General features: G+C 38.7%; 1 protein-coding gene across 2 annotated transcripts; it reads left to right on the top strand.

Moving 5' to 3' along the window:
* Positions 1 to 54,912: 54,912 nt before the first annotated feature.
* On the top strand, positions 54,913 to 143,968 carry RET (ret proto-oncogene). Of its 2 annotated transcripts, XM_075025623.1 has the most exons (20): positions 54,913 to 55,321; positions 100,965 to 101,216; positions 102,923 to 103,216; positions 103,665 to 103,906; positions 105,622 to 105,823; positions 106,289 to 106,488; positions 110,645 to 110,903; positions 112,079 to 112,204; positions 113,097 to 113,207; positions 117,008 to 117,127; positions 118,716 to 118,972; positions 120,737 to 120,884; positions 124,146 to 124,253; positions 125,804 to 126,018; positions 126,127 to 126,249; positions 129,120 to 129,190; positions 133,229 to 133,366; positions 135,324 to 135,423; positions 137,066 to 137,213; positions 139,104 to 143,968. In XM_075025623.1, exons 1-20 carry the CDS (start codon positions 55,273 to 55,275, stop codon positions 139,259 to 139,261), a joined length of 3,321 nt encoding a protein of 1,106 aa, XP_074881724.1. In that variant the 5' UTR covers positions 54,913 to 55,272; the 3' UTR covers positions 139,262 to 143,968. The 2 variants fall into 2 exon arrangements, with proteins under 2 accessions (XP_074881724.1, XP_074881725.1); XM_075025624.1 differs by lacking the exon at positions 54,913 to 55,321 and having other exon boundaries at positions 101,188 to 101,216; positions 102,992 to 103,216.
* The last annotated feature ends 211 nt before the right edge of the window (positions 143,969 to 144,179 follow it).

Below are 144,179 nucleotides of genomic sequence, written 5' to 3'. Positions count from 1 at the left end.
GAAATTAGGGAGACCTGGATCCTTATCAGAAGCAGTGGTCAGCAATTCAAGAGTATCTGTTGTTCCTTTGAAACTCCAGATCTCTTTTTAAAAATATGCTGGTCTCAAAAGTTTCAGGTGCAGACTAGAAGTTTGGGGAAACCGGCTTCCATCCCCACCTCTGCTGTGATCTTAAAATGTGACTTTGAGAAAATGTTTTCTTGTTTGTCCCATGGTGATTTGGGGATAATGTTCGGCAATACTTATTTCAGTTGCAGCATCCAAGAGAAGCAGTGGGTCAACAGACCATATGTGGTCCCTATATTTGTTTATTTCAATCTGTATATAATTACCATTCATCTGAAAGACACGAGCCTTTTATTAAATTGACAGAGTTGTTGAAGAAAATAAAGAAAAAACCTGATGGTAGCCAGGTACGGAAGTTTTATATTAACAGCATTTTTCTTGTTAAGAGTACAGTGCGGGCAGCACAGTGCAAATTACACTCTCAGCTCTCTTCGTGGGTATCTGTAGAAAATACTATGTCTCTTGTTCCTCTTGTGTGCAGAACGCTATCAATCCAAAACTGCGTAACATGAATAAACGTATACTAGCAACTGGAACGAGTCTGCCAAAACTTGTGTTTTTCCAAGGCCCAGGCCTCCAAAATGGATACATGTTTTTAATCAGCCATGTGATGACAAGATTAAGAAGGCAGGCACTTATTTTTACTTACCATAGTCCCACAGCTGTTATGGGCAAAAGTATAAAACTAGCTTTTGGGGTGGGGGGAAGTGAGGGTAATAATTAGAACTGAATTCCCCTAGTTACAGCTGAATGGGTACATTGGAATACTTAAGGCACAGCATTTGTAGGAGTAAATTGCTATAGATCCATTAAGTTAATTAAAATTAAGATAATTTAAACTTGCTGAGAATGTAACTATTATGGTGAAAAACACAAGGGAAGGCCAACACGGTTTTTTGCCATTTATTTCACGGGGGAAGGAAAGACACCTTCGGGTCTGTCTTCTGTTTGCCATGCGATGGGGCAAATCTGTGACTGTTTCCATGCCTATAAAATGCTGTAAGTTCCATTTAGGGATGGACTAACTTTATAAAATAGTCTCTTTATTGACTTTGGAGAACTAACCTTGGTTTACAACAGTTGTACACCATTTGTAAAGAACTTGGGGATCACTGATTGAAAGGTGGTATGGAGATGCAGATGATTTTACATTAATATAAATACAGTATCACTTGCTTGTTCTTACTTGTCAAATTTTAGATCTTGAATATTCTCCTTCGTTAAACTATATAGTAAAAAAAGTCTACCTCTTTTCCCCCGGATAACCATCTTTGAAACACTCATTCAAATATCTAATTATTTGCTGACTACCCTGAAGTTCAGTTTCTATATCTTAGTGCTGTGCATGCACCCTTTTTTCTTTCTCTGTGCTGGGAAACTGTTGCAAATTATTTCCTTTGGCTGGGTCAGGAAGTATTTTTCCATTTGGCTACTCTTTATTCCTGCTTTTCATTTACAGAGTAATTTCATAGTTAGGCACTAGGCAGCTGCTCTTCTAATGTGTGGACTGGCTTAGCATATAATTTTATTATGTCTGCAGTGCACCAGGTTGCATTATAAAGTTTCAGACAAGGCTATCTCCTTCCTTTCTCATTCATAGCTTTTAGCTATGCCTATGCAATTAAATGGGGTAGCTGACTCTCTGCACATCTTGATAGATTCAAAGAGGAATAGCCTCTTTGGGTACTAAGGGTATTGTTTCAAGATTAGTTTAAGCCAATCTAATTGCAGGCTGTTCCTGTTGACCCTCATTGTCCTTGTTTCTCCTCCTCCCCAGCTAATTTTCAGCTGAATTGGTTCCCTGAACCCTGTTCTTGGCATAGCTATGTGTGTGTGCCAATGACAGCAAAAGGGAAAAGTAGGAATGAATAGGAGGGAGGAAGAAAGGACTGGCATAGTCAGGACTTGGGCCATGCCAAGCCAGGACCAGAATGGTGCCCTCAGCGATGCATACTCACGAGGCTGAACAGTTGAATTTCATTTTACTTATGAAGGTGACTTTTGTGAGCACTCATCTCCTCAGTTCTGCTCTGGTAACACACTATACATTAATGGCAGAATTTGTTCTACCTTATTGCAGATTCTGAATCTTGTAAGATTCTGTAAAATTTGGAAGGCATGCTAAGGTAAAGGACATGAGTACAGGTTTTTATTTTTATGGTTCCCATGTTTATGTTGAAGACAGATTAAAGTGTTCATTCTGAGATACAGTAAGTCATTTTTAGCAAGCAGTATAGCTAATGTATTTTGTGATACTACTTTTGTTTTTGCAAATAGTATAGATTTAGGACACAATGGTACAAAGACAAGACAAAAAAAAGTCATAGTTATATTTCATGGCAGACTTTGCCTTGAGTCTGGGAAGACCAGCTCCAGCATGTGCTTTTCTCAGTGGCAGAGCTATTTCAACTTAATGTAGTCATTCAGAGAAAACAAATAAGCTTTAATTCTTCTTAACAGATATCAAACTGAGGCATGCAGATATGCCCATCATATGTAAAGAAGCCAATTGCAATCTCGTTAACATCAAAAGAAAGCATTCTAGGCACATGATCAGAGAAAGCACGTTCCTAGTCTTAGAGCCAATAGGAAACACTAGTCAATGCTATTTTGATGTCTCCTGATGATACACTTGAAACGATCCTCACTAAACACCGTTAAGTGATGCTGGGGACTAAACTCTGAAATCTGTCTGCTCTTTCTGTCACTGTCTTCAGTAGGGCTCCCATAACCGCATATATTTCTGAGCTATCTCTTACTGTAGGATTTGGGGAACATGTATACAATTACTTTTAGAAGAATGACCAGTTCTGGCCTGTATGTAACCTCAGCAAATTAAAATTTCCACTAATAAGAGCCAGAAAGCAATTATAACAGCAGCCTATTTGCAAAGCTGAGACTCACCACACCGAAGTGACAAATTCTGGCTTTGTGAGGCTGATAATGGCAGAAAGAGGCTGGCTATAGCGTAAGTCAGGAGCTTATGAGAAGCTGTTGCCATTTAGAAAAATATTTCCTTTCTGTTCTTTATATGAAAGAGCTATAAGTAGTTGGTATATATAAAAATGGGGCTTTCTGTAGTCTTGTGCTGAGGTAGTTCACTTGCGTAGCTGCTGTACCTATTCACTGTAGGTTTGTGGATCCCCTTTCTGTAGTGCCATTAACAAAATGTGCTAAACCACATTAATTTAATCTATTTCCATCTGGGAAGTAAGTAGATAGCATGAGGGGGGAATGAACTTTTATCAAGGCATAACTGAGAAATGCATTAATTGTTCTTGTCTAGCCATTTCCTCTCACTGTAATTCTTTCACAAATTTGAAAAGACTGTTTTTGCCTTTTCTGCTAATAGGGACAGAAGTCATTGTAGATTTCAGAAGTGCTTTAGGATGTACAGTTAATACACATATGTTGGAGCATGTTCTGTTTAGCAGAACCTATTTAACAGTGCTATTTGTCTGATTGTAGCCTTGGAGGAGATCAGATGCTCAGGCTGAGATTACACAGCCAGCTCCATTTGGCATAATTCTGCAGTGTTGTTGAAAGGGAGAGTCCCCACCTCGGTCCCTATCACTGCCAGCTGCTCACCCTGTTCCCTCTGCATGCCTGAGTAAGTGTCTGTGCGATCATGCCCTGCACCTAGAACAAGGGACCTGATCCAGCCTGAGAACCAATCTTTTTTACTTAGTAAGTTTTCTGTTGAATCAGGTTCCTGACCTAGCGCATGTTACAGTAGCATGGTTGTTAGTGTCAGCCCAAGGTAGGAGCAAAGAACTGGGAAAAGAGGGTAAGGCCACACTTTACATGGCAGCTCGTAATGATGTTTGATTAAGATGATTTTATGATTAACTTCTTAATTATTACTTTTATGCTTTCCTTACAAATGAACCATGTTGAGTACTGTAAGGTGTCATTTTGCTTGTATCTCACAAAAGCCTTTTATCATCATTGTGTTAATGTGCATTTAATTAAAAGTAACAATGATGCAGATGATTGCTGTGGAAGTTCCCAGTGAGAGTGGATATATGATCTGTTTCGCTGGAGTCATACCTTTCCGCTGTGCTCTTTTCTTGTGCTGGTGAGACTGATTGCTTCTGTTGCCTAAATCCACATATTCAGAAGGGTCTATTGCGTGTGCGCGCTCTCACTTTTTTTTTTAAATTTTATTTTATTTATTCCACTTAAGTTGTTGATATGTTTGATCAGGGGTTATAGCTGATATTACTGAATTTTTCCTTTAGGAGTTCCAGTGCTCCATTGCAAATCCCTAAAAGGAAGCAGAGATGGGCTACCTCTCTTTGGAACATACTGCTTGGCTTTTAATATTTTTTTCCCTAAGCGACTTCTCTGTGATTCCATACGGCAACTCTCCAGCATTGGGCTGGAAAGCAATTTCATATTTCCTTGCATTTCTCTGGCAGCACTGCCTTGGACTCTGACTAATGCTAACCGGTGCAATTATCTGTGACTTTCCTTCTATGCTTTCCATTTCCACTCAGTCCACAGAATGGTGTTCTTCAATCCACAGCAATTATGAGTACGATATATGGGATAGCTGGAAGAGGGTATTGAGGATAAAAAAATGAGATGGTGAACTAAACAGCCACTGCTAAATCAAATGCATAACAGGTCTGAACTTAAGCTGTCTTCAAAACTCCCAATAAAATCATTGAGGATTCTGCTTCTACGCTTGCATGTCCAATGCTTTGATCTTTATTCTTGGAAGTCTGTGTTTGAACTTATCTCAGTCTGCTAAGGTATTTGAAACAGACAGTGTTGAATTGTTCTTGCCCTTCTGCATGCGAGAGCCAAGGCCAGCCTGTTTTTTTTCAAACAGATGGAAACATTGTCAGTGTTCATATAGAGATGTGTGGAGAATCATGTAAAGATTCTTGTGTATGTCCTAAAATAACAACATCCACATTAGATTACATTGGTACTGATAGTAGGGATATAAGATAGAAGGGATAGTGGATTTCTGCCTGAGTCCCAGGAAAACAGGGTTATGTGGTCAAGAGTCCAGGTTGGTTGGAAGAGTCTCATGATACTGTGTTTGCTAGATGCAAAAGGCGCTGGTAAGCATCTCCTGCAGGTCCCCCTCAGCTCCAGCTGTTTCTAGCAAGTGATGCACAAATCCCAGAGGGTTAGTTACCAATCTCAGATAGGCAGTACTCTTTCTTGCTTTCATTTGTGCTGAATTTCAAGATTATTCTTATCTATTTAATGTAAATATATATGAGAGATTTCTCAATTTCTGTTGTTGGCCTCTGACCTTTGCTTTTGCTGTTACCTCCTTGTGGATTCTGATGTGTAGGAATCTACAGATAGATGGCAATACAAGTCAGGCAGATGGGCATGTTTTCTGAAGAAACTATGTCCATCCTGTATGTACCAAAAAGATGTGGTATAGAATTTGATGATTTTATAGAAATACTGGAAATATGAGTATAAGATATACATGCTGAAAGAATAGTAGCAAATCATGGAGAAAGTAAGTAATCCAAAGGACATTATTTATTGAAATAAATATCATCTGCATTATTAGTTAGATATTTCTGTTGCTGTAGGAAATTAAAAAAAATGGAAAAATTGTCTCAAGGCTAATGTCTGTTTTTTTGTATATTGAATAGTTAAACATGTGATTTTCTCTTTTTTTATTTCTCATGCAAATCTTTAAACTTTTATCTTATTGTTTCTTTGTTTTACCTTTTTTACTGTGTTAGGTGCAAAATACAGGTTCCATTTCCTGAATGTCTTTATTTTGAATTTTATTCCCCATCCCAAATCTGCAAGTAATATTTGCTACTGCAGTATCTGCCAGTTTGGATTACCTTCTAAACTCTGCTGCAAGAAGATTAAGTTTTTGGGAAACATTTATGTAGCAATGTGTAGTTTCCTTGTGCTTAAACAGTGATGCACTGTGATCATCTTCTTTAATAGATACTTTTTTAGTTTCTTAATGACATCAATCACCTTACCGATTCAAAGGAGATTTGAGGATGGTTGTAGTGAGGCCAAATGCTGTAATCAGAGCCCCACTGTCTTCCTTTGATAAACCTTGTGATAGAGGACACAAAAAATATTGATACTTTAACTACTGCAAGCTCCCCACCCCAGGCCCCTGTGTGTGCACACACAAACATACACACTTGTGCATTTAATCTCTAACACTGAAAATGTGCCCCTGGTTATGGTAGATAAAGACATTACTTGAGAGCTGGTGATGCAGCAAAACAAATGAGCTGCTGAATGAAACTCTAGAGTCAGAGGGTGCCTATTCATAGTTTTCCAGAAGGCTATTGGTTTTGGTTGCCTGCAGAATGTTTAATCATGTTCTGAAACTTGTTTTGCAAATGTTAAACCTAGGAACTGAAATTCTGCTGTTTCACTTATCAGGTAAGGAATTAAGTGTTAGTGAGCTGCAAAAAAACATCTCCTACTGATCATTTGTAGCTTGTGGTGCTCAGAGAGAGTATCAGAGTGTAGCAGCAATAAAATAAAATTGTGTTTAATAGTTTTGGAGAGACATAGGACCTAATGTGTTATAGTCCTGTTTTAGGCCTATGCCTCAGTTCCACTTTTTAGCACCTGCAAGTTAGAAGACTGTTGTTGGTTCCACCCAAGCTGAAAGAAACAGAAGATTCCTGAAAAATGTTGCCGTTCTTACACTGAGTTAATAGGGTACACAGAAAGTCAGAGTATGCAAAATTCTACTCTTCATTTTACTGCATAAAGAAATAAGAGTTTTTTGCAAAGAAATAAAAAAAATATAGTGATACAACACCTTATTTAGTCACCTCATATTTTCTTAGGGGAAGAAAAAAATAATAGAATAGTTTTATGCCAATTATCAACCAATTAACCTTTGCTTTTTCCTGAACGATGTCTACTAATGTCTGCTTTTGATTTTGTTTACTGATTTTATTTATTTATTTATTTGTTTGTTTCCAGGCTGGAAAGATTATCCTGTTGCACTGTAAACAACCACTGAACCTTCTGAAGAGATTTCTCATCTGGGCTGTTTTGCTGGTGAGTTGCTTGAAGCCTGATGCTATAAAGATAATAGAATTAGCAGACCTAGCAGGCCTCATTATTTTTAATTACTATTACTGCTGCTCACATACTACATGTAATTCAGTAAAGCTGGAGTGGAGTGAGGGGGGGACCCAACAACTCTGCATTTCAAAATGGGCTATCATAGAAGCGGCTGTTGTCAAATCCTCTGTGAATTATGTGTTTTTCAGATTTATCGTTCTAATAATATTCTGGACAAATCTCAGAAACCCAACAAAGCAAAAAAGAAAAGGGAATGTGGGCTGTAAATAGGTCAAAACCTAAGTACCTTCAGCTCACATTTTGGTTCATTTATCAAAGCAAAATCAATTGTTATTATTAGCCTATTATCATCATCCTTCCAGTGAGCTGGCTTCATTTTAATCAATATTTCTAATTAGACTACATCAAATACAGTTTTAAATTGTAGCAACCTAGCTCAATGTAGGCTAAATTTATATGCATATCTGTATCCATTCTTTTCATTCTATCTTTATTAATAAGATATTTCTTTACAAATAAGTAACAAACAGCTGTATTTCAAACAGCTTTGATATTTCTTTAGAAGTAAGTAATAAGTAGCTGTGTTTCAAACAGCTTTGAAGCATTTATACATCAGAGTTGGTAACAGACCAGCTACTATGTTGGAATGCTGTTTGTCTTTTATTTGTATGAACTGTATGCTTTAAATAGCTCTGAATCCAGCATTGCATTTTCAGGTCACAACGCAGAGAGACTAAGGACCAATGCTCTGTGCCATGGCTTCCCTTGGCTCCTTTGGACTTAGTAAGTGTTCATGGAAGTGGACACAAACAGCTCGTTTCCCATTCCTTGGTAGTTTCTTTTCATCCTATAAGTATCTGTTCTGCTCCTTCAGGGTTTGTCTGATGGCTCAGTCTGTGTCTCATCATTCTGATTTCCCTCTGTGAAATTGGTATTGCTGCTTTATGCATGCAATGCTAAAAGCAAAAGCAGGATTAGTCCACACTTGGACTGTCTTGCTCTCATGTCTTGCAGTGGTCAAAGCAGGGATTTCACAGCTTCTAAATGAGCAACAAAAATGCACTGTTGAAATTGTTGGGGTATTTTTTTATTGCGGCTGCCTATTAGAAGGCTCTGCAGATGGCCCTCTTCTTCCCTCCCATTAATACAAATACAGGAACTGTGCTATGGCAAAGAGTAATTGTTTTGCTTCCCTGTAGAGATTTAGACACTAGTTAATGATGCAATAGCAGTTTCCATAAGATGTACTTTCCAGGACGATGATAGAATCATAGAATCATTTAGGTTGGAAAAGACCTTCAAGATCATCGAGTCCAACCATCAACCACGCCCACTAAACCATGTCCCGAAGTACCCCATCTACTCGCTTTTTGAATACCTCCAGGGATGGTGACTCAACCACTTCCCTGGGCAGCCTATTCCAATGTCTGACAACCCTCTCAGTAAAAAAATTTTCCTAATATCTAACCTAAATCTCCCTTGCCTCAACTTGAGGCCATTTCCTCTTGTCCTATCTCCAGCCACCTGACAGAAGAGACCAGCACCCACCTCACTACAACCCCCCTTCAGGTAGTTGTAGAGAGCTATAAGGTCTCCCCTCAGCCTCCTCTTCTCCAGACTAAACAGCCCCAGCTCCCTCAGCCGCTCCTCACAGGACTTGTGCTCCAGGCCCCTCACCAACTTGGTTGCCCTTCTCTGGACACACTCCAGCACCTCCATGTCTTTCCTGCAGTGAGGGGCTCAAAACTGAACACAGGGCTCGAGGTGCGGCCTCACCAGTGCCCAGTACAGGGGAACAACCACCTCCCTGCTCCTGCTGGCCACACTATTTCTGATACAGGCCAGGATGCCGTTGGCCACCTTGGCCACCTGGGCCCACTGCTGGCTCATATTCAGCCGCTGTCAACCAGCACCCCCAGGTCTTTCTCTGCCGGGCAGCTTTCCAGCCACTTCCCCAAGCCTGTAGCGCTGCATGGGGTTGTTGTGACCCAAATACAGGACCTGGCACTTGGCCTTGTTGAACTTCATACAATTGGCCTTGTCCTATCGATCCAGCCTGTCCAGATCCCTCTGTAGAGCCTCCCTACCCTCAAGCAGATCGACCCTGCCTCCCAACTTGGTGTTGTCTGCAAACTTGCTGAGGGTGCACTCAGTCCCCTCATCCAAATCATTGATAAAGATATTAAACAGAACAGGGCCCAATACTGAGCCCTGGGGAACACTACTTGTGACCTGCCACCAGCTGGATTTCACCCCATTCACCACAACCCACTGGGCTTGTCCATCCAGCCAGTTTTTCACCCAGTGAAGAGTACACTTGTCCAGGCCACGAGACGCCAGCTTCTCAAGAAGTATGCCATGAGAGACGGTGTCAAAAGCCTTGCTCAAGTCAAGGAGGATAACATCCACAGTCTTCCCTCATCCACTAGGTGGGTCACCCGGTCATAGAAGGAGAGATCAGGTTGGTCAAGCAGGACCTGCCTTTCGTAAACCCATGCTGACTGGGCCTGATCCCCTTCTTATCCTGGACTTGCCATGTGTTATCCTGGACTTGCCATGATGTGGTTCTAGTTCAAGCATTCATGACTCAGGAGTATTCAAGATCTCTATGTCTCTCCTAATTTATGACAGCGAGAGAAGCCTTACCTCCACTATGTTTTTCCTAAGCATGTGTATACATGTGTGGGCATTTGCATACATGTTTATGCATGTGCATGTTTGTATATATAAATCAGAAGCCTTTCTTTGGCTGTCAATGAAGAGATTATTGGAAGAAGTCTAATTCTGTTGCCTGTGTATGGAAGTAATTTTGAACAGTGAGGTCAGCAAGGGCACACTTTGTACTGCATCTTTCCAAATAATTCTGTTGTAGTTTAATTGATGTGACTCTAGGGCCATGTTTTGCATTTAAAAATAATTCTAAACCTTAGCCTGTTTACTTATATATATTGTAACTGGTCATCCAAACATTCCTCTTAGCAATGGACATATAAATTCAGAACAACCAGACCTTCCTTGACTGTGGTCCCCTAAATATGCAGTTTCTGTGTTTTTTGCTCTGACAGGCTGTTATGTCTGTTTTGAGTCTGATACTTCCTTCAGTGTATGCTCTGGTGTCAGCTGCAGTTTTCAGTAATACTTTTATTGTAAGGGATGTTTAAAAGCATAAAACCAAAGTGACCATTACCCTAATGGGAACTGAAGTGCAAGTAACTATATAAAAATGTTATTATGCTTACTTGTATGCCAGTCACACATGCGGTCAGTATACATGTGTAGAGTGCAAAGGAGAAAGTAGTTTTAGAAGTGTGACAGGCAGAATCTCTAAATGTTTCAAGGCACATTCAATTCTTTCTTCACAAAGTTTCTTCATTCACTTTCTTCCTAGGAGACTGTATAATCTAACAAACATACCCACAGCCTAAATTAGGCAGGTATTGTGGAAGAAAATGTATGGAAAAACCATATAATCAAAGACCGAATCACAATATATTTCTATACAGGACCAAATTTGAGTTACAAGTCACAATAGTTCTGGTGTTTCCTAACTTTTTAACACATAACTCAGCATGTTTATATTTTTTTCTGTTTTTTGTATATCTAATAGTGACTAGCCCTCATTTACATGGAATATATGTACTATGTGTGTATATAAGGGCACAACAACATCAGTTTTCTGTTGTTCATCCCAGAACCATACATGGATAGGGTGAGTACTTGACTGCTAATGCATGTTTTGCCCACAGCTCTTCAGTTTGAATTAGACTGCTATTCATGTGAGTTCAGCAAACTGACCTGCTTCACCTCTCTGGTGTCTCTTTCTTGGTCTGTGCACCTCTGCTATAATTTTCCATGGCCAAGATCATAAACATTTGAGAGAGGCATTGTGTTTTCTTTAGCACAAGTGAGCTTCATATCCTAATGAGTTGAACTCTTTAGACACCAGAGAAATGCGATAGGGAGATGATAATCTTTTGTAGTAGATTTCTACAAATATGCTGAAATAGATCTATTAGAGTTAAGAATACTTTTATTTATATATGTATTCAAATACATGTACATTTTCATCCAACTGTGTTATACTCTTCCTAGGATAAAAGGTTGAAGTAATTTTTGAATATTAATTCTGTCACAGGATTCATGTGAGTCAAAGAACTAAATCATTCCACATATGGTGAAACTGATGCCCTGGAATATTAATGTTGAGACTTTTGAAATGTGAAGAAGTAAGATGCCCTTTTGTCAGAGAATTTCAGTGGAATTTCTCTGTGGAATTCCTTTAGGCTCCATTACAAATCCCATCTCAATAATAGGCCAATGATCACAGAAAAGTTAATGGAGGAGCTGGAAGGAGAATCAGGTGTATTTTCACCCAGATATCTTAATCTGGGATATAATTATTTGACGAGCTCATCCGAGGATACAACAAGCTTCGCAAACTTTGAAGTCAGGCAGATGGATAGTGTGCATAGTTCAGCATGTGAATACTTTTCACAGTATACTTGAAGGTACCTGATTCTCTGCCTCCCACCACCTCCTTTTATTTGAATGTTTTAAAGGCTTTATAAAGTTCTCAATTAAGAATGCTTCTTTACATGGTATAAAACATTCCTTGCAATAAAAAATTACCTCTTCCAGTATTTACTCTGGTATCATAAGTGTTACAGACATTCGTTAAGGATTGAGGTCTGTGATAAGAATTTTAGTGTCATATGTATTTTAGAGCAATTTCTTCATCCATAGATATGAAATATGGCACTTTCTCATGTGATAGTACTTTGTAACTTAGAAAATTATAGTTAGTTGTGTGTGAATTAATCTTAACACACAGTACTCTAAAACCAGAATAATCAAAAGTGCTAAGCTAAACAGATCCTCTGTAGAAGTTGATCATGATTTTCTCTAAGCCATGTAAGCACTATCCTGCATATTTCCAACATACTCCTTATACTGTTCTGTGTATTTTAACTGAGCAGTTGTTTGATTTATTGTATATACACCAGAACTGATCAAAAGCTATCAAAATCCCCCTCCCCCCCCCAATATTGGGGGACTCTGCAAGGCTCTACGAGGACTGAATTAGTGTATTCCACATAATTAAAGAAATAATGGGTACCAGAGTGCTCAAGCCTCAGCCTTTTAATCCTGATTTCAATGTTGTTGCATACACTTGGACTCCTTGCTCATTCCTCCCTTTTACTCTGCTGATGGGATGTGAGATGACTTTCATGATAGAGGAAAGCTGTGAGGTTTCTGATAAGTGTAACAACATACAGCCTTCTCTGCAGTGGTATCCTAGTAGAGTAAAACGTCACTTGTAGGTCAAAAAAAGTGTTTTGCCACTGGTAGCTGTTAGTCGTTTCTGCAACAGCTTATCCCTTAGACTCTTGGCCCTCCATCAGGGGGTTCCTTAGCACATATAGTACAGGTGACTGAATCAAGTGGAGTCAACACAAAAGGCAGTATTTACTCACTGATTTTTTTTTTTTTATGTGAGAAGTTGTTTGTATTGTAGCTGTGCAGAAAATTTTTTTAATTTTTTTTTTTTAAATACATGGATCTTAAAGCACATTCAGAAGAAGAGTTAATATAACTTTTCCTGACTGCTGTAGCTATGAAGCAGTCATGGCATTGGGCAGATGTGGCAATGAAGACAGTAATATAAGCACCTTCAAAGAATAGGTTTAACGTAGGACAAAATACATTTGGTGAATCAGTCTTTGTTCAGTTAACCATGTGCTAAAACTGGTGGCCTGTTAATGTACTTGTCACAGTATTCAAGACTAAATATGTCATTAGCTGTCATGCACTTCATAGTACATAGGCATGCTACTGTGGGCACAATTGAAATCCTGCATTTGTAAGAAAGCTTGGGGATATGTAATATGGACTGGAGTTCATTTACATGGTGGAGGGAGGAGTAGGGAGAGCAGTTAAAGTTTTAGTACCTCATGCGATTCATGCTTCTGGGAAAACAGCAACACAGTCAGTTCTGTAATATTCCCATTCATGTCACTGCTGAATACAACCACAGCAAAGTGGGTGAAGTTTTATGAAGTTTCTGTATTGTAAATAGAAAAATACTGGAAATAGCATAGAAACAAAAATGTAATTTATATTAATCAGAAAAAAGTTGCTACAATACATGAATACTCACTCATCCCTTTGCTTCTGCAGTTTTTCTTCCAGGCTTTGGGATATTGAGGTGATTTTAAGAGCATCTTTATTTCAGAAGAAAGCAATTTAAATACAAATTTGCATGTTCATTTGTGGTTCAGGTTAATTAAAGGTCAATATTTTGGGAGAGATTAAGGAATATGTGTAGTTTCCATGGAATGAACCTCAAAAAGATTTCAGTGGTTTGTTCAGTCATGTGCATTTGTGTGTGCATATAAGGTATGGTACTTAAACATCTATTACAGAAAACAGCACACTGGGGATTTGGGTAATAGATCATTTTAATGTATGAATAGGTTACATTCCTAACTACTAGTTGCAAAGGGTTAGTTCGTATGGGAAGGGGAATAAAGTAAATGGCCAAGAAAATTTATAGTGTTGCAATTCAACAAAAATATTGATTAGAAGATGAGGAACTCCATTTTTATAAACTTAATCAACACTGATTGTTTGATATTCAGCTAGTAGTCTGTCAGGGAGAAACAAGAGCTATGAGCCTGGAGAAGGGGGGTGGGGAAAGCAAGCTGGCAATATTCTAGGGAAAAAACCCAACCATAGAAAAAAAACCCAAATCCAACCAAAAACACTAATGTAATTTTCCAGAAGGCTAAATATTTAACAGGGGATAGAGACTGTCTATCTTTTGTTTTGTTTGTATTGCTGTATAGTTGCCTGATTGGAAATTATATTTCAACAAGCAACTGCTGTATATATTGGCTTATTTTTTATTATGCAAATATTCTACTAGTGTCCTGTATTTCCCTAGTAATCATCTGATAATCCATTCCACAAAATAGTAGGTTGCCGAGATCCATTTAGGGCTGTGAGTGCCATGGCCAAAGGTCAGCGCTGGTGGAGCTCTGCTCCGTGGTGTGCAGGTGCCACTTGTGTCACAGCCATTAAGCGTAAAACTAAAATCAATTTCACTGCATCTTTGCAAGCTGGCAAACATAGTAGTCACCTCAGCAGAAAAAAAGACACAACTTGCACATGTGGTGTGCCTTTATAAAGAGCTGGACAGAGTCTGGAAGAAGTTTTAAAGAGCCTGTAACTCTGGTTGTATCTCCAAAACCAGCTCTTGTCTTGTCTCTGCTGCCACCAACCAGGACCTCGCTGCTGCCTTTGTATATTGTGTTCGAAGTGACTTGCCAACGACAGTCTGTTTCATAGATTTGCTTAATGCAGTAAGGTTTACAGTGGTATCAGAGAGAAAGTGTTTCAGAGTATGGACTTCTGACTCTGGATTTAAAATTACGAAGTGTGGCGTCTCCTCAGTATGTAATCAATCATGACTGTACACTTCTGGGCATTTCCATGCTAGAGATTTTGCTCCACCTCCTCTTTTGGAAAATTGCCTTTCCTCCTCTCATTGGTGTCACAGAGAAGATGAACTCCTGGAAAGCTTTTCCTCCTGAACTTGAGATGATTAATCAGAAGGAAATTGATGACAATGTCTTTCAGGTCATTTAGTGAAAGGACACCAAAATAATTGATGTATCAATTTTTAAAAATCAGTTGAATGCCTTTCAGTTGCCATAACAGTCTTGGTTAGTTTAAAGTCAAAGTTTAATTCATGGTGAATTGAACGGAAGGGAAAAACATCCTAAACCCATTTGGCCCATGAGTGCAGTTTAAGTTGTAAGTATATGAGTAAGGTTTTTTGGTTCTTTATATGAGTTGGTTGTTATTTCTTCAGAGTTTTCACCTTATTTTATCCTTATTGCTTTTATTCATGAGTGATTTACAAGGACAGTGGTATAAGGCACTGAAGTACCAGTCACCAGGCTCCATCTACCTGGATTGTCATACACGTTACAAGCACTTGTCTTTTACCTCAAAGCCTCATGTGTTTTCAGGGCCCCGGGCTGAAGGCTTCCTGCTTTGGCACAGCTATCTAGAGTGAGAAAGAAGCTGTAATTTTCCCTGCAGATGCTCTCGCTTTTAAATAGTCCTTGGACTAGGAAGCGATCCATGGATCTGAGGAGGGGTGAGGAGCTGCTCCCATGGTGCACCCTGTAGGACCTGGGCTCTGTAGGGTGCCTGTCGCCCACCTTGGCTGCTGGGAAAGCCTTTCTCTCTTCTCTCACATGCTTTCTTGGTTCTGGATTGACTGGTGGATCACTTTGGTTTCCATTTCCTTCTGTCAAACTTGTTTTGGGCAAGATGGCCACTAGTGAGTGCTCTTAAATTGACATTTTCTTTAGAAGCTATCAACATCCCTGGAAATAACATCTGTCAGGGAGGTGGCAAGCTGGGAATTGGGTGCCTGCCCAGCCATAGCATAACAAGGCTGCAGGGCACAATTGACTAGAGTGAACAGGAAAATTTCTGAGCTATTGATCCACAAGCTCACATAATGTGCGAAATTGAAAATGTAGCCTGTCAGAGGAAGCTAGCCATATATTTTTAGATTATCTTCCAAAGAATACCCTTAACCATTGTTCAATAGAAAACATTCTTTGTTTTTTTTGCTGGGGACTGTTTTGTGTTTGGGTTTTTTTAAAAAATTGTTTCCTACTGGTAAAGATTATAGTTTTTCCTTTTAAAATAATTTTACTAGGCCAGTTTCTCTTTCACGTCATGTAGCTTTACATGTGAGCACATATACATGTGTAGTTGTTTACATAAATGCTTTTTAGACGCCAGCACCAAGAAGCATTTTGCATTATAACTCTGGATGGTAGAAATAAACACTTGGCAGGACAAGGAAGAGTGTGGAGACCTGTTTAACATGCGTTGTCACCAAGACAAATGAACATGTAACTACATCCTTAGAGAAGTCTAATGCTCTTCCCATTTACTTTCACATTATGCTTATAAATATCAGTTGATTTCAGTGGAATTATTTCTGATTAGCAGATATGTGAAACAGCCCCAGAGACTGTCACATATTCCTCTTCTGTCATTCTTCCCTCTTTTTGAAGGGTTGTTACTGTGCCAGTACTATATTTCCCACCAGAGGTTTCCTAGTGGCTCTGAGAAGTTTGTTGGAGTCTGCAGCATTCCTGCCTGAAGTAGTTTCTTACCCTCTTAATGCATTTTTTTTGTCTCATTTGCCAAAAGAATGTATGAAATAAGGTGGCTGGGCTGGGGCAGCACCACCTTTCAGCACAGCTGCCTTCTTGTTTAGTCCATCCACTCCTACTGAGCAGTAGCAATTACCCCTTGCATGAATCTTTTTGTCGTCTTAGGCATGAAGTGAACATTAGCTATTCAGAAACGTAATATTACAGTCTCTCCTCTACTTGTGGAGGAGGAAGCTATGGCTGGTCGGACACTGACTGCATATTTGTCTTTGCAATTCTCTTCAAGTTTGGGAGATTATCTTTTGTACTAGATGACAGTCTCCTACCAAAGCCTTTTAGCATACAAAGTTCAGCATTTTTGTTCTTTTTCAGCATAAAATTGAAAGCTATCCGTAGTTTGAGAAATAGGTGTTTCTATATGTATAGATAGGTATGTACATTTCACAAACTACTATTTAGCAGTGTCTGTCTCTCAAGGAAAATAAAACAGCTTTACTACATATTTAGTGTTAGTAATGGTAACTACATGGGATATTTAAACCGAAAAATTTTCTATGAACCTCACTACAAGAGATAGCAGATCATTCCTGTAGGGCCCGTTAACGTTTACAGATTTGAGAACAAAGTACAGTTAAAGACCTTCCACTTGGGTCTGAGACAGTGAGAAACAAACTAGAATTCTAACTTACCTGATGTTTTAAAGAGTCAGCTGATGTAAAAGGAAACTAATGAACTGTGATGTTATTTTGGCAAGAATTAAAAAGGGAATGAGATCATAAACATATATGGCTTTTCCTACAATCTCTGATGAGTTTCCCTACTTTTCATTGCTGAGGGCAGGTGTTTTTAAAGTGTTAGTCCTGTAAATATTCTGTATCCTAAGCAGCAGAGTAATTAGAAAAATCTAGAAAATTATGACCTAATGTCCCATTTTCCCTTTGGTGCTTATCCAGGGCATATTAAAACCAGTTTCTCAAGAATTAGGCCAATCCAGTTTGTGTCTAAAGTTTGCTCTGAAAAGCAAATATTGCTGTTTTATTAAAATGATGAAACTCTTTTTTTTTAAATAAAAAAATGTAGTCAAGAAGATATCCTTTAAATACACTCATTTATTCAACTAGTGAACTTTTTATTTTACTAGATATTAAATTAAGAAAAGGAGAAAGAGCCTTTGGTGAGGAAAGTTGTGACATTTCCTTCCTTACGTTGTGTACCAGCAGTACTTGTACTCTTTTATGCAAGAGAGGGAGAAAGGTTGTGTTTCCAAATCTAAAGATATTTACTGTGATTATAATCTTTATAGAAAAATCAACTAGACACCAAAGAAGTTCCTTATAATTATTTTATTTAAACTTTATCTTCTAACTTTTTTTTTATATGCAACTAAACTGAGACTTATTTGTGTACATCTCTAGCCTACAGCCTTTAATGCTCCTATAAAGATTAGTTTTAATACTATCTCAGTGTTTCCAGTATTGCTGGTTCACATACCAATTTATGCTCTTTATAAATTACATAAGTTTTTCTATTACAGCATCATAGGGATAAGTAGATTTGCTTGAGAAGTTAAGAAATCATAGTAATTTTTATTATTTATCCACATTTATTAGATATTTTGCAGATGCAGAGCAAAACTGTTCGTTGCCTCAAACATTACTTAGGTAACTTTATTTTCAGATGTAAGCTTCTCAGAAAATGTTGAATTTGTTTTTCCAAAATAAAGCATTTTAAACTTGTGTTGCAAATTCAGCTAACAGCTTTCTCAGAGCTAGCTGATTCCTGATAGTAGAATTATTTCTAGCATGAGTTCAGAAAAACTCATGGGGAGGCATAGGACCATGTGCAGTTTTGTTGCTTTTTTTAGTTTTATCATATTATGCGCCTGGGTAACACTTTTATTCAGGTGGTCAACAGGGCCTGTTGAGCCTCTGTTGATGGCTAATATATGTATTTATTTTATCATCCTTGTATTCCATGAGTTTCCTCCTTGAAGGGCAGAGAGAGTCAAATTCCAGCAGTTTTATGTGAAGACCATCTAATATATGAGAAGTCAGGCAGAGGAGAGAGGCTTGTGGACCCTCACCAAGATACTTATTTTTTGTTGTTGCAATGATTCATGGATCTGTCTGATCTCGCCCTTTTAGAGTACATGTCATTAATGAACATTGTCATGACACAAAATCAAAACTAATTTCATTTTGTAAGGGACACCCACAGCTGTGACTCTTGCTGTAAATATGATCATGTTGTTTTTCTGTCATAGTGATGACTAGACGCATGTAATGTTAATAAGATAGCATTTTTAGCAATGATAGGTGAGAAAGAGTTCAAGCTGTATTGTGTAAAGCTTAGAGTTTATATAAATAGGCCGATAAAGATATTTCTAGCTATTCATCATATTAAGACAGTTCACAAATCAGGTGCAGTGTTCTTTGCTTAATTTGAAACTGTTGGATTAGGTATTTTAAAAACCTAACATCAATATTATGAAGGAAGCCTACTATAAAGCTTTTCTATCCCAGAGTAGGAGGACAGCTCTGGAACAAAAGTCATGCATGGGATTTATCAGTTCACCTCAGTTATTTTTTCAGTACTCTTGTAAAATAAAGACACAGTGCTTTATGGTTACCATATGTCACAACAGCAGCATAAGCAACTGAAAGGTTTAGAGGGAAAGATCTTGTATCACCTACTACCCTTGGATAAAATCACCATTGAAACGTGGTAAGGGGAATTTATCCCCCAAGTTCTCAAGGTAGTTTATCCATTTCTGAAATCTGCTGTCATCAATGGACGTATTATTATGCCATACTGTAGACTAGAGAGGGACAGAAAATTAAAAATGAGCAACTGCTCCTGGGATCCCACAGTCACAACTGCCCATCAATTTTTCTTTTTTCCTGTGATAAATCTACATGGGAAAATCTTGCTTTTTCTGTGCAAAACTTGCTCTCACATGCTGCATGACAGTTGTTAACAGTAAGCAGTTTAGAGATTAGTATAACCCAGACTGTCAAATCTGAGCCTCCCTGTTCTTTCGCTGGTGCTTTTTGAGGACTAGTCTTGAAGTCATACCTAAATTAGGCTGCTTGGACTCTTGTCCAGTGGAAGCAGAGCTATTTTTGCTGCTTTTTTTCTTGAAGATGATGACTTTATTAATTGTATGTGGTATTATTTTTATTGTTAATTTTGGTTTTATTATTATGATCTCTACTGCTGACCTCCCAAATCAATGTGAAATGGCTTGGCACATAGATAGGTCAGCTGTTAACTGCATTGTTTTGAATGTGTGTGCATTGTTGGCATATCCACGCAGTACTCCCCCAGTCATAAAGATTTTTTTGGTTCACTCAAGTGCCTTAAAGCTTTGTGTCATGATATTGCAATTTTTTTGAATAACAATATCAGTACTAGCTGAGCTATTCCATATTGTGTCACCGGAGTACCAGTGGTGTGATCTCAAGTTTAAGTTTAGGAAGCCAAGATCAGAAGTCTGCTCTGTATTTAAATATTTAATTTTTAAGTGAATTGTGACATGGACACTAAGAGCATATTGCATTGAGGACCACATTTAACCTATTTGAATATTATATGTTTCTATTAAGAATAAGGGCATTTTCAAAACGTTGGGGTTTTTTTTCCCCAATACAGAAAATAGCTTACTTTAACGGACATTTAAAAATAGAGAAGAATAGAATAGAGTAGAATAGAATAGAATAGAATAGAAAACAACCCCACCATGCCAAAAAAAACCCAAACCCAACCCAACCCAACAGCAACAGAAAACCTGATTTTACCTCTTCATTAAATTAGTCAACTTTTTAGTCTGTTCTTGTGTGCCTTCTTATTTGCAGGTTAGTGGCTGAAATGGAGAACTGTTGGAAACAATTGCTTCTGTTCATTCTCTAATTACAGAACATCTGTCCTCTTCCCTCTCATTTGTATCCCACCCCAAAGGTTTGATGTCGAAACCATTATAACCATTCTCAGAACATGAAAGCGTATAATTTCAACAGGTCAGTATTAACTATTTCAATCACAACCCCTTCTTATTTTGAGGTTTTTGCTGCAAATAAAAACTAGCATTAGTGTCCACCACCCATAAAAAAGAAAGAAAGAAAAAAAGACTAGAAAGGAAAATTTTAATTGCATTTTTCTGAAACTGATAAAGTTTAGAACTCTCTTATAGAAGCAATCATTAAGGTCTTTTATCTAGACCACATAACAGATGGTTTTGTTAAGCAGTTTCACTTTCTCTTGAATGTACTATGATCTTGACAAATAGGCTGTTGACTACCATGATTAAAGAGAAACAAAATAACTATTCAACTTCCAATATAAATAGGCTGCAATTATCTAGGAAGTTTATGAGATCTGAAAATTAATATTAAAGCAAATGTTCTGGATCTGTGGTTTGTAGTTCTGAGGTTGTAATGTTAGTGTCAATTAAAATTCACTCGATGTTTAAGTGCTTAAGGCTTGGTTTTATAAATCTAAGCTTTCAAATATGCCTCACAAATAACAGAGTAGGAAGAAAGAATGATAAGCTAATGAGTGGTAGGTATAATGGTGTATGGAATCCTTAAACTTTCAAAATCATAAAAGTATGGTAGGTGATGATATGTGAAGGTAGAGTAACAACATGTAATTTTCTCAGCTCTGTACTGACCCTGTTCTATTAGACTGGCTTCTGGAAACTCCTAAATTTTAAGACTGACTCTGATCATGATTAGTGTTCACCTCAGGATAGATGCACTATGTCTCTTTGCATGTTTCTGTCTATAAACAGTGAGGATGCAGACTGGGAAATTGGGAGGTACAGTATAGTTACCAAGTCCAGGCACCTCAGTGGGAAAAAGAAATGCCCAACTCTCTCCCTACAGCTTGAGCTCTGTCTATGCATGCCACCAGCATCAAGCAGTGCTGCCAGAAAAATAAGGGTGGGATTATCTGTCTTTTATTGCCTTTAGTAGTCAGTATTTGGGCAGATGCTCATGAAAATGTTTAATATATTACCACTGTTAATCCTTATTTCCAAGGCCAGCTTTAAGTGAGAAGGGGAGATGAATCCTAATCTTCTAGTGGCCTCAGCCTGTACTGTACAGGAATCATTCCCATTTTTCAGAGTGTGGTACTTGGATATGAGTATTTTCCAGATTCCCTGGTCTTCCTTTCCCATCTGATTCATGTTTTGGAGATTACCTTTGCTACTTATCAGAGCTTAATGACAATTTTGAGAGAGAATTGAAAAAAACATAAACTCAAATCCAGCAAAGTGTATGGAAGGATTTGTACCGCCTTTGGTACACTTTTGGGTGAGGCTGCAAGTTGTTGCAAATCAACCTTATTTGATTCTTCAGCATTACTCTCCATCAATCCCTCCCACCCCAGGAGAGGAAGCTGCTTGCATGCTGGTCTCCTCTGATGAGGACAATGCACATTGCTCTGCACTGTGCCATTTTTTCCCTAGGAACCTGAAGGTGAAAATAGAGACCAAGAGGTGCCTACCACCCTCCTGTTCTCCCACACCACTGTCTCATGACTTAAAGAATAAAGCACGGAGCAAAGCAGCTCTGGCAATTTCCAGCAAGCTGCCAGAGCTGCTGCAAGCAGCATGCAGCTCCACATGCAATAAATCCACTTGCACAGGCTCCTGGCTGAGGTGGTCAGCCTGCTCCTCTGAGCCTAGCTGGCAGCTCCACCTTAGGCGCAGCTATAAATTGTTCTAGAAACAATTTCCAAGTCACCTCCATTTTCATTTGGGACATATTGACTATTAAAAATTATTTTTATTTAATATTTTCTCTTCCTTCTTGTTCACTTTGGATGGTGTAAAGGCGAACTAAGAAGTTTCAGTTCTAGCTGGCCTAAAGCATGTAGTTTTCTGTTTGAGGCGCTGCCTGTGGTGAGCTAAATTCGGATTGCTTGTTGATACTGAAGCTTGAACTTCAGAGGAAACAATTACCCTTGTTCAAAGAACTCTGTTTAATGTACAGTGCATGAGAGGACAACAGGGAGGATCATTTCACTTCTTAATGGACTACAATTAAACTTAAAGCCAACTTTTGTCCTCACTTCCACCAGTGTAACACGGGCCAGGATTTTCCTCCTATGAGTGAACAAAAAGTGAAAGGTACAGTTCTGCAGCTGCTTTGTTTGCACGGACAGTTTCCTGACAGTGAAGTACCATGCAAGAAGCAGCTGCAGAATCAGGCCCTTTGTACACATGCACTTGTAGTAATCTCAAAAGAAATAGAATGGGACCAGCAAAATGGCACTTCAGCTCAAAGAAAAATCCAGCGTCTTCCATCTGCTCCCTGCTCTTGCAGCTGCAGTGAATTATGATGTGCTGTCACATTTATAGGGTGATTTCATCAACTGATTTATTTAATTAATTTAGATTTAACATTGTACAAAGGGTATGTGATAAAGTGGTGTAACTCCTTCCTCAGCCACCACACCAGCCAAGATTTATTTTAAGTATCCTCTGCCTCACTGTGTCCTCCCTTGTTCTTTTCAAGCAGCAGCCAAGAGAGAGTTTGAAATAGCGGATCAGACCTAAAGCTGCTTAACTAACAGTGCTGCCATGGAGCAGAACTGGCAACTTCAACCTTGTGCTATGATGCTGCAGATAAAACAGCCGTATATTCTTTCCACCAAAAAAATATCTATCATACTGATGCATCCCTGGTGACTCTTGAATCCGCACAATGTTTCATGTAGAAGTACGGATGCATCTGTGGTCAAATTGTTACTTGGGGTGTTAACATTTTTAAGAATATGCTTCTTGAATACCCTTCTTGGATAGGATCTTGAAACAGCACAGACCACACTCTTATTTTGTTTGTGTGGAACAATGAAGTCTATGAGTGTTAATAGATAAAAATTAGTAGCAATACAAATCCATGCTTTTTTGTGAGTTTTGTGATTTGGTGTCATGCTGGTTACAAAGATAAGGGACTCTTTCCTGGTGATGGTTTCAGTAATAATAGTGCATTTATATTATGCTAATGTATAATGCAGAAATAGGAAAATTAGGGAATGGTTTTTGGTAGCAGCTGTATGCAGACATAGGAAGTCATCATTCCTCTGCTGAAAAACTTCATATCAAATAGATAAGACAAGTTAATAGAAGTATTCCAGATTGAACATATTCTGATATACATATGTGTGTGTGCACGTGAGAAAGAGAGCAAGAGAGAGATGTTTAATTATGCTTCTTGGCTGGGTGGACATAACTGAGAAGCCAGAGGAAGTCGCAGTTTCAAAATTTTTTCTCTTAATGATTCTCCAGTGCTTGCTTAAAATGGGGGCAAGGGTTGTGCTGAGTAAATCCCAGTAAAATACCAAGCACAGTTTAACTACTTCAATGTAAAATATCTACATTTATAACACTTATTTTGTAGTAATGATCATGCTGCAGTTATGAGCCATAAGAATTCGGTGATTCTCATTTATGAGGAAATAAAACCAATTATTTTCAGTGGAAGAGAGAATGCAAGCAGTCAAAAAGGACTGAATATTTATTACAATGTGTACAGAGAAGTGGTCTGAGCATCTTTTGTGTGACCCTGAATAATGGACTAGGCTTTATGAAGCCAGAGATGGTAGGAATATTTTCTGTGTTTCATCTTCATGTGTCTTGCTGTGTTTTTCATAGTCCTGAAAAACATTCAATTCTCTGAACTGTATTTTGTTATTTTATTTTCCCATAAATGAATATTTACTAAAAACATAGCTTATTTCTGTGGAGTGAGACCACAGAAATAAAAGGTTTTTCACTAGTAGCAAAACTGTAAAATAAAAGCTCTGTAAAAAAAATGTACGTGCTTCATCTGAAAAGTTTCAATGTTCTGTATTGTTGGCTGTTCTGATTTCACAATATTGGATAAAATCACTGCAAAGGGAAAAATGCTATTACAGAAAGTAGGTTTGTTTCCACAGTGCTAGAATTATGATTGTGACCCTAGAATTCCAGGCAGCATTCAAAAAACAAAATTGAAGTAAAACCCAGTAATTTAAAGTGTTAGATAATCATAAAAGGAGTCATCACATGGTAGTTTGGAAAAAAATGAGTCAAAAAAGTGTAGGAACTATATCTTGTTTTCAACAGTGACCTGGGTAATTAGAAGTTGAGAATGTCATTGAGATACAGACTTGCTTAGACATTTTGGAAGTTTATTAATTTCATAACGAAAAGGTAGAGATGGGAGGGAAAAACAGCATAAACTGTTCAGTAGTACAGAATCATGACTAAGATTAAATTACACATAAGATCTATTTTTGTAGTAATACCCATTTCTAAATAATTTTTACCTGATATCTACAGCTAAATGTACATATTTATGCCACAATCAAATTAGATTTGCTTTCTACATCAGTGTAGTTTGTTTATGTGAGTTAATAAAATCCCCCCCTCCCCAAAGAGGTTTTGTAATTCTCGTGTTGCAACAGAACCACATCTAAAATCAGAGCTGGTTCCCTGTCACTACTGCATAGATTAACTGCTGTTCTTATTGAGCAATTCACCTTTTGATTATCCAATCAATAAGAACACTTACAGCTTGGTATGGATACTGATGCCTGCCGCCTTCTCTCACTCTTTATTTTCTGTGATTCCTACACCAGATACTGCTTGCCATGGACCCATGTCCTGGTTTTTCTCCCTAGGGGGATTATTTTGGCTGCCCTAGCTGAGTGCATGCAAAGTAAAGGATTCATTCTTGTAAAAAAAAATCTCTAGTAAGTGCTTTCAAATCCAAAGCAGCATGCGAGTTGATAGTTATGGGGAAATATAGTAGAAAATATTATGTTTAGTCAGAAATTGTATCTATTAGTGTTGGGAGCGGGGGGATTTTTATCGTCCTGTCACATTTGGCAGATCCTTTCAGGGTCATGTTTAGTCTTTTTTCAGTTTTACTTTTTTTTTGTTCCTCCTGCTGATGTTAAAGTTGAAAACTAGCACCACCCACGTAACTTCCAGACCAAACTGTAGTTTGCCTAGGAAGCGAAAATGAAATGCTTCTGAATCAGAAGTCTGATCTCCATATGGATTCTCTCAACATTACTAAGAAGCTAACAAAAAATTATCCCCTCCTGTCAAACTCGGAATGTTTGACTTTCATATCCACTTTTTAACTAGAGAAATATGTATGAACCTGCGAGATCAAGCAATTCACAGAAAACAAGCTAATCCATCAAAAGTCTAATAAATCAGCCTTTAAAAATAGCCTCAATACTATCCTTTAGTCCCTAACAAACCTTATATTATTATTACTTTGTTATTAATGTGCTTTTACTAGTAGCAGTAGTAGTCATCTGAGAGGTCTTCATCAAACTGGACATGATTTGGTTAATGAAGTAATGGTGCGAAATATATTATTGCTCCTAGCCCAGGAGAAGAGAGAAGTGGCTAAGAAAAAATGGATTTATTTATCTTTACTTATACTATACAAAATGATCATGAGACTTTCTGTGGACAAATCAAAACATTCTCTGTTAGACACGTTAACAGATTCCAATTTTTTTTACACTAAACCATTGGAGGAGCTTATAGAGAAAAAAACTCCTTCAAAGATTTCTCTATAGGGTTCATTACTTGCTGTTTGATGGGAAAGGAATAGTAAATTGCTTCCACTTCAAAACAGAACATTAGCGTAGCTATTCTAGCAGAAGACTACACATATACATAGCTAAGAAAAATATCTAGAATCACTGCAGTGAATATTACTGAGAATCAGAAAATATTTGAAACCACTGCTCATTCACGAGAGGTAACACCTAATTAGGTGGCAGATTAAGACCTTGGTCACAGTAAGGTCATCTAAGTTGAAGTAAATGACACGATGTGTGCGTACTATGCAACTTCTTGCCAGCTTCCTCTAAAGTATATGTTGAAGACAAGGTTCTTGTGGATCACTATTTGAGCCCTCTAGTTTGCCTTTTCTAGCAGTACTTATCTCTTTGTGGTCATCCTCACCACCCACGTTAGACTCCTTTTTCTACTCCCAGAATTTTCCTGCCTCATGTACTGTTTATGGCTGTCTTCCTACTCCTTCTGCATTTTATGCCCCATAGCCTTTCTCTTCAGTGTCTGCCTCTGCACTGTGTGATCACTCCATTTTCTTTCTGCCCTCAAAAATCTCATCTCCTGTGTCATGCGTTTTAATTCCATGGCTGGTTATATATCAGTGGTGAACGGGCCATCATCTTCCCTGAGAAAAGTACAGCTTTAATGCTCTGTAGCCGTCTGAAATATAATATCCTCCTGTGCACTGGCCTAGGCTGTAAGCATGCTGCACTTAAGCAAAAGGAGCCTGTGCATCATATCGATAACAGAAGTATGCAGTGACTATTTTGGTCATTTGAAGCAGATGAACAAGAGACAGTGAGCAAAAATACCCTCTAACCAAAATCGCGAGGAAATGCTGTGAAAATTGCAAACTACATAGCAATGGCAACTCTTGAGTATTACAGCTGTGTAAATCCTTCTACTTGTCTGTCAAGAAAGGCAAAAATACTATTTTGTTTCCAGAGATTCATGTAGTCTTCTGTCTCTTTTTGCTTTCCCTCATCTTCCTTTGACTTTTATGCTTGAACCTTTGGTAGAGTACAGGATAAAAGTCATCCAAAATTGCCAAGATTTGCCTGGTTTCACATTAAATGATACAAAACCTCTGAGTTCAGCATCATTTCCACCTGAAATCATAAATCTGCTTACAGTCACTCAGCCTGGAATCATGAAGAAAGTTTTTAAAGGGCCCAAATGTAGGTTTCATAATAAAATCTGTCAGCAGGTTTGGATTTCATTACAAACAATTTGTGCAGTTCTTTTTCAAAAGCATGCATGAAACTGAGAAACTAGCCAAAAGACAAATCTCAGCTGAATCATTCAGTCACCAGAATAAGGACCTGAATTTTGCCTACTGATCATGGAAATAAATGCTAGTAATGTTCACCGCTGGCCTTTTTTTGGGCAGAGCAAGTCATCTTGTGCTGCTCAAGGTTAGAATTTTGGCAGTCTATCTAGTCTACCAACACAAAAAAGCAGCGAGATTAAAAGCTTTTGGAAAGTTACCAAATACAGCACATATAATGTAAAAAGGTGCCTAGTCTACCAGAAGGTGATAAATGCACCGTAAGATACCAAATCAGGAGCAGTTGTCTGATAACTGAAAGAAGACAGTAGGTTAATGTTATGTGTGAAGAAATGCCTGCCTATAGAATTATCAGAAGCCATAAAGGCTGGAGTTGGTCTGTCCAAATGTTCATGTCTTTTTTGATTAGTATTGAGATGAGCAATAAAGAAAGTATAATTCTAAAGATTTCTGTCTGCTATGAGCTGTGCTGCCATTTTTAAAAATTAACTTTTTAATAAAATGACAGGACTCTGAAGGCCAAAATAGCTGATATCTTTTAAAAATGGGGAAATTACTAAACCCATGAATAGAATTTGAGAAATTGTCATGAAACTACAGCATTCTTGCAGACATATCATCCGTGCTTGAGATATATGACAGGACTCTGAGCACCTATGTATAATATATCTTAAATGGCTTGCTAGAAAGGTCTTGCTAAAAATACTGCTGTCTGTCTTCATAATTGAATGGTTCTAATATGTGCCTTTTAAAATGCTTATGTCCAGAAATTGTAGTAAGGCTACTGTACTTCTAGAAGTTCCTTAAATAGGGGATGGGGTGGGGTGAAAATCACCTGTTTTTATGTGATATTGATTAGAATACGATATATTAATTCACAATGCCCTTCTGATTTTTTTTATTTCTTTAATGAATAAAGGGGATTTCATTTAAAATATTGAATTTATTTTATATTCTTCATGAAACACAAGGAAATGCATTTCTCTTAATGGAGAGTTAACTAGTCTTAAGGCCTTACGAGTTTCTTTGAAAAACTGTGTGTCTGTGTACTATCTTCCAGTCCTTTACATTGGATGTTTAAGAAAAATATTGGAAGAAGCCACGATGGTTTTAGAAGAGAAGCAAAAATCAATAGGCAGCTACTTAGAGTATTGCAGGATGCAGATAAGCAGCTTTGCTAAGTCTGAACTTTGCACAGCAACATCAATACAACTTGTAGAACAATGAACTTCAATACAAATGCTGCAGAGGGAGAGAGGAAAAATGCCTCTTATAAACGAAGCAGTAAAAGGTGTTAATGCATGTTGACAAGAGCCTGCTTGAGTTATTTACTGTGTTCAAATACTTTGCAAACGAATTCCTAGCAATAACTGCTTCAGAGAAAAAGGCATGGAATTGATGTGGCCTATTTGTGTGAAATGTAACCTTCTACCAATACAAAACTAACACATTGAGAAAGGCTTCATTTCCACAGGGTGTATCGAGAGAATAATAGATTATTTTTTAATTGCATAGAATTTAAATGTCTGTATACAAAGAAGTATTTTACATGTGATAAATAATGTTTCAATGTAAAAGATTTGAAATATTTTGTGCATCATATCTTCTTAAATGTATGCTCTAAAGATTATATTGGCATGTGTCCTGGATAACTGCATTACACTTATGAGTGGTGAAGGCATGAATAAGTTATTGGTTACACTAAAGAAAGGATGTGGTGAGGTGTAAGAATTTTAAGTACCTGGTCTTTATGCCTCAAGAAAATAATTCATTGCATACCTGGTTATTTATTCAGCTTTCTAAAATGGAGTAGTGACAATGATCTAGCCTTCAGACTTTCCAAGCACTGAGTAGGGCCAAAATAGTAATTCCAGATGTAAAAGACAAATGCTTCTGTGAAAATTCTACCTTTCCTGGGAAGGCTGGCTTCTAGGAAATTCTTGGGCAATCCTTTGAAGAACTTCAAGTGATCATCTGTCGTCATGCCTGTGTCTGGGAGGTCTAATAGTCTGCCAGACTTCTGGTTTCTTATTTTTGGGGAGCATCTGATACCTGTCTGACTGAGTTTTTCCTGTCTCTTAATATGTATACTGAGGATGAATATACTGGAGACTATCTGGTTTGGTCACTCAAAACAGTTGTTAAAATAACCAGTGGCCCCTGAACTAGTTGTTAGAAATTGCTATCAGAAAGCTTTTAGGGTCCTTGTAGCTGCTGCCCCCCACTTCTCTGTAACTTGAACTACATGTATGTTCTTAGGGGGGCAATTGTTCTTTCCCTGCCCCTGCACACCCAAGCCTTTGAACCTTGGCCTCACAGATCCCACCCCACACTGGAGTTAGGCTTGACAGCACTGCAGGAGTTGTTGGTTTGACCTTCCCTAATGTGTACATGGAGGATTTTTAAAAATTTATTTATGTGTTTATTTTCAGTAAAAGCTGCCCACAACAGTTTAGGTGCAGAAACTGAATCATCCCTGAATAATAAGTTTTTTCTTTGTCCCCAAATTCTCCTGCTGCTTTATAATATATGAGTAAACACTAGTGATTTCATACTCGTCAAGTTCACTGTCAAAATCAGATGAGAAATCAGCCACTGCTTATAATACCAAAAATTAGTTTACATCATATGAAGTCCTGGACATTTTGGTAACGACAATATTTAAGTTTAAAATGGATAGCTAGGAAATCTAAGGAAAAAGGCTAGAATTAGTCACATGAAACAAACAGTATAAGCATGGGAAGCAATGATCTGCAAACTATACATCTTGGTTCGATTCCCAAAGTATTACACACAGATCCTAGCAGAGAAAATGTACCTTCTCAACTGTTACCTAGATCAATTATAAGCAGAAAAAGTAAATGTGTTCATTTTTATGAAAATGTAATAGCTAAATGTTTATCTATTTCTACATATTAAAACTGTGAATATTGCAGTAGCGGGGAAAAAAGTGGAATTGAATGTTGTTTTAATTAAATACATAACGAAAAGTGGCACTTCATTATGGCATAAGCAATTTCAGCTACTTTCATTTAAATATTCAGAACAATTTAATATCTCATTTTTAGATAATTGTAACTTTCTAAAGATTGCAGGATTTCATGCATTGATCTTGGCCCAGAAAAGAAAGAAAGCTTTCAGTGAGCAGTCTTCAGTATACAAGGGAAAACAAAAGGCTATGGTGCTGTAAGAAGCCAGAGATCAGATCCAGGGATACGCCTTGGCACCTTTGTCAATCCTTGCAGATCATTTAATGCCTCATGGCCTCAGAGAGCGCTACAGACTTAAGTCTTTCTGCCCTGATGCCTCCTGAATGTCATCCAAAAGTTGTGCTTTGTCCCAGAGTACTTTTATTATGTAAGCCCCAACCCAAAATATTGTTGGGGGGGGGTTGTTTTGTTTTGGTTTTTTTTAATTGTTCAGGACAATTCAGCATAAGACCTTTAAGATAAGGTGACAGTATTGCAAAATGGCCAGCTACAATTTCAGGTGTGTCTTTTGGGAAATGATTCTAATACTGTGATACTTCTGAATCAAAGACATTAATCCTGCATGAAAGTCAGTAAGAATCAATCTGTTCTTGTTGCCTTTGTGTCTTTGCTGGATACTTAAAAGTCTATCCAAACTTTAAGGCATTGCAGCTTTTATTGTTTTGTGAGTGTTAATAAAATTATGGACTTATAAAGATCTGAAAGAGTTGGTATGGTTGAAATAGGCACCCAGATTGGTAAGATGTTTTTTTGAAACTTTCTTGGAACACTTTATATCACTTCCTTTTGGAAATTTAAGTTAAGCAATTTTTTGAGAATTTTAAAATATTTTGAGTATTTCTGCTTCTAGTAAAGTTGTGTGAATATTTTTGCTCATGGTGTCCCTGTTAGCATGGAATATGTCTAACTTCTGTTGTCTTTGGTGACAAACAGCTACAAATCTGCTGTTTTCAGCTAGCTGCCTGAATTTTGATACTTATGCTTGCCTCACCCACAAGAAAGCTTGACTGGTCTTTGTTAATGGCACAGGTTAAAGCTAACCACATATGTCTTCCTAAAGCTGAACCGTTCAGCTCCAAGGACAACAAATCCTTAGCAAGTGAGAGGACAACACAACTCTATTTGCCTCACTGCAGCAATGCTGTGGTACCTCTGCTTGAAGATCCAGGTCCACGGATTTTGCTGATCTTTTTAATGTCTGCAACAAGATATTGCTACTGTGCGCTTTGATTGTTTTCCACACTTTTCTCTCCTGCAGTGGCAGAAGTAAATCTAAATGTTCACTGTAAATGGCAGTGGCTTATCAGCATTCTCTGCTATCAATCCAATAGGGGTTTTTTTGTTACACCTCTGCCCTCTGTGACTACAGTGATTTGTTTCTTTTCTGTCCTTCTGAGACTAATGTTATGTGATGTTGATTTGAAAAACTGGTAGAGTGGCCAGCCTTTCATTTATCTTGGGGAGGACACTGGAACTAAATCATTACTCCGTTGCTGAAGTAAAGGAATTATGCAGGAATTGTTCAGCAGTGAGGACCCTAAGCTTGTTCCCAGAACAGTTTGTCTTACTGAAAAATAACTGCTGTGTGAATAAACCCCTGTTCCTCATCTAATATGCCACAATATCCATCCAAATAAGTGAAAAGGCTGTTCTTTGATGTATTTTACGTGCTTATTAACACGAACCACTTAGAAAATAGGGTGTATATTTCCAAGGGAAGTCAGAGATAAATCACTCATTATTTTTTGCTTAATCCAAAATCTCCTCTGGACACATTTGGAAAAACTCTGCTTAATTGTATATTTGTTCAGGGATATCGATTTGTAATTTATGAAGTTGTGATGCCAAATGTACTGTTTCTGCAGTAGGTCATAATTCAACACTCTGAGTACACAGCAGCATACTGTTGATACTCAGCCCCAAGAGAGGGGGTGGGCAAAACTTTTGAAAGTCTGATTTCTAGGACTGATTTCGGCAGAGAGTAATTTAAATAATCTGTCAGTTTCCATGTCTTTCATAAGGATTGCTTCCCTTTTAATTCCTATTTTCCTATACGGGAAATGGGGCTTTATCTGCAAATTGCTGCATGCCAACCTTTCCTGTTTCAATTTCTAAAGATTTTTTTTTTTCTTTCAGATTTTTCACCTATGATGTTTGTATGTGCAGTATTATTTAATCCTAAGGAAGAGCAAAGTGGTTGATTTTCACAGTTTTAAGGTATAAACACTGTCATTTTGGGGGCATCTACTTCCCTTTTGACTAGGAAATGAAATTTCCAAACTTTACATGCTCAGCTGCTCTTTCCAAACCTACGGGGCACATGTCTGTTGGATGCAGTTATATTTTGAAGAACTACTTCCTACAGAGGAGAATAAACAGCAAATATTCAATGATTTGTTTTGCCTCTTAGGCTTCAGTGTTTGAAAACATTTGTTATATGGAAACAATGAGTCAGGTAATGTAAGAGGAATTATTAGTGTGTTATGGATGATGCTAAGCTCTTTTTATTCCATATTAATGAGAAATCAAATTACTTATGAGGCCTTTAACAAATGTATAGGCACAAGTTTAATGTTCTGAACTTCATGAGGAGCTGTCACTCACATTTAACATATAAGGAAAACATTGAAATTGGGGGTTTCGGTGTCAGAAAATTAAAAATACTTCTTTTAATAATGGAATATATCCTCAGCTGTTTGGAAAATGGAAATGTAAATATGTTAAACATATTTAAAAGATGTGGTGCACAAAGTTTTATAATGAAATGCAAACCTAATACACGGACTTGGTTCACCAATATTGGCTTTTGTATGTATCAGCAAGCTGAGTCAGATTTTGGAGAGATTTAACTAATTTATGCTTACTCATTTGAGGGTTGGTTTTGGGGAAAGAGTCAGAATATACTGTCTGCTTATTCTTTTAAAATGTGGTCTGAATACTTTAAATTTTTTAGGACATAGGGCAAGTAATTTTAATTTTACTGTCCAGATTGCACTAAATAGCCTTTTCCATACTGTATTTGCTAAGCAAATTCTATCTGTGATAAATGTAAGCAATGTGGAACGGAAAAATGCTCAGAATTTGAAACTTGTTCTGCAATGATTTCCCACCTAATCACCATTATGGTTTTTTGAGAGCTGTCTCTGAAATGGAACGCCCTAAATAGACAGTCACTTATATGCATTACTAACTCATACGTTACTTGTTTTCTGTGATTTTCCTGAGATAATCAATAGGGGCAGGGATATTGCTGCTTGAATTTTATTCAAACTGATCAATCAGGACAGAAAATTAAGGCATTATTAACATTCAAACTGCATTTTCACTTCCCACAGAAATGTTTTTTATTATTATGGCTAACTGTGTCAGCAACCAGACTAGACATAGACTCATTGCCAATTAATATAAAAATTCCTTTCTTTGATTTACTAGGAGAGACTGAGGGGACGGAATTGTTTTATTTTATTTCATGCATTTCCTTTCCCCAGGCTTCACCTGATTGAGGTATTGGCTCTCTGTGGGTCAGTGTACTTTAAAGTTATTAATTACTTCACTTCAATCTATAGTACTTAACCAATTTATTTTTGTTTTAAGCTTTAATTATGTTTGGTGAAAATGTTGTCAGCCAGATGGGATTTTAGCAACATAATAGAGCCGATAGCTTTGTTTTGTTTATAGCAATACTGGATGACGCTGAAGTGTTCATCTGGCCAATGTGGACTCTTTAAGATAAGAACTCAATTTCTTTTCTTCTCTTTACCTGGGTTAGGATTAACAGTTTGCATTATCAAAAGGATATTAGTACATGACAAGCCTACAGATATTTCTAACGTTATTTTGCTTGCTGTCATTTGCAGCCAGCATGAAGGCACTGTCAGCAGAACTCATACATGTTTGACTGCAGCTCTGGCTGTACAGAGAAGAAGGTAGCTTCAATATTTACCCTCCAAGATTTGCTTCTGCATTTCTTAAAGTCTTGTTTTGTGATTGAGCAGAAGAACACTGTATTTTTGTTGCTCTGAGAGGCAGAATTTAGAAATGGAAAAGTTATTAGATTGAAACAGCCATTTCCCTGCATCCTTAGTACAGAGAGCAACTAGATTAAGAGTTAGGTATTAAACTCTTCCAACCATTCTCTCCTTTGCTGGAATGATTCAAGACCAAAGGACTTTGTGTTTGGTATCATTTAAAACCAGCTGGGCAAGAAAAGCCTTTTCAAAATGCCTCAAAATAGTCTGCCCCATCCGAGACATCAGTGATAGCTGCTCTGCTATTTCTATACTTTTCACTTGCCAGTCAGGACTAGAAGCACATGTTCTCTCCACAATAAAAACAGAAACCTTCCCAGTAATCAACTCCATTAAACTCTTAACATTTTTATCCCAAATTCCACATGTATGCAACATACCATGATGCCCTAGTTTACATCCATCTGTTTCTTTAAGGTTAATTCTCTGTGAGAAGAACTTGCTTTTGATATCCTAGAGAGATTTTTATACCTTTTAAATAGCATAGAAGCTCTGTTTTGTTTTGAATAACAGCTATGGCCTCATGAGGTGCTTCCTCCCCTCTTCCTCCCTTCTATAGTACAAATGCATTCCTTTAAAGGCAGCATCTGGGCTGAAGTTTTCTCCCGCTTATATAAAACCAAATGTTAAAAATGAATTTTAAAAAGGTCATTGGATGGGCTATGAGTGCTGATCAGATATAGATGTTACTCCAAACTGAATACAAGCAAGTGCCCTTTTGGCTAAGATCAAGTTTAGCTCTGGTTTAATATCTGATATATCTTACATCTAGCGTTTTCAAGGGTCATGCTTTAAAAAAATGGTATGTAATTTCCACTACTTTTCTTTGGTATTGTACACTCTTAAAGATCTAGGATCCAGCTTTTCAAATGTCTTTAGGTGTATGTATTCATTGGAAGTTGAACACTTTTACAATACCTTTAAAAATTTGGCCCCCAACTACTCCAGCTCTCACTAGTCTGTAAACAATTGCGTGGTAACATAGGTTGCTATCCTGCTGATCCTGAAAGGCAGACCTTCCCCTTCTACCCTGCTATTTTCAGTGTGTATAATCTTCACGCTCAGAACACTGTGAAGATTCGGATTGTCAACATGTACCTTGCTGGTTGGAAAATGCTGTCTCCTGCCTCCTGGGACTGCTAACACTCAGGAAGCAGGCTGAGCTGAGGTGCTAACAGTCACAGAGGAAATAAAAGGGAATAACCGGAGTTTAAAGAGGAAATGTACAGAGAGACAGAAAATGCATGAAAATCTCTTCTCCCCCTCCAAGTCTCAAATTTCTGTCACGTGGCGCCTTTGCTGCACGGATTTGGCAGGCCCTTTAGTGGAACCTGTAGCTATCTGGCAAGAGTAGGGGCATAACGTCAATTTATCTGAATCAAAAAAAGAGACAGAGTTTACTGAAGCATGAATTTGCAGTGTACCTTAAAGGGTAGGCGTGGATATACAAGCAGAACTTCATGTTTATATTCCCATCGCATAAGAGAGATTTTCACAGAGATTTTCATAGAGATTTTTCTCTACAAACAATATCACATTCAGCAGGGATTCTTAACACAGAAAAGACTCACACAAGGTATGCAATTCCATGCCTTCCTTGAATACCTGGCTCAGTTACTGAATATTAAATCTTGTGGGTGTACAAGGAAGCACTGAGAGAAGATGCACAGAGAGAAACATAAACCCTATACATATATATTTTTACATCTGCAAATTTTTCTTTGGGGTTGAGTATGTAGTCAGCTTCATTTTTCTAGAAAATACGAAGTTGGGAAATAATATAAACATCATACACAAGTGAAAGGCAAACAGCATGCAGCCAGACCAGAAAAATTAAATTCCTGACTGTGAAAATTTTTTAAAATTATGAGATATTTGTGGTTGTTTAGCCTGTGCAAAATAGATCAATAAATTGAAAAGATATTGTTCAGAGAAAGCTTAATCAGTTCAGGTTTCCAATTGTCTTTGACTTAGTAATTACATAACTCTGGATCCTTTCTACCTGTAGCATCTCCTCACAATTACTCTATTTCCCTTTAGTGTCACTATGTCATATCTTAAATTAGTTGATAATGACTTTGGTAGAGTCATATCTTGGATTTTACAACCTGTTACCAATTTTGCATCTGAAGTGCGGACCTTGTGGTACTGTGTAATGTTAATAAATTCACACTGAATTTTGAATCTATAACTGTTTATCACTTGGCTTAGATAAAAGAGAAATTGCTGATCTGTTGGTTGTTTATGAGTGTCATAACCTGAGCCATCAGGTACCAGGAAAACGGATACTGAGGCTGTAAAGAATTTGGCTTCATTAAACATCTTAGACACCGCTGGAGTTTGTTTGTTTGTTTGTTTGTTTTTTAATTTGATGCAAGATCTTTGCAACAGCTTACTTGAAAATGCACATAGGTAAATTTTCTGAGCTGTATTCATTTTCCCATGTCCATGCAGATAGCGCTTTGACTTTCAAAGACTCCTAAACCGCGGAAAGAGTGATTAGCTCAGCAAGAATACTATCCTCAGCACATCTGAGAGTCACATGCAGAGGGCTTCAGTTATTTTAAGCCCACACTTTTGTCTAGAAATAGCAAACCTACTGTGAGAAAGTTGATTATTACGGCAACTGGATGCTGGCACTGTGGACAGCAATGTGGATAAAGGTGTCAGCAGAGCTGTGTGGTCAGTTATTTCTTGCACGCCCAGAGCCTAGTAGCAGCGCTAGGGCTGACCAAAGGCTCGGGTAACACTCTGAGGTTACTCCTGCTCTGGTTCCTGGCGTTACAAATCATGCTGTATTGACAGAGGGGTCAGTCCTCCGAAGGTGTTGTCATATGATAGGGGATGCTGACATTACCAGTGCTCCCCTAGCAGAAGGCAATATGTGGGTGTGAAGTAGGCTTAGAGAACATAAGCTTTGTACAAACATTGTGCTCTTTCTGCAGGTTAATCAGGTCTTTAATAAAAGACCATGGAAATGTCAGCAGTCTGAACAAATAAACCAGAATTGTAACTGAATGTTCATTCAAACAAAGAAATATAAACCCTTTTTTTATTAATGTTCTTCACATAGAGAGGAAATGGATTAGAGTTATAATTAGGAAATATATGTTTTCTAAATATTATCTACAAGCTTCAGTACATACTGGAATATGCATTACACATTAATCTTATAGACACAATCACAATTTAAGGCCTGCCGTCCAAATTTTTTTGATGAAAAATGTTGCTTGGTAAACAGATTAAATAAATGGAAGAATTAACTAATTAAGCAACCCTTTGTATTGGATTAATTAAGAGATGATAATGATAGGAGGAAAGAAAAGATATTTTTTGTATCAAGGCAAAAAGCCAATCGTGTATCTTGTTGGTCGGAAATATAAAATGCTCTTTAGCCAACCTTTTCTTGCAGGCAGTGGTGAAATACAACTATCTATGGAAAAATATTTTTCTGAATACTGGATGATGAGACTGAAGGGTGACTAATAATACCTGCTCTTAAAAGATCCCATTATTGTGTCTTGAATCCTAAATTAGATATAACCTATTATCTCTCCAGGTAGTAGTATTCCTATGATAATTTCTGGGAGGGTGTTGGGAGGTTTTGTGTGTGTTGTTTTTTGTGGTTTTTTTTAAATATGAAAGCTGGCTGACAAGTTGGTTTGCTCGCTTGCTCTTATAACACTTCTCCCTCTACTCTTAAAATACTGTATTAAATTTTTCTCTGGTTTGTTTATCTGCAGAATAAGGTCAAAATAATGACAGATCTCCTAATCAGTGGAATGTAGATACACAGACAGGAAAACTGTACTTTTTGTCTACTGCAGATAGATGGGAATACAGTTGGTAAAGCAAAATAGATTAAATTGCAGTGAGGAAAATTTACATAGGGAAAATGTTTTCTATCCTCTAATATTGAGGATGTAAAGCATTAGAACAGAAAGCCTAGTCAGGCTCTGGAATTTCCATTTTTTAAAGAAATATTAGACAAATATTAGTCAGGAATGACAGTCATGTCTGATCTTTCTCCAGAACAGGGGATAGACTGTGTAACCTTTGTAGAAGAAGGAGTGTGGAAGGAATCATGCATTACCTGTCTAAAAAGACTGATGAGAAAGTCAGTATGCACCTCATAATTTTTCACCATATGGAATGGTTTCTGCTTTTTATGTTGTTGTTGTATTGTTTCTTTTCATTGTTTCCAGATGAAATGGAACAGGTTTTCCTAAACGTGTGCAATAGACCTTGCCGAAGTTTGAGAATACTGCAGAACCATGACCAAAGCCTCTGCATCCTCCCTGTACTCTCAGATTTGCCACTATTTGCATTGCCCAGCTGGAGAGAAGGTTAAAATGAAGATTTATACTTAGTGATGCAAGGTAAATTCTAACTGACATTTAGTTTTGGCGAGGCTTCTCCTCTTTTCTATGCTGAGCTCTAAGCTCTGGTGTTTGGGCAGTTTTTGAGACAGGTGTGGTGTAGTGCCATCATGTGGATTCAGGATGGGTGGAGGCAGGGGAGAGGCTTGAAAAATAAAAGTAGGTGTGGGGCAGGTGTACAGGTAGTTCGAATCACCACAGCCAAAGAAATCAAAGTGTTATTCTAGATGATCAGGTTCTGAATAGCCACTCCTCCAAGATTTCTTGGATACTGAGCATCATTTAATCCAGTAAATTGCAGAAGCAATAAAAATATTTAATTGTAATCCAGAATTTGTTTATCACAAGCAAAACAATGGATAAAGAACAGTTGTTTGACAATATTCTTCTCCTGTCCTAGATGCCTTTTTTTTCTTGTGTATCTATCATGCTTATTGCAAATGTCAATGCAGGTTGGTCTACTTGCAAGAAATTTTTGCTCTAACCATGATAGCCACCTAACTAAGCTCAGTAGCATAAATAGTGTTAATGATGCCAGGACAGTGGAATCCAGAATGGGACTGTAAAAAGAGGCACACAGAACAGTCTGTAGTATAAATACAGCTATGGCAGTGGGACTATAAACTGTTGTATATATGGAAGCAACCAAGGCTGAAATGGGGCTTTACAAGGAGTCCCCCAAACCAGACCATATTTTGGAGTTACTATTAAAGAGAAATACATGGATGAGATCACCAAGTGGGATGTGAATTAAAATATAATGTGATACATTGTGTTGCAATTGCCTATGGAAGACAAATACTTTATGGTTTGCTATGTAGAAAATAGTAGTGCGTATTCTGAAACTTTGTAATGAGTAAAAATAATAATAATTCATAAAAATAATAATTCATGCAATAACAGATTAGAAGCCTGTAATGGCTACATTGTTAGATGAGTATTCTGCTATTGGGTAGCTGATCTAGCTTGCTGATTTTAGACCAAAGCTTGTTGAGCAGTATAAGAAAGTTTTCATCATCATTAGTCTTTGCAGAAAGCTGTTTGAGTGTCTAACAGAGTTCCTGTTGGGTACTGTCCCTGTCACTGAACGTATTATCCAGACATTACTGTTGATAACTTTGCCAGTGTGTTTATGAGAAAGGCCAAAATCTGAAGAGGCACAGACTAAACTAAATCCTTCCTTCCTTCCTTGTCAAGGCCTTGATACTGTACGTGGATAGGAAACCTAATGCTACCTCTGCAGTGCCTTTCTCATGGATTAATAGCAGAATTTAGTCTCCCTGCATGTTAACATGCACTACCCCCTCAGCAGCAATAAATTCACACAAAAGTACCAGCAGTTCACCAAAAACATTGAGTCCTGTGCTCTCTTGATTGACCTCAGGTGCACTATGCCTGAGATTTCATATGACTGAGTCTGCTTGATGACTTGTGCATGAGAAGAGCCTTATTACTGCTTTAATTACTTATAATGAAGGATCATGGGATGGTGATGTCATCATTTTAAGACTTGCTATGTCTAAGTGCACTGCCAGGAAGAGGAAAGATGAATGATGATTTATGTACCTTGGACAAAATTCAGATGAAAACCACTTCAAAAATGTTAATTATTTGAGGTCATTTTCTATTACATAGGATCTGTTCTTCAGAATTTCTTACAGGTTAATAGAGATGATTCAGGAGTGTTCAGCCTGGATTGGTTTGACAGGAAAAAGCAGCAACTGTGTGGGGGAGGGAAAAGAAAGAGACAAAGGGTGTGATTTATCAATGTGCACTTCGCTATTTGTGACTAACAAAGAGATGGTTCACAAATGTCTTGGACTCAAAGCTGTGATCTGTCAGAACTGCTGAGCTGGGGAAATACTACTACTAAGTAAAAAATAGATTGGTCAGCAATTGCAGACTTATCTGTAAGCAGGTCATCCCATACTATCTATATGTGCAGCAGGCAGATCATTTTGCTGGGTTAGGAGTAAGATAACTTTGTTGCAGTGTTGTCTGTTATCAATCAATATTTTTAATTAGTTACATGATTGACTAATAAAAATCCTCACTGATTAATTAAATCTGGCTAACACTTGCTTTATTATGAAGTGAACTAAATACTTTCCTATCAAAATGCAGAAGGTTTTTACCATTTCTGAGGGAGTGAAGGCGTAAAAGGGTACAGAGGGGAAGGAATACTGACATCTGTCAGGAATAAAGATATTAAAGGTACTATTGATCAGTGTTAGTCTGATAAAAATTATTTGGCAGCTCTGTGATAGTTGTGAGGATCCACACATATTTTTTTGAAATCTACTGACATTTGCCACAAATCAACATTTTTGCAATGATGAAAGAGATAGGAGAAGTGTAATAACATTAAACCCCACGTTCTGTAATAATGCCGATTACATCATCATCTGTAGATACTCTTATATTTACTAAATAATAAACCTAAAGCTTATTTACAGTTTTCTTAGCACTTCAACTCAAACACAGTTATATATATACACACACGAAGGTTCTCTCTGCTTTGAATGGGCAAACTGTGTTATCGTGGGTAGTTATGTGCATGTGAATTTGCTCATTATAGATCTGAGGCAGGCTGTGCTGCAACTAGCAGGACCCATCACAGTAAACAAGTGATGACATTGACTTGGCTCACAAGATCCTGATTCCCCACACATGTATGTCATTATATCTTGTGGTAGTATCTATGGAGTGGCAAATATATTATGTATATCCCAGAAACGAGTTTGCAGTCTGCCTGGAAATACTGAAAGAGCAACACTCCATCTTGCATGGAGCAGTTAAGCTGCCATTAATATTAGCAATCTAAAAGTGTACTTAGAAAGTAAGCTGTTAAACTAAGTCTTCTGGGGGAATGGCCTAAGCTGTATTACATGTAGGGTTGTAGCACTTTTAGATGCTAGGCTTTAAAGTGTGAGCCTTGAATAAAACAGTCTAAGTAAATCTGATAAGCAAAGCAATTTCTCTTGGCATATGGACCAGGATTCAATTTCATTTTTCTTCCCCTCAGTGGCTTATACTGTTCTAGCATTAATACCTTTTCATTTAATGTTCCAGTGTCTGTCACTGACCATGTTGGCTGTTTCTCTTGATTGAGAAAGTGTTCTTGCTTACTTGTTTCTGTCTTGAGACATGTGTTTTATTAGACTAGTGACCCAGAACATTAATACAGTAATGTGACTGAAGCCCTCCAAAGACTATCGTCAGTTCATCCACAAGCCTAGGAATCTGACTAACCCCTGCAGGATCAAAATGAATTACATCATTATAATCTTCAAGGGATGGAGGCCTAAGGAGAAAACATCAAACTGGCTCAAGATGAAGCAGCCTAGTAACTGATTTTCAATGACGTCAAATAGTGGGTCCTTTGTGAGGACTGGAAGTGACAGGGAATGAGCAATGTACACAGCAAAGCTTACCTGGGGCTCCCCGCCAACTTCCAGCGGTCAGGTGAAACTTTCCTTTGTCTCCTCCTGCCCACCAAATACTGTGGTCCACTGAACAGGTCTGTAGATATTGACTCTGAGCTATGTTCCCAGCTATGCTACTGAGTCTGGGCAACTTGCTTCATATCACAGTCCGCCTTTGTGGTCTCTAATAATAAATGTGTTTTTCACTGGATCCCTTTCGAGATGGGAAATACAAATCTGAGAACACACAGCATGTGGTTAATGTTCTTGCAACTCTAAAAGCAATGGGCATGTGAGTTATTTCTACAAACAATATTGTATTTATATTACAGAAGTTAAATTATAAGCTTTTTTGCATAGTAGCAATAAAAGCAAAATATGTTGTTCTAATACTTGTAGTGAGCTCTTTTTCTGTCAGCTAGATAGGAAGTAGTAGTAGTTTTTGCCACAGCAACTATGTAAATGAGAAATACTCCACCCCTGCTAAGGCACAGTAGCTCTTTCCTTTGCTGCCTGGTGGTTTAAATGCCTATTGTTAGCTGTAGTTTCTCGAGCCATTCAGCTATTTTGGGTACCTAATGAATGATCTGCTTTCTGCAAAGGAAGAGTATTACTGTAATTACTTTGTGTGTGTAATATTTTCAGCTACAAGTATTCTTTAAGCTTTAGATCACCCTTATGCAAGAGCAGTGAAGCAGATGATGCGCAAAAGGGAAAACCATCCCTGCCAGATCCTGTATTTCAGAGCATGTCCACTCACCCAGTGGAGATGCAGCGCAGCTGCCTCAGCCAGGCTCTGAGTCTCAACTGGCTGGCGACAAACTTGCTGGGATTATTCACTGGAGCCCAGTGCAGCCCTTATACTCCTAGCTGTGGAGTCAAGGTCTCTGCGCTGTGCTAGGGGGATAAACATTTGAACAGGTGAAATGTCCTGTTTGGGAAAGAAATTTCCTGACTCCTGCCTTTAAACTCCATCATGACTCCTGTCCCAAACGCTGCAGGCTCTAACAGCTGGGGCTAGCTTTAGATGCTGACGATGTAGATTGCGGTCTGATGTGAGCCATATGTGAGCTGCTTGCCAATTTGTACTGGTCAGCAGTGGCAGCAAAACCACTTTCCTAGGCTTGCTGAGTAGCTTGGAGCAAAAAGGCCACCCTTGTGGGCTCTGTCAGCAGGCTCTGGGCCACTTTGTCATTGCTCTGTGACTTACAGCTGGGCTGCAGCTACCCAGTACCAAAGTCTAGGAGATGACTTGGACCTGGGACTCGTAACTTCACCAGGAAGCTGATCCTGGTGGGCCCTATACAGGTTAGAAGCCTTAAGTTATTCCTGACATTTTACTCAACATTGGTGCTGGGAAGGTGACTGTTGAACAGGGTATTGACAAGGACTGAGCTTGTCCTGCCTGAGGGTGTCCTGCTGGATGGTATTCACCGCTCCATTATGCAGTGATGCACATCCTTAGTTCAGGTCCCTTCACTGTGCTTCGTCTTAGCCTTAGTGGCCTCGTGTCCATAGTATATGGTCTTCAGGGAAGTACTTGAACCATTGTTAGCAGAAGACTCGTATAGCGGAGAGAGGAATTATATAGGGAAGAACAATAAGCTGTAGACAAGTAGAAAGAGTACCTCAAAGTTCATGGAGGAATCTGGAAGTACAAAAAAGAAACGTTCAGAGGACAAATTTTTAGTGTGATCACACAGTGGAAGTATTTTGAATTCCTATTCATGCAGGATTTTGTAGTGACATTGAGTCACCCTGCCTAAGCTAAGCTCTGAATCATCTTTATGAAGTCACTGCAGGTTTCTTATGGCAATAATCAATAGAAACTTCCTTTCAGTCTTATTTCAAGCATTTCCTGGAAGGAAAAGTTTTCCTAGGCATTCTATCTCATGGATAATCACAGGAAGTTTAAAGGGATAGACACGTTGCCTACCCAAGTATAATGGCATTTCAGGACGTCTTTAGAAAGACTGGACTGGATTCACAAAGAACACGCAGAACAAAATAACTTTGAAAAGTCCAGAAAATAGTTTGATTTACATTCTAGAGCAAGACTCCTAAGCTAACGCCAACGAATTCAGAATCTGTGAGAGACTGTTAGGTGATGTTAAAGCCTTGAAATCCAAGGTGGAAGATGTTGAAGGCAGTAGGTCATTTAAGATGTTTTCGGGGTTGTGGCTTGGGGTTTTTGTTTAATAGCTCAGAAGCTATTAAACAGGAACTCATCAGCACTGAATATTATGAACTTCATGCTCTGACAGTGTGGTTCCAATTGGTTTGGGCTACAGCCTCTTGTCATTTTCTGTCTATTTAAACTTCTTCAAGTCCCCAGTGACTTGGAAACCACCTGTGACAGAGCAGGCATTCTTGTTTTCAGTTTTCTGCTGAACAAAATGTCAGCAGGTGACCACCAGTGTTACCTTAGTGTAATTAACAAGGTTAAAGAGTCTTAATCTATGGCCCTTTCTTGTGAATGTCTTATTGTTCTGACACGGTTTCCTACTAGCCTCTTAGATGCTGAGTATTGAGGACTGTCAGCTTAATGTCTAACGTTGTACCGCAGTGCAAACTGTTTAATTTCATGTCCTCTTTTCTGTGGAATCTCGTTAAGAATATTGTATTGGGTGTGCAAAATAACAAAAGTAGATTCACCAAAGGCAGTGTCCTGTCTAGCTTCTTAGAAGACTCTATCAAGCCAGTCTCAGGTCCACTGAGCCAGTGCTTTTCTGTGTTTTCTGGCCAGTGGCACAGAAAGATATGCTTTGTTTTAGACAACTAATTTTTTTCGTGTGCCATCAATATATAATTCTTTTTAAATTTGGTTTGACATTAAGTATCTCTTTCATGTAGACATACAGCACCCCTTGAAAAAAAGCAAGTACAACACCTCTGCAATATTTTCCTGATAGAGTCAGGATTGTGGTCAGCAGAGTGCAATTAAAATTCCCTCCAAAGTAATACACAAATAGTTACTATTATATAGGGAGTCAAACTGTATTATACAGGGAGTCCTTATCAGTTCAGGCTGCTTCTGTGGCCCCACCGCAACTTGGGGTGCCTTCAGGAGAACCAGCCTGCCAGTGTGACATTCCCTGGCTGCAGAAGTCAACATCACATATGTTAACATCCCTACAACTCTCTGCTCTAGGATTTTATTTCTTACAGTCTCCATCATCAGTCGTTCAAGGGATTGCAGCTTTTTTTATAAACCAGATATTCCTTTCATTCAGAGATGCCTTATGCAAAGCATTCGCTGAGGAACCAACATAAAAAAATTAAGACAAAACCACCTTCCCCATGGGAGCACTTCCTCAGTACATGTTGATGAAACATGTCAAGACTCTCTAAATTGACTTCTTAGGTTCACTGCACGGTTCCTCTTTCAATCACAATCTTTTGTCCTGTCTGTGCCTTAGTTGTACATATTTTTTTTCTCCTTCAACAGCTGATTTATTGGTGGAGAGACCAGCTGTGCCTAGTTTACATGAGATGTATTACAGGGGGGCTGAAAAGGTCTGGTTTAACTTAGAAATATTGGAGCTGTAAAATGTTGATTGCAAGTTGATAGAGCACTGATTTGCCTGATTTCTCTTTACCTGGATTGGTCAAACCAGTTTCTCCCAGGTGTTAACTGAGTAATATTCCAGTGTAGTAAGTGTAATGGAAAAAAGATAATTTCAAATCATATCTCATTAATTTTGTTTGTCAGAGTCTAAGGGACAATAGCCAATGTTCCAAAATGTTCTCTTCCACTTAATGAGCAGTGTACCTGCTCCATAACTATTGCCCCTCATGAAACACCACCTGTGTGGCCTTGCTTGTATTCGCTGAGCTCTTAGTTTTAGTTAAATGTTGTTGTACCTGCTAACAAAACTGAAACAGCTGTGTTGAATTGCTCTGAGTTACTGTGTAGTTGTGAGTTAGAAACAAGAAACTATTTCCTTGATATATGCTGCTTCAGAGAAATTCCAAGCAAGACAAATTTCTCTGAGCTAAAACACAGGCTTCACAGCCCAAAGAGAAATAGACTTTAAGTAGCTGAACTGACTGTGCTAACTTAAAAGAGAAACAGCCTAGCCATTGATAATAGGAGACATATATATGACTGTCATCTCGTCTTGTAATATGCATAAATTAAAAATATGATGGTAACCTACTTTTGGTTATCTGCTTTAGGTGTTTAAAGTTCCTCTTGTCTTTCTCCCCCGGGGTCTGATTCCTACTCTTCAAGTTCATGGAAGTCAAGACACAAAGGAATAGTAGAATGAACTTCTGAGGGCTTATATTATTTCTGTGCATGTGCGTAAAGGTAGGGGTAATTTCACTACAACAGAAATATTTTCATCTACCTGAAAACAGGAATAACAAATATGAAACTGTCCTCAGTGATTTGATTTGTAACACCAAGACAAAAAATACTTTTCTAATAATATTTTTATAATATGTGTGTTACAGGCAGAGTCTAGTTTAAAGTTACCTCATGCTGTTGTTGCTGTTTGTACTAGAGAAACTGCAGTCAAGAGCCTTGTTGTGGTAGATAATGGGTAACTGCAACAGAGACTCTTACCTCCTTTCCCCAAAATACAACTTGTACAGTATTTTGCACTTTCGTATAGGTAAGTGTGTCTTTTCTAAAAGATATGCTAGGAAATGCTCTTTCAGTATATACTTTGAAAACCTGCCATGACCTGGCATTTTGAACAGGGACCTAAGGGAAGAGAGGACTGGGTTTTTCCCATGTCCTTGAAAATCAACCCACATCTGCCTGTGCGTTAAGCCTCTAACTAAAGGAACTTGCACACCCAGCACTTTCTGAAGGCTTTCTGCTAAAATCCCAGAGTGATCCATTTGTCTGTAATGTGTTCTCGGCTCTACAGAGCCTTAGGGCCGTGAAGGATGTTAGAGGGTCAGGGACCTCTTGTCTTGGGGTGAATCTCTACTGGGCTGGCCATGACTTAGCATCTGTTTCTCCTTTTATTGGTCTTGATGATTTTGAGAACTTTATAGTCCTTTTTAAGCTCAAATTATGATCGAATTCCAAAGTTAAGGGGCAGACGTGAATCATGGGACTTTTTTGTTCGTTTTACGGTGGTGGTGGTGGTTGGTGTTTTGGGGTTTGTTATAAAAAAAAACCAACAGGTTATACTAATATGCTTGGCATCTTGTGTATTTATAATATATCATGTATACCTGCAGTAACTGGTCCAAGAGACTGCTGTTTTCCTTTGAAATGGTTGTTTTCAGCCATTTAAACTCTCGTGGTAACTTATGCAGCACTCAGTGTGGTTCCATGTGAAATTTTGATTTTAAAAAAGATTTTAGGAAATGACATACTGGAAAAGCTTACACTCGAGGACAGTGTTATAGCATTAAGCACTCAAAATAGGAACCAAGTTTAACTTTTCAATCTGAGTTTACCCCCTTTGTGCAGAGTATTTGTTAGAGTATATGTAATTGTATATTCTTGCATTTACAGGACTCTAGCCTTACTCAGTGCACAGGAAGAACAAAGCAGAGTCCTCTGTTAGTCTAGGGTATGTTATTTGGAGGTTAAATCTTTGGGTTGGACCCCAGAAATTTACAAGTTCCAGCACTAGTTCTGACACTGACTTCTAGCTGTACCTGAATCAGACTTAGAAGGCATATTAATGAGCAAATAAAAAATGTATGGGGCAATCTCCCTTCTCACATTTCCTCACAAGCAAGCTCTTGATTTCATTTTTAATGTAATGTTCTTTAAATGTAGAGACTGTGTGCATGTGTAATAGAAAAACACATCCTGTTAGGTCGATAGAATGCAAGGGCAAACGTGCCTCTATAAACCATGGCGAGAAGGGAGATGTGTGACCTGACTATCTGAGTGCTTTCTTTTATGACCGTGATACCATATATTTAAAGATACATTTCAGTATGAATCCAGATCTCTTGCAATAGCCTAGGATCATATTTTGTGGTTTCTAATAATTACAATTTAGTAACATATGGTGCTGAAAGTAAATCAGATTATGTAGATCATTTAACCCAATACAGGTTAACTTAGAGGTGAAGTCCCTTGTAAGTCCTGAATCTGATATTTTTATACTAATTCCTATAGTGACAAAATTAATTGTTATTCCATTGAATGTGATCTGCTCTTCATTAACTGTAGTGTGCCTTCATGCTTATGTTCATAACTGAATAATGCTCGTGATTTTGTTGGCTTTTCCCCGGCAGAATTTGACCCGATGATTTAGGAGATTGAAAACTATCAGATTACTGTTTCTCCTTATGGTATTGGGGCAAATCCCTCCAGTAATATGTTATCATAGCTCTATTCTGAAGCTGTGAAAGTTTACAACAACCGAGAACCTTACCTGCTTTTACCATAATGCTGTTGTGTTACAAATAAGACATAGAAGAGCTACCTTTTTTTTCATTTTTATTTTTTCTTCTAGTACTAGATCATACATAGGAGTAGCAGGGTCTACCACTTCTGCTGCTGGTGGCTTCTTTTGCGGAAGACAAAGATTTGAGATCATGCCTAGCACCCTTGGCCCCAGGCTCTGTAGAAGCTCTGCCGTGGATTTTGTTTGATCTGTATGGGGACTCTGTAAGGTGGTGAGTCAGCAGCTACCATGCTTTTCCAACCACTTGGTTCCCACCATGGTATCCCATTAGAACTGAAGACTGCTGACTCTGGCAGAACCCCACCTGTGATTGTGGATGACGTTGCCAGCAGCACTATGGCATGTACCGAACCTTACTGTGGGTTGCAGGAAGAGTAGCCTGGCTGGAAACTCTCTCTTAGCTCCCCCACACAAAGATGTCTGTGCAAGGAGAGTGAGGCCTCTTCCCAGTAGCAATGTGGCAAAGGGAAAGCTGAAAAGATTTCAGAGCTTTGTTAGTGAACTTAAAGCAACTCAGATTTTATACTGCTCAAGAAAGGTACAGTTTTGTTAGTCCAATTTAATTACATTTCATATTGAACCCCAAGCATTTGTATATTTTGAGTTAGCTTCTCTACATTGTTTTGTTTTTTTTTTAAATTAGCATATCTGAAACTCCTTAGATTTGCTCTTCAGGTTTGAAACCTCTAGGGTATGCTGTCATCAAGTTTTCAAGTTCTCTGCAGCCAGGAGTACTATTTAAGGAATAAATAAAATGAAAGCTGAGGTTCACAAATACTGGGTATTTAGAAAGTATCCCAGCTTTATCTCACTGTTACTATTTTTATTAGAGTTGGTAATGGAGTATTTTTTAGGGTCATCTACATACTTCAGAAATGGTTTTGGTGAGTTGCAAAACACGGTGGGTAGATCTGACTGTATGTTGAACAGAATCATTCTCTAACGCACTCACCTCCCCCAGGTCGCTGTAGGGGTACTTTAGCCCGGGCAGTGAGCAGGAAGCTTGCCTTGGCCATAACCCGGGTTGTAAGTTCTTTATGAATAAGTAGGGAATTGAACTTTCACATCTCTCAGGTGGGCTATTATATTTGACACCAAATTTTAAGAAACAAGGATGAAAATAACCTTTTTATCGTTATGATCATAGTAGCACATTATCTACTGGAAAAGGACCTGGAGAAGAGTCAACAAAGGATGTTTTATATTTTGTTAGCTGTTTTTAATTTATCAGCTGCCAGTTTCAATACATTTCTCTAACTAGTTGTACTGTAACTTCTGGAAAAATATCTACCCCCTACCATTCAAATTCTGATGGGAGATGTGTGAATGTGCTTGTGCGTGTTCATAGTGTTTCCAGGCAGAGTCAAAATGTTTGTTTAAAAGCTAGAAAAATCCGGTCTTCAAAGTTCAGAATAACTTTACTGCTCATACTGATGTGGAGAGATTTATCATACTAATGTTTGTTAATACCTCAGGGAAATTAATGCCTCTTGAGTAATGGAATAAATGTTGAGCCTCAATGCCAAGGTGCCTGTGGGTTACAACTGTTGGGATTATGTTATAGTATGGTTCCAGGCAATAAGGATTGTCTGTGCAAATGAGATAATCGTGAGTCATCAGCCCTGTTGCTGTCCCTGATACTAGCTGGGGGATATTCCTGCGGTGAAGGAAAGGCCGCCACTGGCGCAGCTCTGCCAGATGCCCTGCAATGTGCACATCAGCCTTGCGACATTGTAGGCTTTCTTGCACGGGGCAGCGTGCATCATGGCAGCGAGAGGTTTACATCCTGTTTTAATCACGCTCCTGTCGTCCTGCTGGTCCACAATAGTATACAAAATGCAGATCTGGATTTGACTCTGAGTTTTGAAACTCATGCTACTGGAAGTACCACAGCTGAGTGTCAGCGTGTGCATCATGGCGAACACACACCCCATACGCCTTTCAATTGATAGAAGAGGTAGCATTTGTGGCACTCCCAGGACTACCCTTAGAACAATGACATGAAAACTAAGCTATAGTTGTTGGTTTTCAGGGCTAAAGTAACCGGACAGGTGGAAGACAACGTGACATTCTTAGTGGAAATGAAACAAGAACCACCCATTGTTCGCAAGTGTTGGGAGAATTTGTTTCCTCTTTGCATGGAAATGTTCTAGCATAGTCATCCTGTGCTTCACATAAACCTGCAGCAATAATGTCAAGCAGGTGATAATTTTGGATAAATCAATGGTTTGAGAACTATTTTATTACTGACTTCTGATGGCATCAGGCACTGAGGTCTGTTTTGCCCAAGAAAACAGAAGGCTATGATTTATGATTTCATGGTGGTTTTGATAGTTAAGTTTATGCTTTTGGTGAAACAATCCGATGGCCAGAAATCAGGCATTGTTGTGGATTTATGTATTTTCAAAAGCTCTGTATTATATTTACAGTGACACGAACTACCCTTTGTTGGAGGAACTTACAGTTTTATTGCCAAGAAGCAGCAGTGGGGTCTGATGAGGGCAGTCGCTGTGGCAGCCAGCTCATGGGAGGGATAGCTTTGTCAAGTTGACAGAGGATTTTGGTTCTTCCTGGTCTAGCCCAGGCTCATGATCTGCCGTTCTGCTTTCCCTCACACAGCATTTTCACTGATGCAAGTTCCTTGTTGCTGTTTTCATGAGAATCCCGGTTTTGCTATGAAATCTGTGTGTTGGACAATGCTGAGCCCTTGCTTAAACTTCTTATGGTCAGGACAGTTAGTGGCATTCTTTCTCCCCAAGAATGATTTATTTCCTCCTGACTTGAAAGAAATATATTCTTGGTTCCCTTCTCTAGATACTGCAGTGGAGACATTCCTTACCACAGGTTTGCTGCTTTCTCATGGTAACAGGTGTTTCTGACCAGTTCGTAGCACTTTTGGATGAGTACTCCAGGAAAACACACTGCTCTTCTGGTGATCTCAGATGGACAAAAATTAAATAGATGGTGTGGATATTGCACCATTTAAATGTGAGCTCTACATAACAAGTAGAGAAGAAAGGAGTAGACAGAAGGATAAGAAAATAAAGCACAGGGATTGTGGAAAAACATGTATATAACAACTTGAATTAAGTATGCCATGCAGATAAATTCTTTGTGATCAAACCATCAAATCTTTCATACAGTTACAACTAGGATGGCACTGAACAGATATTCTTCCTGAGGTAGATCTAATGGTAAAAGGACAGATCAAATTTTGATCCTGAAAATGACAAAGTAGTGTTAAGTGTTAATAAGCAATTTTTATAATTCTAAAATAATTTTTTCCTAACATGATCAACAATAGCACTTCAGACTCTGAGACTACAACAACCAACATCATAGTATAGGGAAAAAAGTGTTTAAGTGCTGAACTGATCAAGAACTGGATTTCAAACACAATGTTCTAGGAGGAGTTTCATCTATGAAAATATTTTGGTGTTTGTGCGTGAATATTTGGAAAACACGGAAAGGTGGAACAGTCCTCAAATGTCCTGCTCTGATGCTAAATAAGCATGACCTAAGACTTCTGATGAAACCAAGAAACAGTTATCAATTAGCATCAGTTTCAGGAAGCATTATCATATCAAGACATCTCAGGGTGCCTTTATAAAAGAAAAAAAAATACAATAAGTTAATAGCTTAGTCTGCTGTGCCAAATGAATGACTCAAAGGAGGAAAAAAAAAAAGAAGAGTATGAGCCATAGTTTCACAATTGCACCAGCCTGCAAGAAAGTGTCGATTTGTTTACAAAGTATTTTTTCTAGGAGAGTGATGGGAGATGTCACTATAAAGCTTGAGCTTGTCTGGAATGTCAAGGACACCGAGCTTTTTATTCCCCATTTACTAGCACTGATTTTCATTCCATTTTCAAAAGGCCTGCAGACAAAGAAACCAAGCGAATGACATGAACATCTATTTTATACGCATTCGAGCAGAAGTTAGCTGTTGGAAGGAGATGGTGGTTGTAGGCTTGTATTCCTCTAGTAAATTCAAGGGCAGATGCTTCACAGTCTGCATCGGGCATCTTTAGGGGTGTGGAAGCAAGGCTGGGCAGGAAGGGTTTGGGTTTTTCCCCCTGAAGTTTGAATTCTGAGTGAAAATTCAAAATGCCTCCATTTTGATAGGCTTTTGCAGGGTTTCATGACATGCTGCAGTTAAGTTATTTTTGTCTTCCGTATGGTAGGCTATGTTTCCTGGATGAACTAAGTTTCCTCAATATACCATCACTTTTCCTTGTTTTGAAGGCTTGCATTGCACTGGCGAACCATAAAGGAGAACAGCTCCAGGAAGGATGGTGACTATATTAACATTACAGTGATGATCACAGTAGCTGCAACACCGAAGACACTAGTATTTAGTCCCTTTCTTGTCCAAGTTGGCAACATTTTCCCATGCGTGCTGTGCGTAAGCTATGATCCTCTGAAAAACGTATAAATCTGCTTAACTTAAAAGCCTGGAAATCAAATGAAAAAATTATTCTGGTGACCTTACTTCTGCTGCTTGTATGACGAACACGATGGCATCTAAAACCAGTTTTAATGCGCTGGAGCAGAGCCTGAAGTTGGCAGAAGAGTACAGCTTTGGCTTCAGTTGCTGAGATGCCAGAAGAGATTGGAAGTCCTTGAAATTCTTCCAAGAAGTCACTTTGTCCTGGATGGAAACTGGCATTTATCAGTGCAGATGATAGTGGTGTATTTTAGATGGCATCAATATTGATTTGTATACTGTGTGAGCTTTTAAATATGATTTAAGATAAAGCTCAGCTTAACGTAAGACATTTCTCCACAAAGCATTGATTTAATGTTAATGTTTTATACGTGGCTTTCTTTGCTACAGCCTTTGCTTTGGTTTATGGAGACGTCCCAAATATGCTTCTCGGTTTCCCCTTTCAGGCATTTGTGAAAGCCCCACAAACACTTGTGCACGTGAGTAAGTATTCAAAAGTTTAATTTATACTATCTGTCAGGCAGCTTCAAATGCAATCCATGTATGGTGGTCGCTAGCGTTTATCTCAAATTCGTTATTCCCCTTCAGGTGCTTGCACTTGGCTTATTGTTTTCCCAGGCCTGATGAAGACCGTGGGAATGCTCGATGGGGATCTAACAGAAAAGTTAAAACAGGCTAGGTTTTTTTTTATCGGTTCTATAGGGTAATTTCTTGTATATTTGCCTCTTACAGTGTTGTGTATTTTAAGCAGAGTCCTCCCCAGGCTAGAGAGAGAATTTCCCGTTTTGATGCGTCTTTAAGCGATCTACAGCAGCTCTTGCTAGGGGAAATCGCACTGAGCATCATTCTGCTGTGTGTGTGCGCGTGTCTCCTCGCTGCCGCTCGGGAGTTTCAAAGTGCGAAGGCTGAGAAAGACGAGAGCTGTAGCCGCTGCTCTGTCTCGATCCTGACGTCGAGGTGCCCAGAGCGGCGCGGCTGTGTCGAGGCACCGTCGGCCTTGGGGAGGGAGGGGGGAGACGATATTTCCCCGGCAGGCTGAAGATGACCTTGGGAGGAGAGGTGAAGGGAAAGGGGCAGGGTTTTCCTTCAGCCCGAGAGCTCGATGTGGCCCCTCGGGGTGGGCGGGGGCCGCTGCCCGGCGCTGGGGAGCGCGGAGCCTGCGCGGGCGCGGTGGGCGGCGCGGGGCTGTGCCCGTCCCGTCCTGTCCCGTCCCGTCCCGTCGCGGGGCTTCCCGGCGGGGTCCGGCCCGGCTGCCGCAGCCCGGGGCCGCGGCGGGGGTGGGTTTGCCGGGCGGAGGCAGGTCCGGCCGCGGCGCACCGAACGCTGCGGGCGGTGTTTGTTAGCGGCGGCTGTTTCGGACCGCTTTTCGCAGCGAGCCCGACCCGTTGCCAAAACGTAGTTTTGGTTTGGCTCGGTAAGGTTTGGTGGTCGTTTTTTGGTTTGGTTGCTTCCCCCGCCTCTCCCGCTTGCGGTTTAAAAGTGGCGTTTCGCCGCTAAGCGGGATGCTCGCGTTCCGGCTTACTTTGGTCGCCTGCCAGGTAGAGCTCATCTCTGACTGCATCCTCCTACCATCAAGCAAAACCTGGCTTCTCCGCCAAGGATTAATTATTCAGCACGTTTAATGTGTTCGGGGCGGGGGGGGAGGCGGCCACTTGGATACACCCCGGTGCCGCAGCGCCTGTCCCTGCTTTGTCTCGCACCTGGTGTGTTTGCGCGGCTCGCCTGTCTTCCCTCCCCCCCGCCCCCCAGCCGCCGCCCGCGCCCCGCCACCTCCCCGCGGCGGCCGGGGGACGCGGGCCGGCGCAGCGGGACCCCGCGGGGGGCGGCTCCGCGCCGCGCCGCCCCGGCCCCTCGCACCTCGCCCGCGGGGATGCTCGGGGCGGAGCCGCCGCCGCGCCCCCTCCGCTCCCCTGCGCGGGCGGGGCGGGGCGGCAGCGCGGGGCGGCCCCGGTAGCGCGGACCGGCGGCCTCGTCCGGGCGCGGAGGAGGGGCCGGGGGCTGGCCCCAGCCGGGCGGTGCCGCCGGCCGGGCAGCGCGGGGGGCTCGGCGGCAGGCGCGGCGCGGCGGAGCAGAGCGGGGCTGGGCTTCGCCTGCGACTTCGGCTTCTCCCCGTAGAGCCCGAGAGGCGCCGGCGCCGCTGAGGGGACGAGGGCGCTTCTGCCCGGCCGGCGGCGGGGCGGGAGCCCGGAGGACCGACGCGAGGAGCCGGCGGAGAGGCGTCCCGAGGAGGCGCCCCGGCGCGGCGCGGTCCGGTCCCGTCCGTGCCCGGTTCGGCGCGTCCCGTCGCGGCCGCCGCCCCGGGCCATGGGCCGGCCCGACTGAGAGCCCGCGGGGACCGGCCCGCAGCCCGCCCGGCGCTGCCCGGGGCGCCGGCGGCCGAGGCGGGGCCGCGGGAGTCGTGGCGCGGGCGAAGATGCCCTCCTCCGCGGGGCGGACGGCGGGCTTCCTCCTCCTCTGCGGGGGTAAGTACCGCCGAGACCGGCCCCGCGGGGAGTTCGCGCCGCTTGGGAGATCGGTGCCGCCGGCGGCTGGGTCCGGCTCCGGCTCCGCAAATCTTTCCCCAAATACAAACGCGGTATGAATAACCCTCGTACTTTTTCTTTGCTTCCTAAGCTCTAAGGCTAAATTAGAACAGATGTGAGTTTCCTTGGTCTTTCAATTTATGATGTGAAAGGGAAGAACGTTCAAGTGTATTCCTAGTTTAAGTTTCTAAAACGTCGCTCCTTCTCTGCTGTCCCCCTCCCAGAGCTTTCTGCATCATCAGATTGAACGAGGTTCGGATTGATAAATGGAAATGACCGAAATATGAAAAGTTATTGGATCGTAACTTAGATGATGCTACCCGCAGATGTCAAGTTTCTGAAGCAAACAGAAAATCCATTATCTCTCTCTCTCTCTTCCATATGGCTTTGTTTGCCAATGCATTTCTGATGTTTACATGAATAAATCAAAGTTGTTTGCTAGAGAATGCCGCACAACCTTGCACACCAAAAATGCATTTGTGAAAAAGGCAAACCCCAAACCAGCCCAGTAGTTCGCTAGTTGCTATAACAGAGTGAAAAGTGCAATATTAATTCTGTACTTGCGATTCTACGTAAAACGTGCAACTTGTTCCTTCTCCTTATTGTTTCGAATTGATTGTATTAGTTCACACTGTCTTAAACCACTCTCTGTAACTTGCACAGATTATAAAGCCTCTATTTGATTTAATTTTTTCTTCAGTATGGTAAAATATTTCCAGTTGCCCTTAATGCTTTCTTTTCCTAGTACATTAGTGTTAAGGCCTGATCTTCATAAAAACTCACTGGTACTCAAATCTAGGATGTCTGGGAATAAACTGTGTGGGATATGCTACGTCTAAACACTTACAAAAAAAAATAGAATGGGTTGTATCCCAAGTCATTTCACTGTCAGGAAGAATTAGCCATCCTTGTATTGCTAACGGATGTTCTATCACACCTACTTTGCTTTTATCTTTGGCAAATCTGTTTTCTTTAATGTTTTTGGTAGAATTAGGAGAAACGTAATTTACCTAAGTTCTTCAGTTTGAGGGGTATGTTTTCATTAGCCAAAATGAGTCACATGCGTTTGCTTGAAAATGATTTTCAGTGATTTCTGTTCAAGCTGGACAGATGATCTTACTCCTATTCATGCTGTGATGCCCCAGAATATTGTATGTAGTGAACTAACTGGTGCTTGGAAGTCCCAAGCTGCTTTCTAGTATGGGGTTTTTTTTCTTTCTTTCTTTGTTCCCTTTCAATTGGATGGTCATTTGATTTTACTTTTACTCGTATAACTTTATATGAATTTCACTCTGAAAGTCATAGGTGGGAAAGGGAGTTGTCTCTGTGTGTTCGCCCCACTCGAGATGGATTTCTACACCCTTCTGCTTTAAGTATCAGACCTAAGCAGTTAGAAATCAGTTTGAAAGACTTTTTATTATTAAATGTGACCATAAATTGTTAATTCTTGGATCTGTCCGTAGCTTGGAGGAATATTATAAGACTTAATTTATTTGAATAGGATAGACTGCCAAGTAGACTTTTTTATACCACTTGCTTATACTTATAATTGCAAATATTAATTTTGTTTATGCTCTTAGCTTTGACTGGTGAGCCTTAATACTTGATTCCTCCTAATTTTTCCTAAAACTATGGGGGAGAGAAGTTGTATACATTTAGGATCACACTTTAGGGTAATTGTATTCATAGTTATTTCAAGAAGTCTAGCATATTAGCAATGTCGTATGGGTGTCTGTTGCTGAAGAAGCACTGTTTCACATTGTTTAGATGTGTGACACTAACTCCTATTTATGTAATAAAAGCTGAGTTGACAACAGGGGTAAGATGAGTCGTTATGGCTTGGAGGTATTAGCAAAATCCCTGCATGCATAGAGTTCCAGTTTAGAAAGAGAGCTGTCTTACGTGTGATGCTGCGGTCGGTCCCCTGGCAGGAGGAGGAACGCAGTGAAACTTCGGTGGGCTCAATCCTAGGGGAGAGCCAGAGATTCTTCAATGGTAATATGTCATGCTCTTGCCAGGTGTTGTGAAGGAATCTCTCTTGCCTGGGCAAGCCCTTGTCATGGAGGATTCCCACCCAAAGTTAACATGCAGTGATACCCTTGCACTCACCTCCTCTTGGTACATCTTTGGTTTATCTAACTGTGGGGTTTGGAAACCTTGAAACTACAGTAGTTCTTAAAACATGTGCTCACAACTAACACAAAGGTTTTCTCTGACTTGGAATGAGATTGCATTTTACCAAGTGAGCTGGATTAATCTGGTGAGCGTGCTGTTAGTTGAAAGGATTAGATCTGTTTTTTTTGTATCGGTGGGCTTCAAGAGGCACACCGGACCATTTGTTCTGAAGCAGAAAGGCTGCAGCCTTGCTGCCTTTGCACCATAAGCAACGTGTGAGTCTCTTGCAGGTGCTGGTATTAACATGCAGCAGCCTAGAAATAGAGAAAATAAAAGGAATGTTTCTTCTCAAATTAAGGCTTCTCTCTCTCATCAATATCAATTAAAAGAAATGCATATTTTTATTATGGAGTGTGCACATGTATCTTTCAAAAGTTTTGCATCTTGTCAGTTGTAGGGCTTCAGGGTGTTTACTTGCACACCGCATGGCATGGCTGTTTGGCACTGGAGTTTTGATTCATTTCTGAAAGCTCATTGATAGAAGGACCTTGTTCACTTAAGTGTAGAAAAGAGTGCCTGTGGGAAGGACTTGGTAGGATTGTCTTGTCTGGAAAGTAATTTTTGTTATTAAAGGGAATACTTTTGAAGAGATAATCTATTTTCAGTGAATAAAATGAAGTTTGTAAGTGTTACAGTATGAATATTTTGTAAAATTGGAAGGGAAGCCTGCTTCTACATGGAAACGATAGAGATGCTACTTCAACAAATGGGCTCTCGAATACAGATTATTCAGACTTTTTTCTATTTTACTGACTGCGCTATGAAACTACTGATGAATGTATTAGTTCTGATATTCATTTAAACACTGTATGGGGTCGATTCTTACAGTGCATTTTCATGCTGCTAGGGTTACTGTTAATGTTTTATTTCAACTGGTTACAATTTACAAGAAGTCCTGGCTCAACTCATGCATCCGGATCAAGGACAGGCTTTAGAAACCAACTATGCAAATATTGACTTTTTTCTCTCCAAAGTTTAGATATTTTGTCTAATATTTGTATTTATTGATAGAAAATGGATGTTTTCCCTAGGAAAAGAACACCTATGTGATTCTCCCCAAAAAAGAGCACCTGTGCACTAACATCTTTGGATCAAAACAGTGCTAATCAGATCAAACAGTGGAGCACAGACCATTGACTCGAGTCAGGGACCAGGCTAAAGATGGACATAAATTTTTTTGTGTGCCTGTCATTTTGGCAGTGAACTGGTCGAACAATATGTGATTTTGATTTTACCTTCTTTAGATTATAACCCTGGCTGTAGGGCAAGGGCAAAGGGAATCTGTGGAGAAAAGCGAGAGGCACTTCATTAGATCTTAGGTTTCTTATTTGGAGATGGCCTAAGAGTTATGAGGAAATTTCAAACCTTGCTGCTCTTTTTGGTTGGAAAAAGAATATTAATTACAACACTTTGGTTCTTTCCCACATTGTAGTTTTCCTCTGCCCAGAGTTTCAGCATCATATGTGCTGGCTCTTCCCCCAGCACCTCAGCCTGCTGGTGGTGCCAGTGCTTCCCTTCCCTCCGGTCACCTGCTTCTGCCTGCTTGGACTGTGAAACTGCTGCTTCACTCACCCAGGACTGATTGATTGTGGGGTTCATCCCAGCGCCCCTGCTAATTTCTGGGGAAGGTGTCTGGGCCCTGTATGGCCCTCTAGGCTTAGTGTCTTTCCTCACTTAATTCCAGTTCCCAGGTCCTTCACCTTCCCGTTCCTCCACAGACAAAATTTTGCAAGTTCACAACCTGCAGCATTTTCCATTTCACAAAAAGTAATGTACCGTGTTGTGTTTTTTTAACTCATGCTGATAGGATCCATATTTGTGCTATATTTAATTCCCTTTACTTCCTGTTGTTGTTTTTGCTGTACCTTCTGTCCCTCGGGTGCCTGTATTTGCCTATCTGCCCATCTTCTCGGGGAAATATGCAGTATTGCCTTGATTAGTTCTGCCAGTCAGTCTGTTGGAGTCTTGGTCTTTGACTTCATTCATGGGTTTTCTTACTATCATAAAGACAGTGTAAAGGAAATTAATATGAAGACTACAAAAAGCCAGCATTTTAATGCTAAAAACCTAATTCATTAGGCTTTGATTAACGGACAAGATTTCTTGTAGTATTAACATAAGCATGACAGTGTTGGTTCAGCACCTGAATGCAAGATGCACATTCAGGAGCATGCCCACATTCAGTTTTCCATCTGTATATCACATTAGAGTATTTTAATTTTTTTTATTTTTTATTTTTATACTGAAACAACAGACATGTCTGGTGAGAAAGCATGTATTTTCTTCCCCTCTCCCCCACTTTGGCCCCTGGCAGGAGGGAAAGGATTTGTTCGCTTGTTGCTGTACTTGCATTCTTGGCACTGCTGCTCAGGCTGGTAACGAGGCGAGTACTAATTCTAGTCTTTCAGGGTTTGAACTGAGGTAACTGGTTTGAGGGAAACCAAATAGTAGCTCTCTCCTCAGTACCTCATTTGGCAACTGTACTGTTTTATGCATACTGTGTACTTTAAAAGAAACACACTAACAGTAAACAAGCATTCATAGCTCCCACTCCTCCTGGGCTGCTATCTCCCCCATAATGCAGACCAGCCAACACAAAGATGCTGTGGGTTTGAAAGAATCCATACTGTAGGAGCTCGGTGTTTTCTAGAGAGCCTTTTCGTGTAAAGGTCACTTAGAGTCCATCTGCAGTGAGGAGAGGGTTTGCTTTATTTGTACGTTGGCATCCTTCAGCTTTCTGGCAGAACCAAAAGTGGTGCCAGCTGGTGATGGACTGGAATTGTCTCTTGGTTTTGAAATGTAACAAATTGCCCGACACTGCTTATTGGGTGCGAGTGTTTGTATTAATAACATTGCAAAACTTACTTTAACACAGATGGCGATTTCTTACATGAACAAGGTGTATGTTAAGAGCATGGTCTTTCACGTTCATGGTGCAGAGTCTGTTCTTAGCTCTTACTTTCTACTTCTGTTTGGTTTGGCAGAAGCAGAGCTTAAAAATTCACCAAATTATTCAGAAGAAACTTTGGAATTGTTCATTCTCCAGATGATTTTTTTTTTTTTAAACTATTACATTTTGGAAAGCAAACAACTGAGGCATTGCAAGGATAAATAAAGCAATCACTGTAGGAGAAGGATAGATTTGAGGTTTGCATATTAGTTGGGTTAGATCAGGATTCAAGTTCAGTTAACAGCTGTGCTACAGATTTGCTCATTGTCTCATACTCTCTCTCCTAGTTTTCTGTAAAATACCACCATCAGTAACGTTCTCCTTTGTACGTCATGTGCATTGTTGATTGCCTATCACATAACTCCATACTGGGGCATACTGGAGCTGACACAAAGTGGGGAAAATACGCTGGAAACTTTTATAGAATCTCTAGAGTGTTGATGCATCAATAAAAACCAGCATCTGAGAAGCTCTAGGTAGCTGTAGAATAAAATCTGTTCAGAGGCTTTATTTTTCCAATGGATTCTCATCTTTCATCAGAGAGATATATTGGCTACTTGCACAATGTTTTGGCGAAGTCATCATGAGCCTTGTGACAAGTTTTCATGTATATATGTTGCTAATTAATAAGCTTATTAAGAAAGTTTTTGTTAATAAAATAGCAAGTCAGCTGAGGTGTGAATAGCCAGATGAATTTTGCTCCTTTTGGAGCTCAGGTTTTTTATAAAGGTATCTAAAGCCATCTTAGTCTTCAGATGTCTTGTCTTCCCCACGTAAAGAGAACACAAAACTGGTTTTCCTAAAGATTACTTCATAAAAATAGCTGAATAGTTTCAGATTTCTGGATCTTCAAATGGGACCATAAACACACCAGACACATTTTTACCTAAAAGAGATGCTCTGTAAATCTGCCGAAATGAAGATGATCATCAGCACTTTAGAGCTTAAGGGAGAATTACAGTGATCGCAGTCAAAAAAGGGAATTGGAAACTTTACTGGGATAATAGTGCCAAAAATGTTGTTTGACTGAATTACTTTAGAAATTTGGCTAACTAAATCAGGTGATTGTAAAACGAAAATGGATATATTGCTCCTAATGGCTGTCTAATGGCTTTTCAGTGTATGCATTTAGAAAACTAATTAAACATTATATTTAACTGATATAACAAAGTTGCTTGTGTTGCTGTAATGGGTGTTTTTTTAAGTGTCCATTATGGCTTTCTTCTAAATGAGACAAATTTCAAACTCAGATAATGAAATTAAATCCAGGTTTTTCTCCTGATTCAGAGACGCCAAGTTTTCTAATGCAGACAATTCCATTATCTGTTCTTTTCACATGTGAAATGGCAGAACTCATATTGACATCGTAGACCAGAATTTCACGTACCTCTGAAGCCCCGTAAAGCTAGTTTTGCCACTGAATTAGAGCAGGCATCCAGTAGTCCTGTCACTGCTATTCCAAAGCTGACTTGGAGATGAGACTTAAATCTCCCAGTGGCTTAAAGACACAGAGAAGTTTCTCTGGTTTTGTGAACAGTAGATGCATAATTTTGGGTAGTTCTTTACCACACCATTCCTTTGTTAAGAGCTTAGACTTCAGAATGGTCCCTAACAAGGATGTTGCAGAGCAGCTACCTTTGACTCCCTTAGAAAGATACTTCTACAGTGACGGGCTTCTGGAGTTTTCTGCCGTTGTTCGTAAGGTGGCCTTCCATGTCCTATTATCTAAAAGTAGACATTGAAAAGTATTTCTGTGCAAAGACAAATGAGGATATAAGAGATATGAATGGTTTACAAAATGTTGGTGAGAAGGGATTTGATTCTCTAGGTTATCTTGTCCACCCCCTGCCACTGTGTTCCACAAAAATTACTGATCAGGTTGAAAGCAGCTCTTTGTGTTGCTGCTGTGTGTTTGGGAGGGAGATACTGGCCACCAGTGTTCCTGCTGTTTTGCACAGAATGAGCAGAGGGGAGAAAGAATTTGGATTAATACAAACAAAGTGGAACATAAAATCAAAGAAAAGCTATGGCTGACTGAAACTTAGACCATAACAGTCCTCACTGGCTTTAAACAGCTTTTTTTTTTTTTTTTTTTTTTTTTTTTTTCAATTAAATGAATTATGTCTGTTTGGATGGGAATACCCAGTATAGAATGATTGATAAGTACGTTTATGACAGTCAGTCATCTCAAAGTAGGAGAGGATTTGTAATGTGCTTGTACTCCAGGGCTGCAATCAGGCTTTCTTTTACAAAAATAAAAACAGGCACTGGCAAATTATATTAAAATATTTCTAAGTTATATTGTCATTGCTTTGTGGTCTGTAAGACAAAGGGGTGCTGTTCATGAAATCTAAATAACAGCAAAGGGAAAGGAGAGGATACAAAAACTCTCATCAGGAAAAGGCTTAAAGTTTTGATTTTGCTAGGAAAAGGAGAAGTTTATTTTCCAGGAAAAAAATATTAAAAATTCAAACTGGGAGTAGGGGAATGAGAGTGGATTTGGGTAAAGGGCATTGGCTGTTTTGATACTGTCATGTGAAATTGCACTGTGGTAACTGGGAAGTTCTGACAGGACCTTTGGAGAAAGTCTCCAATGCTCGTTATTAACAACAACAAAGTGCTGCTTTGGCACCTCCAGTATGAAGAACATCATTTTGTAAAGCACTGTAACGGAGCCTTCTCACATTAGGCATATGCTTAGGTTTATCCCCTATCAGCAAAGCATTTTAGGCTGGGACTGATGAATCGTAGCCCTGTAGAGAATTGCACAGAAGTTCCCAAAGTTAAAACTGTGGCAGTACATTTTCAGGTGCCAAATTTCTGTTTGCTACCCTTTGATGTAAACTTCCCCTTTCCTGGTGTGTACCTAGACTAACAATTACCATGGGTCTGAAATGCAGGTTTTCCTGTTGTCTGAGTAACAAATTACAAGTAAACGTAACATCTCAAACTTCTTTTGGTGCCTGCAGAATACAAAGGCTCAGCTAGTTTGGAAGCAGCACATGTTATTACTCAGGAGTGTAGGTGAGGTTAGCTTGCCCTGAGCTCCATGTTGCCTTAGTTTACGGTATCTAGGCTAGTACGTTTACAGCTAATTTGGGTATCTTTGTCCTACCGTGTCATCTGAGGGTTAGACACAATGCCCCTGACCACTTTCTCAGTGTGACTAAGGTACACATTTGAGACACTTTTCACTGACAGCACAAAGTTGTCTCTATGTGTGTATATATATTTATTTATTTATTTACCTGGATAGTTTTACTGAGTAGCCTTCTTAACAGTCCAACTAACTTCCCTGAATTAGACCAGGTAAGATCTGCCCTTAACTTTATATAGGCCTGTTGTTTCCTCGAACTGTAGATGTTTGGCAATGGTTTCTGGTGCTCCACTACCTTGGATCACTTGTGCTGCTGTGGAACGGTGAGTGTGGTACTAGGTACCCCACTTGTATTTTGATAGTCACAGTGCATTTCTTTGGAAAGAAATACAGAAACAAATACAAAGAAATTATGATTGCCTGTTACCGCTTTTGAGCAATTCAGGGTAGAGGTTTCTCTAGTTGAGCCTGTGGATGTCATTGAACTAAAAAAGGCTGAGGAAGATGACTTCTGTGCAATGGCTCATCCCAATCCCAATTATGAAACAAAAAAACAATGCGAGTGTTTAAATTTTGGGTTTGAACATACAAGTTGTAAAGTAATGAGGGGGAACAATATGGCTGTAATATAAATTTTATTGCACATTTCAATTCAGCATTGCTGACATGCTCTGAATGAGAAAGCATTTTAAACAGTTTTATTGCTTTTATAAACTTTTGCCTTTGTGAAGATCAGAAGAGTTGTCCTAAATTGCTTTGCTAAGGACTTTTTGGATAGTGAGAGAGTTTATAACATACATTTTCCAGATTTTTTTGTATTTTAAAAAAGAGAGAGAGGGAGAAAGAGAGAAAATAATCCAAACGTTTAAAACTTAGTTTCTGTGAATTCAGCAACAACCAGGATCATCTTAAGAGAGTGCGATAGATCACTCATAAAACTTCTATTAAAAAATGGAAACATTTATAATTTATTTATTTTTTTAATAATATTGAGGCATTTACGCGAGCCTGTTCTGGTTGGGGAAAGGGCCTTTATTTAACTCTTTCTCTTAGATTTTAGTCTAATGAAATTTGAAATGAAAATTGGACCAAAAGTTTCAGGGCAGTAAATGCCTAAAGAAAATAAGTAAGAATAGAAAGCCTAAGGTTTTACTTCTTGCCCCCTCCCCTTTTTTTTTGCCCCTTCCCCCTTTAAAATCTGGCTGCCACAGACTCTATTTTTGTTTGTATTTTTATAATTTTTCCAATAATTTTTTAAAGCCTTGTCTCCTGGCATCATGCAGTTAGGTGGGAATTTTTCACTTTATTGAAAAAAATTCTGTCCTTTGTCTCAGCATAGGAAATCTTGGCATCATGGCATACATACCCTAAGTACCTGACAATTAGAAAGCAAAGTAGAAGAATCTATACAAGTCTCTACTTCAGCGTTTCAGAATTTGTTTGTCCACAACACAACTTCTGGGAGACAAGGGAAAGGCACGTTATTTAAGTGTTTAGGTTGGTAATCACAAACTCAGTTTAGCTTTTATATAGTAGTTACATGTGTCAGAGCGATAAGGATACTGGTAACAAGGACTTATTTTATGAAATGTTCTGTTGCTAAAAAATCCCTCTGACAAAAGATTTCCCCTCCTGCCCCCCGTTAATCCTTTGTGGTGGTGATAGTGCAAGAATTACCACATGGAGTCACACCAAAAGTCAATCTGGCCCAGTAGTGTATTTCCTGATGATGACTGGCAGTATGCAGCATTGAGTGGTGCATTTTGGCCTTTATACTTCTTGGAAAGTGATGGATAATAACAAGAAGTTTAGGAAATGCTGTTTTTGAAGAAAAATAGAAACAATTGGCAATATTTATTCACAAAGACAAGACAACTGAGAAAGCACAGAGTTCAAATTTTTCAGTTTATGCAGAAGTATTATAAAGATGGATGTCATGGTGAAAATGGGCTAATGGTGGAAACAATACACATAGGGCTTATATCATAGCAAGTAAGATTCAGGAAACATTTTGGTAACAGGGAGCTACAGGAATTGGTTGTCTGCAGTCATGGTGGGATTTCTGTCACTGGGAGTGTCTTAAGAACAGGTGGGACAGCAATGTATTGATGCTGGTTATGTATAATTGGTCCTGCTTTGGGTGAGTTAGATGACCTCTGTTGGAAACTTCTGAGTTCATCTTCTTATGGTTTTGTGCTTACAGTGTAAGAAATAGGACAAAGGTAGCCTTTATGTCTGGTTAAGTTAATGCCTGGTTTTTGATCAATCAGGGCTCTTTAAGAGATCATGATAACTTGAGTCTGTGGTCAATGCCATCTGAGAGCTGATATCAAAGTACTTACATTGTTAATCATCGACAGCTGAAGAGACAGGAGCTAGATGTTTTTGATTTCAAGACAAGCTTCTGGAGTTTCTGGTTCCCAGAATATCCCCAGGGATATGTTTGATACGTGGTGGTCTTTGTCTTTTTAAAAATCAAGTTCGACTACCACGCCCAGCATTCTCAAATCCCAGGCAATGAGTTGGGGACCTCACACTGGCACTGAGCATTTCCAATTAGGGCCTTGAAAAAGTCTATATACCTATGGCCTAACCTTGTCACCCAGAAGAGTAGAAAGAGTGCTGTTTTCTTCAGACAGAAAGGGAAATGCACTGGAGTGATAATATTTGTTGAAGCAGACACAGGATTTGAGGATCTATTTTCTTAAGAGTTAAACTGGATTTGTGGTTTGGTAGGCAGTTCTTATTAAATGAGAATTTAATGATAGCAGAAAGACCGTGAAAAAAAATCAGTGCCGGTATTATAACTCTACTGTCAGTATTTTCCACCCTGAATCCTAAATTGCAATTGCCAGGACCATTTGTCTGTCTTTGACTTTTGCTGCTGAGAACTCTCCTCTAGTTTTTGCTTTTATCAATGCAATGCTTTGCTAGATTTTAATCTTTTGAAGAACTGCAGCTTGTATTTTTCCATTGTCGGTTTGGTTTCACAGTATCTTTCGCTGCAATAATGCATTTGTTGTAATTCCACAACATTTTCAAATTAAGTGTTTATGTTTAAATGTGCTTAATTTAAAATAGGGTTTGGGGCATGAGCTGCTTAACTGCTGTTGGTTGGCAGTACTGATCTCATGGAAGGAACTGATAAGGTGTTTTACAAAATAAAACTAGGGGGGAATATGGTGCAGTCCTATAATGTTATCTTATTTCCTATTCTGAGAAGATTTTTGTTTATCCTATATGTGCCAGCATGGCATAACAATAGGTTTATCGCATTCTGAATGCAAGATAGAGGCAGGAAATCACTATGAAGAAGAGAGAGACTATTATTCCTCCTTTCCAAGGACTGAATTCAATCCTAGTTAGTCTTGATTTAAAGCAGAATTGTTACCTTGTCACCTTTTCTGGCATTTGGACAGAAATCTACAAATGTGTGGAACTGCTGTTGAAAATGAAATTGCACTGGGCTACGTGATTACCTTTCCAAATGTCCTGATAAAGAGTGCAGACACTGTCACAGCATCTGTGATTTTTTTTAGACATGTGATTTTTGTCTGGGAGGAATGTTTTGTTTGGATTTTTTTTTTTTTCCCCCCACATCTAGCTTTTGAATAGCTTGTGAGTACCATCAGTCTTGCAATAGAATGAAAACCTTGAGCCTTAACTCTTTTTTCATTAATTAAAAAGATAGGAAGGAGCATTATTGTCACAGAGCTGACTTGGAGAAACTGCAGAACGCTTCATCTTCCCCTTTTCAAAACAGACAGCTCCTTTTAGCAACTTTAATTACGACTGCCCTTAGATATCACTGGATAATAGATGCAGATACACCCATGTATCACAGAGTATATTGCCTGAACTGTTAAAAACACCGAAGTTTTTTGTGCAAAGACTTGCCTGTACCCTTTTTTGTTAGAAGCCTATATGTAGTTGGGGTTAACAAGAGCCCCAAAATGTAGCCCTGCTTAGAAAGAATGAGCTTAAAAAAAAGTTGTCAATGAGAGAAGAAATTAAAAATTAAAAAAAACCATAACAAATTAATTCATGTACTACACTCCAGCTTCTGTGCTTCTCTTACTTGCTTGGGGAAATTCCAGCAAAGTTGGTGTTAAAATGCATGTTTCTTTTCTGTTGCTAATGTCAGATTTACTTAACGAGAGAAACATGAACGAAGTGTAGGGGAAATCAGGAAACTGTCAATGCAGAAACTACTGTCAAAAGCAGAATGGGCAAGATTTTCATATGATGGTTTGCTAGTGCATTTAATGGGGTCATAATCTTTTCTAGCATCACTTAATGAAGACTGGTGTTTCCCCTAGATTTTAGGTAACCTGTAGACTGTATATTAATTAAAACAGGAATGAAATTGCTGCTACTATTAATAGCGGGGGTTTTTTTCTTCTTTTAAAGATGCTATACTTGCTTCTGGAGAGCACACTGAGACTAGTTTCCATTCCTTCTGCCCTGGTAACTTTTCCCAACATCAAGTAATGAAAGCCAAATTTGGTGACAACTTCCAGAGTTTGCAAATTACTTTGGAATAAAAACTGTAAAAGGGGGGGATTGCTCCATTTATCTCAATGAGACATTAACACTGAAGTCTTAAAGTCATTTGAATGTGTTCATTAGTAGCTCTCATTGCTGATCGTTTTAGTAGAGCTATCTGGATAAACAAGTTACCCATTTGAATTGTTGTGGGAAACAAATGGCCAGTGATGGGCATCATGATCACTGCCAGAGTTAGGTGAATATTTAACAGGGTCTTCAGGCCCTTGGCAAAGACCATCTAGCAATCCTACCAATAGAGTAAGACACAGAAATTTTGCAGTGGCTCTCTATTTTAGATATCTATGGTTGTTTTTCAATAACAAGATGTTGTATGGTAAAATATGAGGTGGGAGGTTGCAGACTGACATAAAATGAGTATACTAGAAATTAAATACGCCACATGGACTGTTTTGCTGATTTTATCTCACTAAATAATGTTACTGTTATTTTGAAAATGCTGGAGGGAAATCAGGTGCATTTCAGGTGCCTTGCATTTGCAGGAGTCTGGCTTTCTCATTATAAAATTAAGAGTCAACTTGTCAAGTACACACATAAATATGTGTAAGTTTATTTGGTTTTACTCTCTCTGGAGTGGTACTTTTAAAATTACAGTTTAGTTCAGTACATGATCCAGAGATGTTGGTGTTTTTTCTCTCAATGTCAGTGTTTCTGTATTGTGCCTCTGGCAGCTGAATATCCATGGGAAAATGTGTTAAATTTTGATCACTGGCTCTTGAACTGTGGGCTTTATGCTACTGATGGTCTGCCAACCATAGTAAAGATCCAAGAAGCCATATTAAATGACTACTTCAGTAGTGCTTGCAATTAAAACCTTGATGATACACATGCATGTTGTCATAAAAGAGGGGATGAGTATTGAGGGATATATAGTGATATAAAATGCTGGGAACCCCTGTTGCAGGTGATGATATTCCATAACAAATTTTTTATTAACTTTGAATATGCAGGTGCCCCTCCTCTCTTTTTTGGGGGTGTGTGTGTGGGGGTGTGTTTGGTTTTCTGTGGAAAAAACTTTAATGTACCTATTTAATGGTGTAAGAATAACATACCAATTGAAAAAAGTCAAAGCAAGCAAAAATTCTGTCAAATGACTTGAGGGCATTTGTTTGCCACTATTCTTAAGGCACACAAAAAGGACTGTAAAGTAACTTTCTGAAACAATGGGCATTTTCACTATAGGATGCTTAAAAAAAGGTTTAAAAATAAATTTAGAATCAAGCCTTCTTCCAAATACTAAATGTTTGTCCGATCTGTCTGCAGCTCTCGGGTTACTTGGTTTGTTTCAGTAAGAAATCTGTAAAGTAAGGATTTATCTGCTTGATCTGTAAGGTAAGGATTTCCTCTTCGTACACTTAGGCCTGTCAGATCTGGTCCAGGACAGTTCTGGGCACTGATGTCATACTTTATATATTTTAGCAACGGTTTATTAACACCTATTCCTGTCAGCAAAGCTGGATACATTTGTCGAGTGAGAAAGTGAGAAACTACCATTTCTCATCATACTGTCACATCTCCCAACAGCTGTGGTATTAAGCCTTGCTTCCCTACACTCGGTATGCAGAATGAACGAGGCTGGTTTAGTATGACTTCTGTTTTTATAGTTAACTGAGCTTTGAAATTGTCTCCTAAATCATCCTTGCCAATAGCATTAACTACCCCTTTGCTGGTAGTCCGAGATTATTCTACAGTAAGTTAAAGGGTAACTCATCTTCTTTTGTGATGACAGGAAACATGGAGGGATGTAAAAGATAATGGCTAATTCAAAGCAGATCACTCCACTCTGCTTCTGGAAATCCATCAACTCCATTCAAACACAGATCTGAAATTTTGCAACAAACTTTGAAAGCTCTTTCCCTTTCACTGCTTCAGTAAATTGTTATCTGGGGGAGGATGATGCAGATGCCCTTGAATTACGATGCCTTTCATTACGAAGGGGTGAATTGCACATTAGCCTGGCATTCAGAAGCCTGAAGGATTCAACCACTGTGCTTTTGCTGCTTCAAAACAGGTAAAAGAGAGATGCAAAGTAGCTAAGTGATGTGGTATTAAAGAAAGGTCTTTATCCTTCTCCTTTTGCAGAAACAAACCCCTGAAAATACATCATTTAAAAAATGTGCTCACGCAGAGATGAGTCATCCCAGCTGTACGGCTGGACCAGGTAGTGAGGTGACAGGGGCAGGTGGAACAGCAGAACAGCAGGTGAACTGATCCTTGAGTAAACACCTGTGTTTGCTTTTTAAAATTTTCTTCTTAAAGACAGCTGCAGCAAGGGAACAAGAAAACTAATGTAATAGCAAGCCACAGAAGGGTATTTCAGAGAGGTAATTTTTTTAGAAACAAGCTGTATCTAGCTCTCTTCGTATGGCGGTTCCATCCATACTTCCTTGTTCATCACCTGGGGTTGCTTCTGATATGCAAAAGCTAGTTTTCTTTGATAGCCAGATTGTTGCTGCTGTCATTAGCTGCTTCAGAGAAATAATGTTATTTACTGCGGATGTGGGGGTGGGATCAAGAGAACATTCCTAAGTTTGCCTCAGTCTAGACCAAGAGCATTACCCCTTGATTTACTGTGTTCTTCTGGAGCAGGGCATCTTGCAAGACCTCGAGCAGAGCACATGAAAATGACCTGGCAATGTGCGCTTGCAGCCCAGAAAGCCGACCGTATCCTGGGCTGCATCAAAAGAAGCGTGACCAGCAGGTCAAGGGAGGTGATTCTGCCCCTCTGCTCTGCTCTCATGAGACCCCACCTGGAGTATTGCATCCACCTCTGGGGTACCCAACGTAAGAAGGACATGGACCTGTTGGAGCAAGTCCAGGGGAGGGCCACAAAAATGATCAGAGGGATGGAACACCTCTCTCCTATGAGGACAGGCTGAGAGAGTTGAGGTTGTTCAGCCTGGAGAAGAGAAGGCTCTGGGGAGACCTTATAGCGGCCTTCCAGTACTTACAGGGGGCCTACAGGAAAGATGGGGCAGGACTCTTTAACAGGGAGTGTAGTGATAGGATGAGGAATAACGGTTTTAAACTGAAAGAGGCTAGATTTAGATTAGATATTAGGAAAAAATTCCTTACTGTGAGGGTGGTGAGGCACTGGAACAGGTTGCCCAGAGAGGTTGTGGATAACCCATCCCTGGCAGTGTTCAAGGCCAGGTTGGATGGGGCTTTGAGCAACCTGGTCTGTGGAAGGTGTCCCTGCCCATGGCAGGGGTGGGGGGGTTGGAACTAGATGACCTTTAAGGTCCCTTCCGACCCAATCTTTTCTATGATTCTATGAAAAATCAGGATCAGACTGCTTGCTCACTGGGAAACTGGACAGTAAAAAGACTGGTTTGAGACTGGAGCAACCCACTCTTTAAACACTCCAAAAAACCTTATGAAACACTATGTCCAAGACAGATTTAAAGACAGTTCTGAGAGACTCTGAAGACAGGGGCAAAGACTAGATTCTTCTGCTACAGCTGCTCTTAATCTTTGAGTATAGAAGTACTTAGGCAATATTTAGGTATGGTAGTCACAAACACTATAAAAAATTATGAATTAGATTGTTTTAGCTAGGCTGTGATTATAATTACTCACAACTCTTGATACGTATCATGTACCATGAACCATTTTTAATTTCCTGAGAACAATGCAACTTAAGATATCTTTCTTCATCAGGCTGTTTGATTTATTAGAAAACTGCTAGATCCATGTATCTCAAACTCTGTTAATGATTGTTGTGTATCTTTCCTACTGTGAAAAAGTGAGAAACATGGTAGCTTGTGTGTGTTAAAATGTGAACATACATTTTAACATGCTATATATCTCCCTGTATAAGCTCTGTCAAAGATAAATAAAGCAAATATTTACTGCCATCCCTCCACAGTCATTGTAAAGCAGAGTAGGAGTTGCTTTATTAAAGTGGTCTTTCTTCCTATCCTACCACATGCAAAAGAGATTTCTTGAAAATAGAGAAAAAACCTAATGAAATAAACAGATTTACAGTGAAAACCACTATCCCAATATAGCTACACTGTTCAACAAACACCTTGTGGAAAACAATACAATATGCCAGCAAGGCCGCTTTTATTTTCCAGTATTTCTTTACAAGCTAATCGACAGTGTGCTTGATAAAATTAGTCTTGTTTTGATATATGTATTTCCATTACAAGTACATTTTATGAAATGAATTAATTTGTTTCACTTACTCCTTACAAAGTCAGTATGTTACTTGAGAATGAAGCATTTCTTTAATGCCAGTATGTTAAATAATTAAGGAATAAATAAATAAATAAATGAACTAGTAGGAGATAAGATAGCCATCCACCAAAAAGAGTTTAAGTTTTGTCCAAACACTATAACAAGCTCTGCTGCCTTCAGAGGGCTTGGATCAATCCTTATGACTCGCTCCTTAAAAAAAAAAAAAAAAAAAAAAAGTCCCTGAATGTCTGCATCCACAAACTTATTATCCATGATAAATCAGGAAAGGATATTTTGCACAAAGTTGGCTATTGTCTGAAAAGTTTATAGCTGTTTAGTAAAACAAGTAATCAGTATATTTTTGTTGCAAGGATATACTTGTTTTTTCTAGATAGTACACTTGCATGCTTCTGACTTGTAGTATGGTTCAGGCTTCTTTTTTATTGGCAGCTTTCATGATTTATGGCTTGATGAGTGACATTTTATTTCCTATTCAAGGTAGTAGCAGCTCAGATTCTTCAACTAATCACTTTTATAAGTAAAACTGATGCACTGGATATTTAGAGAGAAATTTTCAGGCCAGGGTCTTTGCAATATTCAAATTACCAAGAAAACCATGGGGACAAACACAACCTGGTGCATGCAGATATGTATGAGTCAGAGAAGATTAAAGAAGGAGGCTGTACTGTAATGTCTAGACGAGCATTTTTGACTCCTAATCCACTACTAATATGGGGCTGTTTTTTTAAACAGAGGTGTTCAAAGGGAGCTTAAGGTCTATTATGAATTTTCCCCTTGTGATAGAAGTGAAATAACTTTGGATAGGATCAAGCTTTGTGGATTTCAGCTGCAACGCTCTCATTAAGCTCAATTTCACCTTTTGTGTTGGTTTTGAGACCCTGTCAGAATTTCATTTGGCACAGAGAGAGCAGCAAGTTCATTGAGGAAATACAGAGTTTTAGAAACCATGATTACTTTTCTAGTCCTGGGGTATGTAATCTGGCAGGACACGTGTCTGTGCCCAAAGACACTGTAGTTCATATCCTTGTGTTCATGATTAGATTTAATTTCTTAATAAAAACATTAAGTGTGGTTTAGGGAAAACACTGCAGTGTCAGATGATTAGTGGTGGAATGGAAAGACATGCTCTTACTGGGAATCAAGCGTTTTCCTCTGATTTTAAGGCATACAACAATGAATATGATGCTGCTAATGTGCATTTTTCACTCTTAGCCTTAGAAGTAGAGGAACACTTAAGAGCCACATGAGTATAAATGCCTCAGAAAGAAAACTAGCGTAGGTAGTTTTCTGAAGGGAGGTTTGTTCATAGCTTGGAAAATAATAAGAACTTGAATGAACATGTTATTGTCAGAGCTTTTGCATATCAGTATTCTTTATGTGGAAGAGAATAACGTACGTGATCTCATGGGATTCTGACTGCTGAGAGAGCATCACGCTGGCTTCTCAAGAAGTGCTTGATAGGCTGCAGAGGACAAAATGTCAGATGAGGAGTTGGGAAAAATGGTTTCCTTGTCATTTCAGTTCTTGGCCAAATCTCTTCCATTTCACCCTTTATTTCCTCCTCCAATTTATGGTGATAAAGATGCAATATTGTAAAAGCTCTTTGTGGTCTGTGAATGGAAAAGTACTCATAGTTCTAGTAACTAAATATTACAGTTTTCTTGTTTGCTATTGTCAAGCATTTTTAACCATTTCAGTATACAGCTTAGTGGAAAAATTTGTCTTTGGGTTTCTCTTAGAGATAATTCTTATCAATTTCATCATGTGAGAGGCTGGAGCATAGTGGGAATGGTGGAAAAAGATAAATGCTGTTAATTCACGCTTTTGTTGGTTTAAGTAGGATTGTCTCTTGGGTATTCTTCCATTCGATAGAATCAGGCAGTACTTGGGCTTGTTGTACTATGATGTTTGTTTAAAGGCAGAATTCCAAATACATTTGTTGGCTTCTCTCCTGAAACATGACTATAACAGGGACATGGATACCTTAGAGAGCTAAATATCCTGCAGTCTGGTTTGCTACTGATGTGCATACATAATTTCCACTGACAGTAATGGGAGTTACATGTGTATAGAAAGCAAAACAGACCCTTAAAAAAATGTTGCTCAAGTAATAAAAGCTAGTCTAAAGAGAGTGTGGAAGTAGGGAGTGGGAGGGTGACCTTTTTCTTTTTTTTTAACTTGCCTTCTCTTTAACTTATCCTCACTCCACTAATGTTAGCTTAATATTATTTTTATGGATTCACTCCTGATTTATTATGGCATGAGAGGTAAGACGAGATCCATGTGGAATAGGTAAGCAGAAGATGACTTTAAAATATACCTACTCTAAAGAGAACGAGAGAAAACTAAAGAGGCTGGAAAAGGTTTTCCCTTCCCTACTCCCAAAAGAATTGCAAGAGAAGTTTTCCCATGTAGTGGTTGTACGGTAGAAGAATCTGCCATACCGCCGTGCCGCTAAATATCTTTTGCGCCGTAGCACATAGTGGCGCGGAGTCCCTCCTGCCGAGGCTCTGTGCGCAGCTGCCCTCGCTGCAGCGCTGGCAGGGCTGCGCGGAGCCCCCTGCGACTGAGCTGCTGACACCGGCGTTGGGCACGCCGGCTGCCGGCAAGGAAGGAGCTCAAGTGTCCTTAGCCATTGCAGGGCCCGAGGACTGGCTTTGTGCCTTCCTCCAGACCAGGGCGCCGCTCTGCAGTGTAAGTCACAAATGAAAACTTAAAGATTCCCTTCGGCAAAACAAACCGGCAGTCCTGCATCCCAGTAGCATAAAGGGTCCAAAATGTGAAACTCTCTTCCCCGGCGTATTTAATGGGAACTTCACTGTCCTTTGCACAACATGTTTTATTTTGAACTCTGAAAACAAGAGACGTACCTGCTTTGGGTGCTGTTGGGATTTTGAGTGTTTTCCTTGAGCTTCAAATGAGAAGGGAGAAGCAAATTCCTGGATAGTTAGACCCAGCAATCTGTAGTCTATCCCCTAATTAAATTCTCTGCAACCAGTGTGTTTTCGTTGTTAATCAATGGACATTTGTCCTCAGAAGAAACTAACCCTGCGGAGTGTAAGAAAGGATAAAACTGTTGAGAAATCTAAATGTTACACAAAACGCATACAAATCAAATTGTCCTTTTTCAAAATAGCTGAACATTATGGCATCTTAATGAAGGGAGCGCTAGAATATGTTCTCCTAATAAACCTCAGTAAACCCTCTAAAAATAACTACACAGATATATTCTAAGTTGATTAGCAGTAATTGAACTGACTTAATGTAGTTGGATGATGTCATGTATAATATTCCTCTAAAGTAATTTCTGTAGACAAGCCATTTGAAGTCCTCTTGCAGCCAGCATAAACATCTTTGTGTTGCTAAACTGAGCGCTCAGACTAAAGCACTCAGCGGGAGAGCTCTGACATCTGACTGCTCTATCTTGTTTCTTTGAGCTCCTGTGGCTTGCCTGTTAGAAGCAGCTTTGCAATGACAAATATCCTTGTTTTAGTCAAAATGTGGAAACTATATAATTGTTTAACAATTTAGACCTGTTAGTTGTAGAATAATAAATGCTGAAGATGGAAAGGACCTTTGGAAGTGTCTGGTTTCAAAGTTTCCCTGTGGTATGCATTTCCAGTGTTCTCTCCAACTTGGTTCAGCCTGTCCCAAGCAATGGGGACTGTTCCACGGTCTAATTCCTCTCACTAGAAAGAAGCTTGGAAAATTATTTTCCTAGGTTTTGGTCTTGTTTTTGCATCTGCTTATACATTGCCTTGTATATCTGCTCTTGTCTTTTTACAACCTTTAAAAGCTTGTAGTTGGTTAATGCAGGTGGTATCTTCTAAAATCTTTGTAGCTTGGATTGTTGCTTTTATGGCAATGGTTTTGTAGGGTTGTGTGGGTTCATTGTTTTTTTGGTTTTGTTTTGATTTGTTTTCCAAGGGCTGAGACACCCATAACTGATTTAAGTTTTCAGTGTGGTACAGGGTGTAAATGTGGTTTCTACAGAAAGAAATTGCTGTGTCCTTACTCTGAGTTTTTTCTATTTACTGACCTAGATGGCTTTAATTTAGAAGCACCTCTAAGTTTTTCTTCATCAGCTCTCTGTGTTGTTGACAGCTTCCCTCTTTGTGCCATGGGGTACTGGAGTATCAGTCATTCTTGGGCGATTTTTGATTGGGGCACCAGTATATCAATTACTGAATATTCATTTTGCTGGTACAGTGGAGAAATGCAACTGTCCGAGATTTGCAGCTGCTGCACTGCTCTTTACTACATCTAAAGGTCAGGAGCAATACCTTCTGAGACAATTTCATAATTTTGCTGATTTATTTCTGAAACCACAGGATTTTTTCTTTTTTTTTCTCTTTTTTTTTTTTTGTCCGGAATGATTGGACAGCGATTCAGTAAAGCACTGATGTGCAAATCCTGTCAGAAATTTGCACTAACCTCCTGAAACTGTCAAAGTGCCAAAGGTACTGTTAGTTACAATGCTGCCCTTCATCAAGAGGCCTGGCAAGTCCAGGACTGTAGCTGCTGTTCCTGTATTACTAAATATCAACAGCTAATAGCGTGCTTAGTTAATACTAGTCGATTCTTTAAATGATAGCTTATGGGGGGAGAACACATCATGCGGCCGAGGGGAAGAGTCATTAACTTCCTCTTGAATAATGACACTTAGGAGCAGGCTTCATCATGCCCATATTTTGCCCCTTTCGCTGTTGGCCTTTGAGGAGAAGATTTCCTCTTTCTCTCGTAATGTTGCTTTGCCAACTGTCCTGGATTGCCTGCCCAGAGCACTTAGCAGTTCAGTTTTCCCAGAGGGCTTGCGGACATGTTTCTCTGGCTCCTGCTGGAGCATGGACCTAGCTGGCTGAACGGATGTCTATTTTAAAACCTCTGTTCTCTGTGCACTTAAGTGATATGTCGGTTGTGACCTTCTGCAGAATCGGATGTATGTCTTCCAGGTTTGAGCGTTGCCGGTGAAAGCTATTGTCTTCTTAGGAGTGGAATGCCAGCAGGACAAGGACTGACAGACTTTGGAGTCTTTCTGTCTCTTAAAGACAAGTCTTAGTCATTCAAATGAGGACTGAACCTATAGTGTTTTCAGAGAGGCTGACAATGCCATTTTTATGTGCAACAGTGCACTCTCTATTCATCAAGGAAATGACCGCAGAAATGTGTACCCAGCTGTCTCCATATCAGTAGCATCTATGCATAGCAGCTGCCGATGTTTGCAATGATCGTTTCCTATAAGACCCTTCTTATTTTGGTGGATAAGCATCAAAAAATTAGTTAAAATCTTGGAACTCGAGGACACCAAAGAGCCCAATGCAGAACTATTTTGGTAACACCACTGTTGCATTGCCTTAATCCCTTAAATTTAAGCCACCTTGGATGATGTCCCCTACACAGTAGGGAGCTGTGCGGTATGCCCTGCAGTCCTTGTCCTTGAGTATCCCCTGCTGCAGCCCTGGTCTCCGGTCACTTAGACCAGAGGAGCCTTTGGGGCCGCGCAGCACCCTGCAGACCCCAGGGTACTCCACGCGCTGCGTGGGAGTGGGGTGCTCGCGTCTCCTCCAGCTGCGCAGGAGATGCCTGCGGTGCTTGCTGCAGAGTGTGCCTTGGCCATTAGCAGATGCCATCTGAGCAAAGTCCTGCTCTAAAGCTTTGATTTTTTTGTTGTTATTTTTAAATCTATGTCTCTGCTTTCATAAAAAGACTTTTAAAAAATTTTTTTTGAAAGTCCTTTTTGTACAATTTTACAAGAATCACAGCAAGAGAAGAGATGATATCGCGACCAGGGCTTTAATCTATTATTTATTAGACCTCAGTTAAATGAGGTGCCTGTGACAAAGCAGGGTGTGTGGTTTTGGTTAAGTCCCCTGGGTCCACTGGTATGCAGTGTATTAGGACTGTCAGTGCAAAGCAGTCTTCGAGAGGAACTTTGTATTTGGATCGTAACCCCCCTTACTATTTCCAGCTCCTCTTTGCAAAGGAAATTATATCCTTAAAGGCACAGATTGTAGATGGATCAGGTCTGTGCTGAAGACACAGCTGTATTAGAGATTTTACCTGATGGATGTAGTTTTGCCAGCAAAACCCATTTAGATATGGTCCTTAACCTTTCTGTGCCCCAGTTCTCCAGGTCTAAAACGGGGATAAGATTCTCGACAAGTCAAGGAGGAAGTGGGAATACATTAAAATATGGCAAGACCACTTAGTACTACAGTGATGGGGAGGGATTCAGTAATGAGGAGGTATTATTTCATGTTTATGTTTTTAAGGGCTTGGAAACACCAATCCACACAGAAACCACACTGTGTAATATGTGTTCATTATTCTGTGAAAACCCTCTGCAGGAAAGAAACATTTTGCGTCTTAGAATAGCTTACAGCTGTTGTAGAACTGCACATTCAAACTGTCCTGTGCTTTTCCTGATTGGACAAGTAAATTTTTATCAACATGTTGTTGGGAATGCTTTTTCTTGTCCTCAGTCAGATGTTGTGAAAAGAGCGTGAGGTCTGTGAAAAGGGGTGAAAGCAACATGCTGGGGATTTAAAAACTTTGTTTACACTACTGAATAAATATGAATGCATAAACAAACACGGCTATTTTGTTTTTTTTTTTACTCTTCATATGGTATTAAACCATAGGAGTACTCATCCAGTCAGCATGAGAAGTATTTGATCATTTTATGCTGTTGGGGTTCAGGCAGGAGGAAATGTGGACTGGGAGACCTTGGACAGTGAGATTCTTTGTGGCTATTTTGGTCATTAAAGTGGCAGTACCCCATCAGACACTTGTCAGAAACTTTATTTTTTCAGTAACCTTAAAGCCATCTTTCAATGAACGTTACTTCTTTGAGAACAGAACATACCAAATACTTACAGGGGATTCTCAGGGCAGGAACAACCTTTAAGCTCACGTTTGAGTTTTCCAACCACCTGCCAATGTACACAACCAAAGGAAACCAAAATGATCTAGCCGACAGTGTGGGTCGATCCAGGAGGCCACTCCAAGCAGGTGTTTTTTCAACCAGTTGTTAGAGCTCCCAGTCCAGGCTTTGCTTCCCAAGCTATTAAAGCCTTCCTCTGTTAGATCAGTGACTTGGAACAGTGATCAGTGCAGTGGGCTTCTCATTTGTGTGGGTTCCTGGCAGGACGTAGACTTCCTTTATTTTTAAGTGCCGATAAAAGCAGGACTCAATTGCTAGGCTCCGAGCCTACATCCGTGTCAGCTATGTATTGTTAGGATACCTTCACTTTCTAAGGTGGCTAGGTTGCTACTAGAATGTCTGCAGTGCACCTATCCTCTTGACAGAAATTCTAATGAACTATTCATTTACTTTGGCCCTCTTTTTTCCCATTAATAATATCTAACCAATAGCAACAAATTATCTTAATACTTCAGTTTCACTGTTGATTGGTTGGTTGTTTTGTTTTGGCTTTTTTTCCTCGAGTTCTGTGAACAGCTGTAGTAGTTGTCCTTAGATGGAAAACTGGCAAATTTGTAGTCATTACAAATTCAGTTCAGAGATCGAAGCCTAAAAAAGAGGAAGAGTTCAGCAGTATGCTTCCCATGTTTTTAAGAATGTATAGGAAAACACAGACAGAAAACTGGGGAACAGTTGTACTGAAGTAGTATATACAGTAGATTAGACACAGAGACGCTTTTCTCTTTAGCCATACCAATTGATAATTTTTATTTGTGACCACCTAACTGTACAACAGTATCTTTTGTATGATACCCTGCTAAAGCTGTAATTTTTGTAATCACCTAAAAGTTTTAAGAAAAGTAAAGAACAAATTCATTGAGTAGAATAGCATGCAGAATATGGCACTTGCCTGCTCAATCTGGTGTTGTAGTATCAATGAAGATTGATTTAATGATGTTTTCCTCATAAGAAGTGTTCAGGAAAGCAATTTCCCATTTTTTCCTAGTACGTTGTCCAGGAAAACAGAATTGGAATGAATTCTGTTAAAGTTATTGGAAAAATCATGGCTGCTTTCCTCCTGGAAAGAATAATGGGAAATTTATTGGGACATCTGTTTGGTTATTTGAGGGGGGGGGGGGGGGGGAATAAAATTGGCATGAGGTTAACTTGATTTTTTTTCAGAGTAGTTATTTAAAATATTATTTGATTGAAAATAAATATTTTGGATTTTAATTAAAAGTACATCTAGTGCTTTTCTGGGTGCACATGTTTATACACATGCAGGGTAATAAAAGGTCATTGTTGTCTTACTTAGCTGCTCCTTTGTGACATAGTTTTATTCCATTCATGGGAGAATAAATAGAGAAAATGTAATAATAAATCAAACTTTATTGTGGTTAATGCCTTAAACATTGGAAATCATCTGGAATCTGTGATCAAATTACCAATCCACTATTATAATTATTCTAAGTACCCATTTGCTGTTTCCATGAAAATAATTAGGAGCAATAGTGAACTGCTATGGTACTTAGCACGTTTGTTACCAGTTTTTCCTTTTGCTGGGACTTTTGAAGAATAAAAAAAAAAGGAGGTGGGAAGAAGCTGAGTGTCTGGAGGTAATGCTGACTTGGATTAAGTTAATAATGATATTTCCATTTGGAATGTTCCAAAGAGTGAAGTACAGACCCAAATTAAACTTTATGTAAATTAAGCCTTTTTTGAGGCTGAAGCAATACAGGGGTTAAGGTTTTTCATGTCTCTCTCTTGAATTGTGGTAATTTCATGAAATTGCTCTGCAGCTGATCTGGGCAGGAAACCAAACCTCTCAGTCTGAAGACTGATCCAGATCTGTAACTCTGAGAGCAAATTTGTATACATGGAACTCAATATCACCTCTTCAGTCATTCAAAAAAATTTTAATTAAGGCATCTTTTTTAGCTCACTTGTAATTTCAGAAGCTTATTCCCACTAGTTTGCTAATCTGCCTCTGTCTCTTGCCTTTACCAGATTTATGTAGCAAATTATGCACATTATAAAAATACATTAAACCATTTGAAGTATTATAAATGTCACATGATCTGAGCAGCCAGAATAATTTTTAGATGCTTAGAACATGTTTTCAAAAACTACTTCACAAAAATAACCTAACAATCTCCAAACTCATGATACCTTGGAGGATACCTGTATTTTGTGGAGTCAATGTTATTGGGCTGTAATGCAGATAAATCATTGTAAATTGTAAAAGTGCAGTCAACCTACTAAAATGAATTCCTCCTTAGATATTTGCTGAACACTTCTACTTTAAGGTGAGATAGGTGTGGGGTAGCTGTGTAGCCTGACTTTTGAACAGGCTGTGGTTGTAGTTTCCCTGAATGAATTTCTGCTTTTCAAGGTCTATGGTCATGGTGGACTTTTAGAAGAACAACTAGTTTAGATGTTAAAAAAGTCATGATGGAGAATCTGCGTTATATCCAGATATGGTTTTCCATTGTTATCTTTGTGCTGAAAATTTTACTTCTATTTCTCTAGCTGTGAGCACCCAGTTGTTGGATGTACTTAATCTTGGTTTACTAGTTTCCAGAATCTTGTTTTGTCTTGTAGTTCCTGATGGTTTCTGTTGAGTTATCCATTAATACATCTTTGACATAAAAGCACATTCATAGTTTTTTCAGTGCAACTGCCCGATTAAATGTTGTGTTTCCTCCATGCGCTATTTTATAGGTATCCAAACAGACTGTAGAGGATTTGGGTGTTCTGTCTGTTGTCTGAAGTACAAGAGCTGTAGTTCGTTCATTAGGAGCATGAGGCTCAGGGTTGCAGATTAACCAGCTGCACTGCCTGCATTCATGTGGTCACAACCTTCCAAATTTACCCCATCATGAGAGGAAGAATTAATTATAGTCCTAATTGACTGTTTCCTTGGATATAAGCAGGAAGGAACTGCTAGGAGGCAAAGTGATTAATCAGTTAAGCTAGTTACATCAATCAAATGTGTGAGAAAGTTCATCATCCCAAAGGCAGAGAAAAGTGATCTCAAAAGCCATCAGCTCTTTCATTGGGGTTTTGCTGTGTTTGTCAGCTTTCAGAGGGATTGCAAAAAATAAAAAGTATGTGCAATTAACCCAGTCTGTGCTCAAAGATATGTCTGGATTATCGTGGGAGAGGTAATACAGCAAGATGTTCTCTTATCAGACATTGCGTGTAGTCCTCATTAAAAGACCTTAGTGCGTGTTTTTCATGCAGATGGACAAGTCGCATGTATCTCCCAACAAATAACTCGATGCCGCTATCTCATCGGTCCTATCAGTTGAGCCAGTGAACTGGAAGCCTCTTAGTTGCAGCCTCGGTGAAGCGAGCTTGATCTAGTGAAACCATAAAGCCTTATCTCGCAGCTGGCAGTGCCTCGTAGTGGTCCCCCTGCTTCCCCCAGCTGCCGGCCCTTCCTCTCCCAGGGAACATGAAGCACTTTGAGGGCAAGTGAAAAACTTCTGGAAAATCCCCTTGAACCATGTTTTGGCTTATTTTAATAGACTGGATTGGAAACAGCAGCTCTTAAAGAACGGTTCAGTTTTCCTAGCTTTGGCTGGCAACCTCTGTCAGAGAGAAAGGGAGGCGAGAAAGGATGGGTAAGCGCTCTTCTCCCTTGCACTGGAGCACCTTTGTACGGGGCTAGGCACCGCAGATCTGGGTTGTCCGTGCAGCCTTTCTTCTGGGCAGAGTTGCTTTAAACCCAGCACGCTCCTTTAGTCTTGCGCAGCTCTGCAATGCATCCGCGCAGCTGAGGTGGCGGTGCGGGAGGGGAGAAGCTGAAATGTGGGTGAGAACTGCTTTTGCTGGTGTTGCCAATAATGCAAAGGTCTGCGGAGAGCATAGGAGTAACTTCCTTCGCTTCAGGGGAGCCTCTCATGTGCTTGTATTTAGCCACATGAACCATGTTTCCAGGACTGGAAACTTAGTTGCCATGCATTATTTTAGGAAACAGTCCAGTTTCACTCACTTTTATCTGTCGATAACTAGAAGCCCAGTTCAGATGGAGACAGAAGGATTTCTGCGTGCCTGAGCTCTGGGCCAATCTTGTGACAATTCAAAGAAAACTTAGGAAATAAAGCTGCACAGGAGGTTACGAGGGGTGTGAAACTATAAGAAAAATAAAGCTTCTATGAAGTTAACATTGGAAAAATTAATTACGATTTTATAAGATCCACTGGATGTAGTCATGTATTCAGATATAAAATCTGTACCTACTAACTGAATAAGCTATCTAGAAAAAAACATATGAGCAGTTATGCTAAACAGTTCTTGACTGCAGCTAAAAGATTAGGGTTCAAAGTCTGTGTGTATCTATCTGTATTACTACTTTTGTTTGATTTTCCCAGATGTGTATTCATGCTTATGAATGAGCATGTACTAGTACGTAGTCTAGTCTGTGGGTAACTAATATGAATTTTAAGTGTTGAGATGTAAATTGTTTAAATCAGAATAGAAATATGAGTATTATTCTTATCTTTGCTTTGTTTCCGTATTTTAAACATTGGACTCAATTGATATGCTGAATGTCAGCTAGCAACTTCACTTACGAGCTTTCCAGGGTAAATTAATTGTTTTAGAAAGCAGGGTTTTCTGCATACTTAAGAAGAGACAGATTTCATCCAAATTGCTCCAGAAGAAACATGATTACAGTTTAAAGAAGCAATTTAATTTTTTTTTTCTGATTCTAATTAGGATCTATACAGTTCTGTTTGTTTTAGCATATATACTTACGTCTGGATTTTATTTATATATGTTTGCTTTTATAAATATCAAATCCACAGCTGCATTAAAAAGTTGCTACTTTTAATGTTTTAGCATGATGCTACATCTTTGGCAGATGTTTCTCATTTTGTAAAATGAAACATTTCTAGGAAGGTCATCTTTCACTTGCGCATAACTTTTTTAAGTTTCTTGAATCAAAGGTAGAACATAGGAAATAACATTGGGACTGTAAATGTCTCTGTAATCAAAATGTCTTTTTGGCTAGCATTCTTTTGGGCTCACCATAAAAGAGGTTACCTTAAATAATAAGGCAAGTGGCTCTAGGTGGCCTTGCTTGAGTAGGGGTGTTGACTAGATGATCTCCAGAGGTCCCTGCCAACCTTAAGCATTCTGTGATTCTGCGATGTGCTGTTTTTTAAAAAAATCTATAGCACAAAACAATGATTTCTGAATAAGTGCCATCTGTTTGTGCCTTTCCAATTTTCCTTTAAAACTGGAAAATATATTGCTAACTAGATGGACAAGTTGTCTCGAAAAGGAACCAACCTGCCATGACTAGGGTAATGCTGAGGAAACAGAAATATAGTCTGCAGGTGAGCGAGCCGCTTGTTCTGGATCCAAGCCATATGGGCATGGAGGTTGCCCATTCTATTCTGGACCTCAGCCTTATGACCATGGAGGTCTGCTCTATAACTCTACTCTCTGTCTCTTGCTTCAGAAGAGAGTTATATTTTGCTCATATAGCTGTGTAAGTTGATTTACTCTGCCTTTATTCAGAGAAAAGTGAATTAAACCTGTAATGAATAAATCTAATTTAAAAATTACATTGTTGATCATCACTGCAGCAACATGCAAGATCCTTTCTGAGGTTTGCCAATCAAATGTATGAAGTACAATACAAAATAAAATGTATGCAGCTAGGCATTCCCGTTTTGAGAGTCAGAGCAATGTGATCTTCGTAAAAAGCGGAATTTTGGCAAAATTGGGCCAGCCAAAGAGGTTTGAGTTGAGTAGGTCCACAAAGTCCTTATGGCATCCAATAAAAAATAGTGGGTTTAATGATATGTAGACTGACTGACTCCACTGGGCTTTTTGGTAAAGTAGCATTCATTCAAATGGATGGGGATCATTGAAGAATTACAGTTGATGTATTACATTAATTTTGGTTTAAAAGGAGATATTGTCCACCCTTAAAAACAAAATATTGCTGAATTATACCCACAGAGAAACATATTAAACACATTAAACTCTTCTAAGAGTGCTAATAGTCCAAATACCATTTTGAACCTAAATTCTGGACAAAGAAGTTTTAAACAACATACATCATTACCCAGGGTGTTGTTAGGAGCTGAGACTTTCAAATGTTTTCCTTAGCATAAATTCTTAAAACATAGCACTTTCTCATTCTTTTTGACTAAACATTTTTATGCAACAGTCCCCAAGCATACATCTTTCTCTCCTTAGGTGTAACCCATACTCACGCATTTATGTCATTGTGGATACGCTAAAATTTGTCATCTTACCCTGTCTGCAAGTATTTGCAAAGTGTTGCCTGTAGTCTCAAACCTGGTGAAGTCTCTAGGGTTCTTGACCTCAGCAAGTTTAGATGAGGCCAGCGACTGCATTAAAAATAGATGTTTTCGTCAGGTGTGCCTGCACTGCCAGTTGATCTGAGTCTGTAGTCTGGTACAGGCTCAGCATTATTCACACAGTAGCATGAACTCACGTGCATTTTTAACCTGTGGTCTCTGAGGAGGAGAGCTGAAGTGCTGGACGTCCAGGCTCTCCTTTGTGAAGGCTGGACAGGCTTGGCACAGCAGTGCCAACTGTGGTATCTCCCAGCCAATTAGCCTATACCTTCCACCCAGCTCTTCTCAAACTGTTTCCAATCTAAGAGCCAAGACTGCTGATGAAAAATACCTGATCCTTAAAACTTGAAGCATTTAAGGAAACTTTTGAGCCCACTGTGCATCCTTTAATGAGACATAGTCGTCACTCTGTGGTTTCAAGATTCTCCTCTTCCAGTGAGACGGGTGAGATGCTGAGCTTGAAAATTACCCCAAAGTGTTGGCAAATAGTAGGTCCCCTCCTATGAATCTTACCCTCATATATTGCTACCCGAATTTCCATCCTCAGTTCAGTGCTAACTATAATCCATGTAACTAAGCATCTGATGCCTATTCCTTGTTTTCCATCTTTCCGAAGCACTCAGTGTTACGTGCAAGTAGATAAGTGTGTGTGGAAGGCCACGCAGTCAGTAAGGGAAGTATATTGTGTTTGCATCACCAGAAGTGGGGCTACAGCCTGAGCGCTTCCAGTGCTCTTGACCTTTTTTTTAAGTTTTGTTTAATGTAGTATAAAAATGTTGTATGTGTGATGCTATCCCTAAAAATGTTAGTGAGGAGAACACCTTTGGAGCAGATCAGGTAGCCTTCATCTAAATTGCTTCCCACAACTGTCTCGTCTCTCAGTGGACTGCTGTATTTGCAGCATTAAATGGAACTGGTATGCTGAAGGACTTGGAGGCAGACGTATGCAGAGTACCTCTGGAGGACTGGGCACAGCGGCATGAGGGTGCCAGGCTTCACTGGCAGTGTCTTTGTACCAAAAGCCAAGGGGCTTTTTTTAGCTCTACATTGTGTTCCCAATGCACAAGTCCGTGGGGTTAGCTAGCTGAGCAAAGTCGTCTCCAGTGCGTTGGAAAAATATGGGAGGTCAGACCCCTTTCTAATAACATATAAAAACTAGGGAATAGTCACTGGAAACAGCAGTGCCTTTGGACTGATTCATGCAAGCCTAAAGCCAGAATCTTATCTCTTTCCTTGAAATCAATGTTTATTAAATTGGTAATTGCTTTAAAAGTGGAGAAATATGCAACGGCCTGACACTTACTTGTTTTCCCTCTGACCGCTTTTATCTTTGCCAGCCGGTGTGTGGGAACTCCCAGCGAGTGCCAGCAGAACTTGTCAATGTTCATTCCAGAGCAGAGCAACAGGAAAGCCACAAAATACTTTTAAGCAGCTCTGCCATCACTTTTCTCACACTGAAGCCTCCTTAGAAAAGTGAGCAGTTGTCCAGTATATTTTGCTGTACTTCACTCAGAAAAATATTAGCACATCAGCAAAAGAAATGCGCACCAAATACATATAAAAACTGACACCTGTGGTTGGTTAATGCTCTGGGAAATAGCCTTAGTGCTCATCAGTGAACCTCTGAGACGTGAAGATTGATTTATACACTGGACCTTTTATTCTGCAGCCTGAAACTAGGAGAATGTTACTCAAGAAAGTTCCTGGGTACCTGGCTTAGTCGATTGTCGTATGCATTTTGCATCATACACATAGCGGCAGTGTTTACAGTCAGTGCAGATCCACGTTGAAACTGAAACAGAGTTTCTTATTTTCAGTAAGACCCAGGTTACTAAACAATGCTTTAGGTCACTTTTTTTTTCCCAGAATAATCATCTCTGGAGTTCTGCTCAGGTTTTGAATACAAAGATACACAGATAACATTTGTTATGGATATTTCATTATGTGGCAGAGATCATGTTGTATTTTCTCCTTCTTCCCTTTTTCCTTTTTTTTTTTTTAAAAAAAAATTGAAACTGCAAATTGGAACTTTGATCTGAAATTTCCTAATCCAGCATTTTTTGATCCTGTGTAGCATGTGATCTCAGGAGTTTAGTTCAGCAGGTTGTTTTTTTCTATTTCTTTTCTTTCTGTCACACTGACTTCACAAATTCTAGGAAAGTTCAGCTTCAGTCTTGAGCCCTGAGCCTGTCAGCGGAGATTTATGAAAGGAAGAGTATACCCTACTGCCAGTGTTTTATTGTTAGGTGTAGCATAGAAAGAAATCTGAAAGTTATAAGGGTTTGTATGTTGTGGTCTCTCTTTAGCATGAAATGTAACAGCTTTCCTTAATGATAAAATGGGAATAAATAAGTGTACATCTTAAGTTTAGGCTTTGTTAAGTTTTTACAACAAAAAGTAGCAAGCCAGGCAGCTATTTATTCCTGATCCATGGAAACTCTATTTCATGAAAAAGCATTCATGGAAAAGTCAATGCACTTGAGTCTTAGCCATGACACAAAACCCTGCTTGGTTTGTTGATGCAAATGTGTTTGGGGGTGGGGGGTTTAAGGCACAGGTAAGAGTTTCTGAGCAGAGAGACTAAACCTGCAATTTTGAATTTACATTTCTGTCGTATTCATTTGAAATATGAACTTCTATTTTCATTGTGCATTTTAGTCTTTTAGCCTGTGAATATTGCTGCCTCGAGAAGCAAATAGGGGAAGCAGAAGAAATAAGGCTTTTGATGACACTTAGATTTAAAACATGAGCTCTTGATGAAATGGTGCAGCAAGCACCTTTGCAGAGGACTTGAAAAATCAAAATGTCTTGATAAAATGTGCATGGAGATACTGTGCTGGAGCAAGACCTGATTACTTCTTTGCCACTGGAAATGCCACTGGAGGTGTTCTCAGCTCATAAACAGAGCAGAAAGCATTGATTTCACGATCTGAGAAAAATGTAAATGTATAAACTTTGGGCTTCAATATTCTTTTTGGGTTGGGTTGCCCAGGGGCTAGTCGGTGAAAGACAACAGCATTTCCTTTGACACTGGGACTGTCACTTACACTTTGTTTATGCATAAAAAAAATGTGATCAGAATGACTGCTCTGGTAGTCTTACAGTTCAGAATAAATGTCAATATCAAGGACTATCTGTGTGCATCAGTGCAACCCAAGACTCGGTACAGACCTTAATGTAGAAATTGCTAATAATTAAAGACAGTAAGTGATCAGAAGTTACCCAACAGAAATGCTGCTGCTTTCTGATTAGTGAAACCTTTATCAAAAGTGACTGTGTGAGAGAAATAATGGAATTGCCTTCTCTTCTACTGGCAGTGGAGGATACAAAATGAGGCAAAGATTTAACTTTATAGTAAAGACATTTTTAAAGTAAAAAAGGCATTGAAATAGCTATGAAATACATTAAGCAAATTCAGTCTTTAATACTCCGAGGAGTATTGTTTTCTATCTGATTGTTTGGCAGTGTGTGATTGTTTGGTGTGCCCTGTAGCAGGGGACTGGGCTAGAACCCAGAAGTTCACCTAAAGGAAAATAAAGCTTTTGTAAACTCCTGTAAAGGCCCCTGCTACTCCAGGTTTTATTAGTGCTTTTATTACAGTTTCTTTTAGGCTTCTCTAGTTCATTCCTATAACTTGTCAGGCATACAATGTAGTTCACGTCTGTCTTAAAGCTAGCTGAGAAGAGCTGTCTAGAAAAGCCATCAGTGTCAAACGTGGATCATTAGTGTTATGTCAGCCCGTTTCTAAGCCTTGTCAATACAATTTCTGCCCTTTTGCTGACAACATTTATGCTTTAAGACAACAGCATAATGACTAGCTACTGTGTGGTAATGACTAAAAGTCCCCAAAGGAAAAGTTCCTCTGTTTTATTAAATATGACGTTCACAGCTGGGATAGGGGGGTTTCTTGGGTTTGGGGTTTTTTTTTTGGTTTGGGTTTTTAATGATGGTGGGTGTAATAGGGATTTTCATGAAACTATTTTAAAAGCAGGTCTGTATTGTAAGAGCATTTAAGAAAATGTCTTGTCTGCCAGGGTGTCCTGAGGAATTAAAGGTTCAAATGCAGATGTATCATACCAGTATTTTAGGTCTTCTCATATATTTTTGTTTGAAGCATATATGTATATTTCTTAGAAGAAGATTATATAAATTAAAAATTAAAAAATAACAAAATGACAAGATCCTACCTTCTGCATTTCATAGATCACCTAAATTATAATAATCTGCACCTAAAATATAATAAGCTAAACCAAAATGCTCTGTTAATTCATGACAAAACTTTAAATAAATAAATAAATAAGCTCACAATTACACTGAGATTTGACTTCCTGGATTGAAAAATTGAATTGCAGGCTCATAGCTCCCTTGAGTGTTTGGAAAGAGAATAGCAGCTCTTAATAACTGCACTTTCCTGTGAGAGGTGGATGTTCATATCATTACCATTTTTCTGGCAAATTTTCAACCACCAGCAGCAAAAGTTTTCATTGATTGCCTACTGCTGTAAGGCAGTAATGATACCGCTGTCTCTTTCTTTCATGAACTGTGGGAATTGGAGAAAATGAGGGAAGCTAGAGCTATTAGATATGGATAAAACACAATTCAGGCAGAGCTATTTCCGATGTCACTACATAAGGTCTAGCAGACTAATTCTTACACAGCTGCACTAAATATAGAAAATAGGTTTTCCAATGCAACAGTGGAGAATCCAAAGTAAAAATCGATCAAGATGCTGTAAAGTCAGCCACTCCCTAGAAAATGAGAAGGTGTCGCGTGCACCTTTTCTCTGAAAATCAGATCCCTCTTGCCATGACTAGCGTAGAGGAGCCACTGTTGTTGATCAAGAAGAATAAAATATTGTGCAATTATCCCAAACCAATACTGTTACCATTTGGTCAAGGATTACCATTTTCTTAATTGTTACAATCCAGTGATGGTAAGGGGGAAAAAAGCTATTTGTGAGAAATATTGGTACATATTTCACTTGAGTGTGTTTGCCCTGTGAAGATGGCTTAGGCATAGGAAATAGATGGAGGTGTTTGTGGTTATTAGCATCAGAATTGCACTGAGCTGTCAGAAAGTGATCCCTGATGTCTGACTCTGTCTATTTATAATTGACAGGAAAACTTGCGTTCATTTTGATGATGCAGAATCAAGTGCAGCTGGAGGAAAGGAAATGGGGAAACTTGAGCTAATGTAGTAATGGAATGCAGGAGTTTGTGCATATACAAATCTTTGTCATAAATCTACAGTTAATTGTTTTTCATTCATTTTCATGACTTGGGATTGTGAAAATTTAGTACTTCATTAAGGAAGCAGCACAGTGATCTAAATCTGTATCTTAATGTAGGAAATGCTTCGTGATACTGATGTCCTTTTGACTAAGATACTGAATTTAAGCTTATTTGTCTTTACCATTAAGGAACCTTTCATCTATCAAGTATGATGAACAATTTCCTCAGATAAAAGTGCCTTGTGATTTATTTTTATTTTTATGTGAAACAAATATATTTAGTTGTCAGTACCTTGTTCTCCAAATCACTGCTGTAATGTTTACCTTGCATGCGAGCTCAGCGCTGTTGGAGTAAATATATGTGAAAGCTAATTAAAGTATAACAAGAGTTCAGAGCACTTGTGTGTTGCTAAATTATTAATTGAGGATTTTATGGTTTTGAGATTTACAACTAGTGTATCAGTTTTAGCACAAGACAGTGATACATATATCGCTGGTCTTCTCTAGTTTCTCATTATCACAATCTCTGCATATACATAATGCATAAACACATCTAGAAGGCACATAGAGAGTGTGCACAAAGAGTGAATAGAACAACAGGTCTTTATTTAAAAAATCAGAAATAAAACAGCAGACTGAGACCACCTTCTTGTCTTGGCATCTCTTGTCATATAATGCGGAATAATTCCACTTGCCAGAAATACAAGCAATGTGAATGAACCTCGAATGTGTTGGGTTGTTGGGGTTCACTGAAATTAGTGAAAGCAAAAGAAAATTACTAAAAAAGCAGTGGGAGATTAGGGTGACATAGTGGTTGCAAAGCCTGTCTACAACAGAGCTGGGAGCTTTATAAAGATGGTATTGCAACACTTACCCTCAGTTTTGCCTTTCTTCTTGATAATCTCACATCCTTTCTACAAACCTGCATAATGCAGAAAAGACAGGACCATTTAAAATGTAAAATGAACCTTTGATGACTTGAATCTCTTACTTGTATGTCTTCAGCAGTGCTAAGTTAGCCCCTAGTCCTATCCAGTTCCTGCTGGGGGGGAATACATTGAAAGAATGCATGCTATGAACCATTATTATTCCAATTTACCTTTAAAAAATAACAAAGAAGGTACATGGGATTGTACAAGATGTTTCCAGTGATAGGGAAGTACTTAGAGCAATCTCAGTAGAGATGCTTCCTAGTTTCTGATGCTGAAACGGCTGAAACCTTTGTCTATCTCCAAAGATTGAGCTACTATTTTTTAAAATTAATTTCTCTTGGGTTTAGTGTTCCTTTTGCTTTAGGCAGATTCACGCTGAATAAGGTGCTATTTAGTTACAAAAAAGTGATTTGCATTATCTCATGCAAAAATGAAACCCCATTGTTTAAAATATTTCCAATTAACCTTCCATATTAAAGTTGGAAAAGGCTACGTAGTTTATGCATGGGGCACAATCTGAATCTATCGTTAATCCTGTTTCTTTTATTGTTTGTGTAATTATTAGACACTTATATAGATGCTACTTCTGGATCAGGTAATAGAAGAAATAATGTCTTGACATTATGGATTTGTGGATCGATATTTCTCTTATGTTTACAACCATGGGCTTTATGATCCTGCATATGACTGTTGAGCTGAGATGTAGGGAAAGCCTTTCATAGGGACATTGTAGTGTAAGCGTTTCCTTTTGTTTCTGTATAAACAGACTAAGTCACCTCCAGGTAGTCCTGATGGTTGTTCTAGCTGAACTATTTAAAGAAAAGAAATGGTTGAAAATACAGCTCTGTGTGCGTATGCATGTATATTTTCACAAATGCTTAATCCAACTAATATTTTTTTCAGATCTTATTTTAATCTTGATACATACGTAAATTTGTATGTACACACATGCACTCTACCTGCACAAGTTTCAAGTGAAGATTTTTACCTGTCATCTACTGTAAGCCAGCCCAAACAAACCCTCAAGCTTTGCAGCTTTTAGCAAGGGCTCTCTTTGTGAGATCATTTCTCTGATGCTTGTAAACTCAGGATTAGTTGTCAAAGCAAAATACAGAGGGTCATTGGAAATACAAAAGTACGGAATATGATAAATCGTGTCTGTACAGAGCTGAATTGGAGTGGTATAAAAATGAAGCATTATGTCATCTTCATTTTTTTATGCTGCCTTGTAAACACCCTAAATTTGACCCAGATGTAAATAAATTACATTAAATATTTATTAATGTAATTTCTGCTGCATTACAATAGTCAGTCAGTTTCCTTGTCTTGCATTTCAGCTCCGTACTCCTACAGAGAAAAATTATATCCAGTTGCTCTCAAGCAATTAAACCATACTTTAAAACAGGAGTATTTAATCACACAAATAAGGAGGAGTGACAGAATCAGGATCTGAAGAATTTTCAGGAACCCTTGCAATCTCTTACAGAAACTTTCCATGCACATTCATTACTATGAGGGATGGTTTAAGTTTTAGTAACACTGGTATTTAGAACAATGAAGCATCAAAACCTTGCCTTTTTTGCTAAAGTAAAAAACCAACCAAACAAACCAAAAACCATAAGCAAGCAAGAGAAAGGAAGCTTCTAGCCTTTTTTGCACTTACAGAAGTTCAGAAGTGAGTTTCTAAAACTTACCTAGAAGTACAGGCTCTGAAAGGAAAGCGTAGGCACAGGTTTGACCTTGGTCTGAACTGGGCATCAATGAACTAGTAAGTGGAGCCTTAGCAGAAGCATTGTCCCATTCTCTGGTAGATAGTGTGCTGTGCAGATTTTCCGTTCTTGAATAGAGGCAAAAATGAAAATCTTGACAGCTCTCACAAATCTGATTGAAATACTTTCTTTTTGACAAATTTAGGGTTTGTCTTTGATCTTGACATTTTGAAAATTCATGTTCAGTATGCCTGATACAGGAAGCAAACTTTCTTTTTGTCTGATCCATCTTTTGGCTTTACCAGGTCTATCTCATTAACGTCTTGTAGAATTCATTCTCATTTTCCTTACTAACAGGTTAATACAGGTGGTCAACTGAGCTTTTTTATCTAATATTTTATCTACTTAATTTCTGTGTTTTCAGTCTAAAATTCGGGGTTGTTTTCAATATGAGCATGGGAATCTGGTGAGGAAAATCACAAGAGAGGCAATTAACTTAAAGCAAACCAGTTTAATAGGTCTGGAATATATTCTAGTTAAGTATTGTTTCTGCTTACCATTACTTTGCAAGGACCTGTTCCCTCTGGAAGTATCATGTTCTGTAAAACACATGTATTTCACTGATACTGCTGCTCTTGAAATTCATTCTATCATTCTCTTAACAATTGTGCTGCATTTAAATGTATGCAACAGGTGAAACTCCGCAATTACCCAGCTCCATAAATTTTGAGCATACTTTCAGAAAATTCTGGTATGAAGCTCTACAGTGATCTTTCCCCAATCCACTCTAACGTAGGGTCCAGACGAGCAGCTTTATAAAGAAGGAATTAATTTCATTTTCACTTTAACACATTTTCTTGTGTTCTCTGGTTCATATCACATCTGTTACAATTTCTGTAATAAGCAGCTTAAAAATAACACACCTAAAAATAAGTAACGTCATGCCTCCGAGCCGCCTTAACGGCTTGCTAGCTAATGAAGTGTATGCCCGTTGCTCTGTGTGTCATTGTTCCAGTGCATTTGAGAGTCACTAGGAGTTATACCTGGGCACTCATGCTGCAGCCTGAACTCAATGAGCCGGTGGCAGAATTTGACTGTCAAAAACCAGGAGGAATCTTTAATAACTGCATTTGTGCAAGAAACGGCCCCCCCCGAGCGGTGGCCGTACCCCTCGGAGGGTCGGGGAGGCTGGCTTACCCTGGCACGTAGAGGGGAGCGTGGCAGACGCGGGGTCCCTCCGCCGCCGGGGCCGTGTCCCCATCCGGCGCGGGCTGCCTCGTGCCGTGCCGCCGTGGTCAGCCAAGGACCCCGCGGTCAGGCGATGGGTGAGCGGTGCTGCGGGGCACGAGCTCTTCCCCGGCCTGTGGTTGCTGACACGGGAACTCTCACCCTGGCTTAGGAAAGGGAACTGTCAGCTTGTGCTCTGCCGGGAGCTGCAGGTGGGAGCCGAGCTCCAGAGCCGGTCCTTGTTGACGGGTCCCTCTCGGAGGTGTTCAAATAGCTTCTCAGGGTGCTTCGTTTAAACCGTGGTTATGTTTTGCCCTGGTGAGTATTAGTTCTCCGAGTGGTTATCTCAGGTGATGTGCAGCCAGGTCCACTGGAAATAGTTCTTCTGTGATTACCTTGTAAAGGAGTCCCAGTGCAGCGAGGAGTTCCTCATTTTAAATCCTGCTGCTGAACCGAAGGAAAGGTTGGAGTGATTCCCTACGTGATGTGGAGATTGTTCTCTCTGTTAAACTGTCTCTGACTGAAGGAACGTTCATCAAAATGCTGGCAAAACCACATGTATTCTTACGGGATGGATAAGCCTGTGTTAAATGGTGGATATTGTCTTGAATACCTTGCAGGGTGTCCAATCCCTGTAGCGTTGTTTCCAGCTATGCTGTTTCGTGCTACCTTTCCATTAAGTGACAGTGTTTTTTCTAAATTACTGGCTTTTTGGTTTATGAGGGTGAGTTTATTTCTTAATTCTGTAAGGGCTAGTAAGGGTATTAAGTGGGCAAGCCCTTTAATTAAAATATACAGGTGCATTGCTGCTCTTGTTCTCTGATGAATTGAACACTGAGTATATTAATACTAGTAATGGAACATAATGGCTCCTTTTCAAAAGTAAAGAAAATTATTTCACGAACACAAAACTAACCTTGCTAGATAATTGCTTATTGAAATCTGATGCTGTGCAACAAATGGGGGATTATTAACAGAAGACTCCCATGTTCATCTGTTATATCATTAAATCCTGTATGTTACAATGATAGGGCTATCATTGCATTAAAAGCATACCCCTTTTCTTGGAGATGCATGTAAATTCTTGATTAAGGATTTTGATTGCATTAAATTGTTGTGTTGTCCTCCAAATGCTGGGGACCTCTGTGTAAATTTTGTCAGATGTGGGTTATATAGGTGTATATTACTTGCTGAATGAAAAACAACCTTTACTCCATTTCCATTTTGCTGATTTTTTTTTCCTTGTGTTTTCTTAAAACCACAAACCAGTCCTTGTGTTTTTAAATGCATGTTCATCCAGCAGGCACCATGAGATCTGTGGAGATTTTAATCTGCTGGAAAAAAGTGTAACTTATAACATGAACTGGTGAAAAGAAGGTGGAAGGTAGCAAACTCTCAGGCTAGAGAGACAATTTTCAGATTACATGAGTAATGAAACCCAAAATAACTTTAAAGAGATATATTAGATTTCAGTCATTTGAAGTCTTTAAATCAAGAGTGAGCCTTTTGTTCAAATACATGGTGTAACTTAAACCAAGCAGCGGTCATTTAAGCTTTGAATTTTCTCTATGAGCTACATAAGACACCTGTTTACTTAGCTTGAGGCATATGGTTTGGCTAAGTGGAGAGCCTTGAATTTGAACAGTGCACTGCTTCCCTGCTTTAGCTCTTAGGTTCTCAATCCCAGGTTCAAGAACAAGCTAGCTGCTGCATTTTACTGACTGGCAGTTCACTGGCTGCTACAACCTGCACCGGCTTCCCTTTAGAAGAGGATGTTTTGGATGGGTCTTTCGCCTTGTGGACCAGGGTGACGGGATGCTCCTGACAACTGGCTGGCCCTGCCATGTGCTGGTTGTCCTCTCTCCTCACCATCTCCAGCGTGCTTTGAGATTCTGCAAGTGATCCACACAGACCTGAGATGGTTTTCCAGTTATCTAAGTGCGTCCTTTCCAGAGCAAATCTTGTGACGAGGATTATTGGCTTCAAAACAGGTTTTCTGAAGTCTGCAATGGTACCTTGTAAGATGGTTACAAACATTGTTTGGGACAATGTCTTACAGTGAAATCTTCCTCTACACTAATAAAAAATTTCATGCCACTTTATTTTGTGACTAAGAAGTTAAATTATGTTTTTCATCATCATGGTTGATGGCAAGAGTTTAACCTTGCTATAGTCAGTTTAACAGTTTTCATCGAGAGTAGTCCACCAATGCTACTCAAGACTATAGTGGCAAGCATAAAAAGCACTAAAAACATGTAAAGTTTTCTACAACAAATGTTGTACAAAAAAATCAATTTGTATCAAAAAGGCATTATTTACCTAATCATTCATGACTGAAAAAAGCCACGTGAAAAATTGCCTTATTTCAAAAGGCAATCATGAAGGCTTCAAAGTATATATAATCTCATTTCTCCACTCTCATTTTATCTGCTTTCTCTCCCTGAACTGGAAAACTGCTGTCATAACTGTATCTATTTCCTGTAGGAGCTATTAGTCAGTAGCATTACATCCGCTTAAATGTGATCACTTTTCTGTATGTTACTGATATGCTATTATCACGTAATATTGCTCATCCATCAGAGCTTGCTGTGTTTTCTGCGCTGATTGTAGAATAGGGGAGAGCTGAAGTGTCCTCTAAAAAAAAGTTCAGATTCCAAAACATTTCAATAACACTCTCTCTCTTTCATGTTACTCATCTGTGTTACAGTGCACAGCCTTCTTGTGGTGTATTTCAAGGTTGTAACATGAAAAGTTTCTCTGCTTTTAATTCCTAAGCAATAGCACTTTAACCATCAGTTTTGAGTGTAACCATCTCAATTCTTCTTTATTTAAATGGCAGATTCAATAAAAACTCCATCTGGCTTCCATAGGAGCTTGCACAAGTCCTTGGAAATTGATTTTATTATTTTTTTTTAAGGACACAAGGAACTGTGGCCAGGATTAGAACCTCTTCCTCCTGCAGAATACTTGCCAGATGGCAAGTTTATTGAATCTGGTTTTAACTTACTAGGGCTTAAAGGAATGAACGCAGCTCGGAGAAGTGGGTGCTACGTTTCTACTTCAAAGGTCTCCTTCAAAATCAGCCTCCAAAGATTTATATGCGGAGTGTAGTTGTGACCTGGGCAGTCTGTTGCATACCTCTCATCTCTTTCAGTGCTTGAAATGGAGTTAGAGAGTGACACAAACCACTTTACAAAATCCCAGCAATTTTGTGATCAGCAGCACTGGGTGAATCTTGTTACGTGGCTAAATCAAATTTATATTTTTTTATTTTATTTTATTTTACATTCTAAGTTTCTACAGTGTTATAAAGTCTCTTCACTTGAAATACTGGTTTTCTAAGTAAAACGTGGAAGTATGTCATATCTACTGGTGTCACTTAAAACTATCCTTAGGTGTTGTCCTTAATGCAGAAGTATGCTCTGTACTAAAAACTAACACTTCTTATGGTCAGAATTTAGTTTCATCAGCTTTTAGGTTTGAATCAGGGAGAAAAAGATCATGCTTCTACTTAAATTTCTTACAGCGGCTTTTCCTAATTTCTTAAAGTGGCTTTTATATTTGTCAAAAACATCTCGGATTAATTAGTGATGCAAATTCTAAATTATTTTATGAAGGAATCCTCCTCTCTCTTCAAAATACAAAGCATTGGTTTGCGTTTCTGTTATCTACAGAGAAATCAAATTTTTATATTACAGGATTTTTTCCCCTTTTTTTCCTGAGAACAGAGACGACTGCTCCTGTCAACTGATGCCAAAGAATTTCAGAGAGTCTGCAGCATAAATACTAACTTTTTTTTCCAATGCAGAGCAGTCAGGATGCTGACCTCTGCTGAGGTGTAGTTGCATGCAGAGTTTCAGATGTTTAAGTGGCAATGTCTGTCTTAATTATTCATGTGATTTGTTAAACACGACTGCGTACATACTAGCGTGCAGTGTGGGCCCAGATTTGTAGAGCAAAGCATGTAAAGTTTAACATACTTATTTAAGACAAGGAAATAAATAATTACAACTCAAAGTATCCCATTTTTCCCTTTTCTTTTCCAATTTCACACTTACACATCCATACTGTTTATATATATATTCTACTTTCTCTATGCTCCTTTTACTGGAGGTGATTTCATGTCTCTTGCTATGGTGCCAGTTCTTGCACTGCGTGATGTGTTTGTGATGCTGAGCACACAGCATCACTTGCGTTAGAACTGTTGTCGCCCGTCTTAGAAATAAGGGAAAAAGCAAATATCCCTCTGTCCTGTAGCTAATGTTGTATAAGCCTCATTTGTATACATCAGTGGGTTAAAAGTAATTTTTTAGTCTTGAGCAGTGAATTTTCAGTGTTAAATTTCTCGTGAGGAAGTTTTCATAATTCTAGAACCAAGATTTTAAAGAAAATACCTCAAGGATATCTATTTGCTTGCACTGGGACTGGGCTTACTATGTGGGTATCACCTTATCCCTCTTGTTAATGAACTGGTTTGTTAGGACTTCTAGCAGTGCGTATTCACCAGGTTTTCCTGCACTTCAAAAAAGACAGACAGACTGGAAAAACATTTGAAATTTATTATGAATGTTCAGGAATCTACTTACAAAAAAGATGGTGATAGCACCAGAACCAGAAGTAATAGTCTTCTTCCAGACAAGGGACGTCAGGAGTTAATGATTTTCTCAAACTCTCCAAAAGATTGTCTTTGGCTTCCCTTTGAATTAATTACTTTGGAGTGAATTCACCTACCATATTACTACTTTACCACTTTATTCATATATTGCAGAGTATATGTAGGGAAAAAAAAAAAGAGCCTCTGTAAATCCAGGGATACTGGCGATGTCAGGAATCATTGCAAGGTACAGTGGTTTCTGTGGTATTTCCAAATGAAATTAGAGGTCTCTTGTTTACAGTTTGTTTGCGGTCCTCTCTGTTCAGTAGAACAGTGTATGGATCCAATAATAATAAAAAATAAATACATGCTACAGCCTGATACTATTTTGAAGATGTTTTGGCATTATGTCCCTAATTTTACTGCTGTATTACCATCGTTTCCAGTTTTATCTGGCTTGATTTAAGCTAAGATAGTCTTGTATCAGTAACATATGGGAACTGTTATTATTTTCATTTGTTTAGCAGATGTGTGAGCCTTTTATATGCCTTACTCCTTATCAAATCACATTAAATGATGCAAAATTCTGCAGTATGCAAGTATTCTTTTGTATGGGAGCAAGTATTGACTATGAGTGCAGGTGAAGTACAAGAGTGACAGTTCCAGTGTTTCAGTGCACACAAATGCAATGAGCATCCCTTTGTACCTTCCTTGCTTATCAAGCGTTCCACTGTCATCATATTTGCAAGCAGTAGAATTGGAAGGAAAGCATTGGAAAGGCATAGAGAGGCCATTGCAAGGTGACCTAGTAAGATGAGATCAGCTGAAGAAACAGGTATCAGGGGGCAGTTGAGCCCTACTAAATGTAAATGTCTGCAGTGTCAGAGGGGTAAAAAATCAGAGAAGAACAATGGGTCAGTCACAGTCATGGTATTAAAAATAAATGTACTTTTCCCTCCCCATTTCAGGAAAGTCAGTTCTCAGCTTTCCCATCTGTCATTTTTTAAATACTTGTAAGACTTTCATATCAATTTTATTTAAACAACTCCCATTTTCTGTACCAGAAGTCTCATGCTGGCCTGTTCAGAAAGGGAGGGAGCCACGAAAGGACTCCTATATAAGAGAAGCTTTATGTAGTCCAAGGAAAAGTGTGCAGGCCATCGATACATTTCTGTGTTTTCTCTCAACAGAGAGTGTGTTTAGGCTTTTAAAGTGTGTGATTTCATCAAAGGTTTTCTCCTTCTTTGAATATCATCTGTGAGAGAATGGAATGACAGCTGAGCGCTCCAGATACGAGCCTAAGTAAAATTTGGCAAGCAAAGCTTCATTAAGTGTTCTGCTTAAACTGGGCCATGTTTACAGCAAAGCATTTTTGCTTTCAAAAAGCAGATGATTTTGTAACTTGAACATAAACTATAGGCCAAATTTTTGGTGGCTATGTCCCTGGCTTGAGAGCGGTGAAACTGTACTTATTTACACCAGATGGGGATCTACCTTTTTCCACATCTTTTTTTAATGCTTCATTAAGCTCTAGAGAATGAAGCCTTGGTTCTTTGGAAATGCATCTCTTAAGAAAATACTAGTGCAAAAATCATTTAACTTGGAGCACCTCTCCTCTTGTGTGCCTTCCTTTGCAGCTGCCTTTGGTCTCTACTTCCCCAGGAAAGAGTACTCGGAGAATGTGTACATTGATCAGCCAGCAGGTACGCCGCTCCTGCGCATCCACGCCTTGAGGGATTCACATGGGGAAGTGGCCCACTTTCATCTGTGCCAGAATCTTGTAATTTCTCGAGCAAGATCCCATGAAAATCATTGGTTTCAAATCAGAGAAAAAACAGGACTTCTCTACCTCAGTAAAAGCCTGGATAGAGAAGACTTTAACATGCTGTGTAAGTATGAGAAGACTAGCTTTTCTTGTTGAAGTATCTGTTGTTAAAGCAAAGTATGTTCAGATCATGGGATTTATCTATCAGCATATGAGTGTCAAATTTGGAAAAAACACGTCTGCCCTTTTAAAATGAGGAACCAGACCCAATGAAACCCACAACAAATGCAGGGAACCATATGCCAAAGCAAACACTGACCTGGGACAGATCCAGTTGCTCATACTGTGGACTACAGTACAGTGGGAAAGTTGCATTACTCAAAATACTTTTTTCTGCATTTCACAGCTGTATAAATCACAGCTTTACATTGAGATTTGCAGTTTGTTCATCTACTCATGCAAATTAAGCCAATTCTACTGTGTTAATACTAGGCGCTTAATGCCCAGACCAATGCAGTTAGATTAGTTCAGACTCTTACATAAAACAGTCCTTGAACTCTGGTAACATGGATTCACAAAGTACATTTGCATGCAACAACAAACAGCTCTTGGAAGAAATGGTTAAGTGTACCTCTCTCCCTCACTTGAGATTTGGCTTTGTTAGAGAAGCTTACTATTGAACGACAGAAATGAATTATCTCAGTTTTTTCCCCTTTTTTTTTATGCTCTAGCACTAAATTGGTTTTGGTGATTTTGATCTATGAGGAAATTAGGTATCATTAGATGGTGGAGAAGGAAATGGGTGAGGAGTTAATGGCATACTGCTGTGATCAGTTGCAGAAATTCTGCTGTTGGAGAGAGTTTGTAGTAACTGTCTTGAGTCTGTAAGAGCCATATATCAACACTATCCTTTGACTTAGGTGCCTTGATGTTGAAATGTTCAACTTCAGATGCTTACAGCTTTATTTTTTAAGTGCTGAGTGCTTCGTATCTCACCCATTTTCGCTGCATTTTTGGTACTCTGTCTTCATGAATATCAGATAGCTATTTGTAACTGAACAAAGAAAGAACAGCTATCCAGAACTTGAGAGTCTTGTTTTGTTCATATGGATCAAAGTGACCTAGAGCATCTTTTCAACTTAATTAGATCTGTTACAGAGATACTATCATTCTGACTGTAGTCAAAGCAAGGTAGTCAAAATAATTAAGGCTTGAGGGTGTATTAGTAAATGCCACAGGTTTGTTTTAACTTCTATGTTATCTTTTGACCAGCTCTTTATGTTTCAAAACGACGAAGCAATTTGTCGTCTAAACGTAAACAGTTTGACCCGTATCCTTGACTGGTATAAACTGTCAGAACGCTGTGACTTAAATGATAGTAGTTATGGATCTGTCCTGAATATCTGTTGCCATTTCAGGCACTTTTTTTCCCTGCTGCCACCCCACTCTGTCCTAGTGCCTCCAAAAACCAGTCCCATCAAAAAGCTGATTACTAACAGTGGCCTGGTTTATATCAGTGTCTTACAGACCGAATGCTGATATTGTTCTGTAAGGTTCTACAACATAAAATTGGTGCTAACGCCTATAGTTTTTTGGCTAGTGGAGTTACTAAGATTAAGGTTTAAGGTCTTCCCACCAGCAGGTGACGTATTGAAGAATTGGTTTATTACATAATAGGACTACATGGTTGTTTGTGGAATAATGGACTAGAGTACAAAATGAGTAAAAGAAATGTTGGCTTGTCTTCTGTAAAATATTTCTGGTGGTTTGTTTTTTTGTTTTGTTTTGGGTTTTTTTGTTTGTTTGTTTGTTTTGGTTTTTTTTCTGAAGCTGTAGGAAACTGGATGCCATTATCAAAGGTGATGCTGTATGTCTTCCTTTCATCCCACCCTTTCCAAGAGAAGGAATGCGATTCTGCTACGCGCACCACAGTTTTCCTCTCATTGATCAATGCTACTGCACCAGCTTGCAGTTCCCTGACAGCAAGGCAGCTTTGCTTCACAGAAATGGATCTCTCCTTTCACATCAAGGAGAATAAACCACCTGGCACATTTCATCAGCTCCAGTTACCCTCAGTTCATCATCTGTGTCAGAATCTCAGCATTTCCTACAAACTGCTGGCAGGTAAAACTAGAACTGAGCCACTCGTGTACCAGCAATAGATGTAAACAGGTGCACTGTTAAGATCTCTTTTGTAGTAGATCCTCTAGATTGATTCTATAAAGAAAATTCCATTGCAAACGTGAACTGAGCCTGAAGATTTTGCCTTTGATATATACAGAGGGGATGGCAAGGAGGACTACCCCTTCTGTAAGGAAAAGATTGGTTTTAGAAGTTTGCACCTGCAAAGAGCAGACTGGGAATGAGCTTTAAATTGTGCTGCTTGTAGACCGTAGGATCTTTCCGTCTCTTCCATGTTTTCTGCCACAGCTCCCTTCTGTTTTACTTCCAAGTTTGCCTTTTATCATGCAGTCCAAATGGATTTACTGTATTGGAAAAGAGTATTAAAGAAGGAAACTGTCGGAGTCCTATAGCGGGAAGTGATTGTCCCTATTCATACTGTGTGTTTCAGCTGAAGGTATGCCCTTTCGATACAATGAGAACACCACTGGCGTGAGTGTGACACAGCGCCTAGATCGAGAAGAGAGAGAGAGATATGAGCTGATTGCCAAATGTACCATGAGAGAGGGCTTCAAGGAAATGCAGGTTGAGGTGCCCTTCCTGGTGAATGTGTTAGATGAAGATGACTCTCCTCCCTTCCTTCCCAATGGCACTGATTCTGCAGATGCTGTCGTGGAGTTCAACAGGAAAGAGGTAATGTTCTCCTTTAGCTAGTCCCTGAAGTAGGAGTGCAGCAGTGGAGGCAGGACTACTGGGAAACACCGTGCTCTGGGTAATGGGTCTCAGCAACGAGCACATCACCACACCATACTCTACAGACCTGTGATTGTAAAATGCTGGGTTTGTAGGATTCCTCTCCCCCGAGTTATATCTTATGCAGACCCTAAAGAATGAAGAGTTTGGGTTAGGAATTAAACAGTGTAAAGAAATGTGAGCAGTTCCTGAGGTCAGGATGGACCATTGCTGAGACTGTGGTCAAGATCACTATGTCTCCCCATACTGAGCTCTGCTCTGTATTTGTTACAGGGTTGCTTCCCCTAGGTGGCTAAAATTGCATGTTGTTAGAGCAAGTGTATGTGTGTATCTTCCCATATATGCAAATCTATATAAGATATTGGGACTACATTCAGAACATATATTAGGATGCTGTACCAGTAACAGAAAGCTAAAAGAAGCGGTTGCCTTCTGCAGACAAACATTGTGCCTACAAAGGTGTTAAAGTTTCCAGTGTCAGGCTGTTAAGGGAGAGCTCCAGGGTCTTGCTTTGATGGTGTCCTCCCACTTTTCCCTTACCGTGCCAAGGTGATCTTCCAGGAGGTCTGAACCCATGGGTGGCTTTGTGTGTGCTCCCTGCACACATACACCCCTTGCTTTGGTCGAGAAGTATACAGGTTGGCTCTTTGGCTCTTCTACCGGAGCAACAACCCTTTAAAAATCAATGGTATAAAGAAGGCGCTTCTTTTAGGGCCTAAATGATGCATTTTTTTGTGAGAGAACTTCTGTTCCATAACAACAACATCTTTTTTTGTAGTCAAATTTCCCTTCGAAGTACATTTTCCTCTTTGTGTCTGGAAGGGAAAATAGTGATTTTGGGAGTTTGCTGCCACCTCCCGACTAGAACGAGCGTTGACAAGACACCTATGAACATTATATTTGCCTGGGCATAAAGTAATTCCTTTTTACTTTTGGTAATTTTCAGATTTGGGAGTTTCATTTAGCTCTGTATGATAGAAAGTGAAGGTCTCATAAAACTGTTTTCTAAAATAAAATATCCTCTTTGAAGCTACATGCCTGCAGAGTGTTCAGAACGTAGCGAATTTCACTGCCATTTTGCAGTGAGGAAAAAAATCATTATATTTGGAAACTAAACGAACTTGAAACAACAGAATTGCTAATAAAAATCTTAAAGGCCTTGTGGCTTCAGTGTCCAGGTAGACAACAGCAATCTAGTAGACTAAGCAGAAGACAAGACAACCCAGGCCACTTCTGTCATTTGGGTAAAGAGTTTGACCTGTCTGAATGTATTTCATGTCTTTTAAATGCACATATTACTTACCTGCTTTTTTTAAGTAGTATTGTAGAATAACATTGATTTTAAAAAATGACAAAATCAAGAGCTGTGCTCGTGCACTCATTTCCTACCTCAAAAGTTTAGCACTGTATTTAGACATAGACTCAAATGATTATATGACAAGTTCTTTTTCACTGCTGTCTTCTTTTGACCTTTCAACTCAGATTCAAATAGGTGTGAAATAGTGGTAACCTGAAGCTTAAAATGAATTTGAATGAAAGTCGGCTTGAGTGAAAATTGTAAGGTTTTATTTGACCAATATTTCAATCTCTTAAACACATATCAGAGGAAGAAAGCTTCAGGTCATTCAGCAATGTCATTTATTATTTCCTTCTAGGGAACTGTTCTTGCAACACTAACTGTATATGATGCAGACACCACACCTATTTATCCCCTTGAAAGCAGCAGAAAGAAATACACAGGAACCATCATTACCGATGATCCCTGGATAAGTGAAACATTTCGGGTAGAGCACATCTTCGATGAAATCCACTTCAGCCCAAATGGCAGCCAAGTGAGGGGAACTCGACATGAGTACAGTAAGGTCTCTTTCTTCAGATAAAGGAGAAGTTGCTTGTTAGTAATTGACCCATAAGCTCTTGAACTTTTTCAAGCATTTTGTAAATATTGAGCCAAAGAAAGCTGAGATTTCAAGTTAAGCAAATGCTGAGTTTTAAACATGTACTGAAAAAAATGGAGTTTGTGCATCTCTGGGATAGGGAGCGTACGGGATAATGTTGTGTATACCGATAACCAAGAGGTTCTGATTGCAGGGTTCTCAGCATAGTAGGTAGAAGGGAAGGGGATCTCTCCAAACATCTTGCATGGCACAGAGTATAACTCTACAGGAGCATATTTTCATATTTAACTCACCTTCTGTTTCCTGTTAGGAATAACTCTGATATGTATAATTTTGATATGTATAATTTTGGGGGGATTGCAGTATCAAAATACACATTTGCAGATAATGTGGGTTGGTAATGGACTAATCTTTTCCTTTGCAGAACTGGTACTGAATAAAAGTATTTCAGTCACAGAACATCGTTCCTTCCAGTTGGATGTTTTGGTGAATGACACAGAATTTCATGGCCCAGAAAGATCAGTGATTCTTCATTTCAATGTCTCCATCCTCCCTGTCAGCATTCAGTTTCCAAACATGACTTACCAATTCACAGTGAATAGAAATGCTGAACGCTTTGCACAAGTAAGAACTGTGTTAATTATACTTACACGCTCTTACAGACAGAGCTTAATAGATAGATTACTGGGGCGAGATGCGTTAAAGCATTGGTTTTAGCTGTTTTAAGTAGAATTAATGAAAAATGTGGTATCCGTGATTGTTGCTGGATGCAGTGGATAGCAGGTAGACTGGACACTAGCTCTCCTGTCACGCAATAACAGAGGAGGGGCCACACATGGAAGTATTAATAGAGAAAAATAACATGTGTTCTAGACAGGAGGACTTGCAGCCATGAGTGGCGTAGGCATGAATAACTGGAAGAATGTCAAGGGCAAAAAAAGAAACTTGTCCCAGCTATTGGAGTCCCAGCTGTACATATTCCAGTATCTTAATGGCTTTTCTCTAGATAACGGCTAGTTAGTAATTAATGTGTTTCCTAATCTAACCGTCCTTTTAGCTTAATCACTACCATTGCCATTAATAATGCCTTCCAGAAACACTTTCTAACAGGTTGACATTAATCAGGTGAAAATTACAATGTAATTCCTATGGAACATGTACATTAATAAAGAACTAGTTCAATATAATTAATGTTATGAAAGTGAATATTAAAAACATCAGTGATGAGCCAGTTGGGGAGATCTGCTGGAAAGCATGCCTCATAACTAAATAAAGTTATAAAACTGCCTCTGTATTTGTAGCAGAGAGGAGGACTGAGACTAAAATATGGTGATCCCAATTGCAGAGAAAACCAATTCATTAGAAGACTTCTAAAGAAGAATTCAGTTTTATTAATATTTAAGCTTCTGGCTAATTGTAAAAAGAAACAAAAAGGAAAGTTAGATATATTAGGTGTTCTTATATTTAATCTGATGAAATGCACTATGGCTTGATAGCTCTTCAGAGTACGGAACAGGTTTTACATGACCAACAAAAATGCTACTGCTTCGTCAAGAGACATTTTACCTGTAGTCTGCACTGAATATCCTAAATAAGAGAAAGATACCAAGTTTGCCCACATAGTGGGCTACCTACAAAAAGCTACTTCTTTATGACATTTTGTGATGCCTTGTGGCTGCAACTTTTAAATTTGCAGTCTGTTAGAAACTTCAGAGCATATTCTGTGCTTTTTGTGCAGAACACAATATTTTTTTATGTTAGGTTTGGGGTTTTTTGTAGCACCAGATTGTGAAAGCTTTATTCTCAGCAGTGTAAAAAACCTCTTGCCTGGAGATAGGATGAAAACAGTGGGTTTCCCCTAGAAGAAATAATAGCATAGGTGTGTAAGATACTTGTGGTCTAGCTCTTAGCGTCTAGAAATGGGCTGCAACTGTATGTATATTACAGCATGACTGTAATTGTAACAAGTGTGGAAACTTAACTTGGGTATGTATGAATATAGATGAATTCATTTTTGGGGTGTGTGCATGTGTGTGTATATATATGTATAAATATACACATATACACACAGATTTTATATATAGGTGTATGCATACAATAATATTATGAATGAATGAATGAGTTCCAAATTAAATTTGGTTAAACCATATTTATCTGTGCATACCCTAGATTGCTTGAACAGATTCATTTTGAGTCTGGGAGCATGTAGTTTTCTAGGTCCAGAATGCAAAACAAAACAAACAAACAAACAAAAAAACCCCAGAACAAAACCCGGTTAACTTTTAAAGCTGCTGGTTTTGCATGTTGTCAGGACAATCAAACATCTGAAAGGGAATTTTAGGGCTTCTGGAAACCATGGTGCTTCCCACTAACTGTGCAGTTTCACTGGGTGGCAGTAGTAGCAGGGAAAACTGTTCCCAGCAAGAACTCCAAGTCTGTGGGAAGAGATGTTTCTTTGTGCTGCCCAAACACAAATTCACAAAGAGGTTTTGTTCTGATTCTCAACCAGCAAAGTGCAAAATTCATCCTGGCTCTGGAGGTGGTGTTCTCAATCAGTTAAAGTGTCATCCACTTACTTCTGAGACGGGGTTTGAATTTACAGTGTGCTTGGCTTGGAGCACAAGTCAATGTAAGCAGCTTAGTCCCCAGCACTTCACATTATTAAAGTCGTCTGCATAATTAGCCGTGATGTGCCAGAGCAGTGAGGAAAAGTACTGGGCCAAATCAATATGAAGGCTGAACTGTCTCTTGCCCTAAGGAAAACACAAGAGCGTGAAGAAATGATTAACTGCTGGGCTGATGCCATTTGTCTATTTGAGCAGCTAAATGAATTGAATAACAGAAGCATGGCCTGACGGTACAGGCTTGCCCAGTGGCATTTAACTTATCAAAGGACTTAAAGCTCTATTGACATTTACCAAGACAAATGACGAATAACATTGGCTGAGATTTTTAGAGAGGTTATATGTCCAAATGTCCCTGGAATTCAGTGAAGAGGAACATTATCATTATCCAGACTTTATTAAACTCTGGAGCTCAAAAGATGGATTTTTCTGTTCCTATTTCTGATAATGGTATTTCTGTGTTAACTATTGAGACTCTTGCAAAATGCACCTTTGTAGGTTACTCCCCTGTATGTTGATGTTAATTCCGATTACCAGGCTATTTTTCACCCTCCTCATGAGAAAGAGGAGCTGCCTGCTTCCACCTCCTTCCCCTGGGGCTGTACTGAGAGCTGTGGTGACTCCAGAACCTGTGGTGCAGAGCGAAGTTACAAACTTGGGCTTTCCCACATGGAATCAGGCAAAAAAAGAAAGCCTATCTTTCTTGTAGAAATTTCGGGAGGGGGGGCATTTTTAGCTTCCCCTGAAATTATACAGAGAAAGCAAAACTGGCCCATGTGCTACTTTAAGGATAATCTGCTCTTCAGGGACCCCGAATTTATGGGGTCTTCTCCATCGCCTTTGCAGGAAATTTCTGTTCATAAAAAGGTGCCTGGAAAAAGCAGTTATGACAGAGTAGGCAGAAAGGACAGTTTTAGCTAGTCTATTTAAAGATTAATGCCATGGAACATCATTATCTTCTCCTACTGCCTCAAAGAAACACCATCTAAGCAGTTGCAAAACACAGCCAGCTGCAATGTAGCACCAAAGCTAAGATGACGTGGTTCTGGAAGGGACTTGTCTAGACCTTGTGTCTAGACAGAGTTTATGAACAGTTGAAGTCTTGTCTTTACTTCCTTTTCTTCTTGCCAGTCCCAGCATGCTGTGGAGAGGAGACAGCATGGAAGAAATGGCCTAGCTTCTGATTGCTTTAATAGTCTTTGTATGTTATCCTGCCACAAAAAAGCCAACAAAAGTGGTGCCAAAGGACCAGTCAGTGATGTGAATGGGAATAATTCTTCAATAAGAATGCTAAAACCAAGATGTACAGATATGCTTTTACCCACAGTGGTCTTACTTGAAAAGACATCTTAACTGCAGCATTTGAAATGAATCCATCACCAAGTTCCCTTCAGTAACACCCCACCCTTCACATTGTGGTTTTCCCTGCAAGGAAAGCCAATGCCTCTGGGCCTGATCCGAATCCCACTCTTGTAAATGGAAAAAACAAAGTGAGCTTTGGATCAGTTCCTATAGGAGCTGGACAGGAGACAGGGCTTTACATTCCTGTGCTTCTTAGATAAATTGTTTCAGACTGAAGAGACCTCTAGCATAGATATTCTGGCAGGCAGAAGGTCAAATATGGCAAACCAATGTATTTTCATTTTTAGATGAAAATGTTTTAAAAATTGCAAATGGGAAACAATGAGGTTCTCACTCCTTTTAAGGCTTTCAGAGAACTCTGCTGGCGAGAAACTTTTTGACTGTAATATTATGAAAATTATGTATTGGCAATTTCTATCTGATTTGAAAAGAGTCTCACCTTTGATCTCGCTGAGCTCTTTGCTTTCTCAAGCAAGACCAAAGTTTTTCTCACTGATCGACCTAGGACAGAGCAGGGACTGAACTTAGACTTTCCCAAATCACAGAGTCTTGTTCTCCCTGAACACTGATGACCATCAGCAGTAGGCACCAAATATCACTGAGTCTCTGGGTCAAGGCTTTTTGCATTTCTGCTGCTAGCCTGAAAACAATGGTAATGCTTTACCTTTCATTTTTACTGAGAATAAATCACATTTGAAGCATTCACATACTGCATTGGTAGTAAAACATCAGATATTTTCAGGAATAGTTTTGTTTCTGTTGTCTGTGATTTCTTTGTTGGTGTTTGAGCCTAGATAGGAAAAATCTGCATTGAAAACTGTATGAAATTCCGTGGTGTGAACATCACCTACAAGTTACTGTCCCCCAGTGTAAGCTGTTATCCTGTCAGCATACTTCAAGGCCGAGAAGACAAATATGGAAGCCTTTATGTGAATGATTCCTCTGTGCTGCACAGACCTGAGTGCAAGGAAATACAATACACTATTCAAGCTACAGACAAGCAGAGCAGGAAACATACCAAAACCCTCCTCACTATTGTATTGGAAGGAACTCGTAAGTACCTGAGTCAATTAAAATTATTTACTTATTTACCAATGTTACTGGTCTTAGGTGGTGTATTAGTAGGGTGATCTATAAACTGATGGCATTAGCAATGAAAATGAGTCTGAGCTACAAGATACATATTGCAAAATTTGCATTTTGAGTTCCGATTCAGACGTGCCTGTAGCAGATACTTGTTTGCAGAACAAATGCACAAAAAGGTGGTGTATCATATGCAATTCCTAATATTCATGATGACATTTGATTTAGTAGAATCTTTTTTGTGTGTCTCTGTGACCTTTATTTTGTATTTCACATATTCCTATGGAAGAAAAAAAAGCGTGCGTGTGTGGATATATATATCAAACCACAAATCTCTGGCCTAAGTATATTTATTCAATCATCTTTCTCCCCGCTTCTCTCTCCAATTTTTCTTTTTTTAAAAAACATTTTTGCTTAACATTTATGTAGTAATCGCACTGGCTTTATTTTACTGAAAAGTTCATAAGGGCAGTATGTTAGAAGTATTCTGTAACAGCCACAGCAGAGGAGGGTTACACTGGATATGCTGGAAACATAATAGTTTCTCTCCAAACCATATCGTGCTTTATGCAAAACCTTACAATTCTACCTGATAATTGCCTCTGTTCCCTTCTATCATAGCAGAACACCTATGGCAAAATTGAATGGGTTGAGGAAGAAGAAACAAAAGCCTGCAGTGGGCTTTTCTTTTTGCAGGAGCCTTGGGCTGTCTGAAATTGCACATTTCTAGCTGGTGCTCTTTGGGCTACTACTCATTAGCCCAAGTACTATGTGTTTTCCCTTAATTAAAAGTATTGTATGAAGCTGTAAGTACTTGTAGTCTCCATTTTTCTGTTATCAGTATGTTAGCACATTTCTACAGTTCTAGGCATTGACGGTGTGCTATCAAGCAAAGATAACCATGCCATCTTGATCTTGCTGTTTATCTTTTATTTCACAGAAGAGAAACACCTGGACTTTTCTCTAATTGTTATCTAAGTTTACTGATAGTTTGATCAGTCAGTGTTCAGTCTTTCACTCCTTTCTTCATCTTTCTTTCCTTCCTATCTACCCCTAAGAATGGAGTTTTCCTTCTGATTTGAGCTGACTTGCTTGTGTATTCATCTCCTTTGTCCTGAACTGACAGCAAACACTTTCCCCAACAGTTTTAAAAAAAGAAGAGGACTGCCCTGACTCTTGTGCTGTGAGTAAGCACCATGCTGAATGTGAAGAGTGTGGTGGCCTGGGAGTGCTAACAGGAAGATGCCAGTGGAGACAGGGGAGTGGAAAAGGTACATTTCTGTTGTGTGAAATCGAGCTTCTCTTTAGTTGTAACTGTGCATTTGACTTCCAGAGATATTAACTGATTTATTGTGGCTGAACAACATGGTACAGTAAACTACACAGAAGCAGGGGCTAAAGAAATTAATCATAATAACTAAAAGAAACATGCACTAGGAAGGAAAATGAGGTTAAGTTGGAACGGTCATTCTTGATCTTGTCCCTGGTGATGTTGAACACGATACGTAAAACACCAGGTAGTGAATTGGGTTTGCAGCAGTGTAACCAGAATGGGTGACTTCGGCTTGCGAGATAATCTCTGTGACCACGAGTTGAGTTTGGAACATGCCAGTGAGCCCCTGAGGAGGTATGCCCCAGCAGGCAGTTAGCGAGCGCAGAAGCAATGTCTCTGTTGTCTGTTTTCTGTGGTCTGTAGCACAGATCTGATGGGTAACAGTACTCGACTCTTCCAGAACAATGCTTCTGTGCCGATGCTTTATCCCTTCAAACTGCCTGAGTATCACAAATTCTCTTCGACTGCTTGTAACCTTCATATTCAAGTATGTGTGAAATTGTGTAGAGACATCCGTAGTTGTGAAAGCCACTCTTCAGTCTCAAAGTGGTCAGCTAGCTCTTTTTCAAGTAGTACTCACTGTAACTGCAAGTGACATGCCCAAAGGGCTGTCAAAAGTGGAAAACACAGTGAAAAAGATATTTCTTCCAGTTGCTTTTAGCTGTTGTCTTGCCTGTTACTTTAGCAGATGATGTTTATATTCATAGATGTTTATTTTAAAAAGAACAGTAACCTGTGCTTCGGTGTGTCAGTGTGCACCGAGAAGATGCAATAAGCTGTCCTTCAAAGCCTGGTGGTATTTGTGCAGCTGCCTGTTTCTGTGTTCACAGGGATCACCACAAACTATTCCACGTGCACCCCGAGTATCAAGACTTGTCCAGATGGCACCTGTGATGTGGTTGAGAGCAAAGATCCGGCTGTGTGCCCCCAAGACTGCACAAGTACGGAAATATTTTAGGATGGGCTTTTCTGTGTCACTGCTGATCGCGGTTCAAATTCCGCTTTCTTGATCCCAGATACCTTTACAAGCTCAACATATTTAGCATCTCTGCATTGTCATACCTGCATTTGAATCATACGGGAGAGTTAAGGTTATGGGGACTAATCTTACTCTTGTTTAAGCCAGTCAGCCAACACCTATTGGCTGACAATGATGGAAAGATAAGGTTTTCTCAGTAATTCTCATTCTGCTCCCTCTGTTAATTCACAGGTAGTGTTTTTCAGTGGGGATGTTTGCTCAAACAGGTATAGGGTTTAGGCAAGTAAATGCCCTATTTCCAAACTCTAGCACAATATGATGGAAACCATGCCTATTTGAAATCCAATTTAAATAAGTAAGAAGAAACAAATTTCAACTTAAAATAAACTTGCTTACAGAGGATCATTTGGGGAAATGCACCTGGCCTTATTTGACAGGTGACCATCAAAATGATCCAATGCCTTATCTGTTTGAAGATACAGGCAGAGATTTATATATGAACAACGTTTCTGAAGGAAGAACTGAAATGCATTTGTGTTTTTTCTTGAATACATCTTTCTACATTCTGCTCATATGCCTGCTCATACCTGCAAGTTCACAAATCACCCTGAAAATAAAAAGGTTAGAAAAACAGTGTATTGCACTTGAGCAATTTCAGTCTTTTATAAGATGATAATTTTTAAGTGGATCTTTTTATCTATCAGTATCTAAGTCAGGTATAAAGACATAGATGTTTCTTGAATAATTCTTCTGGCTCTGACATTGTATACTCCAAGTTTACATTTTGAAATGGAGTCTTAGAGGAACTAGCATTTTCTTACAGGCTAGGACTTATGTTCTTTTATAAAATGAATAAATAAAGAGGCATCTTTGTATTTTTTATATGCAAGAATGGGATTGTGTATTGTAAATTACTTTTATCACAAAGATAATTATTTCATTAGAGTGCATAAAAACAATCCTTAAAGTGGCAGAAATGCTTGAAGTGAATGCAAGTAACTTCTCTAATGATCTGAAAAGAATTCTGTATTGGTAATAACCACAGTCAGTTGTCATTCTAAAAGTGGAAATATTTGTGCCAGAGGCTGCAATGCTAAAACATGTAATGTGCAACATATGCAGCATCAGATGTTTTGCTCAAAAGAAGCCTGAAAGAAATAGTCTTATTAGATAATAGGAGCAGGCAAGTAAGACAAGCTTTCAAGATGTTATGTATGCCTTTCTAATGCTTGAGTTGGATAATTTTAAACATGATTTGATGCAATTCAGAACCTGAGCTGGTGCCCGAAATCAGTGTATTTACAGACAAAGAAATGAGTGTGTTTTGGGAGCTCAGACGTGCAGGAGTACCATTATACCAGCTTTTACTGGAAGGGAACATTTCTTTGAGAATGGCAAGCAATAAATAGAAAGCCCAGATGCGTTAAGATCAAGGATATTCTTTAAGTACAGACAGTTGCTAAAATACTTATTTTTGTAATTCATCTATCATTATGATGGCTATGTATTGGAGTCCCAAAATTGCTTTCTCACACTAACACTATTACATTCGAGGGCACTGAGCTGAAACAACTGGTGCTGTGGCTGTGCCTATCAAATACAGGCAACCTAATTGCGTTTTAAGCAAAAGACTTTCTTGTAGTAAGTAACTGCTTCGGGGCTGGTTGCAGTGTGTGAATCTGGCTGAACATTTGTAAGTGACTCATCTTTGTAGGTTCCTCTGAACTTTGGCTTTCTGATCAGGGAAAAAAAAAAGTACAGTGCTTAGGCTTCTACCTTGCTTTGTATGTCTTTGTTTGTAGTGTTAGTTGGATGTCGTCTTTGGTTTTGTCCAACAACCAGTGTTTTTACTTTCTGAATTTCTTGAGTTTCTACGTGGTGTGGGATAGGGTCACGGTTTTCCCTTTTTCCAAGTGACCTTGAAGTAGGGAAAGCTCTTTCTCACCACAGGGCAATGGAAACAGCTAATGATTTAAAACAGGAGTGTGTGAAACACAACGCAATTCAAAACAATACTGATAGCTCTTGGAATTTCCCTACCAGCAACGCATTGGTGAAAAATACATTTTGGGGTCTCTGGATTGCTTATAGAAAGCTGCATGTTTCCAATGTACATCTGCAGTGACAAGGTACTCCTTTCCCTGCTGTGTAAAAACCCCTTATCTTCAGATCCCTTGCTCAAGACCAGTTTAGATAGGACCTGCTCATCCCCTGCTTCCTGCTTCTTCCAGGTCCTCAGATGTAGGCAGATCTAGATAAATACATATGATTTTTCTGAGGCTAATGGAAACTTTATTTCATCACCTCTCCACAATAGAGAAAGTTGGCTGGTGGGGGAATAATCAAGAATTTTTTGGAACACCAACGCTTCTTCAAACAAGTGTCAGCTCAGAGAGCAGGGACTCAGGACAGTCTCTTCCAAAATGAACCAGCTGAGCTGCATACAATTTAGTAGGTGTGGCCTCTCTAGAAAAATGGTCAAAATCTATTTTGCTTAAATACTCAAGTCCCTGTTTCACTTTTTCTAAGAAAGGATGTTTGCCTTTACGTTGCCAAAAAATATCCTCTTTCTCAATTTGTGTTACATCCAAAGAAATGTAAAAGAAACAGTCATTCATTCTACTGTCGACTTAGATGGGATAGAGGAAAATGAGTTGAAATAAAAAGATGACTACATTGAAAAAAACTTGTTCATCTTTTGAATCCCTTTGTGGTTTAGGCGATTTTTCTGAGAGGTGGCTAAACTTGCAGAACTTGATTGGTTTCTGTCTATACAATGCTGTTTGTGATTAAGGCAGTTTATAGATGAAAAATGTCACAACTAACAGTCATTTTCATAATATATGCAGGAAAAAAGTTATTTACTTGGAAATACAGTTGCAATTACTTTGCCTGAAGAATGCCTCCTTGAAATCAAGAGTAGCTCTGTATGAGTTTCTGCACTTTTTTCCTAAGATTAAACAATGAATTTTTAGATAAGGAAAGATGCATTTTTTTATCACTTACACTTGGCACTTACTCTTAGTGCTTTCACTGGAATATCCCATGGCATTTTACAGACATGATTAAGTATTGTTACCTCCATTTGACAATGGAACAAATGATATCTAGAACAGTACACTGACTTTTCCAAGGTAAGAGGAAATTGTCATCAGAACCAGGAATGGAACTCAAGTCTGCAGACCACTGGTCTATACCACTGGACTGTACATCAACTCATGAGTTAAAAAATACCTAAGACAATGGTGGAGAGAAACTAAACTAAGTAGGCTAGAGAAGATATTTTAGGGAGAATTTTAAAATGTAAGATGACCTCACTGATACAGAACCATAATGCTTTATGAGGAAACTGAGTCAGGACAGCCATGAGATGAACATTTGAGGTAGATGTTTGGCATGAAGTAATGGGATTCTATATAAGGTTTTAAGGGGTACATGAAATTGGGAAGTATCTCCACTATGCAATGCAAAGAGTACTATTATATTTTTATTATAGATAAATTTTAATCCAGTCTTCCATAATGGGAATAACTGCTCATCAGGGCTAATGTTCAAGCAGTCCAAGGTCCCCTCATTTCAGGATCTCAGAAATTTCAGAATTTAGACTCTCCCCTAATTCTCAGGAATCCCTGTCATTATTGCTGCACTGTGCTGCCCTGTCAAATTTCAGATGCATACTAGGATACACCCATGGAAAACTTTGAGCCTTATTTTTTTTTCCTTTACATGTGAGAATCTTAGCTTGTGTCTATATTTGATTAGGTGGAAACATTATTGGTGGTCATGGGAAAGGCATTGGAAATCTTGGAATTAAGTCAGGACACGGGATTTGTTACTGCTTCCCAAGACAGAACTGTTACTGTGAGAAAGATGATATCAAGGGTAAGTCTAAACATTATCTGCTGTTGTCATATTAATCTTTTTCTCTCTCTGTACCTACCATCTGTATATATACAATGATCTAAACTCGTCAGCATGTTAATAAGCAATATCTTTGGTCAGAGACTGCTAATATAAAATTAAGAACTGGCACCTTGACTTCCACTATGGAGCCTGAAAATTTCCAGAGGGGGTTATTTCTAGCTTTGGCTAAAGATTTGGTTTTATCCATTACTACATGACAAACAGGTTGGTCGTCCTTTGATTTCTAGCAGCATTTGCATTTCAGTGAGACTCACCTGATATTTGCAAAGACAGCTAGGAGACATAGAATAATGACTTCTATTACTTTCAAGTAATTCCAGCTTCCTAATCATTTCTGAAAATCTCGGCTTCAAAATGTCAGAGATATCCAGCACCCATTGTGTTAGGAGGAGTGGATTACTTTTGAAATTGACCTTTGTTTAAACTGAAAAGCTCTCCACAGTTGTTTGAAACAGATTGATGGGGGTTAAATAATGTGTTTTTTAAATAGTTTTTATTATTGCTAATAACAAACATAACATGAAATATTTTGCATCTCTAAAACGGAATTGTTTAGAATATATCTCAGTTTGCTCTTTTGAGTAAATTTTCTATAGGCATAGGAAAAAGAGGAAGCATTAAAGCTTCTTGGTTATTTTTTTCTTTTGCTTTTGTTTTCTTTTTTTTTTCCTCCCCATTCTATAAAGGTATTGTGCTGTTTCCACTTAGCTACATCTGCAAGCTCTACCTCAGAAATAAGTTAACTATGTATCTGAAGTCAGGATTATCTGATGAACAACAGCACAAAGGACAGTATTTTGGATCTCACAGTGTCTTTGGGAAGCGACCCCCCCCAGGGATGCTGTCTAGGGGCACTTAGACTTAAAGAAACTTAGCTTCCAAAGAAAGATACTAAAAGTGCTTCTGCAAAAGGGGAAGTAGTAAATGGGGAGGAAAAAAATGCATATTACCTGAGAAGCAGTTGCAGCATTGGGCAATGTTTTCAGAAACAATTATTTTGCTAAATACAAGGCAGAAATATTCTGTCTCCTTATAATCTAAAAAGATGAAGAGAAATATTCTTTAATATCTAACAATTGACATAATGAATTAAATTCATATTTGAACAAAATTTTATTTGATGGGTTGAACAGCTCTAACATAAATGGTTGTCCACAAGCAAAATTCAGTCATAGGTCTCCAGAGAGATAAGTGGTATCAGAAGATCAATATATGGTAGGTTGGGTCTTAAAGAAGAGTGTCAGAAGTAGCCTACATCTATAAAGATAAGGAACACGGGGTCAAGCTAGCTATCCTTACATTTACACAGGCAGTTAGGCAAACAATTACCTGCTGGTGTCCAAAATAATAAAAAAAGAATTGGTAGGGGCAGTGGGCATGTTTGCAAGTTCTCAAATTTCATTGAGAATTAGCTATTAAGTTTTCCTCTAGGCTGTTAAATTATTTTGAGTTCTGTTTCTGTCACACCTGTGTATGTTATATGTACTGCCAAATCAGAAGTAGGGGACAACAAGCAAAGTTCTAAGCAGCTCTTCTTGGTCCACAGAGCAACTATGTGATGATGTGTGCAAGACTGTGATAGCAGGGGCAGTGCTGCTGTCCTTCATCATCTCCGTGCTGCTTTCTTCCTACTTCATCCATCGCTACCACAAGAATTCTCCAAAGCCACCTATTGCCTCCGCAGAAATGACGTTCCGGCGCCCAGCCCAGTCCTACCCCATCAGTTATTCTTCCACTAACGTCCGCCGGCCTTCTTTAGATTCCATGGAGAACCAGGTGTCTGTAGACACCTTTAAAATACCAGTAAGCCTGATGTCATTTTGCATGCTCTTTTTTTGATGTCTGTCTTGTTCCTAAAGAATGTTGTTTATGCGTGCAGAAAATGTTATAGAAATGCAATCTATTCATAGAAATACCCAACTAAAATAAGTAAATCAGAAATCACGTGTACAGGCAGGGAACTGAAGATACTTAATGAGTAATTGGATAAACGATATAATTTACTCTATAAGGCCAATATATTCTTCCATTAATTTGAGCCGATGTTTTTTTTCTAAATGTAACTCTGCATTTGACAGTAATGTGGTTTTACTTTAACATTGTCCAATTAAATGCTAATAATCAGTGGGTTTGTAGCCTCTGTGATGAGCCATAGTACTACAACAAGGGTAAGCTTAAAACAAAACAAAAAACCCCACTGAGATCCGTTCCTGATTTCTGATACACAGACTGCAGGTGTCAGTTGGAGTGGCAGTTCTACCCACATTTAAAGGATTTTTGCCAAGTCATACCATCATATCTTTAAGCTAGGTTCTTCTGTGTTGAATCACATACTACCAAGGATCCCTGCCAGCTGGTGCATTTTAATGGACCAACACGGTAGAGAAACACTGCTGCTTTCTATGACATATATGGTGACATCATATCTATTTGAATGTTATATATTGAGGTCTTCACAGACCTTGTGCTCTAGTTTAATTTCTTGTCTGGTTTGTACATCTGTGTCCTGGTTTCAGCTGGGATAGAGTTAATTGTCTTCCTAGTAGCTGGTACAGTGCCATGGTTTGAGTTCAGTATCCGAAGAATGCTGATAACACTGATGTTTTCAGTTGTTGCTCAGTAGTGTTTAGACTAAAGTCAAGGATTTTTCAGCTTCTCATGCCCAGCCAGCGAGAAAGCTGGAGGAGCACAAGAAGTTGGGAGGGGACACAGCCAGGGCAGCTGACCCAAACTGGCCAACGGTGTATTCCATACCATGGGACGTCCCATCTAGTTTAGGAACTGGGAAGGGGGGGTGGGGAATCGCTGCTCGGGGAGTGCTGGGGTGTTGGTCGGCAGGCGGTGAGCAATTGCACTGCGCATCATTTGTACATTCCAATTCTTTTATCATTACAGCTGTCACTTTATTAGTGTTGTTATTATCATTATTAGCTGCTTCTTTTCTGTTCTATTAAACCATTCTTATCTCAACCCATGAGTTTTACTGCTTTTCCTGATTTTCTCCCCCATCCCACTGGGTGGCAGGGGGGAGTGAGTGAGCGGCTGCGTGGTGCTTAGCTGCTGGCTGGGGTTAAACCACAACAATCTGTCATTGTTTTGCAACCTTAAGGCTTAATAATGCTAATTTCGTAAAAGGAGGATTATTGTCTCTGGTGAATTCTTAAGGGAAAGCCTTATTCTGTGAGTAAAACTGATTTACTTCTCTGTGAAGTCCAAGGTCACATATTCAGTTATTCTCAAAGCAAGCACTTATCCCGTATTACTTCATTTTTCATTTGTACCCAGTTTCCCAGACCTGTAAATATAATCCCTTATCCATAGACTACACGTACAGCCTGTTTTGAAGGAGGTGTTTTCAAGGTAATGGAAAAAACACTTGCAAAATACCTAGAGATTCAGAAGCTTTTATAGGAATACACTGATATTGATAAAAAGAGCAACCAAACATTATACACTAAAGTGTACCTATTCTGGAAGAATGGTCTCCTATTGAACATTAATGCTTCGGGTGTAGCTAGCCAGTCCTTTTCTTGCTTCATCTTATAGGGTTCCTTTTCTCTCCTGTAGGAAGATCCAAAGTGGGAATTCCCTCGGAAAAACCTAGTTCTGGGCAAGACTCTTGGAGAAGGAGAATTTGGAAAGGTTGTCAAGGCAACAGCATTCCGACTCAAGGGAAGGGCTGGCTATACCACTGTAGCGGTGAAAATGTTAAAAGGTACATTCCCATCTGGGTCTGAAATGATTTGAAAACTATTTGTTGTAACCTCTGAACGGATTTTATGAGGGGCTAGCATGAAAGTAAAAGGTCAGCTAAAAACAACCAGTGTCACAGCCTCTGTTTCTTCCAGCATTCTGTTATATTCTGAAAGATTTCTGACTTTAGGGACCTAGCATCACATTGATCCAAGGGAGTAATTTCCACAAGTAATTCTAATTAATGATGTGCAAGGAGCCTCTGTCTTACCATAGCAAATGTATTTAATTTTGCTTGGCATTGATGGAAATATTGCAAGGGTTTGTTAAAGCTTTCTGATTTTTTTTTCCTCTACCCACTTTTCTTTGACAGAGCTTTAAAATAAATCATGTTATAATCATGTCAAGAGAAAGAAGAGACCTATTAAGTTACTTTTCTGATTGAGAATTTCATCTACTTTCATACTTTCTGATCTGCTTTTACGAGGAGCTCTGCCAAACTGGCTTGAGTAGTCCAGTGCCGTCTCATGGTGTCTTCAATTTTCGCTAAGGCTTTAAAGCTGGGGAAGACAAAGTATGCCTAGATAATGTTAAGATGATAATGTGAGACCTTGAGCTCAACCATTCACTGCTGCTTCTAAGTAAAAACATGTCCTTATAGGAAAATGTTATACTTCTCATTACCATTTCTATTACATGCAAGGTTTTTTTTAAAAAAAACCCCTACATCTGCTGCTGCTTGAGAGCGAAGATGCTGCATATCCCATCACTTTACCAAAGAAATAAATGAATTATGAAGTGCATGCCTGCATTGCAAGAGGTTCAGTGGAGAATAGGTCATATGGAGAAAGTCTAGGAACTAAGTTTTTTCAGAAGTGTAGTTAACCATTATAATACTCAAGTAATGACCTCTATATCATTATCAATAGAACAGTCTTAGTCATTATTTTATTTCATATTTATTTGTGCACTTAGTGTCACTGCTTTTTCTAGCACATTTTCATCAACAATGTGAGACTGAGTTAAGATTCCAAGACGTAGTAGTAAGAATGTTGCTTTTACTTGCAGATAATTTAACATTCAGCTTTCCCTCGCTATTATGAAGGGAAGAATTGACAGAATTGATAATGCGAAGGAGTAACCCTTTTTTTAAAGCACCTTAATTTAATAAATTGATCTGACATTTACAGTAATACTTCAGGCTCTAATGAATCCCTTTGTAATGTAAATTACATTGCAGATAGTCACCTGAAATTCCATTTTCCAACTTGACTGTGGAGAACATTTGTCATTCTGCAAATATTTATCTGTTGTTACCGGTTTGACTTTACTGTTAATGCATGACAACTCAAGTATAAGAAACATTGCGTTAGTTGACAGTGGTCTTTATTAATGCTGTCAGGAAGTATAAAGGACGGTTATTTTGGATCAGGCCAACGTCACCCATTCTTTCCCTGTAACAGATGCAAAGCGGGTAATCTGTCCAAGTATTAAGGACTCTACACTGCCTGATCTTTAAAAGGGAACAGTATGCATACCAGTATGTTAATGGAGAAAGCCTCTTGCTTATTGCGTAAAAGGTATCTCCTGCCTGAGCTGGGTCGATGGGCACAATCTGTGGTTAAGAACAGATCAGGGTAGGACTCTCCCCACTTTGTCAACTCGGCGTTATCTACTGGGGAGGGAAGAAGGAGCAGTAAGTAATTAGCTGAGCCAAAATAGTCTTGGAGCTATGGATGGAGTTTTAAAGGAACAGAGGGATAATTTTTTTCAGCCCATTATTACCACTTTTCTCATATGAATTAAATCTGACCTCCCGCATGATACAAATGCCCTCATTACAATAAAATTAAAGGGGCAAACACCAACCAATACGTAAATAGACATTATTCACAATTCGTAGAAACAAGGGGCATAAAGCTTCAGAGCTAGTTGTCTCCATTTGTGCACTATCAAAGTTACTTTTTCCAGCAGACAAACAGGCATGGTATGCGGGGAACTTTGTTCTGTTCTTGCATATGCTACACAGTTCCAGAGCTGGAAAAATAGGACTTTCTCACAGGTTTTAAGTTGATATTGTTCATTTTTGTTTTACGTAAATGCATATTTTTGTAGTCCCTATCAGTAGTGAGAGACCATCTGATATTGTACTCCCTGGAGTAGAAGACTGAAGTCTGAGTGCAGGCTCAGACTTTAAGATAATATATAGCAGATACAAACATATAGTACTGATACAAACGTATAGTAGAACAGAATAAAAAATTATCATGACCAGGGCAAACTATTAGCACACATATTTTAAATGGATATGTAAATAAATCCTTTGGTGCTTACAGCCTTTATGGAAAAACATCCAGTACAGTACCAAAGAGCAGAAGCTGAGCTTGTTTTTTATTAGCGTTAAGTAAAGGTGACCACATACTTGTCAACTCCCCAGTAATGACACTCTGTAGGAACTATTCCAGGGAGGCTCTGTGTGTCAGAGTGATTAAGAATGAGGTAGAAAAAGGGTTATCTCTGACCTATGGTGTCTTTATGACTAGGGATCTCCTTCAAGTCCCAGTGCATTCAAAGAGGAAGTTTGTTAGAATAATTCTGCAAAAACAAAATTATTGAAAGGCTAAGAAAGCCTCTAGGGGCTATATATTGTCGTATGATTCCCACTGACATCAGCGAAGTCTGCATACATGTCTCCCAGTAAAATCAATCTGAACTGTAGGTTTAGCTTCTCAACTCTAAACTTGGATGTGTGCTACAAGTGTAAGCCAATAGATTAGTGGATTTTTACTCCATTAGAAAATGTATTTAGGAGCAGGAGGGCTATATCATGGGAGTTTACTGAGTGAGTCTTTTTTTGTTTTATCAACATAAAATCTTGGCTTTCCTATGCTTCTGAAGCTTCAATTGCACTGATTCACCCTCAAAAGTTGCTTCAGAACACTAGAAAAGGTCTGTAATAATTTCACGGCATCTGCAAGATATTACAGACTCTGGTCCTGATTCTTGGCTGACCTACTCTTTCTGTAGTCATTTGTATCAGGGCAGAGTGATGATTAGAGCGGGTTACTGCGCCAGAACAGCAGCAGTCCCGTTCACTTGGTTGATACAAATGACCGCAGGACAGTGGAGATGGGGAAGTTTCTCTCCTGTGGGAAAGTACACAGTTTTCCAACCTCTTGCTAATTCCAGGAGAAATGGTTGATCTCATACTTCAGACAGTACACAGAGAACTCTTGAGTAACGCTTTCCTAACCACAACTGTGTGTTTGGACGCTTTCTGCAGAAAATGCTTCTCAGAGTGAGCTGCGAGATCTACTTTCAGAGTTCAACCTTTTGAAACAGGTGAACCATCCTCATGTCATCAAACTTTATGGAGCCTGCAGTCAAGATGGTAAATATTAGAAGCTTGTTATTAAGATGAAAATGTCAAGCAAGGAAATAAAGAGCAGTTCATTGATGGGTTTGGACCGCTGCTTAATAATTGCTGAGCACTTTTAAAATTTGCTGCTCGCTGAAAAAATGAGGGACATATAAGAAAAGCAATTTTTGAAGGGAAGGGGAAATGCTAATTCAGGTAACTAAGGATTCTTCCTGTGGTTTTCTTCAATACACATTTTGATTCTGAAGCAATTTTAAATTTAACCAATCTACTACCAATTCTCTTCCAATCAATATATATTTTTATATTAAGCTGATGCTCAGTAAGTGTTTTTGAATATGGGTTATATTTAAAGTTTAATGGAATTTTCAGTATTGTTATTCATACTAAAACAATGCTTTCAGACTTGAGCCAGGGAATGAGATCTCCCTTTGGAAAAAAAACCAAAAAAAAACCAAAAACAAACCCCTACAGATCCTTTTGTTAAACTATAGCTGGATAGTTAGATTGATACTCAGTTTTCCTCCTCTGTTATAAAACTATCGTCTTCCTCTTGTTGTGAAATAGTTGCTAAAAGCCACAGTCATTGAAAGGTATATTTCAAGGGGAAAATTTTCAGACATATGTATTATAAATCGCCAGTGAAGCAAACTTTCATTGTTGTGCATAGGAACTGATCTGAATGATTGCTGTTCATTTTAAATGAAGTTACATGGCAACATCCTCTTCCTTTTGCATCTGTAATTACACAGCCTAAGAGCACAGCATGCATGTTGCAACCTTGGGCAAAGGCCTGCCTTCTGTGCCCACCCAGTTCTGTTGCAAGTGGCACTTTTAGTTGTAGACAGAGAATATAATTCAGGACTGAGTCATCTCTGAGTCTTAGTAAGGTAATGGACCAGTGGGGTGGGATGTTTTGTTTTTTTCTTTTCAGTACAATGTATTTTTTCATCCCAAAGGAAATGAATTGTTTCTGAGTCACAGGCTTTTAATAAATATCAAGCTAATTCATTAGCGTATGAGGTGGGAGGGCTTTGATACAGCAGACAAATGTATTTAGCATTAAAGCACTGAGTGGGTATTATTCATGTGGGTAATGGGGAGGAGAAACTAATGGATTGAAATGTCAGAATGTTTCTAAGTGCTCTGAAAAGGCACCTTAAATACAGCACTGGAATTAGCAGATGATTTGTGAGCTTAGTATTACACACTCCAGAATTTTTTTTTTAAATTTTTTTTTTTTAGATTTCTCCAAGTTAGGCTGTTTTACAGATCTGATTCCTAAGAAGTTTGTCTCTTTTTAGTCTCAGATGATCTAGATGAGGGAATATAGGCAAGAGCCTGAATTCTGCTTTGATTTAGGCTGAAACTCACTCCCTTTGCATAGAGGATGTAAGCTGAAAGTATTCCGTGGCTGATTCAGTGCCTTTTACATAAAGGCCAGAGGTATCTGGGACCTCTGGTTGTTCAAAACAATGTGTTGATTAGAAGAGACTTTTTTGAAAAAAATTAAAATTATTATCTGTTAATTGTTTACTTATCAGTGTGTTTGTTTATTTCAGGCCCACTATATTTAATTGTGGAATATGCTAAATACGGCTCCTTGCGCAGTTTTCTCAGGGAAAGTCGAAAAGTAGGACCAAGCTACGTGGGTAGTGATGGCAACAGAAACTCAAGTTATTTGGATAACCCTGATGAGAGAGCCTTAACAATGGGAGATCTGATATCGTTTGCATGGCAAATATCACGAGGAATGCAGTACCTTGCAGAAATGAAGGTAGGGCAGCGTAATAGTGATCTGAGCATGTCCTTGTGATAGACAGACATGTCAGCAGTCAATTCCTCCACAAGAAGCATAAACACTCTTGTTGATTTCTTCCTAAAGCTCGTCCATCGTGATTTAGCAGCCAGAAATGTACTGGTGGCAGAAGGGCGCAAAATGAAGATTTCTGATTTTGGCCTCTCCCGTGATGTATATGAAGAAGATTCATATGTCAAGAGGAGCAAGGTACAGTGCATATTAAAAGCAGTAGTGGGAATTATTACCTAATAGTGAGAATGAATTTATACTGTAGACTTGAGCACAGAAGAAAAAGATAATAGCTATTTTTTATTAAGTTAGAATAATTCTCTATTTTAAAGAAATAAAAATGAAGATGAAGCAAAATTATGACTTTAATTGGTGGGACAGTAATATATATATATATATATGTATGTAAAAGATGTATCATATTTAAGTCACCATTACCACCTCCACCTCTTTTTTTTTGACTCGTCAACAAAACCGATTTATTTCTAATAAGTAGAAGTTAATAAAAGTCAAAAAAGGGTCACTATGATGGTTAAGGCCTTGGAGCATCTGACATGTGAGGAGAGGCTGATAGAGCTGGGTTTGTTTAGCCTGGAGAAAAGAGGGCTCAGGGGATCTTATTGACATGTATAAATACCTGATGGGAGGGAATACAGCCAACAGAGCCAGGCTCTTCTTGTTGTGGCCCAGTGACAGAACAAGAGGCAATGGGAGCTATTTTAAATATGAGAAATTCCATTTAAAGAAAAGAAAAAGCTTCTTTACCGTAACAGTGAGTGAACACTGGAACAGGCTGGCCAGAGAATCTCTGTCCCTGGAGATACTCAATACCTGGCTGGAAACAGTCTCAAGAAACTTGCTGTGCCTGACCATGCTCTGAGCAGAGGGGTGAGGTCCCTGCCCACCTCAGCGGTTCTGTGATGCTGAGAAAAATTGCAAGACAATACGTAAAAACAGGATGAGATCTGCTGGTTTTTAAAAGCAATGTGCCAAATAGACTGTAATAAATTATTTCTTTTTCTTAAGGCTAGAGAGTTCACACAGGATGCTTAAAAATAGCATGTTTTGTTAATGTAAATACAGAAGAATGACGCCTTTTTTCATTGCAGGAACTTTTTAGTAGTAACCTTTTTTACAGGTAGAGGGCAGCCCATTTTTAAATGAGGTGGGCCCTCTCTCTCTTTATCCAGGTCCTCATCACACTCCTTGAAAACACAAACAAAAAAACCCATCATTTTTCTCTCTTTTCCTATTCATAATTAAAAATATAAACAAAAAAATCCCAAGGGGTTGAAAAAAATGCAGACAATTTCTACAAAGATCCTAATTTCAGGAATGATCATATCTATGTAGAAGACTTGAAGCAAAGCCCTCCTACAAATAAATACCTCCAAATGTTTGAAAGATACTAAATCTTAATCAAAATGGTACATCATAGGTCAGGGTAGATTAGGAGCTAATGCTACCTGCCAGAGGTTCTTTAAAGCAGTTCTATTTTGCCTGCCAGAGTGAATTATTGTCAGGTGCCCAGATACAGTTCTGTCTGCTCGCAGTGCTCATGGCAGGATTCAGCATATGGTAACGTTTCACCTGCAGGACTGTGCAAAGGAAATTTGATGGAAAGACAAGTTGTTGAGTCACATCACGACTTTCCTGAAAAGAAACTCTTGAGCATAATAACTTTGAGACCAAGAAGATAAGTTAAGGCTTGTCATTTATTTATTCTTGTAAAAAATACTGTCAAATACAGCAAGCCAAATTCTGCTTTCTGCCTGTTTGCATCCACGTGGCACCGACATCAGCAGAACTTTTACAAGTCAATCCCAAGCTAGACTGTGACATTCACTAACACTACTTTTTATTGACTCTTTCCAAGATGAGTAGTGTTGGTTCAGTTCCCTCTTTGACTTAATACGAAAGAGTTGCCAACAGAATTTTTTCTGTGTGAAAATTTTAGAATTGAAATGAAAAGATTTCCATAAATACTGTGAATTTTCAGTTTAGCTTTCCCTGTTTTTTCAGGCCAGTTTGTGTGAATGTTTCTTAAGTCAAAATAAGTTGCAAAGAAAAAAAACCTTTTGGAAGACATGATCATATGTAAAAGGGCTTTGCACATTCATTTAGCTGTCTTCTGCTTTATGTGGCTTACTTTGATCTATACCAGTTGCTCTGTATTTTAAAAATGATGCATTTACATAAAAGCAGTCTTATTTTATTTGGCGGTGTGTTGATGTACTGAATGGATATTTTCTCTTTACTCCTGAGACATGTGTCGACAGAGTATTACTTGGAACCTAACAAGCATCTATCTGCTTGCATAGGGAAACAGGGAGAAGAAAAAATTGAGAGGAAGAAGGATAACTTTCAAATCCTACTGAAACAGTTGTTGCATGAGAACAAGAATGCTAGCGATATTGTGAAGGTTATGAAACATCTTGAAAATTTTGCAAAGCTAGTTTTTCATGAATATCTGGGGCAGATTTCTCAGATTTCATCAGTGAATTTCTGCCAGTGGAAAGTAGCAATTTGTAGATTCAATTTAGTAACCAGTAACCGAATATGACTGTCCAGGTACAGTTCTGAAACCAAAGGTATCTTAACATCTAGGTGCTTCCATTTATGCATCATCCCTGATATAAACAAGATAGCTCTTTCTCTTTAATCATCTTTCCCCATCATTTTTGCATTTGCACATTTCCCAAAAGCAATGGGAAGACAGATGTTCACGTTTGAAGAATATAACTCTTTGGATGAAAGTGTTTGTTAAAAGGAGAGTTGAGTTTATCTGACTTTAACTGGTGGCCATCTGGAAAAAACCCACACCACCTTACTGTATGTAATTAGATTACTGAAGTGTGTGGAAGGAAATGAATGAGTGATTTCAAAAGCTCTTACAATTGTTCTCCTCACTGTTTTTCTTATGAAATGCCAAATCATTCAGTCCACTGGAACATATTAGAGTATGGATAGAGTATCTGTTACAGTTTTGAAAATAAAAACCTTGGTTTTCCACTTGGAAACTTAATTGTCTGACCAGTAATTGCACTGTTGCTTTTTTTTCCTCCTAGGGTCGGATACCTGTTAAATGGATGGCCATAGAGTCCCTGTTTGATCATATCTATACAACACAAAGTGATGTGTAAGTGTAAATTCTTGCATTCTTTATGGCGTATGTACTTATTTAAGGAGATGAGGGAGGAAGCACAACAAGGTACATAGTAGCCAAAGCTGCTACTCTTACAAGGAGACGTGAAGAGCACAGCCTAGATGGCACCGTCCGCTGGCAATGATGCGTAAGATTTTTGCTGTTGAATTAAATCTGAAGAAAAGATTATCAGAGATATTTAGGTACATAATTCCTGTTGAAATCAGCAAGGGTTGGGTCTGTTCATGTGACATAGTTGCCTTTGAATATATAGACACAAATTATTAGTCTTTGCTAAAGATAATGGTCATACCCAAACTTCCCAGTTCCTGTTCATTACTTGTCTGTAACACTTGCTGGCAGGTGAGGGATGGGGTAGGAAGAAAGGAAGAAGAATTTAACTCCTGGCCTAACTCCTATTGAAATCAATGACAAAACTCCAATTAATTTTAATGACAGCCAGCTCAGACCTTAGGGGAATACTCTGGTTCCAGTGCAAAGATGCAAGTTCATTTGCATGATTAGGAAAACAGAGATCCTGAAGATGGATATGCTCCTATCTCCACCTGTGATGATTAGGTGGTAAAGCAACCACAGCTAAGCTGTCTTCATGTCTGATAGGCAAGGAGACAGGCAGAGGAATTTATGTATACGTTTAACTCAGGATCAGATACTTTAATTTCTTTCTTTCTGGGATGAATGATGCTTGTGACTAGTCACCAGGCAGACACCGTAAAACTACGTACTATTTATTTAGGAGAAAAACCTCTAAGGGACTGTAAAAGCAGCTATACTTATATGCCTGATTTTCTGCTAGGTAGCATTTTCATACCTTCCAAGTTTCCCTTGAAAGAGGATCTGACTAAAGTAATGTTTTCATTAAAATAAAATGAAGTAAAACCTACCAATCTCAATGATATTTCACTTTGGGGGAAAACACTTTGATAACAGCAGTATGTGCAAATAGAAACCTTTTGAGTTGTACTTCTAAAATTATTTGCATTCACTTTTTACTCTTCTCTCTGTAGATCAGAGCAGTTTTAGTGAAGTAAAATATTTTGCTTGCCTTGGAAATTCTTTACAAAATGAATTTCCAAAATATTTTCATTTACTTTGTTTCACTTGGAGTAAGAAAAGAAAAAACATTGGGGTAATTCTCAGGAGAATGTCGCTTTTACTTAGGTCTGCTTACAGGTTTTTCTGGGTTTCTTTTTATCCTCCTCAGAGCATCCGTTGTGCTGACCTGCTTCTTTGCAATGACTTTTCCCAGAGAATTGTTAAATTAAAAACTTCTTAGCGTATTTTTAATTTCTTAATTTTCTGCAAAACGGATTTATCACTATGGTTTGGGGCCAGAACAGATTGTGTTGTCATGTAAGTGCCTCTTCTTTGATTGTTGATTGATCTTCTGGATCCAATGCCATTCGTCTCTGTTTGTTTTCCTGATGGGCTGCTATTAAGGCCAGGAGCCCATCTCTTGTACATGTGATATAATGCCATGCAGAGATTGCCCAGCGGGCATCAAGCAAGCTAGCTCAGAGCTCTGGGCAGCATGCTGGTGCTGTGTAGCTTTACTGCTTCCCAGATCTGGATTAGTATCTCCATGTAAAGCCGTGCTGATTTACCAGCTTTCTTGGAGATGCATTAGGTGTTCTTAACAGAGCACTGCATTGTTCTTTGTAGGTCTGCTTCAATACAATGGTGTAAAAGGTCTAAATATCTGCCATGCTTACAAAGTGCCTTTGACTCACTGGTGAGGTCACCTTCACTATTCATGTTATTATACATGAAGTAATCGAAGAGTGTTATATAGCAACTCCTAATTTAGCCAAGTCCCTACAAAACAGTACTGAGACATGCATAGTGTTGCAAAGCAAATCCTCTCCAGCGCTAGGTTCTATGAATGCCATTCCAACAGCAGCAAACTGATAAATGAAGTACTTTTTTGCAGCATTAATTGTTATTTTAGATAATTACACTCACTGAAAATACTATTTTATGAATATTCTTTGTTGTTCATGGTGATGCAATTATATTTTAGGTGAACATATATATTAATATACTCAACAACCATTCCAATATGCTCTTTTTTCTGATATTCTGTGTTTCTGTTTTCCAGCCTCTTCCTTCTAAAGCCTTTCTGTGTAGTTAGTGGTTAGCCGTGCTTAATAGCAGTATCACTTGCCAGCATTCACAAAATGCCATTTTTGCTTCAGAAGTCGATGACATCAGTGGAAAGCTAGCCTACTGTCTTCCTCTTCACATATTTTTTTTTCTTGGCTTTTTCTGATCACATTTTTATTCAGCAATAAACATATGACAATTGGAAATTTTTCATCTCCCATAGTACTTAATTTGTATAATGATTTGAAAGCATTGCAGCATTCTACAGCATTCTATTCTAATATGCCCATTTACTAAACAACTTTAATTGAGAAATTATTCATCTGATTCCTCCTTCCATATTCTGTAAAATTCCTCTTATGCAGTAGAGGTGGATTTTAAAAATAAAACCTGCCACGCTACAAAGTTTATTTGAATTAATCATGGACAGAATTATAACCTGATGGCAGAGCATAATTGGCTTCAAAAAGGGTATGAGGACGTATATTAATAAAGTATATGAAAATGCTGTAAATATTCATTAGCTTTCAAGAATGTGCAGAGTGATTAAAAATTAATTCCATGAATGGCATTAGGGAGAAAAATGGCAACATACCACTGAGGACTGTGTGAGACTCACTTTGGCTTCTCTGCCCATTTTGGAAGTTTTACTGGTGTACTTTTGGGGTTACCATTGTTCTTTAAAATGTGAGAAGCACAGGTAGAATGTAGTCAGACAGGAGGTGAGGTTTGTGGCTAACATTTTGAGATGGAATTTTCAAAGGGAATTAGACACTGCTGTTTGGGATTAGGTGTGTAACACTTCCTAAAATCTTCTTAAAAGTGGAGTTTTCACAGGAATGACCCAATGATGAGAGCACAAAAGCTAACAGTTGTCATAAATTGTATGTAACTTTGTTTCCAGATGCATCCCATTGGGTATCCCCTTTGAATGAAACAGCGTTGGCTGGTTTCCCTCATTTTGAACATCCAGATTTTGGCAGTTCTGTCAGTTGAGCAGGTTCAGAGTAAATTTGTAGCTTCTTTGTGTCTCAGAAAAGCCTTCCGCTAAGGAAAGAAAAACATTTTTGCCTCTCTTCTCCTGGCCTGCCCTCCAAAAATGAATGAAGTTAATCTGTCTAAATATTTCCAACCCATTGAGCAAGGTCTTTCTGTTTGAGCTCATCAATAAAGTAGGTTAAAAAAGTTGCCATTTCTTCTCTTCATTTCAGAAGAGTTTCTTCTGTCTTCTGTTCTATGTTAAACTATATTTTAGGCATTTGGTGTTTCCCAAATAAATTCCTTCCTCTTCTTTCATCAGCTCTTAAGAAGAAAATTAAGTCCTGAATCACTGAAATGGCCCAACAGACCAGCTGAAATCAAAGGGTGCTGCTTATGATTGAAATAAACACATTGTGCATATAAAGAAACACCATCTCACAGTCAAGACAGCAAACCAATCTGTTGGTAACTGGTTGAGCCAGCCTGTGTAATTTAGACAATTATTTCTGAATAGGACTATAAGGGCTAATTAGGAAGGTTAGACTCCCTCTGTAGCCAAAGGAAAAAGAGAGGCACCTCCAGGAGCACTGTACAAAAGAGGAACAAGCCTTTGGGCTGGGCCACCATGGGAAAGACTTTATCTTTCTGCTGTCTAGAGAAGATGGGCCTTCCCAGGATACAGTTAGCTTTTGTCAATGAATAAAAGAGGGGTATCGCTTATCTTTACTGTCTTGGTTGCTAATCTTTTCAATGAAGGTATTTGGGAACAAGGATGGCCCTGTATGCATCTGTACGGCCCCTCTGGCTCAGCAATGTCTTGAATTCAGTTGGGTTCTCAAAACACTAGAAAGAGATATGTTAGGTGAAAGCCACACTAAGCTCTTGAAACCTACCACTCTAAATAAAAACTCATTTTCTTTTTTTCAGATGGTCATTTGGAGTTCTGCTATGGGAGATTGTAACTTTGGGAGGCAATCCCTACCCAGGTATTGCTCCTGAAAGACTTTTCAACCTCCTAAAAACAGGCTATAGAATGGAGAGACCAGAAAACTGCAGTGAAGAAATGTAAGTAGCTCTTGATCTGATTAGACTCATAAAACATCTCTTGAATAAATACATTTTAAAAAAAGGTTTAAATAAATACCACATAATAAATACTATTCTGTATATCTCGGAGGTATAATCAAAATATGTAGTGCTCAAAAGAATGTAATGAAACTAGTGAACAGTTAAGTGCAGGAAAACAATTGCCAAAATATGTGTAGGATACCGAATAACACACTTGCCAAACAATTAGAAGAGTTTGAATATTCAAAACTTTTGAGGGTGGAGGGAGGAGGAGAATTTCATAAACCAGTGGTAGCTGAAATAGTCAAGAAAATGTTTCAGTACTTTTCTGCAAATGAGGTAGATGTTCCATCCACAGTCATTGTCTATTAGTTGTCCTGGCATTACGTAAGAGAAAAGATACCTTGACCCAGAAATCTATACCCTAGAAGACACAAGTTTTCTGTGACTTGATAAGCCCATGGCATTTTCTTTTCTGTTTGGAGACAGTTCATATTTTATTGGCTGATTTATTAAAACACTCTCAATGTGAAATATCTTCTCTCTGTGGTTCTTCCATGGCATTTGGAGATGAGGCATGATTATATGTTCAGCCTGCAAATCTGGTCATGGTCAGTTGTTTTGTTTTTTTTTTTTTTAGAAAGTTACCACTCTATAATCACTCTGACATCTCTTTTGACTGATTTTCAATGTGAAGCATGCTTTGCCCACATCTGGGGTGAGAAAATACAGTATAAATACTATAATTTTATTTTTTTTAATACCATATACAGAGAAAAAACATTAAGCGTTTCTGAATTTAGGGCAGGGTAGAAGTTTACAAGTGTCACTGGCAAATATCCTCTAGCAAATACTTAATATTGAATTTTTTTTGTTTGTTTCATCTCAACAGGGAATAAGACTTCATTCCTCAAACATATGTTATTTCATTGATAATTATTAGGTTAGGCAAGCTGACCACATCTGCTTTTCTTTTTTTTATTCAAGCCACATCATGTTTTTTCTGACTGGTTCAGATTTTTTCTGGTTTATTCAGAAATTTTTCTGACAGCCTTTGAGAGCACACTTTGAGGACTGTTTTTCTTAAATTGCATTCTCTGCTTTACCCAGTTAAGTAAGAGAGAGATCACAGATGAGGGCAAAAAATGCAATGCTTTTCAATAGCTTGCTATAGTTCTTGTAGGCAACTATTTCCACAATTAGAGTACTTTTGTGACTGGATCACTTAGTCCTGAAAACACTTGAGTTAGAAAAATAACGTGAACGGTACAGGTTGGAGAGTTACACATCCAGAACTTGGCCATTGTCTGTCTGATAGTCACTCAACTATAAAACTTTAATTCTGCTCCCTTTTGTTTCCATGCTGTATGCTATAGAAGGGAGTTAAAGACAGAATAAGAATAGATATAATCAAAATAACAATAATAGAAGTAATCAAAAGAATGTTAGTTTGTGCAAATGGTCTTAGGTTAGGCTTCACTGAAGAAAAGTTTACAGAAACTTTTCAGAATGTAAACAAATGAAGAACAAAATTCTACTTTCTGATATAGCAGCAGAGTTTTTTGGGTTGAGATATGCACATCCGTGATGATATGCAAATTTTTTCAGTGTCATATGCAAACAAAATCAATTAGAAATCTGGTATGCTGCCTAGACATGAGGTGGTCCTTTGATAAAGTGATAATAATGAAAGAAAGCTAAGACTACAGTCCTTCAAGGACAGCCAAGTGCATCATCATTTAAACTCATAAAGACTGATGAAAGTAAAAGCCCATTCTTCTGAATGTCAGTTGTTGATTCAAAGGAATGTTTAACAGAACACACAACAAAGACTGATGTACTTGTGGATGGCCTTCATGCCACAGTTCAACTTCAATACTATAAATTACTTCCACAGAAGCATGACCCACTTCTAACAATTTGGGGTTTTTTTTCACTTTGTGGCGGGGCACAGGTACAACCTGATGTTGCGCTGTTGGAAGCAAGAACCTGATAAAAGACCAACGTTTGCTGAGATCAGCAAGGAACTAGAGAAAATGATGGTGAAGAGTAGGGTAAGTGTGGGAAAGCATGAGTTTTAGAAAGTTTTTGTGATCCTCTGAGTTTGAATATAGAGAACTATGATTTAAAAAAAAAAAGTAATTTACTTTTCATCAAATTTTGAAGCATTTACATATCTAGTTTCTTCCAAATGCATCCAGTTTTTTGAAAGCAGTGCTACTTCATATAGTGGCTTTGGTGACTTCAGCCCTAAATGCAGATGAGTTATCCTTAATCTGTCTTGTTTCTTTAATTTAAAAACAAAAATTAAAAATTACTGTGAAAAGTTACTCCTAAATTGCACTCCTGAATAAATAACCCTAGGAAGCCTAGAACTAGAAGAATGCAGTATTTCCTTGAATCTGATTTAGTTACTTGATGATAGCAACAGAGATACAAAAGCTGTATGATTCCACCATTCTGAATTACTTTAAAACTGTTATAATCCTGTATAGACTTTCTTTGAATGAATGGATGCTGAGGTCTAAAAATAAGTCCAAGTTGCATATATTTAAAAAATGTATATGTTCCTACTTGTCCATAAACACGTAATTTAAAAAAAAACAATCTACTAGTTATGGGAAGGGAGGCAGTTACAAATGAAAAACAGAGGAAATACTGTGACCATTATCAGATTTGAGAATGGGATGGAATTTACATTGGGTGCAAAAGGGACTAATAAACAAATGTGTACAATTTCGTTCAGAATGTGAATGTAAAAATAAGTTCTAAATTAAAACTGGCAAAGTGAAAGGTATAGGCTGTACATTAAATCACTCTGACTTGTCAGCCACTAACTTAAAGCTGCTGAGAATTGGTAGGCAAACAATCTACATGTCCAGTGACAGACTTGTAATACAGAGGCTGGCATGTTTTCTGAAATTTTCATCATTAAAACCAAAGACAATCCAAAATAGCACTCGACAAATTAGTCATTTTTCTCCTTGCCTTTCTGAATGAAAAATTCTGAAGATTTTTCAATTTATAAAATTGGGCAACTTTACCTTTTTAAAGTTTAATTTCAGTAAATTTGCAAAGGAAAGTCCATTTTGAAAGGAAAAAGTATATTTTAGATAGTTGAAAATGCTTCATGTTTGTTTTTTGCATCAAAGCAATTCAGCAGCATAGATGAAAACCTGTCAATTCTTATGGTTGACCTAAATATTTAGTTTTAGAACAGCAGCAGCAAAAGCTTTACTTGGCAATATTTACACAACTAATTTTATACATGATTATGTAATAGCTTTTGTAAAATGATTAAAGATCTGAGTACCTTCTCCTTTAAGTGCGTATAGGTATCTACCTATCTATCTATATTTCAGGCATACGTGTCTATCGGGCATAACAGAAACTGAAGGTCAAACGAATCACCTAGCACAGCCCTTTTAACCTCTTGGTTATTTTACTGAATTAACTAAGGGAAGTATTCATATGTCTCTAGCATGTCTAGTGTTCTGGCAAGTCACATACTTCCAGAGATGCTATGGTTGCAGAAAGGGAGACCCTATGCGGGTGCCAGAGGTACTATCAAAAGACAAATGCAGTGGGGTCTGTAGCTACTCGTTTTAAGGAAACCAGATGCATATTTAGCCTTTATACCCAACCAGCAACACTGCCACATATGTTAACCCAGCTTTTTCTGTGTTCACTTCTTAGGACTACTTAGATCTTGCGGCTTCCACACCTTCGGATTCCTTACTTTATGATGATGGGCTCTCAGAAGAGGAGACACCACTCGTGGACTGTAATAATGCTCCCCTCCCTCGAACCCTCCCTTCCACATGGATTGAAAACAAACTCTATGGTAGAATTTCACATGCATTTACTAGATTCTAGCAACACAAAAAAATGATTTTTCTTCTGCACTGTTCTCAGACTCTGTAACCCCATTACAGTGTTTCTTGTCTGAATGAAGCCAATCAAAATTTGCTTGGAAGCTTCTTTTGGGTTTTTTTGTTTGTTTGTTTTTTCTTTTGGTAAATGTCAAAGTTTGCATCAGGATCATCCTTTAGTCATTTTGCAGCGGTGTTTAAAATAAACATTTTTAAAAGGATGTGAAAATAAGTAAAATGACTAGATATCATACAGTAAAAGAAAAAAAGATCAGGGAAGTATTCTCAGGGGAAATATAAAATGCTAATGAGTATCTAATTCAACTATCCTGTTGGGGGAGGCTAGGAACATTTAAAGTATGTTAGATTCTGCACCTCTAATTTAAGCAATAGACTTTTTTTCTTTTCCAATGCTGTTTTTTGCCATAGCTCAACGATAGCACCCATCTGCAACATTTTTCATTTTATCAATATGGATTTCTAAATTTCAGCTGCTGTTAATGCATTCTGGATCCATAAGCTGAAATGTCTATTTAATGTATCATAGAATGAAACCAGAGTATTATATACAGAAGGTAGAAATACTGTATATAAGTATTATATACAGACTAAATCAACATGTAAAGTCCTTTGAAAATTGAATTAATGGTGGGCATTTTGAAAATACACTCAGCTGTTTTCACGTCCTTTGATTTATTATGAAAATGTCAGTACTAAACCTTGATTGAATGATGTAGCAAGTGTTTTTAAAAAGAACATATGCTTTCATATTGTGATGGTGAGATGGACAGTAAAAATGGTTCTTGCCAAAACTCCTACATTTTGTCTCCTGATTAAATATTCTACATGTTTTTAGATATTTACTAACAACACAGATTTTTTTTTTCATTCTTCAAGCAGTATGACTTTTGAAAAGTTGGATCTTTTAGCTTAGAAGTTGCCATTAATACATGGCTTTGGGTCTATTTTTGATCTATACCCTAGCTATAATTTTCTTTAATAGGTTCCCCCAACTCACATTCACTTTGTGGCACTTAGTGGCCAGATTGTTAAAAGAATGCAGTAACAGAAAAAGTTGCCACCGAGGTTGATGGCAGATGCCGAATGCTTAATAAGCAACAAAATCAGATTTCTGTTTTTGAAAATCTTGGCCCTGGTATGGTTCTCTGCTTGTACAGCTGGATCAACATGGTGCTAAGCACTCTGCTTCCATTTTGATCACTTGTGCCTAAACTGAGAAGCAGTTACTGGACTCAATGCAAATAATTACATGCTTGAAATACACGTTTAAATGCGGAATCAAGACAGGAGTGCTCAGGATACTCAGGTGTGCTCCTGGGATTTCCTAAAATTAAGCAGGGGATCCCTGGTGAGGGTGTGAGAGTGTCCCCAAAACCTCACTGAAGCCAACGGAAAGGCGCCCATTTAAGTAAATGGAAATACTCTCAGTCATTGGAATGGACTTTGGATCCTGTCCCAAATAGGTTTATTAATTCTTGGAGCACTTCCTGTACAGCAAGAACTTCCTCTTGCAAAGCAATATATTGCTACATGATTGTTAAAAAAGAAAATTATGGAAAGTTGGAGGTTCATCAGAAGAAAAATTATTAGCTTTTTATTATGCACATGTGCGTGTGTGCATATAATTTTTTATCAAGTAAGCACTTTATTTTTTCAGGGTTTTTGCCTACATCTGAATTTGTGCTTCAGGGATTTTGAAACATCATTTATATGAATTGATTTGGGACAAAATCCAGTGGACTGGCTTAAAATATTGAAGGGAGTTTTGCCAAGGGCCTTACTGTCTGCACATGAAGTTATGGTTCTTCAGTGCAGAAAAAATTATCTGTTTTCATTTTTAGGCATGTCATACCCGAACTGGCCTGAGGAGAGCCCCGTTCCACTCACAAGATTCGATGGCACTAACTCTGTGTTTTCAAGATATGCAAATGATAGTGTATATGCTAACTGGATGGTTTCACACTCAGCGGCAAAATTTATGGACAAGTTTGATAGCTAAAATTTTCTTTGTGAAAGGTAATGGACTCCTGAGGGGAACAAAGATGCAAAGAATGGAAAGTCCATTGGCTCGTTCTTTGTACAATCAACAACTAACTTTTAAATTGGCAAACCCTTTTATTGGTAGTTTCTAAAGTGTGTTATTCATGCTGAAGACTATAATTGGTGATTTCCCCTTTCAGAAAACATATCAAGCTGGATAAGAGTTGTAGTTCCAGTACTTCTTTCTAGATTGCCATTTTGCATATGGTTACATTTGGCAACTTCTTACTGCAAATGGCCTCGCACTTCATTCTCGCTGTTTTTTAGACTAACCATCCTGTGTTACAGCTTTCTTGGATGTGAAAATGTACTTGAACTGCTACTTTTATAGTGGCTGTTAGCATACGACCACTTGATCTAAGCAGGAAGCACAAACAATATATGGAAGGGAGGGGGGAAGTAGGCTCCCAAATTACTGAGCTTGCTATCAAATGAGAAGTGTTACGATGATGTTGGCACTAACGAAGCCTGTATCTTGGTTTGGAAGCAAACATTAAGTAACTCAATAGAGGACTTGAGATTCAACATTTGAAGTCTTGTAAAATGTATTGTCTGTCTTAATGAGAAGAGAGTTTGTTTTATTAGTCTTAACTTCTCTTACCTTTAGCACAATGGAGATAAATTTGATACAAGATAAGCTGTATAGACTGATGGCAATCAAGAGTGTTCATCTGACACAATTTACTTTCTATCACCTACGTCTTACTAATGTTAAAAAGTACAATCTTGTACAATCATAATTCCTCTTACGAGTTCAAAATAGACTGTACAGGATTTTTAGATTGAATTCAAGTAAAGAGATTTCGGTTGCAGTCATATTCAGTGGGTTGGAGTCCTCCTCTCAGCTCCAAATTGGATACACTGCCATGCACAGAACACTGACAATGACGTAACTCCAAATAAACCTATTACCTTGAAAGTCATGAGTAAACAACACTTGCACAGCAAAATTGGTCTAAAACTCTACTGTTAATGAAACTATCCAAGGAAAATGTCATCGGAATTTGTTAAGGTGAAATATAAAAATATTGTGCTTACAACACTGACTTGATATTTGGGAGAACAATCAGATTGTGGGTCGTGTTCGATGTGGAAGAGTAAATGATCAGCACTACTTTTGTGTTTATTTGTAATCTAATATGGTTAAAGATAACTTTTTGTTTGCTACAAATGTTGGGACGTAAATCCCGAGTGACTTGTTGTTAGCATTGTGATGGTTATTCTAAATAATCCAATTCTACCAAAGCTTGCTCCTGTCACTTACAATCCAATTTAGCTGTTTTCAGATGTTTTGTGTATCAACTTTATGTTTCCATTAAAGTCTGTGATTTCAGAAACAAGAGAGTCAGACTGCCAAAACCCGAACACAGATTTTCGTTTTACAAAAAGTGGGATATAAAGTGCCATGTTGGAATTTAAACTACTTCACTGTTGGATATCATACTTGATCCTGTCCTGGTTTCGGACAAGCACTAAGCAGAGTGACTTTTTCTTTGTACAAACATTTGCCATGTTCCGTAATGCTTATGTACGATAAACAGATGTAGCTATTTATACAGAAGGGGTTCAGTTGTGATATATCGGTGATCTTCACTGGCATGACACAACTGTCAGCATGCATACTTTTAAAATAAATGGCATTGAAAATTAAGCCCATTATATGGGCTTTTTTTTCTGTTTGGAGATCTATGAAAAATGGAGAGAAAAATGGCACTTGTGGTAACTTTTTGCTTTGTCCAGTCCTTTTCCTTTATTTGATGTCTGTAAATGGGAATTCTTTATTTCCTATGAGCAATCAAGGCATTAAGACTTTTGTGTTTGGGTTTTTTTTTAATTCCTCCTTAAATTAAGAATTTCTTTTTATCAGCTATCTCAGCAAGTGTTCAGCTGGGAGATGTGAAGCACCCAGTTTCTAACCTGAAAAGCCCTGCAACAACATTGCTGTACAGTAGGTGAGTGGGATAGTAAGTGATGCTGAAATAACCAGTGGATGCAGAAAGTACTGTATATTTTAGACTTCCAGCATGAGTCAATGTTGTTTCAACCATTAATTCCTGTGAAAAATTTCACTAATAGTTATTGTCACCTATGTTACCGGACATAGATTCTGCATATAAAATACATACACTGTTCATAATTATAGTTGCCATACTCAGTTACCTGCATTAAGTGCAGCTTAATGAAAAATTCTTTACAAGTGTTTCATAATCCAGCTAATTTTGACTCCTTTTCTGCTCATGAATGTTGGTAAGGAATAGATTATTATTTTCAAGTATTCACTCATGACTGGAAAGCTTCTTATGTCCTCTGTGTACGCTATTTTTGTAAATATTTCCCTTGAAGTGCTTCCTATTTGTTCTGTGTTGCCATTAGTCATAAAGGTGACAATCTTGTTTCAGTTTCCCATGAGAGAGTACACGTACTCCCCATGTGGGGAAAAAAGCGATACTGCAGATGATTATTTCCACTGGTGCCAGAAATACTTATGCACTTGGCTGCCCTGAGGAAAGTGAATTTGAAGGGAACAAATGACTCACCTAAATGCACAGGTTGGAGGGAATAACTTTCTAAAAATTTCTGCCAGCCTTTTCTAAATATCTGCAGAGATGACATGGTTTACCTGGTCTGTGCTTTCAGTTGTGACAGATGGGGGAGAGGGTGAATCTCGTGTGTCCTTCCAGTCATTACAGCAGCACAAGGAAGTTATTGTAACGTTCGTTTTTACAAACTTTTCCAGAGGTATGATACTCAGAAAATCTACTGTGAGGTTGCAGATTATAATCTGCAGATGTTAACCTGTTTCATATAATAGAAATTTAAAAAAAATCTTGTCCTGTGAATATGAGGTACATAGGATTTAAATCATGTGGTTTTATCTACAATTTGTCATGCAAAATGTGCATTAATCTCTATGGTACACTCAACTGGACCTAAGTAAATCTCAGATACGTACAGTAAAAGCAAGTTTCTATTCCTTGATGTTTTATAATCAATCTTATATGAATAATACAAGCCTCAAAGTATATCTAAAAAGGATATTTCTACTGTAACTTTTAAAAGTTCAAAGAAATTACTTATAATTTTGAAATGCTTTGTGTCAAAACTCAGCCCACCTAAAAGCCCTCTCTCTCACTGCAGCTACAGTAGTAAATTTGTAAAAAAAATACTAAAGATGACGTTCAGCAGCACCAGCTCCTAGGTAGCACCAGGCAATGTTCCCCATAAACAAGGTGCAGATTGTCCATAGTGAGATGAATGGTTTGACTTTTTCAGCCTAAGCTATCTTTCTGAAAAAGAACCATATGATTCCCTAAAGATATATAAAAGTATGTAAAATCTTAATTAGAAAACCTAAGCTGTTCAGGTCTGCTGCATCTAACTTCATATAATTTAAGTAGCCCCTCTGAAGTTGGTGGGATCATTCATGAATAAATTATTCATAAATATTTACTGGTCTAAAATCAAATATCCTAATAGTCTGCTAGCAAAAGTACAAAAGATATTATCAAAATATGGACAAAGTAGCAATAGCTCAGGTCTACTCATCCCTAGCATAATATTGTAACTTTTCTATCTAGAAGCAGTATTTAGAAGTAGGTACTAGACACTGGAAGACAGGTAAGCACAAATATATCTTTAATGTATATCTAGAAGAGACAGTGAATGAAATATTTTTCAGTATTTATCACGTTCTTCAGTAAAGATGAGTTATTCATGTAAGCTGCGTTTCATGTTTGTTTCTCATTTCCAATTCTTTGGGACAGCAACCTGCGTCTTCCAGTTACAACAGAGATACACAAACTCTTAATGCTTTTTGAGAAGATTAATAGTTCCTCTCTTTTCAGGGTGTGTTTTTTGGTTTTACCTGGTTTTATAAAGGGTTGCATAGTATGTCAACACAACAAATTTCTTGCTAACAATGTATTTCTTTGAGCTGTTATGGAAGTTCATTTTGCTGGTAACGTTCTGAAATTAAGTAAAAAGGTTTTGCCTACCTAAGTACAGACAAGTACACCTCCCCTTAAGCTCATCTGAAATAATTAGCTGCTTTCTTTGGGCTAATGAGGTACATTTCATAAAAATCCAACTTCATCATTCATATGGATTACAGGCCAATCCGAAATGGTATGAACAATTTAAGAGCATTGCAGTTGTACTTTATATGTCAAGAAATAACTTTCCAAGTTTCTCTATTAGAAAAGAGAATGAAAGAAAAGCGTGTTCATCTCCAGGGTAGTTAAAAAAATTAGTAACTTTTAAAATCAATGACAATGTAATAATTGTTGTCATTAGGTATCAGACCGAGAGTTTGATTCTATCCTTGCTGATATAAGCAAATGTGTATTAACATATAAGATAACTGGTTTAAGTGCATTTTTACCTTGCCACGAGAAAAGCTTTCCATTTAATCAGCTAAGCACAGAAGTTTGTAGAGGTTCACATCATTACACTGATAGCAAGTAATGTGCATATTTTTAATAAATAGTGATATATACAGTAGGTGTTTCTGTTTGGTTTGGGGTTTTTTTATTGGCTCCCAAATATAAAAATGGATTGGGTTTTCACACAGCACTCAGCTTTGACCTAGGTCACCTCCCATTACGTCCCTGATAACCTTTGCTGATTTTAATGGAAAGTATAGCCAATGGGCAAATCTTGACTCAAAATTTCAATATAAAAAGATGCTTATTTTATCACAATATTGATGTAGTGGAAGAATCACTAGTTGCATAGTTAGAATTACTGAATATGTCTGTGCATAGACACAGATTTTTAAAATGTGAGTAGGCTATGAAGGTAAAACCAGTCACTGTGCCTGCCTAGTCTGTAGTTAAGGGGTAGGTGCAGTCAGCCTGGTACCTGCAGAAGTCCCCATG

This window comes from Buteo buteo, chromosome 4 (assembly GCF_964188355.1).
Source record: "Buteo buteo chromosome 4, bButBut1.hap1.1, whole genome shotgun sequence".
NCBI classification, from domain to species: Eukaryota; Metazoa; Chordata; class Aves; order Accipitriformes; family Accipitridae; genus Buteo; species Buteo buteo.
The sequence above is the reverse complement of the archived record's forward strand: the minus strand, read 5'-3'. Positions and strand labels throughout refer to the sequence as shown.

Bases quoted from the DNA above. Each gene is read 5' to 3' on its own strand.
- RET (XM_075025623.1), top strand. From the start codon at position 55,273: ATGCCCTCCTCCGCGGGGCGGACGGCGGGCTTCCTCCTCCTCTGCGGG. The intron at 55,322-100,964 runs GTAAGTACCGCC...CTTCCTTTGCAG, and splicing joins CTTCCTCCTCCTCTGCGGGG to CTGCCTTTGGTCTCTACTTC. The intron at 113,208-117,007 runs GTACGGAAATAT...ATATTTGATTAG, and splicing joins GTGCCCCCAAGACTGCACAA to GTGGAAACATTATTGGTGGT.